Genomic DNA, 144,179 nt, shown 5'->3' on the forward strand with positions numbered 1-144,179 from the left:
TTCAGAGAAATATATTACTGTTGTGTTTAATCTGACTTAAACTGCGATTATTGGAGTGGTAATTGAACTGTTTTTATGTTTAGTATACAAATAGTGCCAGATACTTAAAGTTTAATATCACAGATGTTGTATGGTTCCAGAACATGCTATAGTGGATTAATATGTAATACAGATAACACAATGTTTTGACAATATTTTGCATAATAGCACATGTGTGACTATTCATTGCTAAACCAAATACTAAACTAAAGCTAATGAGTGTCTGTGTTAAAACAAAACAGAACAAAGGAAATTTTCTTTTTTTTTCCCCATTTTGCATCACAATTTCCCTGGAAATGCTCTTCCGCTCCCATACCTGGCTTAGGCCTCTTTTAGGCTCCATTCACACTAGCGCGTTTTTTGATGCATTTTGCATTTTGCAGAAATGCATGGGAATTTTTTAACATGGGTTCCTATGGAACATGTTCACATCAATGCTTTTTTGTATCTCTGCGTTTTTGGAAAGGGTCGGGGACTTTTTTTCATGCAAAAAGCAGCGTTTTGCATGTAATGGATTTCAATGGACAAGCATCAAAAACGCAAGTGCACCGTTTTTGCAGCGTTTTTGCAGCGTTTTTGCCGTTTTTTTTTTTTTTTTTTAATTTTTTTAAAATTTTTTTTAGACTGTAAAAAAAAACTGTAAAAAAAAAAAAAAAACGCAAAACGCAAATCGCGGCAAAAATGCGGCAAAAACGCCGCAAAAACGCTGCTCAAAAACGTGGCAAGCATGAAAAAAAAACCTCCAAAAACGCTCAAAAGCAACATGCATAGGTGTGAATCGAGCCTCACACAGGTGGCTGGGTGTAGTAAAAACAGGCGGTTGATCACTGCCTGAAAAAAGCCTTAGGAAGCCTCAAAGGATGCCATTGGAGCATTGGCCCTTGTTAACAGCAATAGATGGTTCCTCTAATCATTTTGTGCATACATTATTACATATCACATTCTTCCTGCCCCTATTTTCATATGTGTCCTGATATAGAGAAAGAATTGAGTTAATCAGATATTTCCAAAAAACAATAGAAAGGTGAATTGCTTCTTTTCCAATGCATAGTGATTAATTTCCTAGCATAGAAAAGTAACAAGTTCAAGAGCTTTCTTTCGGCTGGATTCACACCTATGCATTTTTAGTGCTTTTTGCATTTTGCAGATTGGCACTACAGTCCATTTACCATGATTTCCTATGGAACATTTTCTGTAGTGCAAATCTGCAAAATGCAAAAAGCACTAAAAATGCATAGGTGTGAATGGAGCCTTCTGCAATGGTGGGACATGTCCTCCACCAGGCCCAGTAGGCATCATTTTGGCTCCACAATGAGGCAGGCCTGGGCGCAATGCTGTATATTTAGTTTGTTTTTTTTTTTATATTAGAACTGTGTGTAAGGCTCGATTCACACCTATGCATGTTGCTTTTGGGCGTTTTTGGAGGTTTTTTTTTCATGCTTGCCACGTTTTTGAGCAGCGTTTTTGCCGCGTTTTTGCCGCGTTTTTTGCGTTTTGCGTTTTTTTTTTTTTTTTACAGTTTTTTTTAGTCTAAAAAAAAATAAAAAAAAAAATAAAAAAAAACGGCAAAAACGCATCAAAAACGCATAAAAAACGCTGCAAAAAACGGTGCACTTGCGTTTTTGATGCTTGTCCATTGAATTCTATTACATGCAAAACGCTGCATTTTGCATGAAAAAAAGTCCCTGACCCTTTCCAAAAATGCAGAGAAACAAAAAGGCATTGATGTGAACATGTTCCATAGGAACCCATGTTAAAAAATTCCCGTGCATTTCTGCAAAATGCAAAATGCATCGAAAAACGCGCTAGTGTGAATGGAGCCTAACTGTGTATCTAAATGCAAAATGTGCATGTTAAATGCTCTGATTTGTCACTAAAGTTTTGGTGAAGCAAGATCTTAAAGGGAGATTCACCCTCGCTATTTGTCATATTTACTGTTATCATCAAAAGTGGAAATTAATTTGGGTTGTCACTAGAGCAGCAATTCATAATGCCTCCCTACGACCTGTTTTAACCCCATTTTTGCTGTCAACAAATCACTGCAATCACTTTTGCTTGAAAGGGTCGCAATCGGTGGATGGCAATGATGGACTGTTTTTGCCACTGGAGGAAAGGTAAGCATTCAGACCATGGCATGGAAACACCCATATCCGCTTTCACTTTCAGCATAAGGGAGTGGATAAATACGTGGCTCAACTGCGTTTTTTTACAGCCCCCATCCACATGTCTAAACTTAGCCTTATAGAGGGCAAATCCTCCAATGGGGACACCAGTTCTGGTGATGCTGGTGATAATCAGGGACTTCTCTGACTTCCTGTTTTGACTATGGAACAGGACGTGAATGGAAATTTCCCCAGTGGGACACAGATGACAAAAAAAAAAAAAAACCTGACCTTCCCTTACTTTATCCAAAATGAAAAAAAAAAAAAAATGTTTTGCCTTTAATTCTGCCTTTAGTGGACTGGTATCGTAAGAAAAAAAATGTTTGAATGAAGCACATGCTGTACAGTGCATCCAGGAAAGTATTCACAGCGCTTCATTTTTTCCACATTTTGTTATGTTACAGCCCTGATTCCAAAATGGATTCCATTCATTATTTTCCTCAAAAATCTACAAACAATACCCCATAATGACAATGTGAAAGAAGTTTGTTTAAAATCTTTGCAAATGTATTAAAAATAAAAAACAAAAAAATCACATGTACATAAGTATGCACAGCCTTTGCACAATACTTTGTTTAAGCATCTTTGACACCAATTACAGCCTCAAGTCTTTTTAAATATGATGCTACAAGCTTGGCACATCTATTTTTGTGCAGTTTCTCCCATTCTTCTTTGCAGGACCTCTCAAGCTTCATCAGGTTGGGTGGGGAGCGTCGGTGCACAGCCATTTTTAGATCTCTCCAGAGGTGTTCAATCGGGTTCAAGTATGGGCTCTGGCTGGGCCACTCAAGGACTTTCACAGAGTTGTCTCATAGCCACTCCTTAGTTATCTTGGCTGTGTGTTTAGGGTCGTTGTCCTGTTGGAAGATGAACCTTCACCCCAGTCTGAAATCCAGAGTGCTCTGGAGCATGTTTTCATCAAGGATGTCTCTGTACATTGCTGCATTCATTTTTCCCTTGATCCCGACTAGTCTCCCAGTTCTTGCCACTGAAAAATTTCCCCACACCATGATGCTGCCACCACATTGCTTCACTGTAGGGATGGTATTAGCCAGGTGATGAGTGGTGCCTGGTTTCCTCCAGACATGATGCTTGCCATTCAGGCCAAAGAGTTCAATCCTTGTTTCATCAGACCAGAGAATTTTGTTTCTCATAGTCTGAGAGTCCTTCAGGTGCCTTTTGCAAACTCCAGGTGGGCTGTCATGTGCCTTTTACTGATGAGTGGCTTCCATCTGGCCACTCTACCATACAGGCCTGATTGGTTAAGTGCTGCAGAGCTGGTTGTTCTTCTGGTGGTTCTCCTCTCTCCACAGAGAAATTCTGGAGCTCTGTCAGTGTGACTATCAGGTTCTTCGTCACCTCCCTGACTAAGGCCCTTCTCCACCGATCTCTCAGTTTGGCCAGGCGGACCGCTCTAGAAAAATCCCTGGTGGCTACAAACTTTTTCCATTTATGGATGATGGAGGCCACTGTGCTTATTGGGACCTTCAATGCTTCAGAAATGTTTCTGTACCCTTCCCCAGATCTGTGCCTCAATGCAATCCTGTCTTAGAGGTTTACAGACAATTTCTTGGACTTCATGGCTTGGTTTGTGCTCTGATATACACTGTTAACTGCGGGACCTTATATAGACAGCTGTGTGCCTTTCCAAATCATGTCCAATCAACTGAATTTTCCATAGGTGGACTCCAATCATATTGTAGAGTGTTATGGCAAAGATTGTGAATACTTATGTGCATGTGATTTTTTCATTTTTGATTTTTAATAAATTTGCAAAGATTTCAAACAAATTTCTTTTACAATGTCGTTATGGGGTATTGTTTGTAGAATTTTGAGGAAAATAATGAATTTAATCCACTTTGGAATAAGGCTGAAACATAACACAATGTGGAAAAAGTGAACACTGAAATGCACTGTATACTGTATATCTAGGGTACTTGAAATAAAAGAAAATAGAGGAAGCTGAAGATAAAAATTAGAGTGCTAGATGTCTAGCCAGTGGTGGCCCGTGCATTGTGGGCGCACCGGCGCTGCCCCTCCTGACATCTCTCAGTATCTATTCATGTGCCCGGCCCCATTCAGGACGCCGGACACTTGAAATACTATGGCGGGGATAGGCGGGGGTGTGTATTTTGAAGCACATGATTAGAGCCAGAGGCTCTAATAGGCTTCAAAATAGGGTGGGCTCGGGGCACAGAGCACTGTGTCCCAATTCCACCCTGTTGTGTGACACAGCGTATGAATTTTTGCTATTTTCACACTAACGTTCCTCCCTGCCAATCAGCAGGCAGGTCAGTGAGACCTGTCTCCCAATTGGCCAAAGCATTAGGCGATCCTGTTGGATGCCTAATGCTTTGGAGGAAGAGGAGACACAGCGGAGGAAGCCTGAGGAGCCGAGCAGACACAGAAGCCGCAGCCACCGCTTCCCACTTAGGAGGAGAGCTGCCGCCGAGGAGGAGAGCCCCATCACTCCAGGAGAGGAGCAGAGCCCCGCCACACGAGCGGTAAGTGTCGCTGGACTGGCCACGGGGGGGAGGGGGGGTTAGTGAAGAGACAGCAGAGCCGGGGACACGCCTGGCTGCATATACTGTGCACAACTGGCTGTATATTATGGGAACAAGTGGCTTCATTTGACAGGCACAAGTGGCTGCAAATACTGGGCACAAGTGGCTGCATATGATGTGCACAAGTGGCTGCATTTGATTGGCACAAGTGGCTGCATATGATGGGCACAAGTGGCTGCATTTGATGGGCACAAGTGGCTGCATATGATTGGCACAAGTGGCTGCATATGATGGGCACAAGTGGCTGCATATGATGAGGCATAGTGGCTGCATATGATGGGGCACAGTGGCTGCATATGATGGGCACAAGTGGCTGCATATAATGGGCACAAGTGGCTGCATTTGATTGGCACAAGTGGCTGCATATGATGGGCACAAGTGGCTGCATATGATGGGCACAAGTGGCTACATTTGATGGTCACAAGTGGCTGCATTAGATGGGCACAATGGTTGCATTTGAAGGGCACAGTGAGGCTGCAATTGATGGGGGGGTTTCAGTATTTTTCAGTTTGTTTGCAACCCCCCAAAAAAAAATTTTGAGCACCAGCCGCCACTGTGTCTAGCCTGGATACACATTACTAGTATATTCTATTTAGATTTTATTTTATAGAATTCCATAAGTAGCCTGTCCAGTTTTGGAGCAGATTATAAGACAGATTCAAACAATTTAGATATCTGATTTTTTTAGGCAACCTGGTTATAACAAAGTATCCAGTCCTGCAGTAAAATGTTATAATATCAAGCTGTGATTCATTTTTGACTGTAAGATTCAGCAGTGCCAGCAACAAGGGCTACAAATAAGCCCCAAGCTTTTAGTTCCGATTTTTAGTCAAGCCATGGAACGCATAAGGGAGAGTTTTCTTTTGATTCTACTGGGACTGTATTCAATGGCTAGATTATGTCCAGAATAAAAAGTGCCAGAATATTGTTAAAGAACATCTTTGTTTCCTGTAAAGGCTTGCAACTATATAAAAGATTACATTTTCTTCCAAACAGCACAACTAACTTTAAAAAATAAATGAATGTAAAGGGCAAGCCACACACCCTATGTATTATTTATTATATTATCTATGGCTAAGCGTGGGTAGTACAAAACATGTTAGTCCCTTCAGCTTGTATTGCTTTTGTTGCCTATTGTTCTTAAACAAAGTCTTCAGAGACAACAGCTTTGTGCTGTGCAGACATTGTTTCTTGTACTAAATTTAATACTGAACTTTGTATTGTGCCTAGAGTTTTAGCACTTTTTTCTAACATTTGTTTTAAGTTTACAAAAATTTTCAACCAATGTGCTGGAAAGCGAAGAAACGTTAGTAACGGAATGTTTTGGAAAAAGTGCTTTAACCCTTTCGCTGCCAGGCCCTGTGCTCCGTTTTGTACACTTAGGTGGCCAGACCATTTTTGCAATTTTTTCTTTGCTTTTTTATTTTTAACTTATAGCTTTCAGAATTTGTGAAAGACCCCCCAAGCCATATATTTTCTGAAAGCACATGATCAGTATAATAAAAAGAAGGTGCTACTGATTTTTTAGACCCGCATAAATGTTTATCAAACCAATATATTGGCAAAAAATACACTAAAACCATTATTAGCAGATAAAAACACAGCACATTTTACAAAAGTCCTACTAAATATAAAAGCTTAACCTGTACTGAATTAAAAAAATAACAAATATTTGTAAAATTGTGCCTTTTTGTGAAATGGTGAAAACTGAACAGATGCAAAAGTGTAAATACCCAAATTTCTCTAAAAATCGGAAGGTTTTTAATTTTTCCCTTACAGCTTTCAGATTTTGTGAAAGACCCCCAAAAACCATATATTTTCTGAAAGCATATGACCTCTAGAATAAAAAAGAAGGTGCTACTGATTTTTTAGACCCTGCAGTATTTGCGCAAATGTTTATCGAACCAATATATTGGCAAAAAATACACTAAAACCATTATTAGAAGATAAAAACACAGCTAATTTTACAAAATGTCTGATAAATCCTTACTAAATATAAAAGCTTAATCTGTGTGGAGTTAATAAAGAACAAAAAGTCAAAATTTTTACATTGCACCTTTTTGCAAAATAAAGAAAATCGAACGTACGCAAAAATGTAAATATCCAACTTTCTCTAAAAATCTGGAGGTTTTCATTTTTCCCTTATAGCTTTAAGAATTTGTTAAAGACCCCCAAAACCATATATTTTTTGAAAGCATATGACCTCTAGAATAAAAAGAAGGTGTTACTGATTTTTTAGACCCCACTGTATTTGTGCAAATATATTTGCAAAAAATACACTAAAACCATTATTAGTAGATAAAAACACAGCTAATTTTACAAAAATTCCTTTTAAATCCCTACTAAATATAAAAGCTTAACCTGTATAGAGTTAATAAATAACAAATATTTGTAAATTTTAAATTGCGCTTTTTTGCAAAATGGTGAAACTCGAACGTACCCAAAAATGTCTCTAAAAATCTGGAGGTTTTCATTTTTCACTTACAGCTTTCAGTTATTTGAAAAGACCCCTCAGACTAGACATTTTCTAAAAGCACATGACCTATAGAATAAAGAAAAGTGCTACGGATTTTTTGAGCAAATGTTCATCATATCGCTATTTTCTCAAAAAAATAACTAAAATCATTAATATTGCACATAAACACAACGTAACTTACAAAATTCCTGCTAAATTAGTACTAAAGCATCGTTCACATGTGACATACTAATGTGTACACCCATAAAGGGCCATGTTTACCCGCACATGGATGCATTGCACAGGCGTTCCATGAATTCCCCCGTACAGGCAGTTCCATTTATGTAAATTGGGATGCAACCACTGCACAGGCATATCTGCTATTCCCAAACTAACATCCGTGTGGGTACACCACCCCGAACGCAGACAGTGTGAGTTCAAGGACATGCATGCAGACCTACATGGATGTAAAATTGGGAGCAACAGTTCTGTTCGTGCAGGTGCTACATCCCAAATGACCTCAATGGGACTGCCTGCAAAGAGACACATGGAACACCTGTCCATCCCTCCAAAGGTACACTGTGTACGCCCTGTGTGAACAAGGCCCTAGGCCCCTTTCACACAAGCACACTGATCTGGTCTGCCTGTCTGTTCTTCAGGCAGGCCCAATCGGACCACCTATTGTTCTCTATGGAGAGACAGATGTAAATGGACATGTGTCCTTTAACACCCGCCTGCATCCAATCCAGTCCACTAAAAACAGATGGATGGGGATTCCATTCACCATCCATCTAGCAGATCAGATCGGATGGTATCCGATGGAACTGGACAGGCTGTCCGTTTCATCTGTCCGCCTAATAGAGAACAGCGGGCTGTGTCCATGCCCGCTTTGTATCAGCAGAGCGGACACAGACCTGTCATCTGTCTGCTCAACAGGGATCAGCAGACAGATCCACTGCTGAGCAGGTGGATCTGCTTGACAGAGTCTATTCCATGTGAAAGGGGTCTTACCAGGAGCGGCCGGTCCATTAGGGGTGCTGGGGGGCGCCAGACTCATACATTTGTATGAGTTTTTTTTTCAAGCCACAGGATTAGAGCCTGAGGCTCTAATTGGCTTGAAAAAGATTAGGCTCGAATGCGAATGTGTGGGACTTCTGGAATGGCATGCTAGTCTGGAGCTCCACACCACTCCGGTCCTTTGGCGGCCCCCACACTAGCAACAGCAAGCAGGACCCCTCGGTGAGACCATCCCTGACCGACAGACAATGCTGAACACCCACCCGCATGTCAGGGGGCCACCAAAAGAGAGAGGTACACCAACAATTACAGTTCAGCCTAGCAACCCCTGAGCCCTCCAAGATGGCGGCCGTAGCCCGTCCTTGCACAGACACAGGAGCACAGGACTCCATAGCAAAACCACCCTCATGAAATGGCTCAGCTTCTAAGCAGCTTTTCTGATATGCTAGCTGCAGTACTCGCACAAAATGCCTTGCAAATCACATCATCCATTAAAGCTGACCTGCAGAGCCTAGGAGCCTGCATGGACGCCATTGAACAGGGGGTAGATGAATCTGCAGCACACACTAATCAGAATACCACATGCATCCAGACTTTGCAAGAACAACTTGAAACAGCTCTTTCCAAGATAGACGACTTAGAGAACAGGAGTAGACATTACAATTTTTGCATTAGAGGTGTCGGGGAATCGATCATCGATATACCAGACACCGTCAAATCTTTCATCCCCAATATCCCGAATTACAGGCTTGAATTGGACAGGACCCACAGAGCATTGCAGCCCCATCACCAGGATGGCGTCCCACGAGACATTGTGGTTAAACCCCATTTTTATGTGGTGAAAGAGGAAATCATGAAGAAATCTCGCAATCTGGACAACCTAGCCATACAAGGTAACAAAATACAAATATTCAAGGACATCTCCCCTGCCACAATTCAGAAGCGGAGATCCCTTAAACCTCTCCTGGACGCTCTCACCCAGAAATCAATCAAGTACAGATGGTCCTTCCCCTTCCGCCTTCATTTCCAATATAGGGATAAGTCATACTGCTTTACCAACTTCCAAAATGGTGAACGTCTGCTTCTGCAACTCGGGTTTGTATCCCAGGAAATCTCCCCACGCCAGCCAGAAAGCGGCCCTAACACCTCCAAGAGACCCCCACCGAACAGCCCCCTCACCCCACTGTGGGTCAAACAGCAATCAAAGAGACACCTAGACTCTGTCCCACCGAGATGATCCAGTAACCCGATCGTCCATTATGGTTTGGCCCTTTTTCCTTCCGAGGACATTCGGAACCACTGACGGTGTAATGGATACTCCTGCACCAACCTAGGCCTCCATTGTTATGGCCGGGCTAGTTTACCTTTTTCAACTAGGTCATACACACATGTTCTTTTAGGTCTGATTTAATTAGATAGTGGCAAATGCAAGGAACACTGCATATTGGGATTTGGGAAAAGTAGTTTTACAAACTAACCCAGTCTTTTACCAGGGAGTTGACGTGCCAGTCTATAATGTGTTGCAGGTGGCATGCCCTGTAGTAATATTGGATATCTATGAGACCTATCCCTCATTTGGTTTTAGGTTTGATAAGTTGGTCAAAATGAATTCTTGGGTGATTATGGTTTCATAAGAACGTCCTGCAAGCTTATCTAGAGGAATTGAAGAAGCTATTCGGTAGACGGATTGGTAGTGTTTGGAGTAGATATAAAATCCATGAGAGAACATTCATTTTAAGGATTGCTGCTCGGCAGAATCATGAGAAGTGGGATTTATTCCAGTTCTTAAGGTTGTTCATTATGTTCTTTAGAATTGGAGTAAAGTTTTTGAGATATAAGGCGTGAAGATGTGTTGGAAGTTGAATTCCTAGGTAGGTTATGGTCTCTGGTTGCCATGAGAATGGAAATTTTTTTTTAAGTTAGAATTTGGGATTCTGGAAGTGTTATATTTAAGGCATGTGATTTAGTGTAGCTGATTTTTAAGTGTGCTATAAAGTGAAATAGGCGAAGGTCTTTTAGTAGATTGGGCAACATTATGTGGGGTTCTGTGAGACATAACAAAATGTCATCAGCAAAGGCAGCCAGTTTATATTGTTTATCTCCCACAGAAACTCCTCGGATATTTGAGTTTTCACGAATGTGCTGCAGGAGTGGTTCAAGAATAAGTATAAACAGTAATGGGTATAGAGGACACCCTTGGCAGGTACCATTTTTGATGGAAAAGGCGTCTGACAGGAGGCCATTCACATGAACTTTAGCAGTCAGGTTATTGTATAGGGCCACTATTAGTCGGATCAAACGATTGCCTAGACCCAGTGCATGGAGTACAGCTTCAAGGTAGTCCCAGGCCAACCTGTTAAACGCCTTCTCGGCATCTAAAGATTATTTGGATTTAGCAAGCAAGTGATGGATTCTCAGTGCTTTAACCCTTTCATGACTAAGCCTACAAGTTAAAATCCGTATTTTTTGCTAGAAAATTACTTAAAGTTCCCAAACATTATATATATTTTTTATATAAATTTTTTTAGCAGAGAATCTAGAGAATAAAATGGCGATTGTTGCAATATTTTTTATCACACGGTATTTGTGCAGCGGTGTTTTAAACGCAAATTTTTGGAAAAGGGACAATTTCATGAATTTTAAAAAATCCAAACAGTAAAGATACCCCAATTTTTTTGCATAATGTGAAAGATGATGTTACGCCGAGTAAATAGATACCAAACATGTCACCCTTTATAATTGCACGCACTCGTGGAATGGCGACAAACTACGGTACCTATGAATTTCCATAGGCGACGCTTTAAATTTTTTATACGGTTACCAGGTTTGAGTTACAGAGGAGGTCTAGGGCTAGAATTATTGCTCTCGCTCTAACGATCGCGGCGATACCTCACATGTGTGATTTGAACACCGTTTACATATGCGGGCGCGACTTCCGTATGCGTTTTCTTTGCTGCGCGAGCTCGCGGGGACAGGGGCACTTTAAAAAAAATTTTTTTTTTTTAAATTTATTTTATTTTTTTTTTTACTTTATAAATTGTGTTTAAAAATTTTTTTTTTTTTTTTACTTTTATTGGTGTCACAAGGAATGTAAACATCCCTTGTGACAGTAATAGGTGGTGACAGGTACTCTTTATGGGGGGGATCGGGGGTCTAAAAGACCCCCGATCCCTCCTTTGCACTTCAAAGTATTCAGATCGCCGAAAACGGTGATTCTGAATACTGTGTATTTTTTTAAATTTGGCACCATTGGCAGCCGAGTAAATGGGAAGTGACGTCATGACGTCGCTTCCGCGTTTACAATGAGAAGGCTGGAACAAAGCCACCCACAGCTTCATTCCAGCCCGCCCCCAGCCGCCGAAGGTGGCCGATTGGACACCGGGCTTCCCGATCGCACGGGAGGCCTGGTAAGAGCGGCGGGAGGCGGCAGGAGGGGGGGTGTCCCCTCCCGCTCCTCCGGTATAACAGCCGAGCGGCTTTTGCTAAAATTTTTGCATAGATTTTCAGATCTGTGTTTTGGAGTGAAATAAAGTGATAGTTAGTGGCGAGTGTATAGTCTTTTCCGGGTTTAGGGATAACTGGGATGTGTGCTTCTAACAGGTTGGTAGGTGGGATGTCTGGGTTTGAAAGATGGTTAAATGCACGTAGAAAGGAGTCTATTAATAAATCTGGGAATGTTTTGTAGTAGGCCAAGGAGAAGCCGTTGGGGCCTGGGCTTTTGCCTAGTTTCATTTGTTTGACTGCTGTTTTAAATTCTTCCACGTATAAAGGACCATCAATATTCTGAGCCTGTTGTTGAAAAATTGGTTTAGGGCTATAACATTTGAGAAAGTCCTCAATGATGGACTTCCTTAATCTATTCTCATTGGGTGGTTTATGTTCTGGACTGAGGTTGTAAAGCTCAGAATAATAATGTGCAAAGTGATTTGCAATGTCATCGCTTGCGGAGAATGTTTGTCCTGAGGGTCTGTGTAAGGTATGGATTGTAGTGCATGCTTTTTTAGATAATAGTGCTCTGACTAAAAGTTTTCTGCATTTGGTGCTATATTTATAGAAGAGTTTTTGTGAAAGGGTAAATTTCTTTCTGACCCTACGACCTAGCTCCTCTTTTAATTGGGTGTGTAATTGTTCCAGTTCAGTCAGAGTGTGTTAAGCTCTAGTCCTTTTATGTGTTTTCTCGAGGGTTTGTATTTGTTTCAAGAGTTTGTTGATTATTTCTTGATTGATCCTTTTTCGTGTAGCTGCCATTTTTAGAAGGATTCCTCTTACCACGCATTTGTGCACTTCCCACTGAGTAAGAGGGTTGGTGACAAGCATGCCGTTGAGTTTGAATAAATTGAACATGTGGTTACTGATGATAGCAGTATTTATAGGGTCAGTAAGTAAGGACATGTCAAGTCTCCAGGCCTTGGTGAATTGGAGATGTTCAGGGAGTGTTAGAGTAATGGTTATCGGGTGGTGGTCTGATAAGAACATTGGTTCAACATTAGCTTTAGAGAGCAATGTTAGGTCTTTTTGAGATAGGAATAAATAGTCAATTCTGGAATATCGGTTGGGGGGAGGTGTAATCCTTTACTCCAGGATATAGGTTATGCCAAGAGTCATGTAATAAAAGCTCTTGCAATTAAATTTTAATTTGTCAAAGGGTAGCGAAGAAGTGCCCGAAGATGTGTCCTCAAGAGGGTTAAGGGCTACGTTGAAGTCTTCTCCAAAGTTAAGGATACCTGTTGGAAATCAAGCTAAGATTGTTGTTAGGTTACGGAAGAAACTGACCTAGGCTGTAGTGGGGCTGTATTGGGGCTGTATGTGTTAGCTATCTGTCAGAGACCATGAATCAGACTGAGACAGAAGTATAGTTAAATCACACTTGTTTAATAATAATAAAAAAAAGGTAAACAGAATAAACATAGTCAAAACATAGCCAGAGTTCAGGAACCGGATCAGATAGTCAGACAAGCCAAAACGTCAGGGACCCAGAAGGAATGTCAGCCAAGCAAGTCTTTAACAGGAACACAGGAGAGCGTCTCTAGAGATGTGACCAAGGTGAAGGCAGAGATTATCTGGACTGGACAGTTTAAGTAGGCAGGACCGAAGAGCAGGATCATCAACAGGTGAGTCACTGTGCAGAGATAGAAGCTGACAATTAGCCGACAGCTGAGCGGCCAGCTCAGAGGAGGAAGGACTGGGTCCAGCCCTGACACTATAGTAATTGGTCTTCCCCAAAGGATACCTTTTACAAACACGTATCAACCTGCTTCTAATAGTGTATCTGGGAATTATAGGGGGAGATGCTTGGAGAGAAGGATGGAAACCCCTTTTGTTTTGGCTAGTTTATTGGTTGCATAGTATGCTGTGGGAAAGTTTGTTTGTCAGTTTTGGGATGCTGAAATGAAATGAGTTTCCTGTAAAAAGGATTATGTCAGCGTTAAATTTTTGCATATATAGAGAGGGTTGAGACCTTTTTTTCTGGAAGGTTTAGGCCTTTTGCATTGAGGGAGACTATTTTGACATTTGCAAGTTTAAAATTTGTGTCTATAGGAGGCACTGTGAGTATTTTTAATACATTTAAGGAGAAAAAGAAAAAAATTGGGGGGTTCTAAATTAGAGGAGAGAGGATGTGGAAAGGGTGAGTTAGGGTGTTGCAGAAGGGGGCGATACCAACAGCAAGGATATACCAGCTATCCTGCCTTAGTTATAAATGTACGTCGGTGAGGGTCAGCAAAGTTAAAATAACTATGCTGTGTTAGGAGGTGGTAGGGCTGAAGTAGAGGTCACCAAAAATATGAAAGGAAAATTCTAAATTGATCATAGAACAACAATACTCATTGGGTCCTAAGTTGGGTACTTCTGGATATGCAAATGAGGGAGGGAGAGGGTAAAATTATGATGATTATTGCATCAGGGGGACTGGAGTGCTTCCAATATGTATTGTCTATAGAAGGTGAAGAGGTATTTAGGTGAATTTTCATTGGTTTATATAGTTCACATAATGGTTGAAGTAATGGGAGGGTGATGAACATGGTAGGAGAAAGTTGCGGTCACACCTGTATAGAAGATCTTATTAATGGTAAGACATGAGCTAGAGTAACTACTTTGTTGTTTTCTGGGAGGATAATGTTTATGTTTTAGAGGCTAGGGTCTGCTTATAATGGAGGGTTTCGAACAGCTCCTAGAGAAAAGTAAATACTGTCAGGGGAAGAATAAAGGAAGCAATGTGGGGTCTGGTGTGTGTTTGTGTTGCTTTGTGGAATCATATCATACCTAACCAAAACATTATGTGAAACAAAATTAGATGGTATACAGGTGTTAGTAGAAGTAGTAGTGTGTTCTGGTTTGAACCCTGTGACATGGTACACAACAAAACAAAAGGAAAATAGATAAGGAGAGTGCTCTGAGGTCTTGTGAGATCATGGTTGGTAAGGATAACCTTTTAAACTGCTAGGGAGAAATGCAACCACTTGTATGAATAATAATGCAAGAAGAAGGCTAATGTATTCCTACTATTTCCCTTTTTCATGCCCTTGACACTGTCCTCCTCAACATTAATCTAACCCTGTGATAGGAGCGTGTGGAAATCCCTGAATTTGAAAAATGGAAACCTGGTCACAATTTATGACATGCAATATCAAGGATGAGGCAGGAAAAATGCATCAAACAGGAATAGATAAAACCAATGAAGTGTTAACCCATTTGAGGAGGTTTTAGGTAGAAATTGATTGTTCTGAGTTAAAGGTGTCATTTAGTTGGCAGGTGTGATCTGAAAGGGGGCTCATGCTGAGGAATCACAATTATGTCAAGATTTATATGACTCTCGGGGAGGGACTGAATGCTTCATGCAATTTTGAGTGATTAAAACAGGGTTACAAGGGTTGTTGTGGTTGGAAGTTGAGAGGTATAAAGTGAACGAAAGGTGTTGTGACTCTGGGTTAACTCTTTATTTGGGTCTTATTCTTTAACAGTACAGCTAATATATTAAGAACATTTTGTGAACTAATATTTACCTAGGAACTTCAATAATGCGTTACAGTATAAGAGAAGGCATATCAAGGCAACCAAAAAAAACCCCAAGGATATGGGTCATGCATGGAGCAGTTTCTTGTAACTGAATGGAATCATTGTGACTGACAGTTGTTTACCGTAGGACTAATCAATCATTTTAAAGGCACTATAAATTGGAGTGGGCCCATAAGACATTGTTATATATATAAAGGAGTCACTAAGTATATGCCCTTTATAAAAGGGGTTACCTGCTCCAAGCTGGCGAGTGTGTTCTCGTGTAGTCAAGCTGAACTGGAAAATGCTTCTAACTGAGAGAAATGGGTTAACCAAACTGGTGGAACTTTTTCAGCTCTGTGTAGTATAAGCAGTGTGTAGCATAAGTGGCCACAGCTTAATTAGGAGATTATTGTAGCCAGGTTACAGCATTTTACTAATATGGAAGCCATATACTTTGCAGCGCCAGCTGCATCAATCCATAGGGGACCAACACCTAAATGAAGTCAGAAAGCAGATGCCGCCCATCACTGTCTCCGGATGGGTAATCATAGCCCATACATGGTGGAAGGTGTCATAGTGGGGTGTGTCCACCATCTGTATACACGGATACCATGCCCTAACAAGGGGACACATCCTCCTCATGATGACTCCAACCTATCTACCCTTACAAAACATGAGAATAGGAGAAGGACATAGGTGCCGTCTTAGGGGCGAAGCCAGCCATAACAAACAGAGCATACAGCTCCATCCCTGGACACCAGCTCATATAGCACAACTAACATCCATCGCAACAAAAGGTACTAACATCCAAGGAAAAGCCTGCAAATCCCAACTAGTTGCACACAGAAACACATAGTTACAAGTGTACCATTCAGACATATGCCCATAATGGGATTGCATGCAGGCATGAACGTGCCAACCAGACAAGGCAAAGATAGGTGCAGACCGATGCTATTTAGCAAAGTATTATTTGACCCCATTATATAGATGAGGTTAGAAATACCAATTGAGATTTGTAGATACAATACAGTCATTTATTAATGATAATCTGCTATAGATGGACCTACACAAGGTATAAAAGGGAGGGAGAACAAGGTGAATAAACATAAATATGTAGCACTACAGACAAAAAAAAAGGGTATTCATTAGAGCTGCACAATTAATCGTTAAAAAATCGTGATCTCGATTCACCTCCCCTGATGATCTCTCCTGCTGAGTTTCACTATTCTTTCATATAAACAAGTGGAGAGATTATCTGCTCACTCGGCTGTCAAAAGAAAACATCCAGGCATTCTGCCAAGTTTAGAACTTGAAACATTGTATCTAACTTCCTTCTTAGATCAAAGGGATAAACTTCTCTGTGTAAACAAATAACCTGGGCAACCTGCCAAGCTTTAAACAACCTGTAAATGCAGGAAGTTTAACCACTTAAAGTCTAAATCTTTTTCTGACACTTCTTTCTTAAGTTAAAATCAATATTTTTTGCTTATTATGTTATATATGTTATATATGTTTTGGAACCCCCAAACATTAGAGAATATATATATATATATATATATATATATATATATATATATATATATATATATATATATATATAATATAATATTTTTTTTTTTTTTTTTAGCAGAGACCCTAGGGAATAAAATGGCAATTGCTGCAATATTTTATGTCACACTGTATTTGCCCAGCGGTCTTTCAAATGCAATTTTTGTGAAAAAATACACTTCAATAAATAAAAAAAAGAAACAGTAAAGTTAGCACAATTTTTTTTGTTTTAATGTGAAAGATGATGTTACGCCGTGAGAATCGTGAGAGAATCGTGATCTATCCTTTGGCGTATTATATTGTAGGCCTGTAATTCTTAGCAATAACACACTTAAATCTGTCCAAACAAGAGTCTAGTAGATATCCCGGGTATGATGACGTTTGAAACACAAAATCATAAATTATAATATAATAAATAAATATAAATAATTATAAAAAATATATAATAATAATAAAATTATTTTCCCCATGATTCACTATCGCTCATTTCTAATTTGTTCTAATTTACTATCGCTGTTTTCTAGCTGGTCTAAAACCACTTTTGACGTAAAGGGACACTTTTTGGTTGCTATGGACAATTTCCAGTTTCCAGGCAGAAAGAACAGTATATAACAGTATATATAACAGTATATATCATATAAAACTGCATGCAGGGAATTGGAACAAAAGGTATGTGAAATAATTTCATACAGTAATGTAATCTGTAAGATTACACTGCATTGTATGTAATATAATTTTTCAATTTTTTGAATTTGCTGCTGGGCTCCGCCCCCCCATGCGTTGCGAAGCTCGGTGGGAGCGGAACCTGGCACAGAGAGGCATCGGGCGGAGGACAGAGCCCACGGACACAGCGGGTGGACATCGCAGGATCCTGGGGACAAGGTAAGTATACCGCACCAGGATCCTGCAATGCAATCCAGAGTGTGGCTTGGGGGTTACCGCTAATGGTGCTGAAATTTAACCCCGAGCCGCACTCGGAAAAACAGCCAGGGAGGTTAAGACATGTCTGACTGTAACACCTATCAAGTAGTCTGTTGTGCGGCAGATCCACCTCTCTTTGAAACACTTGATCATCAGTTTCTCCTAAGTCGCAGGTACTGGTTATAAGGAATGCTTTGAACCAAAGGGCGGGGATGTGCACTAGATGCATGTAGGATTGTGTTTCCCACCGTAGGTTTGCGAAATAAGGATGTATCAATAGAGCCATTCGAGTTGATATTGATGTTAATATCAAGGAATGCAATACTTGTAGTGCTATTTCTCATTGAAAATGTGAGATTGTACTTGTTGTCATTAATTAGGTGCATAAATAGATTAAGCTGAATGAATTAATGAATGAAGGATTTGTAGAGCGCTGCAAATGCGAACTGAATCGCCTCAAGGCGCTAGAAATGCGTTCTCTGTTGCCAGCTCTTAGAAAAGGAAGGTCTTTAGTTTTTTCCTGAAGGCCTGATGGTTTTCTTCCATGTGGATGTGGGTCGGAAGAGTGTTCCATAGTCGAGGTCCTTGGACTGCGAATCTTCGTTCTCCCTTTGCTTTGTAGCGATATTTGGGCATGATGAGGAGGTTTTGGTTAGCTGATCGAAGGCTGCGATTGGGTGTATAGTGTTTTATTTTCTCCTGAAGATATAGCGGAGCGTTTCCTTGTATGCATTTGTGGGTGAGGCAGAGGGTCTTGAATTTGATCCGATTCTTTATGGTTAGCCAGTGTAGGCACTTTAGGGATGCTGAAATAGATTCCCAGGGTTTTTTTCCTGTTAACAGTCTTGCCGCCGTGTTTTGAATGAGTTGTAAGCGCGCAAGCTGATATTGGGGTAGTCCTAAGTATAGCGAATTCGCGTAGTCGAGTCGGGAATTGATGATTGTTCCCACAACTGCCGCTTTGTCTTCTTCTGGGATGAAAGGGATGAGTCTGCGTAGGAGGCGGAGGAGATGGTGGGAACCGCTCACCACTGATCCTATCTGTGCATCCATTGTCATTCCTGAGTCAAAGATGACTCCGAGACTCTTGGCTTTGAGGCTTGAATGTTCCTGGCTTCACTATCTGAGAGCGATTCTCTAGGAAGGATGCAAACCATTTTAGAGCCGGACCTGTGGCTCCTGCCACTTCTGAGAGGCGGACAAGTAAAGTATTGTGGTCCACTGTATCAAATGCTGTGCTGAGGTCCAACAGTACCAGGAGACTGGATTCTCCGTCATCTGCTGCTTCAAGGGCGTCGTCCCATATTTTGAGGAGTGCTGTTTCTGTGCCATGGCCCGGGCGGAAGCCTGATTGCAGAGGGTCCAGGAGTTGGTGTGTGTCCAGGTGGCGTTGTAGCTGCTGTACTACTGCTGTACTACTGCTTTCTCCATAATCTTGGAGATGGTGTTGAGGCTTGTTATCGGTCTGCGGCAGTTAGGGTCATTAGGGTCAAGATTGGGTTTCTTCAGCAGAGGTTTGACGATGCCTTGCTTGAGAGAGGTTGGTACAGTCCCTTCTTTGAATGATTGATTTATGAGGTGTGTAAGAGTAGGGGCCAGGATGTCGGAACATTCTTTAAGGAGTTTTGTGGGAATGATGTCGTTTGGGGATGTGCTGTCGCGAAGGCTTCTGATGATGTTTATAGTTGTGTCAGTGGTGATAGGAGACAAAGAAAAATTTGGTGCTCATCAAGCATTTTTGCCCATAGCATAAAAACATAATCGATATACCTGTACCAACATAAAATGTTGGACAGTAGATCAACATGTTTCTCAGCAGTGAATAGGTTGCGTTCCCACCCCCCCAGGTACGGGTTGGCATATGATGATGCACAAGTGCATATAGCAACCCCCTGTACCTGGAGGAAGTGGGACCCATCAAAAAACATTCCGTGTCTGAATTTGTTTTAAACATTTCAGAATAAACTGGTTTAGTGGGTATGTCATGTCATCTCTCTCAATAAGAAATCTTTGGATGGTTTCTACACCTAGCTTATGGGGAATAGAAGAATAAAGGGCCTCAATGTCACTGGTAACAATGAGGCAACCATGTGGAACATGCATTCCATCTAGTGCTTTTAGGAGGTCCGGTGTATCCTTAATAAAGGAGGGTAGTTTGTTTACATGGGGGCGTAAATATTTGGCTACTAATTTGCTTGCGCGTTCCATTTGAGATCCAATCCCCATTATAATGGGCCTCTCAGGAGTATTTGTTATTTTTTTTGCATTTTTGGTAGGGCATAAAAAGTCTTGGGTATGGTACCTGAATGCCCTCATAGGTGTCTTTATTAATTGTACTCTCCGTGTAAGCTTGAAAGATGGTCTCATTAAATTCTTGATCACTACTTCCTCCGGAATGGGTTTGTACCATTGTTTGTTTTTAGGGATATCCCAGCACATATTCCTATATTGGAGCATACTCATCAATACAACATTTCCACCTTTGTCAGATGGTTTAAAGCGGGGTTCCACCCAAATTTTGAACAATATCTGTATGTATTCTCTTCCTTGCCTAGATGCTGACATGCCGTTTAAAAAAATTTAAATCGCCGTAATTACCTTTTATTTTTCTATTCTTCTTTGCACTTCCTGGTTCTCCTCCCGTGGGAGTAGGCGTGTTTCTAGCCTCTCCCAGACTCCGCACAGAATCCTGGGAGCTAGTCTCAGGCTTCCCAGGATGCCACTGAGCATGTGCAGGAACGAGCGGTGAATGCTGGGAGCACAGCATTCACCGAATCCAGGAAATAAATGCTTGTGGGCTTCAAATGCCCACAATGAAGATGGAAACCGCCTGCAGTGAATAATATAAGTTATTCTTTCCGACAAAATTTGACACAGGCGGACATATTACACACAATATGTGAGTATGTAATGCTAAGAAGAAAAGTTTGTGAATGAACTCAAAAAAAAAAAAAATGATAGATAGGTGGACTTTAATGACTAGGTCAGAATTCTTACTTACATTTTCCAAAGCCACAATCTGGGTTGGGTTCACATTTGCATTAGGAGATTTTATGATTTTAGACCTGTTTATATCCTGACTAACTTGGTTCAGAAATGCCCAAATATTTGGGTTAGTTTACAGAGATGGAAATTTCTGGGACTTCTTTTTAATGTTGCTATTGGAATGTTGGACATCAATTTCTGCTTGTGTCTGTTCCTCCATGGATGGAGAATTCTCCATGGAGTTGTCACTCCCGTCATCTGATCCACTGTCACCATTTTCCTGCAGTAGAAAGACCAAGTCTCTTAATGCACGGAATTCTGGGACAGAGAAGTCTTTCCATATTTCTTTATTTGCAGTTTTGACTTGTTTATCACATCTGTCTTTATCGAACATATATTTGTAAGTAAGTTTGTGCGCAAATAGATTTTGAGGAGTTCGATTGGTGCAAAAACTTAAACCCAATTTCAATAACTCTGTTTTCTCATGGGACAGCGGGTAGGATGACAGGTTGATCACCTCAAACTTTGCTTGGGTTGTGTTGGTTAAATTAGAGGGGTGGGTGGGTACAATAGTCATTTCTAGTATGTTTTCTCTTCTCTTGAAAAAATTATGGATTAGTCACTGTTTGTTAACCTTGCTTTTTACAATTGCAACTGCAACTGGTGTACTTTGTGGACGAGGAGAAGTGGCAATGATTTGTGCAGAGCTAATAATTTGGGAGTGTACATCTCAAGCTTTAGTAGTGCTTGAAGTAGCAGTCAGTAAAGAGAGTGAGGTAGATGTGTCATCCATTTGGTTACCACCACCAGTCCAAGTGTTAGTCCTACCTATTCGGGAACTACCTTGTGCGTCAGGAGTGTTTTCCGGTGAAGAGTTTCTATTGTCTATTAAATGCTTCTTACCGTGCCAGTTTGATACCCAACACCAGTTGGCTGTTTTTTTCTAGTTGTGCGTGTTCTGAGCCGTCCGCGGTCAGTACGTGAATTCTGTGAAAAGTGAGAAGCGTTAGATGAATCAGACTCATTGTCTTTATCCTTTGTAGGGATGAGCTTCATGTTTGAATCGAACGCATGTTCGACTCTAACATTGCCTGTTCGGTTCGCCGAATTCCGAACGATATGGGCTGTTCGAGGCAAATTCAAGTGGCGCGTCACGGCCCATAATTCACTGCGGCATTGCAGTGCATTGCTGGCTGATGATTGGCCAAGCATGCACTATGACCCGCATGCTTGGCCAATCACAGTGCCGTCTGTACAGAGAGCCGTAATTGGCCAAAGCCAGGGTGGCTTTGGCCAATTATGGCTCAGGGGGTTTAGTACATGCCCCACACTATATAAGGCCGCCTGCACGGCGGCCCTGTGTAGTGTGTTCCGGCGTTGAGAGAGAGATAGATAGACAGAGCGACAGTGTCATTTGATTTAAGTTAGATTGAGTAGGCAGGTGAGTCAGTTAGCTGCACTTACAGTGTATTATATATATATATATATATATATATATATATATATATATATATACATCCTAGGTGTTGTGTATATATATATATATATATATATATATATATATATATATATATATATATATATATATATACACACACACTGTATTTAGTTTAGCTAGATCCGTTCCTGTTATTCTCTTCCTACTACTGACATGCAGGCAGGTGTTTTTACAGTATTTACAGCTACCTGAAGAAAATTGCTGGTGTTCTTCTGATCCTATTAGTCCTATTAGCTACAGTATTTACAGTTAGTGTAGTGCATCCTCTGCACAGTGTGCACCTAAAGCTACCTAAAGAAAATTAGTGTTCTTCTGATCCTATTAGTACAGTACCACAGGCAGCTGTAGTATTTACAAGTTAGTGTAGTGCATCCTCTGCACAGTGCGCACCTAAATCTACCTGAAGAAAATTAGTGGTGTTCTTCTGATCCTATTAGTACAGTACCACAGGCAGCTGTAGTATTTACAAGTTAGTGTAGTGCGTCCTCTGCACAGTATGCAACTAAAGCTACCTGAAGAAAATTAGTGGTGTTCTTCTAATCCTATTAGTACAATACCGCAGGCAGCTGCAGTATTTACAAGTTAGTGTAGTGCGTCCTCTGCACAGTGTGCACCTAAAGCTACCTAAACAAAATTAGTGGTGTTCTTCTGATCCTATTTGTACAGTACCGCAGGCAGCTCCAGTATTTACAAGTTAGTGTAGTACATCCTCTGCACAGTGTGCACCTAAATCTACCTGAAGAAAATTAGTGGTGTTCTTCTGATCCTTTTAGTACAGTACCACAGGCAGCTGTAGTATTTACAAGTTAGTGTAGTGCGTCCTCTGCACAGTGTGCAACTAAAGCTACCTGAAGAAAATTAGTGGTGTTCTTCTGATTCTATTAGTACAGTAACGCAGGCAGCTGCAGTATTTACAAGTTGGTGTAGTGCGTCCTCTGCACAGTGTGCACCTAAAGCTACCTGAAGAAAATTGGTGCTGTTCTTCTGATCCTATTAGTACAGTACCGCAGGCAGCTGCAGTATTTAGAAGTTAGTTTAGTGCGTCCTCTGTACAGTGTGCACCTAAAGCTACCTAAACAAAATTAGTGGTGTTCTTCTGATCCTATTAGTACAGTACCGCAGGCAACTGCAGTATTTACAAGTTAGTGTAGTGTGTTCTCTGCACAGTGTGCACCTAAAGCTACCTAAAGAAAATTTGTGGTGTTTTTCTGATCCTATTTGTACAGTACCACAGGCAGCTGTAGTATTTATAAGTTAGTGTAGTGCGTCCTCTGCACAGTGTGTACCTAAAGCTACCTGAAGAAAATTAGAGGTGTTCTTCTGATCCTATTAGTACAGTACCGCAGGCAGCTGCAGTATTTACAATTTAGTGTAGTGCGTCCCCTTCACAGTGTGCACCTAAAGCTACCTGAAGAAAATTAGTGGTGTTCTTCTGATCCTATTAATACCACAGGCAGGCAGCTACAGTATTTACAGTTAGTGTAGTGCGTCCTCTGCACAGTGTGCACCTAAAGCTACCTGCAGACAATTGCTGTTGTTCTGCTTCTATTAATACCACAGGCAGGCAGCTACAGTATTTACAGTTAGTGTACTGTGTCCTCTGCACAGTGTGCACCTAAAGCTACTTGCATAAAATTGGTGGTGTTCTTCTGATCCTATTAATACCACAGGCAGGCAGCTACAGTATTTACAGTTAGTGTAGTGCGTCCTCTGCACAGTGTACACCTAAAGCTACCTGGAGACAATTGCTGTTGTTCTGCTCCTATTAATACCACAGGCAGGCAGCTACAGTATTTACAGTTAGTGCACTGTGTCCTCTGCACAGTGTGCACCTAAAGCTACCTGAAGAAAATTAGTGGTGTTCTTCTGATCCTATTAATACCACAGGCAGGCAGCTACAGTATTTATAGTTAGTGTAGTGCGTCCTCTCCACAGTGTGCACCTAAAGCTACCTGGAGACAATTGCTGTTGTTCTGCTCCTATTAATACCACAGGCAGGCACCTACAGTATTTACAGTTAGTGTACTGTGTCCTCTGCACAGTGTGCACCTAAAGCTACCTGAAGATAATTAGTGGTGCTCTTCTGATCCTATTAATACCACAGACAGGCAGCTGCAGTATTTACAGTTAGTGTAGTGCGTCCTCTGCACAGTGTACACCTAAAGCTACCTGGAGACAATTGCTGTTGTTCTGCGCCTATTAATACCACAGGCAGGCAGCTACAGTATTTACAGTTAGTGTACTGTGTCCTCTGCACAGTGAGCATCTAAAACTTCCTGAATAAAATTGGTGGTGTTCTTCTGATCCTATATTAATACCACAGGCAGGCAGCTTAGTGTACTGTGTCCTCTGCACAGTGTGCACTTAAATCTACCTGAATAAAATTGGTAGTGTTCTTCTGATCCTATTAATACCACAGGCAGGCAGCTACAGTATTTATAGTTAGTGTACGGTGTCCTCTGCACAGTGTGCACCTAAAGCTACCTGAATAAAATTGGTGGTGTTCTTCTGATCCTATTAATACCACAAACAGGCAACGACAGTATTTACAGTTAGTGTACTGCGTCCTCTGCACAGTGTGCACCTAAAGCTACCTGAAGAAAATTGCTGTTGTTCTGCTCCTATTAATACCACAGGCAGGCAGCTACAGTATTTACAGTTAGTGTACTTTGTCCTCTGCACAGTATGCACCTAAAGCTACCTGAAGAAAATTGGTGGTGTTCTCATACTAATAATACTACAGGCAGGCAGTTGATTCTGATAGCTGCAGTATCAGTATATATATACATCCCAGCTTTGTGCAGCTACATCTCACTGCAGGCCATTAGTATGTCTGGAAGGCCAACAAGGAGAGGCAGACAGTCACAAGCCAATAAAAGAGGGCAAGCAGGCTCTGTGTCTAGAGGCAACAGTGCTGGTCGTGTGGAGACGGTGCATCCTCATCAGCACGTGGCCGTGGGACATGCTTGTCCTTTTTTTCGGCAGCTGGCCGTGTTGAGCCGCAACATGTGGAAGATTTGGTAGAGTGGATGACCAAGCCGTGCTCATCCTCCTCATCCTCTCTCACCCAGGCTCAGGGTACTTTGTCTGGCAAAGCAGCTGCCAACGCGGCCTTTTCCCTCAGCTCAATGGCATCAGTCACTCCTTCCCTAGCCCCACCATGTCCTCCTGAGGAGTCCCCCGAACTGTTTGACCACAGTGTTGGGTACATGCTCCAGGAGGATGCCCAGCATTTTGAAGGCTCCGATGATGGTACCCAGCTAGAGGAAGGCAGTAAAGTGAGCCCAGAGAGAGGGGGTGCTCAAGAGGACAGCAATCTGGCAGTCATGTTCCCCCAGCTGCAGCATACTGCCAGCTTTGCTCCAGTGATGAGGAGGGAGGGGATGATGAGGTCACTGACTCCATGTGGGTGCCTGATAGGAGAGAGGAGGAGGAGGAGGCAAATCACCAACGAGGCAGGATGCCCTCCAGGGGCTAGCTTAAGGGCAGCACACCGACTGCATCACACAGCAAAGCTCCGCATGTGCAGGGCGCTGCTATCTCTTATTCCAAAAGTTCTTTGGTGTGGGCTTTTTTTGAGATGAGTGCATGAGATCCCACCGCTGCTATTTGCAACATATGTCTCAAGCGTATCTCTCGTGGCCAATACATCTCCCACTTGGGCACCACATGCTTGACCAGACTTATGTTGACCTGCAATGCAGTTTGTTGGCAAGCGTACCTAAAAGACCCACACCAAAGAACAAAGGGGACCTCTCCTTGCTCCTCATCAGCTGGGATCTCCAACCCCACTATACCTTCAGTCTTCTCTGAGACCTGCACTGAGAGGAATGAAGGTGTAGAATTAGGTGTGTCACAGCCAAGTACTTGGGGGCAATCTGCTATCGGTACACCAACGTCAGATTGCACCAGGCAAATTTCCCTGCCCCAGCTGCTGCACCCTGCCGAAAGAAGTTTGCTCCCAGCCATCCACATGCCCAGCGGTTGAATGCTAGCTTGGCTAAATTGCTAGCACTTCAACTGCTGCATTTTCAGTTGGTAGACTTTGCCCCCTTCCGTGAGTTTGTGGAATGTGCGGTTCTTCAGTGGCAGGTTCCCAAACACCACTTTTTCTCACGGAAGGCGTTTCCGGCTCTCTACTGGCATGTGGAAGGCAATGTCTTGGCCTCGCTGGACAGGACGGACAGCGGTAAGGTGCATATTACTGCTGACTCATGGTCTAGCAGGCATGGACAGGGATGTTACCTTCCTGTGCTGATTTGACTTCGGAACCAGCGGTGCTCCGTAGGCGTTCAAGCGGCTATGCAAGCACGCAGGCCAAAAGATGCCATGTGGTGCTTGAGCTGGTGTGCTTAGGGGACAGGAGCCATACTGGGGCAGAGGTTCTGTCAGCTCTGCAGGGGAAGGTTCAGAGGTGGTTGATGCCACGCCAGCTTAAGGCAGGTATGGTGGTTTGCGACAATGGCACCAACCTCCTCTCCGCCCTCCGACAGGGACAACTGACCCATGTGCTCTGTTTGGCTCACGTCCTTAACTTGGTGGTGCAGCGGTTCTTGGGCAGGTACCCGGGCTTACAGGATGTCCTGAGGCAGGCCAGGAAAGTCTGTGTGCATTTCCGCAGGTTATATAATGCCAGTGCTCCGCTGGCAGATCTCCAAAAAGAATTTAACCTGCCCAAGAACCGCCTAATCTGTGACATGCCCACCAGGTGGAACTCAACGTTGGCCATGCTGCAGCGGCTGCACACGCAGCAGAGGGCCATCAATGAGTACCTGTGTGACTATGGCACCAGGACAGGGTCATGGGAGCTTGTTTTTTTTCCCCACGTCAGTGGGCCATGATCAGGGATGCATGCACTGTCCTGTCACCATTTGAAGAGGCCACACGGATGGTGAGCAGTGACAGTGCATTCATCAGTGACACTGTCTCCCTTGTCTACTTGTTGGAGCACACGCTGCGTGGAATAACGGACAGGGCACTTGAGGCAGAACAGAGGCAGGAAGAGGAGGACTTCCTTAGCTCTCAAGGCCCCCTTTATCCAGACAGTGTTCCTGCGTGCCCGCCGATCACACAGGAAGAGGATGAGGAGGAGGAGGAGGAATGTGTCAGCATGGAGATGGAGCCTGGCACTCATTATCAGCAGCAGTCTTTAAGGGATCATTTACAGTCCCAAGAAACCCATGGACTTGTACGTGGCTGGAGGAGGTGGCTGCGGATCATGTTGTCCTTAGTGACCCAGAGGACTCCGGACTGAATGCCTCAGCAAACCTACGCTGCATGGCCTCCCTGATCCTGCAAAGCCTACAGAAGGATCCTCGTATTCGTGGTATCAAGGAGAGGGATCAATACTGGCTGGCAACCCTCCATGATCCACGTTACAAGGGTAAGGTTGCGGACCTTATCTTGCCGTCGCAGAGAGAGCAGAGGATGAAACATCTTCGGGGGGCCTTGCAGAAAGGTCTGTGCAATGCGTTCCCAGAGACTGGGAGGTTACAAACTCCTGTTCCTGGACAACGTGTTGCTGAGGTTTCGGTCAGTCAAAGAAGGAGCGGTGGAGAAGGTAGCCGTTTGACCGATGTGTTCAGACAATTTTTTAGTCTGCAGCCCCAAGGTATGATCGGTTCCAGCAACCATCGCCAGCGTCTGTTTTACATGGTGCAGTAATACCTAGGGGCAAGATCTGACTTGGACACCTTTCCCACCGAAAATCCTCTGGGTTACTGGGTCTTGAGGATGGATCACTGGCCAGAGCTTGCACAGTATGCAACTGAGCTACTGGCCTGTCCTGCATCCAGCGTTCTTTCGGAACACACATTCAGTGCTGCTGGAGGTTTTGTAACTGATCACAGGGTGCGCCTGTCCACCGACTGGGTAAATCGACTGACCTTCATAAAAATGAATCAGTCTTGGATCACCACCAGCTACCAAGCACCTGATGCTGATGTAACCGAATAATTTTTTTTGAAATGTCAGATCCCTTCAAGACTGCCTATGCTGATGCTGAGTGACTATCCTGTTATGCTGAGTGACTTTCCTCTTCTTCCTCAATGATCAGGATAGCTTGTAAGAATATTTTTGGTTCTGGGCTCCGCCACCAGTGGCTAAGGCCCAATTTTTCAGCCGCTGTTTAACAGGGGCGTGTAATTACAATTTTTGATGCAATATTTTACAGAAGGGCTCATTCCTGCGCTCCAACTAGAGTATCTGTGAGGAGTAGCAGTGTTGTGGCACCAGTGCCTAAGGCCCAATTTTTCTGCCCCTGTTCAACAGGGACATGTAATTAGAATTCTTGATTTAATATTTCACAGCAGGGCCTGTTTCTGCTCCCACCAAGAGTAACTGTGAGGACTTACAGTGTTGTGGCACCAGCACCCCCACCACCACCACCATCAAAGGCCCAATTTTTCTGGCCCTGTTCAACAGGGGCATGTAATTACAATTCTTGATCTAATATTTCACAGCAGGGCGCTGTGAGGGCTTACAGTGTTTTGGCAACACCAACACCTAAGGCTCCAATTTCTGCAGAGTATATAAGGCAGGACCCTACTTTCAAACATCCAACTTACAAATGACTCCTACTTGCAAACGGAAGGAGACAACAGGAAGTGAGATGAAATCTACCCCTAGGAAGGGAAACTATCTCCTGTAATGCCCTGTACACACGGTCGGACATTGAGCGGACATTCCGACAACAAAATCCTAGGATTTTTTCAGACGGATGTTGGCTCAAACTTGTCTTGCATATACACAGTCACACAAAGTTGTCGGAAAATCCGATCATTCTAAAAGCGGCGACGTAAAACACGTACATCGGGACTATAAACAGGGCAGTAGCTTTCATCTCTTTATTTATTCTGAGCATGCGTGGCACTTTGTGCGTCGGATTTGTGTACACACGATCGGTAATTCTGACAACAGATTTTGTTGTCGGAAAATTTTATAGCCTGCTCTCAAACTTTGTGTTTCGGAAAATCCGATGGAAAATGTGTGATGGAGCCTACACATGGTCGGAATTTCCGACAACAAGGTCCTATCACACATTTTCCGTCGGAAAATACAACCGTGTGTACGGGGCATTAGAGTTAATATGGGAAAAATGTTTCTCCTTTCCACTGATGCTTTATCACCAATCCTTGTTTAAAAAAAAACCCAAATTTTCAAAAAACATTTGTCATTGGGACAAAAAGTGAGGTGAAATCTTCTGAAGAGGAGCACAGACAGCAAAACAAATGTCACAGGGGTGATAACCCATCCCTATGTTTTCCAAAAAGCTTAAAATAGATTTTTTTGCTGGAGCTCAACACGTTAAAAATGTACCAGTTCAAAATTACAAACAGATTCTACTTAACAACAAACCTACAGTCTCTGTCTTGTTTTCACCGCCTGTATACTGCTGTTTAGAGTATATAGGGCCTGGTGGCCCCACACCTTTCTTTTTTTAATTTGGGTGCTGGGTTCCCCTTAATATCCATACAAGACCCAAAGGGCCTGGTAATGGACTGGGGGGTACCCATGCCGTTTGTCTCACTGATTACATTACATTAAAACCACAAGCAGTTTTAAATGACTTTTATTCCTTTAAAAATGTAATTTTGTGCAGGGACTGTTCTAAGCACGGGAAACACGCGCCACTTTACAGGCATACCATAGACACCTCCCAGGTACGATATTTAAAGGAATATTTCACTTTTTTTTTACTTTAAGCATCATTAAAATCACTGCTCCCGAAAAAACGTCCATTTTTAAAACTTTTTTTTGCATTGATATATGTCCCCTGGGGCAGGACCCGGGTCCCTAAACCCTTTTTAGGACAATACCATGCAAATTAGCCTTTAAAATTAGCACTTTTGATTTCGAACATTCGAGTCCCATAGACGTCAATGGGGTTCTAACATTCGAGCGAATTTTCGGTCCGTTCGCAGGTTCTGGTGCGAACCAAACCGGGGGGTGTTCGGCTCATCCCCAATCCTTTGTCTTATTTTGTCTAGGGTTTTGAAAATTGTTTGGTTTCCATCCTGTTCGGGGGCCATTGGTCTGAGGCCAGGTATACGCATGTTTGCCAGCAAAGGCTGACTTATCTCTAATGAGTTTTCCCTTTTTTAAGGAGGCGGTCCTTTGTGAATAATTCAGTGTGTTCTTTCAACTGTATATCTATTGCCTTAAAGCATGGACTAGTGATTAGTGTAGCATTATCAGTATATAACTTATGAATTCCTGCATCAGCCAATTGGTGTTCTTTTGTATAGTATTCAGCCAGTAGGTCCATGATTTTTTTGGAACAGTCCCTCAAATTTTGTTCCCACCGATTTTTGAACTCAAGATCAATGGCCCATACATTGGGGCATACCTGAACGCTCGACCCTTTGGGGTTCAGGCCTTCCTCCTATATTTTGCTCAAAATATCTTATGTGCCAGAACAGGCTAGATTTCCATTCAAATACCTTAAGAAGCTTTTGAAAGAGAATCCCCAACTCTACATCTGTCCCCTGGGATTGAGAACAGGATTTTTGTATCTGCAGCATAAAACCTTCCCAACTGTTACCTGCAAGGTCCGACATAGTGTTCTATAGAGGAAAAAAAGAATTTTGTAACAAATAGTTAATTTGATAGTAAATGACTAGATAGTTATCACGCTATAGGTATACACTATAATTATTATATCCAATCATAACAGTGATTCAATAGGGGGTTTGGTGTTTGCCACCTGCTATATTAATAATTTAAGGTAAATCGCTCATATGCCACATCCGTATGGATCATTTAGAAAAGAAAACGTTTTTCCCTACTTGGTCAGACTTTAGAGGCAGATTTGAGCAACAGTATCATTTTAAAAATATTTTAATAAGTATAGACATGTAAAAAATATTAAATTATCAGAAGGTATGTGTCCACTAACAGCCAAGGAGTGGTCAGATAGAGAGGACGTCACATATACCCAAATGGAAAAATTACATTCAACAGTATGACATCAAAGAATGCTTGAGCCCCTGTGCATTTATGCATTTCACTTCATCGCCTCTTCAGGACACACATTGGGGGGTATATTAACAGGTCTCACTACATAAAGTAGAACATGTCATTTAAAAAAGTGTAGCGCTGGTAGATTTTAATCTACCGCTGATAGGTAAATCTAGTGGGTTACTTATTATAGGAAGTTATATTTGCCTCTGTTCCAGCTTGGCTGATGTTGCGTGTGGTTTCCGCACTGTGCCGGTGGGTGTCGTTGTCGCCATGGGCCAGTGTAGGAAAAGCAACGTGTTGAAGCATTTGAGTGCTCCTCTGTCCCGGAGATAACTCAGTGGAGGTGGTCCTCCGAGTTGCATTCTGGGAGAGGGTATTTATGGGACAGACGCCATGTTCTGGGGTTCATTTTCAGCCACCTGCTGGCCCTCCTGGCCGACAGGTATGTGTTAAGAGTACCACCTCCGTTCCGGAGGCCCACGTCGCTGCAGCGTGTGGGTGGGCCCAGAAGCCTGTCTGGGGCCTACCACAGCAGCAGAGGAATGGTCCTGAGCTGTCTATCCTGAGTGAAGAAGCTGGACAACCGAGAAGATCCCAGGGGAGGATCCTTCATGGAAGGATCATGCAGAGTGCTGGTCTGGAGAGGGGCCTGGTGACTCGGTTGGAGGACGTATCCTGAAGTAGCCTTACTGCATAGTACTGCCGGGTTGGCTTAAAGGTTCAAGTACTGTGTCTGACATTCATCGCAAACCATTACATCCTGTGGCAGAGGATCGTACAGGTTTTATTTCAAACAAGTCTGTGGCAGAGACTTTTGTTCGTGCTACGTGCTGGCTGCTAGACAAGTGAGAGAGGTCTATCCAGGCGGGCAAAGATTGAATCCCAAAAGGGGAGCGCATTCAACTACAAGTGTTCAATTACAAAGAATGTTCTGAAGAATACTAAGGAAAGGTATTTGAGCTTCCCTGCAGCTTTCCTTCTGCCTCTTCCCTGCTACTTCCTTTATTTGTTCATTAAAGCATTGGAAAACCTACTCAAATGTTTGCTTATATCGTCCAGAGGTAAACTTAACGGAACCCTAGACCCGGTGCCGGTGAAACAGAGGTATCGAGAGTGAAGGTAACAAGCCCGCTTTAAACCAGCAGCTCCACCGAGAGTTATTGCTACAAAAGTATTCATAAATATATCCAATTAAATATCGATAAATCACAATACATCAGAGAATAAATAAATCTGAGCATAAATACTGTTTATTCTCTGATGTATTGTGATATATTGATATTTAATTGGATATATATATGAATATATGAATATGTAAATATACCTGTAAATTAAGTTTTTACAACTTTCTGGGGACCTATGTATTGAAAAGCCACTACAACCCTGCTCCTCAGCCATGGAATGTATTCTATACTTCCAAGTCTCCTCTAGCTATTGTGGTTCCTCCTGCAAGCTCGTAAGTAACTATAGGAAGTACAAGCCAGTGGGAGAAACCACAGCAGCCAGGGTTTTCAACTCCTCTGATGGCTAAATACTTGCAGTTGCTGGGAAGTGGACTTTTTTTTGTAAAGGTAGCCTGTGGTGATAAAGGTTTTCATTCAAAAATAAAGAAAACATTGCACTGGATTCTTGCAGTGCGTTATAGAAAACTCAGATTAAGTGAGATGAAATTTATTTTCTGATTTTACCACAGCTACATTGTTTGCTGGATGGAATTATTAGCCACTGATTAGTTATTACCTGCAATTGCTATTTAAATTGTATGATTTCTTATTCTTGGTTACATCACGTTATTGAGCAGAATTCCATGTCATTAAGCAAGTCTTTTATAAACACCTGTGATAAAATTTTAAATAATACATTTGTCATGGAAAGGCTGTTGAAATACGTCTGTACATGCCAATAATATTTTTATAACACTGTAAATTAGATTGTTGGGGAATACCTCTGTACTCAGCACAGTTAAATGAAAGGAAACAACATATTACTATGCATTTTTACAGTGACTCTCAATTGAACAATACAATATAGTCAATTTGCACTCTATTATCCAGTAATGTAAGTATGATATTGGAGGATATTCATACACAGTAAAGGAATGTTAGCCATCTCAATGGTTAGTAGCCTTCTATAATAAAGAATAATAGCATATAGAAGATGTACTATAAGTTGGTGCCAAGTTAGCTATGGCATGGATACAAATGCACCGTGTTTAAGTCTGTGTCTGTTTTGCTTCTGCAGCGCTTAGTTCTTTGTCAGACATTATGCCAAATTGGAGTTAGATTTATAGCTCTGAATCACAACCCAATAAGGGTGATAAAAAATAGCAAGAAAGCATGGCAGAGTGATTAAAGTGTTCAGTCTAGAATTCACATTTTCATTGGCCTAATCTCTTACTTTATCTTTTACTGTGTACTGAAAAATGAGAACCACACAGAAAATGTGGCACTGATGTAAGGGGCATATTACAAGGACGAGTTTAATATACTGGCAGATGGAATTATGTGGAATTGATTTATTAAAACCAGAATCAAGAAGACTAGAGTGAATTGAGCAGCTGCCCACAGTAGCTCCCAGGTATGGGGTGGGTAAAATTTGGCCAATGGCACCATAGTTTGATGGTACCCTCATTCTTTTTTTTTCCTGCAGCACCCACTGAATTATTTTAAACGGTAAACAAAATGTAAATGTAAAATAATGTGCACATAAAAAAAATACTTCATATCAAAATGAATGGTCAGCAAGAAAGGATTGCTGCACTTTAAAAAAAAAAGAAAAAAAAAGAAACCACAAAAAATATATTAAAAAAACACTAAAATACCATGATAAATCTATGCAAAATCCAGTATTAACCAGCACCCGGCTCTGAATGCACTGGTTCATGGAAATTAAAGTGTATGTATCAGCAAAACTTTTTTAAGCTCATCTGTCCTTTTTTAAAGCAGATCTTCACAGAATCTGAGCACCACAAACCAAAAACACTATTTAATTCATTTTTATTATTCAAAACAAACTCCCCTATCCATCCATGTCTCCATGCTTTATTTTGTTGAGAAATCACTTTGGAAAACACTAGAATTTCTGGCCGTGGCCATACTGAGTAAGGGCAAATCATTCAGTGAAATTATGTAGCATTTACTTCCTGGAATCCATCTGCCCTTAGCTCAAGCAAGCATGCATACAGGAGAGTGTGCTTAGCTGTTAAAACTTCTCCTCCTCTCCTCCCCCTGAAGACTCCTGGGATGTATGACATAATTTGCCTTTGGTAAGAATCAGGAAGTAACTGAAGAAATGTAAAAAAAAATAATTTAAAACAAGTAAATATTATATACAGTACATTCCTATCTATTTTCTAATGCCAGGAGCATGAGGATTAAAAACAAATCAATGTTGATTGAAAGAGTGGAGTTTCACTTTAAGCAATCCACTTTTCTTAACTACTGTATTTATTGGCGTATAACACTCACTTTTTCACCATGAAAATTGGGTGCAAATGGCGTGTGCGTGTTATACGCCAATACATCAATTTTAGCTGCCTCGGAGGGGACAGGGAGGGGTGTGGGACGAGAGCCGTCAGATTACATACAGTGAGAAACTCCTGTTTACTTGGTGGCCTCTGTAATAGGAAGTCCCGTCTCCTGGGCCTTGAGATTCTCACTGTATGTAATCTGTCGGCACTCATCCCACCCTCTCCCTGTCCCCTCTAGGCTGCAGATGGGCATTGATCAGGCTGCACTGATGGCAATGGTGATGCTGCTGCATTGATGTGTGGACTGGTGAGGCTGCATTGATGTGGACTGATGAGGCTGCATTGATGGCACTTGTGAGGCTGCAGATGGGCCTTGATCAGGCTGCATTGTTGGCAATAATGAGGCTGCAGATGGGCACTGACCCTTATTTTGCTTTAAAGTTCCTTATTTAAAATTTTAGTTTTTTTCCTGAAACTTCCCTCTTAAAATGAATGTGCGTGTTATACGCCTATGCGTGTTATACGCCGATAAATACGGGTATATCCTGAGATGAAAAATAGGAAGACATTTTATTCCAAACTCTGTAGGCATAGAGGGGTTGATTAACTAAAGGCAACTAGACTGTGCACTTTGCAGTTGCTCCAGAGCTTAGTAAATGAGTTTAAGCCTAATTTTGCAAAGAATACTCAATCACATGCAGGGAAAAACAAAAGGAATAAAAGCATTATTCCTTGCATATGATTGGATGATGAAAGTCAGCAAAGCTACTATGCTCTGGAGCAACTGCACTCAGTTTGCCTTTAGTAAATTAACCTCAGAGTGTATAGGCCTATTACCCAAATCCACCTGTGAGGAGCTGAGGCTGCCAGGTCTTGAACTCAATCTCCCATGAACAAGAGCATGATTTTGAGGTTCTGCCATAGCTCCCTACTGTCCCTGATTTAGAGAGACTGTCCTTGATTTGGAAAAAAGTCTCTCTGTCCCTCTTTCCTCCTCATCTGTCCCTTATTCTGGTTTGAACTGTATAGCTGTGTATAAAATGCACTACTAATCTATCAAAAAATGTTTCCCAGTGCTAAACCTTTCATTCAATTTCTAAATTTCTGCATTCATAACTTCCGCAAGTCAATATAAAGGAATAACAGTGGGGTGTGTCCTATGCCTACATACTTTTGCTAATAAGTGTTCCTTATTCCCATCTCAGAAAATTGGAGGGTATGGTTCTGCTACTACAGCCATTTATATACTGAATAGAATTGTCATAGTTCTGCATAACTTTAGGTGACCAGTCAGGGTGACTGGGCAGCTATTACATTTCATCTTGTTTCTTTCCTAGATTATTGTGCTCCACACATAATCCTGTATGCTGCTATGTGTAACCTTGGCTTGTGATCTAGACACTGATTCTCTGCTTCCTGCACTAATGCTAGTTTGTGACCTTGATGCTGATTCTCTGCTGCCATTTGGACCAAGCTGGTTTAAACAAACTATTTTCTTTAATAACACATGCAGCAGCTGTCAGTGTTGTAAACCTGTATGTAGCCTCAGCTTAATACAGTATACATCACTGTGTCCTGGCAGAGGAATGGGAACTTCCCGCTGTTGGGTTGGACCCTCGCATGAGCTAATACCATTGTCTGTCATCCTGGGGGGGGGGGGGGTACTGGGTCACATTGCAGTGCTTTAATACAATGGGGTGCAGAAGAGGAAGTGATGATAACCCATTGAATTCATCAGGCTTCATATAGGGTGTTCACTCACAGGAAGCACAGCTGTTTAACTCATTTGCCACCCAAAACACTTTATGTGAAGATAAACAAAAATAGTGTGATAAAAACTGTCATCCATTTTTTGACACATATATGTCTTTTGGTAATAATATAATAAGGTTGTTTTACTACCCCTATGTGACTACTGTGTCCTACAGTGATGTAGGGATCACTGACTGAAACCATGGCATGTGGCGGGGGGGGGGGGGTTGAAGAGCTCTTTTATTGCAGGGTTCAGATATTTGGATTCATTTTGCAAGTTGACTGGTTATCTTAATATAGTTTTACTTTTTTCATTAAGCTAAGTGGACATTTTTTACTGCATTAGTAAATATAACCCAATGTGTCAATGTGTGAAGGCGCTTTCCTGTTCCACCCCTATAGAAAACCAGAAGCTAGGCTCTAATAAAAACTCCCATTAGTGTTATTTCTTGTTTTTCCTGTTTTGTGTCTTGCTTGGAAGATTTCCCTTTAAAGTTCTATCCAGGAGATACAACAGGAGGTGAGTGGAAACCCCTGTTGGTGACTTGCTATCAGAACAATTGTCCTGACTGGACATGCAGTAGAAACTTTTACAATTTGCAAATCAGCAGTTGTTTCAATCTTTTTAGGGTTTGTTGTGTATGTGGATGGGGCTTAAGCTGCCCTAGTGGGTACACTCTGAACTGCACTCACTATTGCCTAAATGCTAGGCAGGAGGCTGCGGTCACGTGGAATCAATATTAGGGCACAACTCAAACTTAGAAGCAAGTGGCACTTGCATGGTTAAATTCACGGTTAATGGCTGTTAACACTTGAACACTCCTTCTGATTAGAGGACACCACTTCCCAGGTGGCAGCATTTAGGGGCTGGTATTGCAGAGCCCGTATCAGTCTCCACCAATCCAGCAATACATGTCACCTCTTTCCTCATGTCACCAAATCCCAGTTGCTATGGGATACAGGAAACACTCTTTCTTTTCACTCTCCATACTTGCTCCTCTTCTCCCAGGGCACTCTACATATCTCTCTCTCTCTCTCTCTCTCTCTCTCGTGACTCTATGTTGGGTATTAGGCACCCTGTGCTGCTGATACAGGCCTCGGAAGTGGAGAATGGGCTGCAAGTGGAGGTGTCAAGCACATACTGTAACCCCCTCCATAACCAGAGTGATTGTCACCTTTGCCATGTGACCTGTCTCCTGGCTGATTGGCTGCCTTGCATGTGACACAACACTGTAGTCCTTAGCAACAACACATTAGCTTCCTCCCGTCAGCACTGTGCGTTAGAACCATATAATTTGTTTTCTTCTAACTTTGTCCTCTGATTTTGTTGCAAATCCTGTTCTTTTGATACACTGTGCATGCACCCCTTTAAGAAACTTCAAACCAGGCGAAGCAAGAGAGCAAATGAAGATTCTCTAATGAGGTAGCTACAGATAACAGTAATATTTCTGAAGACATTTTCCATACATTACTGTACAGAGTTCCTGTGCCCCATGTGCGTACCTTAGGTGGAAGGCAAGTCCATAAAGCATTCCTTGTAAGGTAAAAGTCCATTTATGCAATAATCCACAAGTGCAGTGCAAGTCCTTTAGAGTCTGTGAATTGGCAGTAATCCACAAACGCAGTAAGTCCATGTTAGTGTTTAGGCACCAGATCCCCGACTGAGCTCCCATAACCCCCCCCGAGGGGGGTGATCACTCCAGCAGAGTAACATGCTATATTTTGACAGTATTTCCATGAGGCTCCCCTCTATGTGCTAGGAGTGACCCCCTTTTATATGGCATGACCTGTAGAGGGCACAAGCACCAATAGGGAAAAATAGGAACAAAAGAAAAACACATTAACTCTCTTGTAGGCACCTGCCTACGTGTATATGCCACAATTTTAGTTCAATCTTTTTGTTACATTAAGGAGGTTCTAAAGGCAAAACTTTTTATTTCTTATTGCATTCTCTGCAGTAAGATAAAAAAAACAAAACTGTCTGCATGCAGCTCATACATTGTCCTGGACATCTTTCTAAGAAAGAAGCTTTTGTAATAGCTACTCATCATATGGATAAAACAATGTTGTTAGTCTTCTTGGTTTTCTCTGTTTTAGTTTACATTACTTTTTGTGCCTGCTGTGAAATTATTAGCAAAACAGTCCACAGCAATAAGAAAAATCCTCATGTGAGAGCAAATCTATGTTTAGATATAAGATATTATAATGAGTATGTTCTTGGGGTCACTTCTTTAACATCACCCCATTCTTTTAAACAGAATACGACTCTTTAAATTTAAAAAAAGGTATAGAACACAGTTTTCTTCAAGTGATACAAAATGAAACACTGCACATGCCAAATGTATCTGAGAGTTTATTTAAAAAAAAAACATTTCCCTAGCATAAATGGAGGTGCAAAAGGAACCATTGTTGGATTTAACAAAGTCAACCCCTTTATAAATATTTCAGTGCTAGTTGACCCTGCATTTGACATGTTTCAATGCTTCTTTTTGTGAAAGGTTTTATGATAAAAGGTATATCATTGTAACTATTTGCAAAGTAAAATGTAAATTACCAACCTCAAAGAATTTCAGGATAAAATTTGTTCCATTGCTTAAAGTGAATGTAAACCCTCACATATACCCAGTGAACTGAACAGCCTCAGATAATACACAGGGATGAAACAAATCTCCCTACATAAGTTTTATATGCATATCTGCTGTATTCTGCTTTATATATTCTTTAGAAAGTTCAGATCGTGTTAGGAGATTTTCTCTTCCTGTTCAGCACTACTGCAGTGAAGTCTGGGCATAGAGCCAAGACAGCTGATTGGAGGAAAGGAACACACCCCCTCTCCTCATAGGTAGAACTGTTCAGAACTGTTCGTTGAATAGTTCAACACTCTGCTAATCTATTTATAACTCCTCCCCAATACAAAATTCAGGCTTCTTTTATCTCAGTTGTCGGAGAACTTGTCAGAAGTAGGGATGAGCTTTGAGTTCGAGTCGAACTCATGTTCGACTCGAACATTGGCTGTTCGCAAGTTCGCCGAACAGCGAACAATTTGGGGTGTTCGCGGCAAATTCGAATGCCGTGGAACACCCTTTAAAAGTCTATGGGAGAAATCAAAAGTGCTAATTTTAAAGGCTTATATGCAAGTTATTGTCATAAAAAGTGTTTGGGGACCTGGGTCCTGCCCCAGGGGACATGGATCAATGCAAAAAAAAGTTTTAAAAACGGCCGTTTTTTCAGGAGCAGTGATTTTAATAATGCTTAAAGTCAAACAATAAAAGTGTAATATCCCTTTAAATTTCATAGCTGGGGGGTGTCTATAGTATGCCTGTAAAGGGGCGCATGTTTCCCGTGTTTAGAACAGTCTGACAGCAAAATGACATTTCAAAGGAAAAAACCCATTTAAAACTACTCGCGCTTATTGCATTGTCGGTCCGACAATACACATAGAAGTTCATTGATAAAAACGGCATGGGAATTCCCCATAGGGGAACCCCGAACCAAAATTAAAAAAAAAAAATGACGTGGGGGTCCCCCTAAATTCCATACCAGGCCCTTCAGGTCTGGTATGGATATTAAGGGGAACCCCGGCCAAAATTTAAAAAAAAAATGATGTGGGGGTCCCCCTAAATTTCATACCAGACTCTTCAGGTCTGGTATGGATTTTAAGGGGAACCCCGCGCCAAAAAAAAGAAAAAAAAACGGCATGGGGTCCCCCCAAAAATCCATACCAGACCCTTATCCGAGCACGCAACCTGGCAGGCCGCAGGAAAAGAGGGGGGGCGAGAGTGCACCTCCCCTCCTGAACCGTACCAGGCCACATGCCCTCAACATTGGGAGGGTGCTTTGGAGTAGCCCCCCAAAACACCTTGTCCCCATGTTGATGAGGACAAGGGCCTCATCCCCACAACCCTGGCCGGTGGTTGTGGGGGTCTGCGGGCGGGGGGCTTATCGGAATCTGGAAGCCCTCTTTAATAAGGGGACCCCCAGATCCCGCCCTCCCTGTGTGAAATGGTAAGGGGGTACTTACCCCTACCATTTCACTAAAAAACTGTCAAAAATGTTAAAAATGACAAGAGACAGTTTTCATTTTTTTAAAATTTTGGTTCGGGGTTCCCCTGTGGGGAATTCCCATGCTGTTTTTATCAATGAACTTCTATGTGTATTGTCAGACCGGCAATGCAATAGCCGCGAGTAGTTTTAAATGGGTTTTTTCCTTCGAAATGTCATTTTGCTGTCAGACTGTTCTAAACACGGGAAACATGCGCCCCTTTACAGGCATACTATAGACACCCCCCAGCTATGAAATTTAAAGGGATATTACACTTTTATTGTTTTTAAAACTTTTTTTTGCATTGATCCATGTCCCCTGGGGCAGGACCCAGGTCCCCAAACACTTTGTATGACAATAACTTGCATATAAGCCTTTAAAATTAGCACTTTTGATTATTCATGTTCGTGTCCCATAGACTTTAAAGGTGTTCGCGTGTTTGAACGAACTTTTTTCCTGTTCGCATGTTCTGGTGCGAACCAAACAGGGGGGTGTTCGCTCATCCCTAGTCAGAAGTTATCGAGCTGATAACAGAAGAATGAAGCAGGAGACAGCTACCTGACATAGTGCTTTGAAGAGAGATAAGAAAACATTGCAGATATATGTGCCCAGCTCAAATTTCATGAATTGGGTTTACATCTACTTTAAGGTATTTTTGCAATAGACACTTTCTTTCACCACCTCACATTTCCTATAGCCTGCTCACAAAAGCAAAAGAAATATATTACATACAGCTAATCAACACTTTAAGTGTTAAATTCATATTGCACAAGAATATCCTTTTTTTTTCAAAGAGAAAACATTCCCATATTACAATTTACTTTTTTTTTCTTCGTTTAGCACAGGAATTGTGGTTTTGTTTTGGTACTTAAAACTTATCCTGTTATAATTTTGCATTATGCCTAAAATTGTGTAATATAAAAGAATAACCATTTCAAAAATGTATATGCAAGCACTTAAAAGTCCTGATGGTGTTATTTATTTGGAAGCTCACAAGTGATGGGGCAGAAACTCCACTCTCCACTCATAGTAAGAATGAGAATGCGGAAGTTCGAGCCCTATGTGTGAGATATGGACTGTCAGCTCTATTCAAGCCTTTTCACGCAGGTGTTTTTTTTCTTATGATAGTTTTCCTTTTATCATGAAGATTACTGTGAGGATATTCACTTGCATTATTTCATGATATTTCTAATTACAAGTACATGCTGTAACAAAGTGTCTATTTAGTGAGCATGCTCAGATGCAGGAACACTTTCCTTTCACTCAATTTCCCAAAACTTCCTGGATTCCTGGACACATCCAAAGAAGATAGGCTTCTCAGCTTCCCTTCTTTAGTGACTCAAAGTGGCAAACTCCTGATGAGACAGAGGTAGCTGAACAAGTGATCAGCATGCAGGAGAGAGACTCTCCACTGTTAAAAGCAACATGCAGACAGGCAAGCAGGGCCCTAATAGCACACAACTTCTCCAGAAGACCTAGCTAATGTGAGATGCCCCTCCTCAAATGCTATCAGAGTCCTCAAGTTCCAGTGGGGTGTCACTTCTGTGTCCTCAGGCCTTGGATCCCTCCAGCTATTCACATGTGTTATCTAAGCTACCTTGGGCTTTTCCTGTGAGGGATACTGACAAGTAGTGATTCGCAGCTAGATTTTCTGTTGTTATAGAGTGTATGCTATGTAGTTGCATGATACCCTGACTGAACCACATAGACATTGCTGTGATGACTGATAGCACTGCCACTGCAAAATAACAGGTCATCAGCCTGCTGATGTTTGTAAATGAACCAGCCGGGGATTTGGTGCTATGTCGTTGACAAAATATGGTTCTGATGGTATCCAAGGATTTCAACTCTTGTCAATCACAACAATCTGCTGCACAATAATGTTGAGCTGCCGTCATGATGACCCACCACCTGGTGATCTTGCCATGTCTTTACTACCATGGTAAAATGACAGAACCCCCACTGCTGTGTATCAACAAACCTGCCAGGGCCCCTGTTTAATGTCATTGACCAACCATGGTCATTAACTATATTTGGTAAAAAAATAAGTCTCACAGGATCCCCAGGCCACTTGTTTACAAACAAAAGTCAGCAAGTGATCTGTCATTTTGGGTATGTAGTGTGGCAGGTTGAGACCATCGGGCAGAAGGTCATTGTGGCATCACGGAAACATCATCAGGTTGCTGGTAAAAGTCATCTAGTAGCGAACCATCACAAATGAAGATCTAATCTCTGGATGATGTAATTGGTGTTGGACTTATAAATAAAAAAAATATTGTTTTTTGGGGGAAAGTATTTTTTTAAGAAATTATTTTTTTACAGTGTGGATGTCTTATATTTTTAATCTTTATTTTAAATGTTTTGAAAGGATGAGAATAAAGAAGTACTCCCTGAATATCTGAGGGTCCACTGCAAAATCCCACTGCCATCTTTCAAGGTACCCTGTTGAAGGCATGTGGCCTGGTATAGTTCAGGAGGGGGAAAGAGTATGCTCGCTGCCCTCTCTTTCCTGGTCATCCAGGCTGCATGCCTAGATAATGGCCTGGTAGGAATTTTAAGGAAGGTCCACATCATTGTGTTCCTTTCTTTAAAGAAACAATACACATTTTAAAAAAGGGAAAGTAAATGGGACATGGTTACTCCTAAATTTCATAACAAACCCTTATCCAGGAATGCAGCCTTGGTGGTCATCATCAGGAGGGCAGTGAGCATGAGGTCCAAATCTCCTAAACCATGCCAGACTACATGCCTTCAACTTTGGGAAGTTATTTTGCAGGGGGAACAAAAAGCCTACATTTTGCAAGGCACCTTGCCACCATGATAAGGGGACAAGGGCCTCATTCCAACGTCAAATGTCCCAAGAGGATGTAGGAGTATGCCGGGGTATAGACTTATCAGAAGCCCCCTTTAAAATAAGGAGCTCCCAGCTGTCTTTAGCTATCAGGAGAAGCAGCAACATCGGGCAACAGGTCAAAATCATTGGTTGGTGGGTTGTCGTGACTGATGACGATCTACATCACAGGACAGCATGATTGACATTGGATTTATGTTAGGGAGGCAGTAATCATTTTTTTTAAACAGTGTGAGTTTTTTAATGCTTTTTATATTTTTGGGGGAATGAGTAACAAGTGGTAAAATGTTCCCCATGCTCATACCCCTAGGGATTGGTAGATTCCTGGGGCCCGCTTATTCTAAGTTGGGCATCCAGAGTTTGAAATGTTTCCCAACATAAAACCTCACATTCCCCAGACGGGGGCCTTTTTCCTTTCAACATGGGAACAAGATGCCTTTCAAGTGGGAGGGGGTAGGCTTGGCCACCCCCAGTGTTGAATGGCATGGGGTCTGATATGGTTTGGAGGGTGCACATTTGCAGCAAAACTTTCCCTCTTGTAACATGGGGCATTAGGCCCCCCAGATATTCACCAAAATGTAAACAGTAATTAAAACACCTAGAACATCGAAAAAAAATCTCCTCTTTGTAAATTCAACATCAATCATGTTATACAGTGATGATCCACTGCCACAATGACGTACAGCCCGACAATGCTGACACACTGACACGACAATCTGCCACTTGACCATGTCCACCAGTGACACCATGTCCACCAGTGACCCACTGCAAAGTGACAGTTCACAAACCAGTTTGTTGACATACAGCAGCCGGTCAGGGATCCTGGGTGACATCATTTACCAAATACAATCCCTGGCTGCTTTGTTTACAAAAAGAAGCCAGCGGAGACCTGTCATTTAGTGGCAGTGGTGCTACTGCTGCTAAATGACAGATACAGACAGATTTGACAACGTTTAAAAAATGTTTGTATTTTTAATGTTGCCCTATTAAGTCACATTAAAAGACCCTCTGCCAGCTGAATGGTGTTTTTTAAATATTTTTTTCGCATTGATCCCCCATGGCAGTGTCCAGCTACTCACGCCCCCTTTTTTTTAAGAAAAATGTAAATTAGCCTTGAAAACCCCAACAAGCCTTGAAAAAAACACACAAATGCAGCTCCCATATACTTCAATAGGATTTGGTGCTGTGTTCGTTGTTTAGGAACATCCTACTAGAATTAACCGAATGTCCAGCGAACCAAACTTTGCCAACTTTACCCATTCCTACACACTCTATGTGTGTTGGTGCGCTGCAGTGCTATTCATTTTGAATGGCACCCCAACTCAAACCCTATCACAGTGTGGTACGCTGCAAAAAATAAATAATTTAGCTTACAATAACTTTTCATGCATTGAAGTGCATTGCAGTCCATTCACTTCAAATAGGCTACATAATGCAGCATGATACAACATGTATCAAGGCAAGAAAACTTGTGTTGTGGCACATGACCTTGTAGTGTAAATTGCCCCCCTCCCAAAAAAAAAAAAAAAAGAATCAATTTGAACACGCAGTCTTAAAAAGGCAAATTAGGGGGCTTTAGGATAAGCAAACCCCACACTATTAAAGGGAAAGCGGAAAAATCCCCTAGAGGTGGGACTTTGAAGACATTGAAATAGTATAGCAAATAAAATATTTAAAAAGCATTTATTGGAAAATTATAAAAAACTGAAAACATGGAATAAACATGGTCTAAACAACTGGAAATACATCATGGCAAAGATACATGACAATACTGTTTGATATCCTTCACCCTATGCATTTCAGAGTCTGTTATCCTCTCCTTCATCAGGGTTTAATAGGGTATCTTTTAACCTCTGATGAAGGAGATGATAACAGACTCTGAAACGCGTTGGGTGAAAGATATTAAACTGTATTGTTGTGTATCTTTGTCATGATGTATTTCCAGTTGTTTAGGCCATGTTTATTCCATGTTTTTTTTTTTTTTTAGTTTTTAATCATATTCTAATAAATGCTTTTTAAATATTTTATTTGCTATACTATTTCAATGTCTTCAAAGTTCCACCCCTAGGGGATTTTCCGCTTTCCATGTATACAGGGGTGTGACATGTCAGGGAGTAGCAATCACCAATATCTTTCTATCTCACTGTTAAAGGGGTGCACCCAGCAGCCATGCTGTCAGGGAATTGGGAGCTGTTGTAGGGAAAACACAGAGAAAGCTGATAAACTGCACAGGGTGAGATTAGGGTCAGTTAGGAAACTGTTATTTAATTCTGATTGCTTTGCTGCCTTTTTGTTCTTATTGTGGTCTTTTTTTGTATCTCTTTTTATTTTGTGCATGATTTGTAGTCAACAGTCACTTTTAGCTGTTCTCCCATCCATAGCAAACATTTTTAGGACTCCATGCATGCACTCAACTCTTCTTCTTACGTATCTATGCACAGGCTGTGGACTCCTGTGGTGCTGATCTTCTCCCATTGCTATGGGAGACCTGCCTTCTTATGTTGAGAGTGCCAACAATTCCTCCTAAAAGAAGCCATCCCACCTGTCACATGTACACACTTATGGCAGGCTGCTAGAGAACCCTTCATTACCCTTTGTAACCACTTGTATCTTCACACTGTATTAACTCTTGTACCGCTGTCTTTATGCCCCAATGTGCTTAGCTGACCCAAACTGTGGACTATGTGTGACAGGTACTTGCATTACACCCCTTGAGTAACTTCAGACCAGACAAAGGTTAATTTACTAAAGGCAACTAGACTGTGCACTTTGCAAGTGCAATTGCTCCAGAGCTTAGTAAATGAGGTAAAGCTTCACTTTGCAAAGAATACCCAATCACATTCAAGGAAAATAAAAAAAGAATAACATTTTTTCCTGCACATGATTGGATGATGGAACTCAGCAGAGCTTTGCTTATTTACTAAGCTCTGGAGCAACTGGTCTTGCAAAGTGCAACTGCACTTTGCAAAGTGCACAGTCAATTTGCCTAATCAACCCCAAAGTGTCAAAAGCTTTACTTAAATAATGTGGCATGACAGTCAAACACAGGCAAGTCTTTCCCTAAACTAGTCCCTATTTCAGGCTTGTGGCTGCTCCAGCATACCTGCACAGGATAAAGTCCAGGACTGGTTGAGTCTATGATTGTAGTGTCCAGGTTTGGTATCTTCAGGGTGGACTGCAGCTCCCAGCAATACTGCTAGGCTGTAGAAGTATCCTGAAGCCAGATGTTCACTAGCAGGCACTCCAGTGTCGGGAACTTAATCAACACTAGCTTTCCTGACTGGGGCAGAACAAAAGTCCACCTGCCTACACACCATAGATTTCAATGGCTTTAGCCTATAAGTTTTGTTATGCTGAATTTTGAACAATATCCGATGAACCCTTGGTGAATCAAACCTGGGCGGATTAACCTGTCATTACATTGCATTATACTTGTCAGCACATAATATTTAGTCAGCAGCAAAAATAACAGGAACACCAAGAACACATTAAAATCAACCCTAGCGGATGCTGAATGAACAATTGATAAGAATGTAGTCAACGTATATTCAAAATCCAAGAGTTATGGACCGAAAAAATAAACAACTAGAACAACATCTAGGTTCATAAAAAAATGCTAAGCAGTGAAAAGTCAGCTACTATATACACTATGCTCACATACAATGCACAGTTACACTGTTAATGTTAAAAATTGCATTATTGTAATGAATTTTGATTAGAAAGTGTTGTAATGGTTAATAAGAGCATATGAAGATAACCTGTCATCAAAGACAATAGATGTAAAAGAGGATCTGTACTGTGAAGCTGTGTACCCGAAAAAGGGGCAAACAGAGGACAAAGGACTAATAACCAGTATTGCCTATAGGCTAGCTGCAGTTGCTCTTCCCCCCATCACTGACCTACCATGCTGTGGCATCAATCTCAGTAAAGGAACAGAGCTTTGCTTATTTTTCTCAGGTCCTGCCCACCTGATGACTTGTGGAAAAGTATTCAAGGAGCAGGAGGAGATGTGGAAAAACACAGTAGTGACATCACCAAATCTTACTCCAAATCTGGGGAAAATAGCAGTCATAGGCATCAGGAAATCAAGACAAAAAAGTAAAATTTTCAGGGTACTGCTTGTTTAGTTCACTATAGGACAGTGGTCGCCAACCACTTTTTGGAACCCTAAACTCACAATTTTGAATCCCTCAGAGCACTAACATGAATATTACATGCCTTTTACACACAATGCTTCGGCTCTCTGCCCCCCTCCCCCTGGATCACACTGCTGCTTTATGCACACAATGCTCCCACTCTCTGACCCCCTCTACATCCCCCCCACACTCTGCATAACACTGCTGCCTTACACAGACTCATCATTGGATCTAACCTCCCTATCCGGCCATGTGCCTGAGCTCCGTGCTCCCTTCCACAGTCTGTGATCAGCACTGCCATTGGAAGTCCTCTCCTTCTTCGCCTCCTGCTCTCTGCACTACTCCTGGCACCTCCCACTGAGCTCACTGGAGCCAGAACTACAGAGAAGGCATTGGGTATCAATGCGCACTGACAGTAAGCGCACATTGATAAAAACATTGGAAACAACATTTACGGTATACATCTGCCACAATGTTGATTTGTGGCAGAACCCCAGGGGACCACCAAAATTTTCTTGTGGACCATCAGTTGTCCACAGACCAGTTCTTTTCCACTTTAAAGAAAACCTATTCCCAGACAAAATGAGGTCTGTCATCTCTATTCTCTTTCAAAAGTTGCCAGTTTCCTGTTTATGTCTTCAACACGTTTTCAGTCCCGGATTGGTGAAAGATTGGAAAGTTTAACCAATGTCAGAATGTCTAATCTGAATACTTATTGCAGGTCTGTGTGTCAAAAACATTGGATCAGAATGACAGCTAGGTAACCAGCATTTTCAGAAAAACAGGTCAGAAACAGCAGCATCCATATTATTTTACTGCAATTTTATTTTATAATCAACAGCTCCAGCAATGATTGAGATATAATTTTTTAGGGCCAGGGATTCCATCCAATGTAAAAGTAAACCTCACAGCTAAGAAGCCACTGAATTACTTTTATAGGCGGTGGAAGAAGGTCCTGGTAAGGATGCGACTGGAGGCATCCAGTTCCTGTGACAGATCAGTGGTGGAACTATCAGGGAACTATCAGGGTTTGCAAAGGACGCCCTGGCCCAGACTGTGGCTCCCCAGCAGGGTTGCTGGCTGCAGGGTTCTGAGCTGAGAGTGTTCTTCTCACACAGCCCAGAGCCAGCACTAACAGCCCCCACCCCCTCGCATGGAGAGGAGAGGGAGAGATGGATCTGCTCCTCCTCCTCCCACCCCTCTCCTCTTGTGTCTGCTCTGTGAAGTTTAAAGCCCAGCAGCCAAGTGCTGAAAGCTGACGCCTGAGCCTCCATCATGGGTGAGTGAGCTTACCCTCCACCCCTTATCTGTGAGTGAAATGTCCCCCCCCGTGATGTAAGGGGGGCTCTGTGAACTCAGATGTAAGGGAGAAATCTGCAAACTCTAAAGTAAGGGGGGCTCTGGGAACCCTGATTACAGGGGAATGCTGGGAACTCTGGGTTACCAGAGACCCCCTTATATCAAAAGTTCCCGATTACACCAGAGTCTTCGTACACTTGAGTTCTCTTAAATTAAAGTCCCCAGAGTTCTCCCTTAAATCAGAGTCTGCAGAGTCCCCCCTTAAGGGAACTCTGAAAATTCAGATGTAAAAGGAAACTCTGTGGATTCAGATGTAAAGGGAAGCTCTACTGGTTCAGATGTAAATAGGGAGCTGGGTGGATTTGCATGTAAAGGGGAACTCTGCGGATTCAGATGTAAGGGAAAACTCTGTGGACTAAGATGTAAAGGGGAGCTCTGTGGATTCAGATGTAAAGGGGTAACTCTGTGGACTCTTATGGGGAGACTCTTGTTATTAAATTCATATGATTAGAAATGTCATTTTATCACAAGAGATATGTATAGTGTATACTACAAAAAAAAAAAAATTGTTGTGCGCTGCTAAAGTGTTCGGGTTTGGCTTGAAGAAAAGGTGGCAACCCTACCTAAAGACAGTAGGAAGGAGCCTACCGCAGAACATGTAAAAGAGTCACACTGCAAATAAAGGGCTCCGCAATGGAAGTAAAGGCCCTGTGCTCAGAGGGAAGGGGGGGCCAGGTGGGCCCTTCATGGTTTCTTGAACCGTGCCCTGAAGGTTCTAGTTACGCCTCTGCATCTGATCAAACTGATCTTGGTATGATCAGATGCTTTGGAGGGCAAGGAGAGACTTCTCAATAAAGAGGGCCTGTCATGGCCCATGCTATCACAAAGGATGTTGTTCATCCATTCTGTTAGCAATAAAAGAGATTAAAAAATAAATAAATAAAAAAGATATAGTGTATGTTTTTAAATAAAAAAATCATACAATTTAACATAGTTTAAGGGCCCCCCTCCCCCCCCATGCTCGCACGCAAAGGCAAATACATACATAGGTCAGGCACGCATATGTAAACAATGTTCGCACCACACATGTGAGGTATCATCACAAACGTTATAGTGAGAGCAAAAATTATAGCACCAAACCTCTTGCGTAACTCTAAACTGGTAAACTGCTGTGCAAAATGTAAGCACATTGTTTCCCTGGAAGCCCTGGTTCTGAATCTAGGGAAGCAACTCTCAGCACTAAGAAGACCCTCCATATTAAAGGAGAGCCGGGAACGTACCCGGCAGGTGGCGTCAGGGGCCAGCACAGAGGCGAGTAGAGACAAAGAGGTGCAGGCACCAGAAATTAATAGATGGGTGACAGTCAGGAAGGATAGAGGGGAAGTGTCAGGGAGGCCGATCCTGGGCTGGAGCATCCCAATAAGTATGCTCCATTGAGTGACATTGGTGAAACCAGTCAGGGACCAGCACTGCTGGAGCCGAGGGACTCTCTTAGCTGCCATGGGAAGAACTCCTCCAGTGAGAGTGAGGGGGAAGTGAAGGGAAAGGATAGACAGATTCTGGTGGTAGGGGACTCAATTCTTAGAAGGACAGAGAGGGCAATCTGTCATAAAGACCTGAAGCGCCAAACTGTATGCTGTCTATTGGGCGCTCGGGTTCGGCACATCACGGATCTGGTGGACAGATTCATGGGAGGGGCTGGGGAAGACCCAGCTATCATGGTGCATGTTGGCGCCAATGACAAAGTCAGAGACAGATGGAGTGTCCTAAAGAAAGATTTTAGGGTCTTAGGAGCTAAATTGAGGAAAAGGACCTCCAAGGTAATATTCTCAGGAATACTATTGGTACATCAATCCACACCAGAAAGACAGAGAGAGATAAGGGAAGTAAGCTGAGAAGCTGGTGTAGTAAGAAGGGGGTTGAGTTCCTGGAGAACTGGGCCAACTTCTCAGTCGGTCACTAGTTCTATAGAAGGGACAGACTGCACCTAAATAAGGAGGGTGCAGATCAGCTGGGAGTGAAGATGGCCAAAATGTTAGAGGGGTTTTTAAACTAGGCGACGGGGGGAGGGTGCAGAGGTAGGGATAGTCAGCAATGAACATATTCCAGAGGGTAGTATTGGGGGCATTAGTGGTAGGTTGACTAAAGCACGTACATCTGAGGCAATCTAGGAACACCCAATAAGAGGACAGTATGCGACCGGTCTAAACTACGCGACATGTTCATCAATGCCAGGAGCCTGAACTAGAGATACTGTTGAACGAGGAGGATTTCGATTTTGTGGGAATTTCAGAGTCCTGGTTCAACAGCTCTCATGATTGGCTGGCAACCTTTCAAGGGTATTCCCTTTATTGCAGGGATAGAGAGGGTAAAAAAGGGAGATGGGTATGCCTATATATCAAGAATATTGTACAAGTGAATGTGAGAGATGACATCAATAAGGGTGCTAGGGAAGAGGTGGAATCCTTATAAGTAGGGCATCAAAAGGGATGAAGCTAATGAAAAAACAATACTGGGAGTATGCTATAGGCCCCTTAACCTGAGGGAGGAGGGGGAGACGGACCTCCTATCACAATTTGGATTAGCAGCAAGGATGGGAAGTGTTGTCATAATGGGGGATTTTAATTATCCATACATAGACTGGGTGGAGGGAACCACGCATTCGTCTAAGGCTCGCCAGTTCCTAAATGTCTTGCAGGACAATTTCATGGGTCAGATGGTAGACGCACCAACTAGAAACAAGGCGTTACTAGATCTACTGATTACCAACAATACAGACCTTATCACAGATGTGGAAATACGGGGCAATTTAGGAAACAGTGATCACAGGTCAATTGGCTTCAGTATAAATCACACAAATGGAAACACAAGGGGAACACAAAGACACCAAATTTCAAAAGAGTCAACTTCCCTAAATGACGAACCTTGCTAGAAGATTTAAATTGGGATACAATCTTAGAAACAAACAACACAGAGGAGTGATGGGTTTGCTTTAAGGGCATATTAAATAAGGGCATTAGCCAGTGCATCCCATTGGGAAATAAATTTAAAAGAGCGAAAAAAAGTCCTGGATTTCTTAACTCTTTACTAATGTAAAAATGCATCTAAAAGCAAAGGAGAAGGCCTTCAAAAAATACAAGGCTGAGGGACCATCATCAGCATTCAGACTTTACAAAGAATGCAACAAGATATGTAAGTGTGCAATTAGGGCGGCTAAGATAGAACACGAAAGACTCATAGCGGAGGAGATCAAAAAAATCCCCAAAAATTCTTTAAGTATATAAACATAAAAAGGGAAGACAGACCATATTGGCCTCATAAAGAATGAGGAAGGATATCTGGTTACTAGGGATGAGCCGAACACCCCCCTGGTTCGGTTTGCGGCAGAACATGCGAACAGACCAAAAATTTGTGTGAATACGCGAACCCCGTTAAAGTCTATGGGACTCGAACATGGAAAATCAAAAGTGCGAATTTTAAAAGGCTAATATGCAAGTTATTGTCCTAAAAAGTGTTTGGGGACCCAGGTCCTGGCCGAGAGGACATGCATCAATGCAAAAAAAAGTTTTAAAAACAGCCGCAGTGATTTTAATAATGCTTAAAGTGAAAAAATAAAAGTGAAATATTCCTTTAAATATCGTACCTGGGGGGTATCTATAGTATGCCTGTAAAGTGGGGCGTGTTTCCCGTGTTTAGAATAGTCCCTGCACAAAAGGACATTTCTAAAGGAAAAAAGTAATTTAAAACTGCTTGCGGCTGTAATGTAATGTTGCCCCCTCCCCCCAGCCAATTAATGGGCCCTTTGGGTCTGGTACGGATATTAAGGGGAACCCCGTACCCACATAAAAAAAAAGGCTTGGGGCCCCCAGGCTCTATATACTCTGAACAGCAGTATACAGGCGGTCCCAGGGTTACAAAAAAGATAGGGACTGTAGGTTTGTTGTTAAGTTGAATCTGTTTGTAATTTGGAACAGGTACATTTTTGAAGTGTAGCTCCAGCCCCAAAATCTATGTTTAAGCTTTTTGGATAATATAGGGCAGGGTTATCACCCCTGTAACATTTTTTTTTGCTGTCTGTGTCCTCGTTCAGAAAATTTCACCTCACTTTCTGTCCCAATGCCAATTGGATTTTGAAAATTTTGAGTTATTAGGGAAAGAAGGATTGGTGATAAAGCATCAGTGGAGACACCTTTTTCCCATATTAACTCTTACAGGAGAGAATTTCCCTTCCTAGGGGTAGATTTCCTCTAACTTCCTGTTGTCTCCCTCCATTTGTAAGTAGGAGTCGTTTGTAAGTCAGCTGTTTGAAAATAGAGGACCGCCTGTATATACTATACAGCCTGTCCTATACACTCTGCGTAAAATTGGGCCTTAGGTGTTGGTGGTACCAGAACACTGTAAGCCCTCACAGTTACTCTTGGCGGGTGCTGGAACGGGCCCTGCTGCAAAATATTATATCAAGAATTGTAATTACATGTCCCTGTTAAACAGTGGTGGCACAACACTGTAACCTCTCACAGATACTCTTGTCGAGTGCAGGAACGGGCCCTGCTGTGAAATATTAGATCGAAAATTGTAATCACAATACAGTGCAGCCATAGTGCAGTTGTTACTACTTTTCTGGTGGTGTACACAGTACACAATACAGTGTAGTGCGGTGTTGCAAACAAAATATACATCATGTCCAGAAGCCCACCAAGGAAAGGCAGACGCTCACAGCAGGCCACTAAAAGAGGGCACGCAGGCTTTGTGAATACAGTCAACAGCGCTGGTCATGGGCATGGTGCATCCTCTGCCGGTGGCCATGGAGCACACTTGAGCCAGAACATGCAGAAGAGTTGGTGGAGTGGATAACAAAGCCGTCCTCATCCTACTCATCCTCTGTCACCCAGGCTCAGAGTAGTTTTCCATCCTATGCAGCTGCCAAAGCGGCCTATTCCACTGGCTCCTTGTCCACGGTCACTCCTTCCATAGCCCAACCATCATGCACGGAGGCGTCCCCCGAACTATTCGACCACAGTGTCGTGTACATGCTGCTGGAGAATGCACAGCGATTTGAAGGCTCCGATGTTGGTTCCCAGATTGAGGAATGGAGTAACGTAAGCCTAGAGAGAGGGGGTGCCCAAGAAGGCCAAGAAACTGGCAGTCATGTTCCTCCAGCTGCAGCATAGTGCCAAGTTTGCTCTAGTGATGAGGAGGGAGGGGATGATGTCACTGACTCTATTTGGGTGCCTGATAGAATAGAGGAGGAAGAGGAGGCACAACTCCAATGAGGCAGGATGTCCTCTAGGGAGTAGCTTAAGGGCAGCCACTCTACTGCATTGCACCACAGAGCTCCACAGGTGTAGGGTGCTGCTGACTCCTCACTGATTTTGAAAAGTTCCTTGGTGTGTGTGGGCCTTTTTGCACATATGTGCAGCAGATTGCACCATTGCTGTTTGCAACCTATGTCTGAAGCGTATCAAGCGTGGCCACATCAGCAGCCACTTGGGCACCACATGCTTGACCAGACATATGACAACCTCCCATGCAGTCTTTTTCCTGTATACTATATTTGACATTTAATATCTCTCAGATATGATTTGGGTTAAATGAGAGTTCTTTGACCATGAGTGAAAGCTTTACCACAATAACAACATTTATTGGTGAGTAGTTGAAAGTCTATCTATTAAACAACCATCTATCTATAGTCTACAGCAAGGAAGAAAATATTAGGTTAAAATAAGAGAATTACATGAAGGAATACAGAGTATATTCCTGAAAACATTAATCTGCAAACATATTTAGTTACTTACAAGTAAAATGCAGACCTTTCCCTCAATTACCCTGCATCAAGGTTCCATCCATTCTGATGGTTGCTCTCCCATAAAAGTGTGTGTTTCCCTCCCATCTAGACTGTGTATATCATTACATGCTGATGCCTCATTGGTTGGCATAACGTGGCTCTGATTGGTGAGCTTCCCTATTCCTGGTTAAGGACTGGCTACATCTCCAATCCCTACACTTTGCATAAGTCAGCCCCCTTTAATGCAAATCCTTGTGACTATTCTGAGCAGGAGCTTAACTTGAATTTTCCTGGGAAATTAAGTATTGATTATGAGTTGGTCTCCCTTCATTGCATATCCCAGCATGGGATCCTTTGAAGTAAGTATGTGTAAAACAATGATGTTTGGATCCCATTGTTTGTATACACAAGCCTAGGTACCGACTTGTCTGGTTTACCAGAGATTTCGGTGAAGATAATATGTACCACCCTACATAGCTACAAGCTAAATTAAATATATTCATTAAATATAAATAAATTAGATATGAATTAAATATAAATTAAATATATTCATTAAATATAACTAAATTAAATATACATTAAATATAAATTAAATATATTCATAATTACAATATCCTACGGCAACAACACTTCAAAAGACACACATCACAGAAAAATGCAGACTCCTCATTTGAGATCTCCAACCCTACTCCAGTCCTCTGGAAAACTTGCACTGAGAGGAATGAAGGTCTAGCAATAGGTGTACCAAGTACTTGCAGCCAATCTGCTAGCAGTACACCACCATCTGATTTTAGCAGGGAAATTTCGCTACCCCAGTTGCTAAACATTAAAAAGAAATTCGGTCCCAGCCATCCACATGCTCACCTTCTGAATGCTAGCTTGAATGCCAGCTTGGCCAAATTGCTAGCACTGCAACTACTGCCTTTTCAGCTGGTAGACTCTGCCCTCTTTCGTGAATTTGTGGAATGTGCAGTAGCTCAGTTGCAGGTACCAAAACGCAATTTCTTTTCACGGAAGGCCATTCCAGCTCTCTACCGGTATGTGGAAGGCAATGTTTTTGTCTTGCTGGACAGGGCGGGCAGCAGTAAGGTGTATATTACCGCAGACTCGGGTAACTCTGGTGCACTGGGTAACTCTGCTGGCAGCTGGGAAGGATGCAGGACAGGGTTCAGTATTGTTGGAGCTTGTTACGCCACCACGCCTCTAAAATGCTAGCGGTGATTCTGCAGCTAGCAGAATTAACTGCTTGCCTGTAGTATTATTAGTATGAGAACACCAGCAATTGTCTTCATGTAGCTTTAGGTGCACACTGTGCAGAGGACACAGTACGCTAACTGTAAATACTGCAGCTGCCTACCCGTGATATTAATAGGATCAGAAGAACACCAGCAATTGTCTTCAGGTAGCTTTAGGTGCACACTGTGCACATAACACAGTACACTAACTGTAAATACTGCAGCTGCCTGCCTGTGGTATTAATAGGATCAGAAGAACACCAGCAATTGTCTTCAGGTAGCTTTAGGTGCACACTGTGCAGAGGACACAGTACACTAACTGTAAATACTGCAGCTGCCTGCCTATGGTATTAATAGGATCAGAAGAACACCAGCAATTGTCTTCAGGTAGCTTTAGGTGCACACTGTGCAGAGGACACAGTACGCTAACTGTAAATACTGCAGATGCCTGCCTGTGGTATTAATAGGATCAGAAGAACACCAGCAATTGTCTTCAAGTAGCTTTAGGTGCACACTGTGCAGAGGACACGGTAAACTAACTGTAAATACTGCAGCTGCCAGCCTGTTGTATTAATAGGATCAGAAGAACACCAGGAATTGTTTTCAGGTAGCTTTAGGTGCACACTGTGCAGAGGACACAGTACGCTAACTGTAAATACTGCAGCTGCCTACCCGTGATATTAATAGGATCAGAAGAACACCAGCAATTGTCTTCAGGTAGCTTTAGGTGCACACTGTGCAGATAACACAGTACACTAACTGTAAATATTGCAGCTGCCTGCCTGTGGTATTAATAGGATCAGAAGAACACCAGCAATTGTCTTCAGGTAGCTTTAGGTGCACACTGTGCCGAGGACACAGTATACTGACTGTAAATACCACAGCTGCCTGGCTGTGGTATTAATAGGATCAGAAGAACACCAGCAATTGTCTTCAGGTAGCTTTAGGTGCACACTGTGCAGAGGACACAATATACTGACTGTAAATACCACAGCTGTCTGCCTGTGGTATTAATAGGTTCAGAAGAACACCAGCAATTGTTCTTCTGATCCTAAAGGTAGCTTTAGGTGCACACTGTGCAGAGGACACAGTACACTAACTGTAAATACTGCAGCTGCCTGTCTGTGGTATTAATAAGATCAGAAGAACACCAGCAATTGTCTTCGGGTAGCTTTAGGTGCACACTGTGCAGAGGACACAGTATACTAACTGTAAATACTGCAGCTGCCTGCCTGTGGTATTAATAGGATCAGAAGAACACTAGCAATTGTCTTCAGGTATCTTTAGGTGCACACTGTGCAGAGGACACAGTACACTAACTGTAAATACTGCAGCTGCCTGCCTGTGGTATTAATAGGTTCAGAAGAACACCAGCAATTGTCTTCAGGTAGCTTTAGGTGCACACTGTGCAAAGGACACGGTAAACTAACTGTAAATACTGTAAATACTGTAAAAACACCTGCCTGCCTGTCAGTATATTAGGAACAGAATAACAGGAATGGATCTAGCTAAACTGAATTCAGTGTATATATATATATATATATATATATATATATATATATGCAACATCTAGGATGCATATATATATATACACAATACACTGTAAGTGCAGCTAAGTGACTCGCATGCCTACTCTAACTTAAATCAAATGACACTGTCTCTCTGTCTATCTCTCTCTCCACCGCCGCAACACACTACACAAGGCGGCCACGCAGGTGGCCTTATATAGTGCGAGGCATTTACTAAACTAAGTCTATGGGACACTAACATGAAAAATCAAAAGTGCTCATTTTAAAGGCTTATATGCAAGTTAATGTCATAAAAAGTGTTTGGGGACCTGGATCCTGCCCCAGGGGACATGCATCAATCCAAATTTTTTTTTTAAAACAGCTGTTTTTTCTGGAGCAGTGTTTTTTTTAATGCTTAAAGTAAAACAATAAAAATGAAATATTCCTTTATATTTCATGCCTGGGGGGTGTCTATAGTATGCCTGTAAAGTGGCACATTTTTCCCGTGTTTAGAACAGTACCACAGCAAATTGACATTTCTAAAGGAAAAATTGTCATTTAAAACTGAACGCAGCTGTAATGAATTATCGGGTCTCGCCAATATAGATAAAACTCATTAAAAAAAATAACATGGGTTCACCCCCAGTCCATTACTAGGCCCTTTGGGTCTGTTATGAATATTAAGGGGAACCCCGAACCAAAATGAAAAAAAAAGGAACAGGCCCTGCGTTGAAATATTATATCAAAAATTGTAATTACTTGCCCTTGTTAAACAGGGGCAGAAAAAGTGGGCCTTTGGTGGTGGTGCCACAACACTGTAACCCCTCACAGATACTCTTGTTGGGCGCAGGAACATGCCCTGCTGTAAAATATTAGATCAAAAATTGTAATTTCATGCCCCTGTTAAAAAGGGGCAGAAAAATTGGGCCTTGGGTGGTGGTGCCCTAAACCAAAAATATTGTTGGAAGCTGGCATCATCAAGATTGAGGAGGAATAGGATAGTCAGCATAGGCAGTCTACAAGGGATCCCACATCCATAGAAAATTCAATTAGTTACATCAGCATCAGGTGCTTGATAGCTGCTGATCCAAGACTGATTCCTTTTTTATGAATTTGAGTCTATCAACGGAGTCTGTGGACAGGCACACTTTTTGATCAGTTACAAACCTCCAGCAGCACTGAATGTGCATTCAGAAAGCACGCTGGATGCAGGACAGACCAGTAGCTCAATTGCATATTGAGCAAGTTCTGGCCAGTCATCCATCTTCATGGCCCAGTAACCCAGTGGATGCTCTGTTGGAAAGGTCTTCAAGTCTGCTCTTGCCCCTAGATATTCCTGCACCATATAATGCAGATGCTGGCGATGGTTGCTTGAACAGATCAGACCTTGGCTCTGAGGACTGAAAAATTGTTTAACCACTTCCTGCCCGGCCTATAGCAGATTGACGGCTGGGAAGTGGTTCAGTTATCCTGACTGGGCGTCATATGACGTCCAGCAGGATAACATGCCGGCACGCGCCTGATCATGGTAAGAAGCCTCTGACAGCGGCTTATTACCACGTGATCAGCTGTTACCAATCACAGCTGATCATCGCATGAACCAGTAAGTGCCAGTAAACGGCATTCCTCAGTTCACGCTGACAGGGAGAGCCAACCGGCGGATCTCCCTGTCAGAGGGGGGGTCTGTGCTGATAATCAGCACATTGATTATCAGCACAGCCCATCAGATGTGCCACCACAGCTGCTAAAAAGTACCCATAAGCTGCCAGTCAGTGCCCCATAAAAAACGGATGACAGTGGCCATCAAAGTGCCAATCAGTGCCCATGTCAGTGCCAATTAGTGCCCACCACAGTGCTAGTCAGTGCCCATCACAGTGCCAATCAATGCCCAGCAGTAAAACATGTCAGTACCTCATCAGTACCTCATCATCAGTGCTGCCCATCAGTGCCACCTGTCAGTGCCAATCAATACCATAAATCAGTGCCAATCAGTGCCGCCTGTTAGTGCCCATCACAGCCTCCTGTCAGTGTACATCACAGCCGCCAGTCATTGCCCATCACAGCAACCTGTCAGTGCCCAGCAGTGCCACCTATCAGTGCCCATTAGTGCCACATAGCAATGCCCATCAGTGCTGCATATCAGTGCCACCTATTGATGTCCATCAGTGCTGCATATCAGTAGAAGACTAGAGGGACAGTGTCACTGATGCATGCATTGTCGCTGCTCACCATCCTTGTAGCCTCCTCAAATGGTAACAGGACAGTGCATGCATCCTTGGTCAGTAGCCACTGGCTTGGTGAAAAGAAGCCAAGCTCCCCTGACCCTGTCCTGGTGCCATACTCACACAGGTACTCATTGATGGCCCTCTGCTGTATGTGCAGCCGCTGCAGCATTACCAACATTAAGTTCCACCTGTTGGGCATGTCACAAATAAAGCGGTTGGTGAGCAGGTTGCATTCCCTTTGAATGTCAGCCAGCCAAGCACTGGCATTGCATGACCAGCGGAAATGACCACAGACTTTTCTGGCCTGCCTCAGGAGATCTTGTAAGCCTGGGTACCTTGTCAAGAACCGCTGCACCACCAAATTCACAACATGTGCCAAACATGGAACATGGGTCAAATGTTCTGTCTGAGGGCCAAGAGAAGGTTGGTGCCATTGTCGCATACAACCATTCCTTGCATTTATCAACCACCTCTGAGCCTTCCCCTGCAGAGCTGACAGAATCTCTGCCCCAGTGTGGCTCCTGTCCCCTAGGCAGACCAACTGAAGCACCGCATGACATCTTTTAGCCTGACTGCTTGCGTAGCCCCTTGAACGTTTATGGAGCACTGCTGGTTCAGAGGACAAATCTGCAGAAGAGGCCATAGAGGAAGAAGAAGAGGAGGGGGTGGAGGAGAGAGCTGTAGCAGAACCACCACTAGCATTTTGGAGGCATGGTGGCGGAACAAGCTCCAACAACACTAAACACTTTCCTGCATCCTTCCCAGCTGCCCGCAGAGTTACCCAGTGTGCCGTGAAGGAAAGGTAACATCCCTGCCCATCCCTTCTGGACCATGAGTCAGCGGTAATATGAAGCTTACTGTTGACCGCCCTGTCCAACAAGGCCAAAACATTGATTTCCACATGCCGGTAGAGAGCTGGAATGGCCTTCCGTGAAAAGAAATGGCGTTTTGGAACCTGTCACTGAGGTACAGCACATTCCACAAATTCACGAAAGTGGGAAGAGTCTACCAGCTGAAAAGGCAGCAGTTGCAGTACTAGCAATTTGGCCAAGCTAGCATTTATACGCTGAGCATGTTGATGGCTGGGACCAAATTTCTTTTTACGTTTCAGCAACTGGGGTAGGGAAATTTGCCTGCTAAAATAAATTGGTAGTATACTGCTAGCAGATTGGCTGCAAGTACTTGGGACACCTATTGCTATACCTTCTTTCCTCTCAGTGCAAGTTTTTGAGAGGACTGGAGGTATAGTAGGGTTGGAGATCCCAGATGTGGAGCAAGGAGAAGTCCGTCTTTTTCTATGATGTGGGTCTTTCAAGTGCTGTTGCTAATGGACTGCATGGCAGATTGTCATATATCTGGTCAAGCATGTGGTGCCCAAGCGGCTGCTGTTCTGGCTACGCTTGATCCGCTTCAGACATAGGTTGCAAACAGCAAGAGTGTGATCTGCTGCACACGTGTCAAAAAAGGCCCACACCAAGGAATTTTTAAAAGTCAGAGGGGAGTCAGCAGTGCCCTGCACCTGCAGAGCTCTGCTGTGTAATGCAATAGGGTGGCTGCCCTTAAGCTGCCCCCTAGAGGATATCCTGCCTCATTGGAGTTGTGCCTCCTCCTCCTCCCTTCTCTCAGGTACCCAAGTACAGTCAGTGACCTCATCATCCCCTCCCTACTCATCGCTGGAGCAAACTTGGCAGTTTGCTGCAGCTGGGGGAACATGACTGCCAGTTTCCTGTCCTTCTGTGGCACCCCCTCCCTCTATTCTCACGTTACTTCCTTCCTCAACCTGTGAACCAACACCAGAACCTTCAAATTGTTGCGCATCCTCCAGCAGCATATAACCGACACTGTGGTCGAATAATTCTGGGGACTCCTCTGTGCATGATGGTGGAACTATGGAAGGAGTGACTGTGGACAAGGAGTCGATGGAATAGGCCACTTTGGCAGCTGCACTGGAAGGCAAACTACTCTGAGCTTGGGTGACAGAGGATGAGGAGGATGAGGATGGCTTTGTTATCCACTCCACCGACCTTTCTGTATGTTGTGGCTCAATAACAGGGCCAGCATAAGCAAAAAAGGACAAGCGTGCCCCAGGGCCACCTGCAGAGGATGCACCATGTCCATGACCACCACTGTTGACTGTAGAAACAGAGGCTTCTTGCCCTCTTTTAGTGGCCTGTGAGCGTCTGCCTTTCCTTGGTGGCATTCCGGACATTATGTATTTTTTTGTTTGCAGAAAATATATATATATATATATATATATATATATATATATATATATATATATATATATCTGTATATCTATATTAATACAGTGCCTGAAGTGTATTAGAAACTATACACCACTGAATGCACTGTATATATAGGCTACACTGAATGCAGAGTATATATATATATATATATATATATAAATACACCACCAGAAGTGTATTAGAAACTGTACACACTGTATTAGATACTCCGTACACCACCTGCACTGTATTAAAAACTGTACACACTGTATTAGATATCGTGTACACCGCCTGCACTGTATTAGAAACTGTACAACGGCTGCAATGTATTGTATACTGTGTACACCACCAGAAGTGTATTAGAAACTGTACACACTGTATTAGATACTGTGTACACTGCCTGCACTGTATTAGAAACTGTACAATGGCTGCACTGTTTTGTCTACTGTGTACACCACCAGAAGTGTATTAGAAACTGTATACACTGTATTAGATACTGTATATATTAATGCACCGCCTGAAGTGTATTGGAAACAGTACACCACCGAATGCGCTGTAGATATAGGCTACACTGGATGCAGAGTGTATATATATATATATATATATATATATACTGTATATATATATGTACAGTATCTCACAAAAGTGAGTACACCCCTCACATTTTGAAGAAATGACATGTTGCTACAATGTAAATAGTGAGTATACAGCTTGTATAACAGTGTAAATTTGCTGTCCCCTCAAAATAACTCAACACACAACCATTAATGTCTAAAGCGCTGGCAACAAAAGTGACTACACCCCTAAGTGAAAATGTCCAAATTGGGCCCAATTAGCCATTTTCCCTCCCTGGTGTCATGTGACTCGTTAGTCTTACAAGGTCTCAGGTGTGAATGGGGAGTGGGTGTGTTAAATTTGGTGTTATCACTCTCACACTCTCACACTGGTCACTGGAAGTTCAACATGGCACCTCATGGCAATGAACTCTCTGAGGATCTAAAAAAAAGAATTGTTACTCTAAATAAAGATGGCCTAGGCTGGGGGCGTGGCCTGGACGGCAATGAGATAGGACGTGAGTGATCAGAGCTCCGCTCGTGGTAGATCCTGAAATCGATATCCTGTGTGCTTACGGCTGACATTCTGCCCTATATTTGAGAGAACAAAGTCTATTATACCTACCTCACCATGTCCCGTCCGAAGAGGAACAATACAGCCTCCTCGTCCTTGGTCAAATACCGGAGAACGGAGCGGGACCCTGAGGAGCAAGATGGCGCCTCTGCAGCGACACATGCAGCTCCACCTACAGAGCATGAGGGGGCGGACACGGCGAAGGTCCTGCAGGCTATATCCCTGTGCCAGTCTACTTTGACGACCAAGATAGAGGAAGTGAAGGTGGATATTTCTTTAATAAGGCATGACATGACCAAACTCCGGGAACGGGTCACCGAGGCGGAGACCAGAATTGGTCGGACGGAGGACATGCTATATCCCTTACAACATTCTCAGGAGGACTTGCACCGCCAAATACAGCAGCTGGCACAGAAACATGACAACCTTGAAAACCGTGCCCGCAGGTCCAATCTTCGTTTCATCAATTTGCCGGAGGGCTCCAAGGGCATGGATCCAGCCACCTTCCTGGAAAAGCTCCTGATTGCAACATATGGCAGGGAGGCCTTTTCTGCTACATTCATGGTGGAACGAGCTCACCGCATGCCCACACGCCGTCCACCTGAGGGTGCACCGCCGTGTACATTCATAGCGAAGCTATTGAACTTTAGAGACAGGGACACAATACTGCGCCTAGCCAGAGTTAAGGGAAACATCCCCTTCCAATCGGGTTATGTATCGGCATTCCCGGACTTCTCCGCGGAGGTCCTGAAACTGCGTGCCCGCTTCACGGAGGTTAAGCAGCGCCTGAAAGCTCAACACATAAAGTATGCAATGTTATTCCCGGCCCGTCTCCGCATAGTGGGAGAGGACCGAGCACATTTTTTCGAAGATCCGGTGCTCGCCTCGGCGTGGTTGGACCAGCGTGATGCAGAGAGGAACCGACCCACCTGAAGGAGACCTCTGCATGTCATACTTCGTGAGTGAGACTTTATGTTCCCATCCACACCATGAAACCTGGCCCACATAATGAACCCTTATTAGCCCCCCCACTTTGCTTCCTTAATGTATCATGAATGATACCATCTCTGAACTGTGTTATTGGTCTGGACAGGACTTACATTTGCGGAGTCAGGTGCTCTTTATCATATTTCCTCCTACGCTCTGAGCAGTAAACCTTTAAACTTTCTCAACAGGATATACTTCATGGGCTCTCACAAATGGATCGCTGTGACCCACTTAGGGACATCTCGCTGATATGCCTAACGTGGCTGGAGGCTATGTCTAACCGAATGAGTTTCATTGTAACTCTTTTATCTTCCCCATCTTTATATTTCATATATGTGGACATGGCCAGATTTTTAGTTAGATGCCTTTTGTTATTTGTTCTCACTGTTTTCACAGGACATTTCTAATTACTATTCACCACAACTGAGCAATTGCGGTAACGACCACAAATCTCATTGTTGGGTTCACAACCAGCGTTTGTTCGCCCCCCACTGGAGGATGCTACGCTAGCACCAGCGCTGCCCAATAGGCTTCTGCTGGTGACAGTACGATTAGTGGGATTTCCTTTTACTTGTAAGGTTAGCATGTTGCTAACCTGTCATCGCATAGGTTTTGGGATTTATGCCCCAGCCAAGTTTGGGAGGCTGAGGGCTGGGAGGGGGGAAAGGGGAATATTCCAGTTAAGTTTAAAGAACATGGTTTGTAACCTAATTAGTTATATTGGAAGTAAACATATGTGGTATAACATAAAATGGTGATATAGTGCTATGCATGTAACTGTATGGAGTGTGGGTGACCCTGCCCTGGGAAATGTTCTGCAGCCACTTCCCCCAAAATTATCCAACCCATAATGCATGGCTAACATAAAGTTCCTAACTTGGAATGTCAGGGGAATCTGAGACAAACTTAAGCGTACCGCAGTGTTTGGATGCCTCAAGTCATACCGGGCAGATATAACTGTTCTGGTTGAGACACATGTTACAGGTCAACTTCAACTTGCATTGAAGCGCCCATGGATAGGATGGGCATACCATGCCACATACACTCCGTATTCACGGGGCGTGTCCATTTTAATTGCCAAAACTACTCCATTTGGACTTATTTCGATGTGGACGGATCCCCAGGGCAGGTTCATTTTTCTGCATTGTACTATATATGGCACACAATACCTTATTATGGCCTACTATATTCCCCCACCGTACAATTCCAATCTGGTCACCGAGGGCTTCCTATACATGGCACAACACCCCACAATCCCTGCCATTTGGCTAGGGGACTTTAATGTGGTTTTAAACCCGACCATGGACAGATTGCAGCTGAGTCAGAGTGCTCAACTCCCTAGCACTACCCGCTTTGGGCGTACATTGACAGAATTCTCGTTGACCAATACATGGCGATACAGATACCGCCCACTCAGGCATTTTCATGTTTTTCAGTGATGCACTCCACCATGAATAGATTTCATATTGGTCTCGGATGTTTCACTTCTCTCGCTGACAGACTCAGGCTACCACACTAGATCCCTATCTGATCATGCTCCATGCTGGGCTACCCTGCACCTTGCCCCACAAACAGGCCCCCACACATGGCGTCTCCACCCCTTTTGGCTGTCCGCCTTAAAAGATCAGGAGGACATACGTAGGGAATGGCAGTTTTATTTTAATATCAACCGAGATACGGCCTCGGTGGGTATGGTCTGGGAGGCATTTAAACTGCATGTCCGTGCCACTCTTTCTTTGCGCATAAATAGATTGAAAGCTTCTTCAAAAGTATTACTTCAACAGGCCTCTGAAAAACTGGAATCTGTAATGAATGAGTTTAGGATAGATCCCACGCCAGCCAAAGCATCAGCACTTAAGCTTCAAACTCGTATACTAGATCATTTACACTTTGAAAAGGCCAAACAGAAGCTTTTTTTCTCGAAACAATGGATGTTTGAACAAGGAGAGCGTGCGCGAAAACTTTTAGCGTATCTTGCCCAACAGGACACTAGACCACCGGTGGTAGTTTCCCTGGTGGACTCACAAAACGCATTATTAACGGATCCCTCGTCAGTGGCAGCGTCATTCCAAACTTATTATGCTGATCTTTACTCCTCCAAAGTAAAGGTCACTGCACGAGAGACTCAGGCCTTCCTTGATAACATCCCTTTCCCTCAAATTTCTGAATCCCAGATGAGTGTTCTGGAGGCCCCCCCTCACTACGGATGAGATTGCGGCAGCAATAGCATCCCTGGCACCCGCAAAGGCCCCCGGTCGAGATGGTATACCACTGGATGTCTACGCAGCTTACTCTGAGGTACTAGTCCCTGAATTACTAAAATTATATAACCATATTTTTGAATCCGAATCCCTTCCCAAATCCCTCCATCAAGCAGTGATCATAGTGCTCCCCAAGCCAGGCAAAAACCCCTAGTACCCGGACTCATACCGTCCAATTTCGCTGCTCCAGGCTGATATAAAAATACTGGCGAAAGTATTAGCCATCTGTCTCAATCAAATTATGCTATCCCTCATCCAACCTGACCAGACAGGGTTCATGCCTGGAAAAAATACGGCCATGAACCTATGTCATTTATACATGAACATTCAAGCCGGGCAAAAACCCCTAGTACCCGGACTCATACCGTCCAATTTCGCTGCTCCAGGCGGATATAAAAATACTGGCGAAAGTATTAGCCATCTGTCTCAATCAAATTATTCTATCCCTCATCCACCCTGATCAGACAGGGTTCATGTCTGGAAAAAATATGGCCATGAACCTATGTCATTTATACATGAACATTCAAGCAGGCCATGAGACTATAGAGAGAAGAGTGGTGGTAGCGTTAGACGCCACTAAGGCGTTTGATTCTGTGGAATGGGGATACTTATGGGAGTGCTTAAAGGATTTCGGGTTCGGTCTCAAATTCATTAAATGGGTACAATTGTTATACTTCTCCCCAGAGGCCAGAGTAACGGTGAATGGGCGGACCTCGGACCACTTCCCGCTGAGGCGGGGAACCCGACAGGGTTGTCCGCTGTCCCCACTTCTATACGCCCTGGCGGTTGAACCACTTGCCATCTTCCTTAGGCTGAACCCAAATGTACGCGGTCTATGGGGACCCTGGTAGAGACGGTGAGCCTTTATGCAGATTATATGCTCCTTTACTTGGAAGATACTGGCCCGTCTCTCCAGGGTGCCCTTTGGACCATCGAGGATTTCGGAAAACATTCAGGACTGTGCATGAATTGGTCCAAATCGCAAATTTTGCCCCTAGACATATCATCCCCTACACGCTGCTGGGCTTCCCTCCCCTTGCAAAGGGTTGCGTCTATTCAGTATTTAGGTGTACAAATTACTAGAGAGCCCCTAGAATATATTATCAATAATATTTTCACATATCTGAAATCTCGTACACAATCCTGGGGGTGATGGGGAGGATCAACCTTTTTAAAATGATCCTACTGCCAAAGTTCCTCTGTATAGTTTGGAATTCACAAGTACTTATTCCCCTAAAAATCTTCAAAACGTTTGACACGATTCTCAACTCTTTTATATGGGGACCAAACAGACACAAGCTAGCTTGGAATACCCTTAAAAACCCTACCTCTTTAGGGGGGGCAGCCGTCCCGGACATCCATGCATATTACATAGCTGCACAGCTTTCACACTTTTATCACATCCACAAAACGGATAAAATTAGATACCAAACCCTAATGTGTAGAAAGCCTAACAATGATACTTATTTCCCTTTACAAGTATTATTTAGAGGTAGGGGTGGCGGGAGGCAGGGGGACGGTTAGAACCTTCTATTACTTCAACATAAACGCATTTGGGAGATTGCGCTTAAACTGACAGGTGCCGATTTCTTCCACTCACACAAACCCCTGTGGCACAACTCCCAGCTGAGGGAACTGTCGTCTCTCCCGGGAGTTTCCATATGGGCCGCCAAAGGGATAATGTTTCTATATCAGGTAATTACCCCGACGGGCATAAGAAATTTTCAGTCACTCAGAGAAGAATTTGAACTACCCTCCCACATGATATTTAGTTATATGCAGTTGAGGCATGTCCTTAGAACTCAATTTGTTGACGGATTCCCTAACCCACAAACGATACCATTGGTTGATGTAATTATAGGAGCAGACCCAGCCAAACTAATATCCACTTTTTATAACATATTACGAACACGCTCGGTGGCAAGAATCAAAGACACAGCTAAAGTTAGATGGGAGGAGGACATAGGCCCAGTGGATGACTCTGATTGGGATGAGGTATTAGAAAACATTAAGAAAGTTTCACCTGGGCTCTCCGAGCACCTGACTCAGCTGTATGTAATACATAAATCCTATCTCATACTGACAAGAATAGCCAAATTCTCCCTGAACCAGAATCCAGAGTGTCCAAGATGTTCAGGTAGCACATGCTCATTTTTTCACTTAATTTGCATGTGCCCAGATATCCAAAATTACTGGGCACAAATCATTAAATTTTTACATGACCAAATGGGTTCGCCCGTACAGCTGGATCCTAGACTGTATATATTGGGGTTGCTTCCGGATGTCACCATTGACAAGTTTCTAGTTACATTCCTTTATGAAACTCTCTTTTGTGCCAGAAAGGTAGTCGCTAAACATTGGATGATAGCCATCCCTCCCACAATCCAAGCCTGGATTAGCGAAATAAATATGTCCTTACCATATAAGAAGGTTATATAGGGGATGTACAGCAAAGAGGGAAGACATAGAAGGTTATATAGGGGATGTACGGCCAAGTACAACAAGATTTGGGATAGGTGGCTTAATAACATTGACACATGTATGGAGTAGCTAGGTGTGACTGTACGCAGGGGGGAAAAGGGCCACCCCAGGCTGCATAATTTCGTCACACCATACATTATGCTGGTCTTGTTCATGGGAGTTTATGTAATAAGGTCATGAAATCTATTGTGGCAATTATTATAATACATCATGGGAAGTAACAATAGATTATATACGTTAAGGTAAAATGTGGACGATGTGTCTGTTTACGGAAATTGTATATCCTTTTTGTGCTGTTGTAAGCTATATACCATATATGTATGATTTACTTAGGCATAAACATGTTCTTTTTTAAAAAAAAAAGATGGCCTAGGCTATAAGAAGATTGCTAATACCCTGAAACCGAACTGCAGCATGGTGGCGAAGATCATACAGTGGTTTAACAGGACAGATTCCACTCAGAACAGGCCTCGCCATGGTTAACCAAAAAAGTTGAGTGCACGTACTCAGTGTCATATCCAAAGGTTGTCTTTGGGAAATAGACGTATGAGTGCTGCCAGCATTGAAGTAGACATATGAGTGCTGGCAGCATTACGAAGCGGCGTGGGGTCAGCCTGACAGTGCTCAGACCATACACCGCACACTGCATCAAATTGGTCTGCCTGGCTGTTGTCCCAGAAGGAAGCATCTTCTAAAGATGATGCACAAGAAAGCCTGCAAACAGTTTGCTGAAGACAAGCAGACTAAGGACATGGATTACTGGAACCATGTTCTGTGGCCCAAGATAAACTTATTTGGTTCGGATAGTGTCAAATGTGTGTAGCAGCAACCAGGTGAGGAGTACAAAGACAAATGTGTCTTGCCTACAGTCAAGCATGGTGGTGGGAGTGTCATGTTCTGGGGCTGTATGAGTGCTGCTGGCTACAGTTCATTGAGAGATCCATGAATGCCAACATGTACCGTGACATATTGAAGCAGAGCATGATCCCCTTCCTTCGGAGACTGGGCCATAGGGCAGTATTGCTAAAAAAAGCTGACGGTAAAGGTGATGGACTGGCCAAACATGTCTCCAGACCTAAACCCTATTGAGCAACTGTGGGAATCCTCAAATGGAAGGTGGAGGAGCGCAAGGTCTCTAACATTCACCAGCTCCGTGATGTCATCATGGAGGAGTGAAAGAGGACTCCAGTGACACCCTGTGAAGCTCTGGAGAACTTCATGCCCAAGAGGGTTAAGGCAGTGCTGGAAAATAATGGTGACCACACAAAATATTAACACTTTGGGCCCAATTTGGACATTTTCACTTAGGGGTGTACTCACTTTTGTTGCCAGCAGTTTAGACATTAATGGCTGTGTGTTGAGTAATTTTGAGGGAACAGCAAATTTACACTGTTATACAAGCTGTACACTCACTACTTTACATTGTAGCAAAGTGTCATTTCTTCAGTGTTGTCACATAAAAAGATAAAATAAAATATTTACAAAAACGTGATGGGTATATATATATATATTCGAATGTATATATATATATATATATATATATATATATATATATATATATATATATATATATTAACACACCGCCTGAAGTGTATTAGACACAGGACACCACCGAATGCACTGTAGATATAGGCTACACTAAATATAAATATATATATATATATATACAGTCAGGTCCATAAATATTGGGACATCGACACAATTCTAATCTTTTTGGCTCTATACGCCACCACAATGGATTTGAAATGAAACTAACAAGATGTGCTTTAACTGCAGACTTTCAGCTTTAATTTGAGGGTATTTACATCCAAATCAGGTGAACGGTGTAGGGATTACAACAGTTTGAATATGTGCCTCCCACTTTTTAGGGACCAAAAGTAATGGGACAATTGGCTGTTCAGCTATTCCATGGCCTGGTGTTTGTTATTCCCACATTATCCCATTTACAAAGAGCAGATAAAAGGTCCAGAGTTCATTTCAAGTATGCTATTTGCATTTGGAATCTGTTGCTGTCAAATCTCAATATGAGATCCAAAGAGCAGATAAAAGGTCCAGAGTTAATTTCAAGTGTGCTATTTGCATTTGGAATCTGTTGCTGTCAAATCTCAATATGAGATCCAAAGAGCTGTCACTATCAGTGAAGCAAGCCATCATGAGGCTGAAAAAAAAACAAAACAAACCCATCAGAGAGATAGCAAAAACATTAGGTGTGGCCAAATCAACTATTTGGAACATCCTTAAAAAGAAAGAACGCACCGGTGAGCTCAGCAACACCAAAAGACCCGGAAGACCACGGAAAAGAACTGTGGTGGATGACCGAAGAATTCTTTCCCTGGTGAAGAAAACACCCTTCACAACAGTTGGCCAGATCCAGAACACTCTCCAGGAGGTAGGTGTATGTGTGTCAAACTCAACAATCAAGAGAAGACTTCACCAGAGTGAATACAGAGGGTTCACCACAAGATGTAAACCATTGGTGAGCCTCAAAAACAGGAAGGCCAGATTAGAGTTTGCCAAACAACATCTAAAAAAGCCTTCACAGTTCTGGAACAACATCCTATGGACAGATGAGACCAAGATCAACTTGTACCAGAGTGATGGGAAGAGAAGAGTATGGAGAAGGAAAGGAACTACTACTATGATCCAAAGTATACAACCTCATCAGTGAAGCATGGTGGTGGTAGTGTCATGGCGTGGGCATGTATGGCTGCCAATGGAACTGGTTCTCTTGTATTTATTGATGATGTGACTGCTGAAAAAAGCAGCAGAATGAATTCTGAAGTGTTTCGGGCAACATTATCTGCTCATATTCAGCAAAATGCTTCAGAACTCATTGGATGGCGCTTCACAGTGCAGATGGACAATGACCCGAAGCATACTGCAAAAGCAACCAAAGAGTTTTTTAAGTTTTTTAAAGAAGTGGAATGTTATGCAATGGCCAAGTCAATCACCTGACCCGAATCCGATTGAGCATGCATTTCACTTGCTGAAGGAAAAACTGAAGGGAAAATGCCCCAAGAAGAAGCAGGAACCGAAGACAGTTGCAGTAGAGGCCTGGCAGAGCATCACCAGGGATGAAACCCAGCGTTCCAGACTTCAGGCTGTAATTGACTGCAAATGATTTGTAACCAAGTATTAAAAAGTGAAAGTTTGATGGATGATTGTTAATCTGTCCCATTACTTTTGCTCCCTTTAAAAGTGGGAGGCACATATACAAACCGTTGTAATTCCTACACCGTTCACCTGATTTGGATGTAAATACCCTCAAATTAAAGCTGAAAGTCTGCAGTTAAAGCACATCTTGTTCATTTCATTTCAAATCCATTGTGGTGGTGTATAGAGCCAAAAAGATTAGAATTGTGTCGCTGTCCCAATATTTATGGACCTGACTGTATATTAATACACTGCCTGCACTGACTGAATATCGAGTAAGCACTGAATATATAGTCTATGCCAGACTGACTGTATATATATATATATATATATATATATATATATATCAAATACACTGCCACTAACTGAATAACCTGCCTGCTTAATCTAACTCAAGCTATCTTTCTGTCCACGCCAACAACACTACACAGGGAAGCTATGTAAGCACCCTTATTTAGTGTGGGCCATGGACTAATGCCGTGTATGCACGAGCGGACCTTTTGACCAGACTGGTCCGACGGACCGAGTCCGGCGGACAATCCGATCGTGTGTGGGCTTCATCAGACCTTCAGCGGACTTTTCCAGTCGAAAATCTGACGGACTTTAGATTTGAAACATGCTTCAAATCTTTCCGATGGACTCGAGTCCGGTCAAAAAATCCGCTCATCTGTATGCTAGTCCGACGGACGAAAACCCACGCTAGTGCAGCTATTGGCTACTGGCTATCAACCTCCTTATTTTAGTCCGGTCGTACATCATCACGTACGAATCCGTCGAACTTTGGTGTGATCATGTAGTTCGTTTGTTCAAAAGTCCATCGGAAGTCCGTCAAAAGTCAGTCAAAAGTCAGTCGGATAGTCAGTCGACCAGTCCGGTCGAAAAGTCCGCCCGTGTGTACACGGCATTAGTCCCCCTGAGCCATGATTGGCCAAAGGCACCCTGCCTTTGGCCAATTATGGCTCTCTCAGCAGTGCGCGCTGTGATTGGCCAAAGCATACAAGTTAGGTGCATACTTTGGCAATAATCGTACAGCAATGCACTGCGATCTCGCAGTGCACTATGGAGTGTTCCACGGCGCTCGAATTTCCCGCGAACACCTCATAATGTTCGCTGCTCTGGGAACACCCGATGTTCGAGTCGAACTTATGTTCAACCCAAACACCAAGCTCATCCCTAATGTTGATTGTATCTATGTGTACATGCTTGGTCTAGAAAAGCCCCCCAAAAAATATCTAGGCAAAAGACAACACATTTATATAAACATTTAAATTAAAACATGTTAGAAAAAAACTATTTGATAGAACCTCTTTACAGCTGCGTAGTGTTCTTATTCACTGTTGTTTAGAAAAACCTAAAAATAGATGGAAAAACATCACTGGCTTCCAAGCTTCATAGTTCTCTCTTGCTGTCTATTTAATAGATTCCTTATTGTTCCTTTATAATGCTGCCATTAATTTACTGTTTAATTTTTCTCCTCGTCTTGTTGGTCTTGCACTTTGATTGACCTTGGAGGGGTCTGGGAAGGTAGCCATGGAATGGATGTTGTCTATTTTCTCACTAGCTGCTACCCAGCGTTCAGCATCTGTGCGGGTTATTTTCCATTTGTTCCTTGTTTTGTTATTCGTGTTGCTAATGAAATGTTTATAAACATATTCACTGCTGGCAACCATAATACCACAATAAATCTGCACTGTTTCCATTTACTGTCATATGGTCAGTATCAAACTGAGGTTTGGTCAGCCCACTTCATTCATTTATTTTATTAAATCAGCACTCCAACTGAATAACTAAATGTACAATTTTAAGCATAACTCAGGCCAAGACTTGTTTTTATTTTGGCCACGGTTGACTTAAGAGTTAAAACCCCTCTCAGGTTTTTTTTTGCAGTTTTTTTAGTCATTGGAAATAGCTTTATGGTGTTGTCACTGAGACAGGACGGAAGCATAATCTGCACAAAGGGCAAAAGTAAAAATATTTTTACACAGGGTTTTATTGCTGCCTTCACTTCCACTGGGGAGAGCTCCACATTCTGTTTAGCCAGGGAAGTGACATGAAAGCTCCCCTATGGGGACACACAGAGAACTAAAAACATAGCAGGGGTTATGAACCTTCCTTATGCTAATCAAAGCCAAAAAATGTTTTTGCTGGAATTTGGCTACACATGCATCACCTGCTTTAACCGGCATTATTTTTATTAATATTCAGAATTAATATAGCTCCAACAGTTTTCACAATGGTTTACCATTAAAGAAATGCAGTACAGTTACAATAAAATGAAATACAAAAGCGATCTGAGGGCCCTGCTCATAAGAGTTTACAATCTGAAAGGGGGAGTCAAATTATACAAATGATAATAATAATTGTGAGGGATGAACTAAGAAGGAAACAAAATGTACAGTTTATTAGGTGGAAGTGGGATAAGCCTCCCTAAAGAAATTAGCTTTCAGATATCACCTAAAGGTGGACAGAATAGGAGGCAGCCAGACAGATTGGGGTAAGGAGTTCCAGAGAATGGGAGAGGCTCAGGAGAAATCCTTGAGGCAAGCAGAGCAGTAGGTGACAAGTAAGCTAGAGAGCTGGAGGTCTAGGGAGGAGTACAGAAGACGGATTTGTTGAAATTTTGAGACAATATTGGTTGTGGACAGGGAGTGTGAGTGGAGATGTGAGGCACCAGCCACTAAAGAATTTTACACACTTTGGTTCCTAAGGCAATAACCCTTTTATACCAACCCCGGTCCACAGCAGACTTCAAGCCATGAGGTGAGCAATATGAAGTGCAGCTGTCCTCTCACCTACCATGGCCACTGTCACCCTCCACATTCACCTGCTTTATCCTCTGGTTGCTATTTCTTGTATAATGTGTCCCAACCTTGAAGGTTAAAATGTGTGCTTTCTCAAATATATTGACCACAAGGGTTACCCAGGTACAATTGTTCTGCAACAGCACAAAACTGTTTAACCCGGAGGGTTGAAGGATTTTCCCTTTAAAGGTAGGTGTTTTTTGATACACCAATGGTACCATTGTTAACATTTCTCCCAGTAAATTACACAGACAATGTCCTCTAATGCATAAAGTTCTCTTTACTGACAAGCTTGAAAGTTGCATGTACATTTCACATCATTCTCCAGAACATCTTCCACATACATCTACAATAATTGCATGCAATTGGCTTTGTGATTTTCTGAGGTGTTGTGCTGCTGACTCAGTACACTGTCTCTAGCAGTTAGATGAACAAAGGTACATAGAGAACTTAGTTCAGCTCATACCTGAGTTAGATAACGTTTAGAGAAACATTGACCATAAAGCTTGAATTCTCTGAAGAATGAGCCCATGGAAGGAATTGCAAGTCAAATGAAGAATTATATCACAGCTCTTGGTCCTTATAGATTTGCAATACTTCTATTGGACTGTCACACGAGGTTGGTTCCCCTGCATTTATATTCTTCTAAGGGGAAGTGACATACCTCCAGAGGAAATGTGTTATACATGACCCAACCCCTGCATCAATCAGACAGAATATTCAAGGCAGCACAGCATCTAGATCACAATGTCAAGTGCAATAAAGTAACTGTATATAATTGGCACCTGCCTACATGATAATGTAGCTCGGAGCAGAGTTGTGGATGGCTTTGTTGTTGTTCGTATTTTGAATTTTATTTGTTGGAAGAGCAGAGGAAAGTGGAGGGATTGGCAGAGAGGGGCAGACAACAAGTGGTTGGTAAGGTGGACGATTCTGGCAGCAGCATTTATGATGAACTGAAGGGGATATTTTTGAGATGTTATGGAGACTAAAGTGGCAAGATCTGGGGAGTGATTGGATTTTGGGCTGAAAGGAGACGTTAGAGTCCAGGATTACATCTATCACCCTGTCATGAAGGGAGGGAGTGATAGTGGTGACATTATTCTCAATGAAGAAGTCACGGAAGGGGGCACGGTGGGGAGGAAATATTATGAGCTCAGTTTTGGAAAGACTGAGTTTCATGAAGTGAAAGGAAAAAAATATAGAATTGCTCAATTCTAAAGAAAATATTATGGAATCATAAAAAAACACTACAGTACACCACTAGTACTTTGTTGCACCACCTCTGGCTTTTATAACAGCTTAAATTCTCTGAGGCATGGATTTACCTATCAACAAATAGTATTCTTCATCAATCCGACTCCAACTTCCTCTTATTTCAGTTGCCAGATCAGCTTTGCAGGTCGGAACCTTGTCATGGATCATTTTCTTTCATTTCCACCGTAGATTTTTAATTGGAATAAAGTCTGGACTATTAGCAGGCCATGCTATTGACATTATACAGTATGTTGTTCTTGAAGGAAAGTTTTCACGGCTTTTGCCCTATGGCAAAATGCATTATCATCCTGTAAAATGATGTAATCATCATCAAACATCCTTTCAAATGAAGGAATAAGAAGTGTCCAAAATCTCAATATAAACTTGTGCATTTTAGGAAGATTTAATGACTGTCATATCCCCAGTACCTTTTCCTGACATGCAACCCCATATCATTAATGATTGTGGAAATTTGCATGTTGTTTTCTTCAGGCAGTCGTCTTCATACATTTCACTGGAATGGCACCAAACAAAAGCTTCAGCATCATCACCCTGCCCAACGCAGACTCGTAATTTCATCACTGAGCATTACTTTCATCCAATCATTCACAGTCCATGATCGCTTTCCTTTAGCCCACTGTAACCTTGTTTTTTTTCTGTTTAGGTGTTAATAATGTTTTTTGTTTGGCTATTCTGTATGTAAATCCCATTACCTTTAATCAATGTTTTACAGTTCGGTCACAGACATTGACTCCAGTTTCTGACCATTTGTTCCTCATTTGTTTTGTTGTGCATTTTCTGTTTTCAAGGCATATTGCTTTACGTTTTCTATCTTGATGCTTTGATGTTTTCCTTGGTCTACCAGTACGCTTCCCTTTAACAACTTTCCTGTTTGATTCGTACTTGGTACAGATTTTAGACACAGCTGACTGGGAACAACCAAATCTTTTGCAACATATCATGATGATTTAGCTTCTTGAAGAAATTTTAAAATCCTCTCCTTTGTTTCAACTGATATCTCTCATGTTGGAGCCATTATTAATATCAATCAGGTTGCTGCAACAGCTCACCAAGAACTGCAAAGTACATGGTGATTCCATAATATTACATAATATTTTCCTCAGAATTTACAGATTCCATTTTTTCCCTCTGCTTGATCTGCAAAAACAGTTGCAATTTTTTGAATTTTTTTGAATGTTTCTTAAAGCCAAAAATGTTAAATGAAAAGATTTCAAAACTTGTATTCCTAAGGTTTAAACCAGCTGCATGTGTTTTCTGCCATTTTGTTGTTGCCTCTGCCCTCAAATTACAGCCAACTCTGGCTTATCTGGGATAAATTTTAGCCAGTTACAGTTGAGTTCATCCACATTTTTTCAAGTTCTTTATTTAATAATCAACAAGGTCACATACAGTGCCTTGAAAAGGTATTCATACCCCCTTGAAATGTATCACATTTTGTCATGTTCCAACCAAAAATGTAAATATATTTAATTTTGATCTTATGTGATAGACCAACGCAAAGTGGTACATTATTGTAAAGTGGAAGGAAAATGATAAATGGTTTTCAAAATTGTTTGCAAATAACCCCCTTGAAATTTATCACATTTTGTCATGTTCCAACCAAAAATGTAAATATATTTTATTTTGATCTTATGTGATAGACCAACGCAAAGTGGCATATTATTGTAAAGTGGAGAGAAAATGATAAATGTTTTTCAAAATTGTTTGCAAATAAATATGTGAAAAGTAAGGCGTGCATTTGTATTCAGCCCCCTTTACCCTGATACCCCTAACAAAAATCTAGTGGAACCTATTGACTTCAGAAGTCACCTAATTGGTAAATAGTCCACCTGTGTGTAATTTAATCTCAGTAAAAATACAGCTGTTCTGTGAAGCCCTCAGAGGCTTGTTAGAGAACCTTAGTGAACAAACAGCATCATCAAGGCCAAGGAACACACCAGACAAGTCAGGGATAAAGTTATGGAGAAGTTTAAAGCAGGGTTAGGTTATAAAAAAATATCCCAAGCTTTGAACATCTCACAGAGCACTGTTCAATCCATAATCCAAAAATGGAAAGCGTATGGCACAACTGCAAACCTACCAAGACATGGCCGTCCACCTAAACTGACAGGACGGGCAAGGAGAGCATTAATCAGAGAAGCAGCCAAGAGGCCCATGGTAACTCTGGAGGGGATGCAGAGATCCACAGCTCAGGTAGGAGAATCTCCACAGGACAACTATTAGTCGTGAACTCCACAAGTCTTGCCTTTATGGAAGAATGGCAAAAAGAAAGCCATTGTTGAAAAAAAGCCATGAGAAGTTCCGTTTGAAGTTTTCAAAAAGTCATGTGGGGGAGACAGCAAACATGTGGAAGAAGGTGCTCTGGTGAGATGAGACCAAAATTTAACTTTTTGGCCTAAAAGAAAAACGCTATGGTGTATTTTTAATAACCGGTGTTAAGTTGTGTTAAGCTTTATCACAGTGAATCAGGGTGGTAAATCCCTAAGAGGTGTTTAATAAACCATGTTAACTAGGGTAGGAACCAAGTATCACCTTTCTTTGCTTTACGGTGTGTTGTCTCTGTGATAACTACAGTGTTAGTATAGGAATGTACCTGTTTAATAACCCGTGTTAGCTCAGAAGAGTCTTAAAACCAGTGTAAACTTGATGTTAAATCCCCTGGATTTAACACCAAGTCAGAGCAGGTGTTAACCACTAGCCTACCGCCCACTGTCATATGACGGCGGGACGGTAAGGCTCTAGTTCTGGGCGGACGTCATATGACATAAGGCCGTTTAAACAGGGCATGCGTGCGATCATGTGCGTGCAGCCCTGTAGTGTCGTGGTGGCGTGTCACCGAGACACCGCTCGTCACCGACAGGGGTGAACAGCCACTGGGCATGGCTGTTTACCACGTGATCAGCCGTGATGAAGTCACGGCCGATCACAAATGGTAACACCCGCATTGCACAGCGCATGTGCGCGATCGTGAGCGCGCTGCGCATGCACAACGGTGGCGGCGTGTTCCCGGGAACACTGCTCGTTACCAACAATAGTACACAGCCATTGGCCAGGGCTGTGTACCGAGTGATCATCTGTGATCCATTCACAGCCGATCACTAAATGTAAACATAGAGCTGTCACTAGCTGTTACCAGCTCTTCTCTCCTCACACACCGTTTCCAGTGTGAGGAGAAAAGATCCAGGAGCAGTGAGTTACAGATCTATGTTTAGTAGTGTCTGCACCAACACCACACCTGTCCCATCGCCCCCCCCCAATTGTCATCTGTCACCCAACAGTCACCTCATAAAAGTGCACCTGTCACATAAGAGACTGCCATCAGTGACCATCAGCGGTGCAACCGTCACCCATCAGTGACAGTGCCCTGTCATCCGTCACCCATCAGTGACCGTGCCCTGTCACACATCACCCGTCACCCACCAGTGACCATGCCCTGTCACCCATCACCCATCAGTGACCGTGCCCTATCACCCGTCACCCATCAGTGACCATCAGCGGTGCACCCATCACCCATCAGTGACCGTGGCCTGTCACCCATCACCCGTCACCCATCAGTGACCGTCGCCTGTCAACCATCTGTGACCATCACCCGTCACCGTCCGTGGCCTGTCACCCATCAGTGACCATCGCCTGTGACCTATCAGTGACCGTGCCCTGTCACCCGTCACCCATCAGTGACCGTGCCCTGTCACCCGTCACCCATCAGTGACCATCAGCGGTGCACCCATCACCTATCAGTGACCGTGCCCTGTCACCCATCAGTGACTGTTGCCTGTCAACCATCTGTGACCATCACCCGTCACCGTCCGTGGCCTGTCACCCATTAGTGACCATCGCCTGTCACCCATCAGTGACCATCACCCATCACACCATCATCACCTCTCAGTGAACGTCACATGCCACCCATCGCACAGCCCACCAGTGACCGTCACCTGCCACCCATCTGTCACCCATTGCACAGCTACCCGCCACACAGCCATGTCCAAAAGAGTATATACTAGTGAGGAGGCATTCCAGATCCTCTCCATGACTGATGAGAGCACCGGGGAGTTCTCATCAGATTCCAATTACAATTCTGATTCCAAATCAAATTCGGCATTTGAACAAATCGAGAGTAGTAATGATTCTGATGAAGAATGGGTCCCTCCTAAAAGGGCACGACACTCTGGAAACCAGGCAGCCGCCAGCAATCAGGATTATATTGCCAGGCCCAGTACCACTGCTGTCACCAGCGATAGGCCCCAGGAACAAAGGCCCAGTATCAGCACTGCCGCCAGCAATAGGCCCCAGGAATAAAGGCCAAGTACCAGTGCTGCCACATCACACCTGAGTACCAGCACAGGAAATTCAACTCCCCCAACTACTGGAGTGTCACGTACCCCAAGAGCCAGGGCTGCTACATACATGCCAGATGGTCTTGCCAACCCAACATGGCTGCCTTCCAATTCAGGATCACCAATTATTCCCCTTTTCACAGTACAGCCAGGTGTGCAGGCCAACACCTAGAATTTCACTGAGATCGATTGCTTTCACCTGTTTTCGCCCGACACTATGCTGCAATTTATTGTGGACCAGACAAATTTGTATGCCCAGCAGTATATTGCCAGCAACCCCCAATCATCTTATGCCCATCCGTTTGAGTGGAGAGATCTAAATTTGGAGGAGATCAAATTGTTTTTGGGCCTCACCCTAACACATGGAGCTTACAAAAAAAAATGAAGGACATGCCTATTGCTCCACCAACCCCATCCACCATATGCCCATGTATTCTGCCGCACTGCCCAGGTCCCGATATGAGATAATTATGAGATTCTTTCATTTTAATGACAACACCCAGTGCCCTCCCCGCAATCATCCAAATTCCGATAAGTTAAATAAGATTCGCCCGCTGATAAATGTATTTTCCCAACGATTTGTAGAACTCTATGTCCCCGAGAAGAATATATGTGTGGATGAGTCCCTGGTACCATTTTCAGGCCGGCTAGGAATAAAACAATATATTCCTAGCAAAAAGGCCAAATATGGAGTAAAATTTTACAAGCTTTGTGAGAGAGCCACAGGATATCTGTATGCGTTCCGCATATATGAAGGAAGAGATTCCCAGCTCCAGCCCCCTGAGTGCCTGGCCTACATGGGCACAACTGGAAAAATCGTATGGGACCTGGCTTAACCACTTCTGAAAAAAGGATATCATATTTACCTCGGCAACTTTTAAACCAGCCTGCCCCTTTTCAGACACCTATATATCAAAAAAACCCTGGCCTGCGGAACCTCAAGAAAAAATAGGAAGGGCTTCCCACAATCTATAGTAAGCAAAAAGCTGCAAAGGGTGGAAAGAGCAACACTGAGATGCAATGAAGTGCTGGCCTTGAGGTGGAAGGATAACAGGAATGTGCACATGATGTCCACCATTCACGATGACACTACAGTTGTAGTTCAGCGAAGAAGAGGTCCCATTGAAAAACTGACATGTGTCCAAGATTATAATCTCTACATGGGGGGGGGGATTTCAATGATCAAATGATTCAGCCTTATTTCCTATAAGGAGGTCCCAATTCTGGTACAAGAAGGTAGCAATTTATCTCATCCATTTGGCCATTTACAATTCCTGCATAGTCTACACAAAATCCACAGAAAGCCCCGCCTAAAAATTCATAGAAGTAGTAGTCACGTCCCTCATCTATCAACAAAGACCCCCCCCAGAAGACCTTTGCTCTGATGCTGTTAGCTGACTTCATGAACGCCACTTCCCGTACAACATTCAACCATCAGAAGCAGGCCGAAGACGGCAAAAAAGATGTTGCATGTGCAGCAGAAGAGGATTTTGAAAAGATACCAGCTTCCATTGTCCCCAGTGTCTCTCCCAACCTGGCCTTTGCATTGGTGAATGCTTCGAACTTTATCATACATCCCTAAAATATTAGCCTAGATTTTCCTCATTTTCATCATCTGTGCTGACCATTTCCCATGCTTCCCCAAATAACCATGCTACTGCCTTCCACATGAACTGACCCTGGCCTGTTTTGTGACTATGCCTCTGGCAACCGTTTGGACTGCTTGCACGTGAACTGACCCTGGCCTGTTTGTGACTATGCCTGGCCTGTTTGTGACTATGCCTCTACCGTTTGGACTGCCTCCACGTGAACTGACCCTGGCCTGTTTTATGGACTATGCTTTTGCCTACCGCTTGGACTGATCTGTTGACCTGCTACTGTAGTACACAGGGGTCCCACATATGTGAGGGGCTCCAGAATAGTTTTTCTGGATGGAAAAAACAATTTTTTTGTTTTCTCCGGGTTTTGTAATTTTTGGATTAGGGTCTGGAGTCCGGAGGCTTCATAGAGATTTGGGTGGGTCGAAGCCTCTACCCCTGTGCCCCTGTGCACAGGTCTTACCCGATTGCGGCCCTCAGCTTGCTGCTGACTTACTGCCATCATGCCTTTGCCTGCCGCATGAATGGACCAAACCTCTGCCTGCTACCTGGACTATGCAAATAATTAGCTGTAGCAAGAGGCAGTATGTTTATGAAGGGCTGGAGAGCGGTTCAATAATGAGTGTCTGCAGGTAACAGTTTACCAGGATCAATATTATGGTTGTGCTGGCTGTCTCTGCCTGGACAATTTCTATGGACAAATGCTTTGGCTGTGCTGACAATATCCTTGTGCTGACTATAGACAATATTCCTGCCTGCTGCCTGGATAATTACTATTGCTGTCGCTAAGCACATCCCTGACTGCTGCCTGGACCAGTGCTCTCTTCTGTGGACACTACTAAAAGCACAGGTAATACTTTTTTTTTACCCTTTTCGCAATAGAATTTATATTGGATTGTAATTCTTGGTATGTACATGCTATGTGTAATGCCCTGTACACACGGTCGGACATTGATTGGACATTCCGACAACAAAATCCTAGGATTTTTTACGACGGATGTTGGCTCAAACTTGTCTTGCATATACACGGTCACACAAAGTTGTCGGAAAATCAGATCGTTCTGAACGCGGTGACATAAAACACGTATGTCGGGACTATAAACAGGGCAGTAGCCAATAGCTTTCATCTCTTAATTTATTCTGAGCATGCTTGGCACTTTGTGTGTCGGATTTGTGTACACACAATCGGAATTTCCGACAATGGATTTTGTTGTCGGAAAATTTTATAGCAAGCTCTCAAACTTTGTGTGTCGGAAATTCCTATGGAAAATGTGTGATGGAGCCTACACACGGTCGGAATTTCTGACAACAAGGTCCTATCACACATTTTCTATCAGAAAAACCTATCGTGTGTACAGGGCATTAGCAATATGAAGGGCCTTCAAAAATGATAGGTTGTCAGGAAATTATCTATGTAATGTATGCTCCTAGGATGCCTAATGGTGCTACTTGGATGTTGGGCCTCTGTATGTGGCCAAGCTGTGTAAAAGTCTCACACATGTGGTATCCCCATACTCAGGAGGAGTAGCAGAATGTATTTTGGGGTGTCATTTTTGCTATGTGTTGGAAATATATGGACATAAATAAAATAAATGGACAACTTTGTGAAAAAAAATGCGTTTTTATTTTTTTTCCACATTTTCCAAAAACTTCTGGAAAAAAAATAACCGTTCAAAAGACTCATTATGCCTCATAGATTATACGTTGGGGTATTTGCTTTCCAAAATGGGGTCATTTTGTGGGCAATTCCATTGTCCTGGTGCTCCAGGGCCTTCAAAAATGTAATAGGTGGTTGAGAAATGAGGTGTGCAATTTATGCTCGTAGATTGCCTGAGGGTGCTACTTCAATGTTGGGTCTTTGTATGTGGCCAGGCTGTGTAAAGGTCCCACACATGTGGTATCGCCATACTCTGGAGGCGTAGCAGAATGTATTTTGGGGTGTCATTTTTGCTATGTATTTGCTATGTGTTGGAAATGTCTTATAAATGGACAACTTTGTGATAAAGAAAATAAGTTTTTATTTTTTTCCACATTTTCCAAAAACTTCTGGGAAAAAATAACCGTTCAAAAGACTCATTATGCCTCATAGATTATACATTGGGGGGTTTTCTTTCCAAAATGGGGTCATTTTGTGGGCAATTCCATTGTCCTGGTGCTCCAGGGTCTTCAAAAGTGTAATAGGTGGTTGAGAAATGAGATGTGCAATTTATGCTCGTAGATTGCCTGAGGGTGCTACTTCAATGTTGGGCCTTTGTATGTGGCCAGGCTGTGTAAAAGTCCCACACATGTGGTATCGCCATACTCAGGAGGAATAGCAGAATGTATTTTGGGGTGTCATTTTTGCTATGTTTTTGCTATGTGTTGGAAATATCTTATAAATGGACAACTTTGTGTAAAAAAAAAAAAATGCGTTTTTATTTTTTTTTCCACATTTTCCAAAAACTTCTGGAAAAAAATAACCATTCAAAAGACTCATTATGCCTCATAGATTATACGTTGGGGTGTTTTCTTTCCAAAATTGGGTCATTTTGTGGGCAATTCCATTGTCCTGGTGCTCCAGGGACTTCAAAAGTGTAATAGGTGGTTGAGAAATGAGATGTGCAATTTATGCTCATAGATCGCCTGATGGTGCTACTTCAATGTTGGGCTTTTTTATGTGGCCAGGCTGTGTAAAAGTCCCACACATGTGGTATCGCCATACTCAGGAGGAGTAGCAGAATGTATTTTGGGGTGTCATTTTTGCTATGTGTTTGCTATGTGTTGGAAATATCTTATAAATGGACAACTTTGTGTAAAAAAAAATGTGTTTTTATTTTTTTTCCACATTTTCCAAAAACTTCTGTAAAAAAAATAACCATTCAAAAGACTCATTATGCCTCATAGATTTTACATTGGGGTGTTTGCTTTCCAAAATAGGGTCATTTTGTGGGCAATTCCATTGTCCTGGTGCTCCAGGGCCTTCAAAAATGTAATAGGTAGTTGAGAAATGAAATGTGCAATTTATGCTCGTAAATCGCCTGATGGTGCTACTTCAATGTTGGGCCTTTGTATGTGGCCAGGCTGTGTAAAAGTCCCACACATGTGGTATCCCAATACTCAGGAGGAGTAGCAGAATGTATTTTGGGGTGTAATTTGTTGTATGCATATGCTCTGTGAGAGAAATAACCAGTTAGTATGACAATTTTGTAAAAAAAAAAAAAAAAAAATCTTCCTTTTGCAAAGAATTGTGGGAAAAAAATACAACTTAAAAAAACTCACCATGCTACTTACTTAATACCTTGGAATGTCTACTTTCTAAAAAGGGGTCATTTGGGGGGTATTTGTACTTTTCTGACATGTTAGTACCTCAAGAAATGAGATTCACCTGATGTACCGAAGGCCTGATCAGATGTTTTCAATTTTCAGTGATTGTCACCATAGTTTGTAGACTCTATAACTTTCACAAAGACCAAATAATATACACTAATTTGGGTTATTTTTACCAAAGATATATAGCAGTATAAATTTTGGCCAAAATTTATGAAGAAAAATTACTAATTTGCTAAATTTTATGACAAAAACGAAGAAAATGTTTTCACAAAATTTACGGTCTTTTTTTATTTGTAACACAAAAAATAAAAAAAAATTAGTGATTAAATACCACCAAAAGAAAGCTCTATTTGTGTGAAGAAAAGGACACAAATTTCATTTGGGTACAGTGTTGCATGACTGAGTAATTGTCATTCAAAGTGTGAGAGCACCGAAAACTGAAAATTGGTCTGGGCAGGAAGGGGGTTTAAGTGCCCTGTATTGAGGTGGTTAAAGCCTTTTTTCAGTTTAGAAGAAAAACTTTCACTGCTCATTGTGGTCAATAAGTGCTTCAGGACAAAACTATTAGGCCTCAAACACACTATTAGAATTTCTGCTGATTTTTGTCTTCAGATTTACCAAAACCATATAATATGAGGTCAAACCTTAAAGCAGAGGTCCGCCCAAAAAAAAAAAAATTAAGAACCAGCAGCTACATATACTGCAGCTGCTGGCTTTTAATAATAGGACACTTACCTGTCCTGAAGGCCAGCGATGTCAGCACTGCAGCTGATGTTTCCATCAGCTGTTGGGTGCTGCTGCCACCATTGCAGGTAAGGGTAGCCGGCAGTGTAGCCTTTCGGCTTCATGCGCATGTGCGAGGCCTGCTCCTCTCTCCTACTGGCCCGGCGACAGGGGAAGGAGGAGGGAGGAGGAGGGAGGAGGAGGGAGCCCCAGCCGTGACTTCAATAGCCGCGGCTGAGGCTCCCAGAAGTGGGAAAGGATACATCCTGTCCCCCCCGAAAGGTGCCAATTGTGGCACCAGAGGGGGGGAGGAATCACTTTTGGGTGGAACTCCGCTTTAAGAGTTTCAATTTGTGTGCAATCAGGCAGACCCTTGCACTACATGGTTTTGGTAAATCTGAAGACAAATATCTACAGAAAATCTAATAGTGTGTATGGGGCTTTAAACACTTCAGGGTATGTGTTACATAGTTACATAGTAGGTGAGGTCGAAAAAAGACATAAGTCCATCAAGTCCAACCTACGTGTGTGTGATTATATGTCAGTATTACCTTGTATATCCCTGTATGTTGTGGTCGTTCAGGTGCTTATGTAATAGTTTCTTGAAACTATTGATGCTCCCTGCTAAAACCACCACCTGTGGAAGGGAATTCCACATCCTTGCCGCTCTTACAGTAAAGAACTCTCTACGTAGTTTAGAGTTAAACCTCTTTTATTCTAATTTTAATGAGTGGCCATGAGTCTTGTTAAACTCCCTCCTGTGAAAAAGTTTTATCCTTATTGTGGGGTCACCAGTAGGGATGAGCTGAACACCCCCCCAGTTCGGTTCGCACCAGGACATACCGAACAGGCAAAAATTTGGCAGAACACACGAACACTGTTAAAGTCTATGGGACACGAACATGAATAATCAAAAGTGCTCATTTTAAAGGCTTATATGCAGGTTATTGTCATAAAAAGTGTTTGGGGACCCGGGTCCTTCCCTAGGGGACATGTATCAATGCAAAACCTTTTTTGTAAAACTGACGTTTTTTGCAGTGATTTTTTTAATGCTTAAAGTGAAAGAATAAAAATTAAATATTCCTTTAAATATTGTGCCTGGGGGGTGTCTATAGTATGCCTGTAAAGTGGCGCATTTTTCCTGTGTTTAGAACAGTACCACAGCAAAATGACATTTCTAAAGGAAAAATTGTCATTTAAAACTGATCGCGGCTGTAATGAATTGTCGGGTCTCGGCAATATAGATGAAACTCACTGAAAAAAAAAGCATGGGATCCCCCCCAGTCCATTACCAGGCCCTTTGGGTCTGGTATGAATATTAAGGGGAACCTCTAACCAAAATTTTTTTTAAAAATTGCGTGGGGGTCCCCCTAAAATCCATACCAGGCACTTCGGGTCTGATATGGTAATTAAGGGGAACCCTGCGCCAAATTTTTTTTAAAAATGGCGTCCCCCCCAAAATTTATATCAGACCCTTATCTGAGCACGCAACCTGGCAGGCCACAGGAAAAAAGGGGGGACGAGAGAGCAGATAGATAGATAGATAGATAGATAGATAGATAGATAGATAGATAGATAGATAGATAGATAGATAGATAGATATGTAAATATATACTTTATTTCCTTTCCCTCTCTAACACAGTGCTAATACGCTGCTAGCTAACGCCGCTTATCACAGACCTGGAGTCAACCTGGAGTCAACACAACACGGTTTATTAAACAGCCTCAGAGCAGGGGTAAAAATCGACCACGTTAGAGAGTGTTAAGAGAACGGTGATAATGCAAGAATTAACACTGGTTATTAAACGTACACCTGTGTGGTGGAAAACTAACACTGCACATCATCCTGAACGCACCATTCCCACCATGAAACATGGTGGTGGCAGCATCATGTTGTGGGGATGATTTTCTTCAGCAGGGACAGGGAAGCTGGTCAGAGTTCATGGGAAGATGGATGGAGGCAAATACAGGGCAATCTTAGAAAAGAACCTGTTAGAGTCTGCAAAAGACCTAAGACTGGGGTTGGAGGTTCACCTTCCAGCAGGACAATGACCTTAAACATACAGCCAGAGCTACAATGGAATGGTTTAGATCAAAGCATATTCATGTGTCATAGGGCGTACACACGGTCGGACTTTGTTCGGACATTCCGACAACAAAATCCTAGGATTTCTTCTGACGGATGTTGGCTCAAACTTGTCTTGCATACACACGGTCACACAAAGTTGTCGGAAAATCCGATCGCTCTAAACGCAGTGACGTAAAACATGTACGTCGGGACTATAAACGGGCAGTGGCCAATAGCTTTCATCTCTTTATTTATTCTGAGCACGCGTGGCACTTTGTCCGTCGGATTTGTGTACACACGATCGGAATTTCCGACAACGGATTTTGTTGTCGGAAAATTTTATCTCCTGCTGTCCAACTTTGTGTGTCGGAAAATCCGATGGAAAATGTCCGATGGAGCCCACACACGGTCGGAATTTCCGACAACACGCTCCGATCGGACATTTTCCATCGGAAAATCCGACCGTGTGTACGGGGCATTAGAATGGCCCAGTCAAAATCCAGATCTAAATCCAATTGAGAATCTGTGGCAAGACTTGAAAATTGCTGTTTCACAGATGTACTCTATCCAGAGCTTTAGCTTTTTTGCAAAGAAGAATGGGCAAAAATGTCATTCTCTAGATGTGCAAAGCTGGTAGAGACATACCCAAAAAGACTTGAAGCTGTAATTGCAGCTAAAGGTGGTTCTACAAAGTATTGACTCAGGGGTGCTGAATACAAATGCCCACTGCCACACTTTCACATATGTATTTGTAAGAAATGTTGAAAAACATTTATCATTTTCCTTCCACTTCACAATTATGTGCCACTTTGTGTTGGTCTATCACATACAATCCCAATAAAACACATTTACATTTTTGGTTGTAACATGACAAAATGTGGAAAACTTCAAGGGGTATGAATACTTTTTCAAGGCACTGTACATAGGAGGGACAAGTTGTAGACCAAAATGCACGGTAGAGGTTTCAAAAATGATCTGGTATCCAAAATAAACAATGTAGTGAAGGTTAATTATTCTGTTAGCTGTGAGGTTGGGGAGATTATAGGTAAGTCACTGATAAAGAGATAAACAGGAAAGAAAATATCAGTTAAAATCTCATTGATATGGGTTTTTCTTTAGCTGAGAACCTATACACAGGTTAACATAGAGGAATTGGGGATCAGTTGTGGGGCATGAGCTCCCTTCTGTTAAGGGCATTGTTGTGAGAAGGAAGGGAAGAAAGTGTTATTGGGGTCATCTAAGAGGGGAATAGGGGTCTACTCAGGGGTGGACCTATGTTTATAGGGTGCCAACAGGGAGTTGGGGAGAGAGCGCTAAAGGTTTGAAAGGAGGCTGAGGAGAGCCAGCCACTGAGGAACAGCCACCGAGGGGCAGGGGGAAGTCTGGAAAGTAAAAAGGGGAAGAGGCTGATATATAGCCACTTCAAAACCGGGCCATAGTTAAAAAAAGTCCTTGATTTGAGTGTGGATATCTGAATGATATAATTCCCTACACCATAAGAATGATCATAGTGGCTGTCCCACTGCTTGATCATTCTTACGGGAGGCGAGAGGGGATGTCCCCCCTTCCCGCCATCCTCCGGTGCTTCTACCGACTCACCGCTACGATCGAAGCCAGGATCTTTTTTTATTTTTTTTATTTCAGGCTTCCCAGCCTAGAGGTGAGATGTGGGGTCTTTTTGACCCCATATCTCACTGTAAAGAGGACCTGTCATGCCATATTCCTATTACAAGGGATGTTTACATTCCTTGTAATAGGAATAAAAGTGGTCAAAATTTTTTTTTTTGGAAAAAAGCATCTATTTACTCTGCAAAACTTCATCTTTTACATTATGCAAAAACATTGGGCTAACTTTACTGTTTTGTTTTTTTTAAAGCACAAAACTGTTTTTTTTCCAAAAAAAAAACACGTTAAAAAAATTGCTGCGCAAATACTGTGTGAGATAAAAAGTTGCAATGACCACCATTGTATTCTCTAGGGTCTTTGCTAAAAAAACATATATAATGTTTTGGGGTTCTATGTAATTTTCTAGAATGATGATTTTTACATGTAGGAGAGAAATGTCAGAATTGGCCTGGGTGCTCCAGAATGCATGAAGGTGCTCCGTGCATGTTGGGCCTCTGTATGTGGCCACGCTGTGTAAAAGTCTCACACATGTGGTATCGCCATACTCAGGAGTAATAGCAGAATGTGTTTTGGGGTGTAATTTGTGGTATGCATATGCGGTGTGTGAGAAATAACCTGCTAATATGACAATTTTGTGAAAAAAAAAAAAAAAGTAAAAAAAAAAAAATAGATTTTGCAAAGAATTGTGGGAAAAATTGAAAACTTCAAAAAACTCACCATGCATCTTTCTAAATACCTTGGAATGTCTTCTTTCCAAAAAGGGGTCATTTGGGGGATATTTGTACTTTTCTGGCATGTTAGGGTCTCAAGAAATGAGATAGCCGTCAGTACTTCAGGTGTGACCAATCTTCAGATATTGTCACCATAGCTTGTGGACTCTATAACTTTCACAAAGACCAAATAATATCCACCGATTTGGGTTATTTTTACCAAAGATATGTAGCGGTATAAATTTTAGCCAAAATATATGAAGAAAAATTACTACTTTGCAAAATTTTATAACAGAAATAAAGAAAAATGCATTATCATGACTCCTTTCGATACTCAAAATCAAAAGGCATCTCTATAGCAATACACAAAACAATACCTCACCAGGTGAACGAAGAATGGCATAATAAGGATGGAAGAGCAATATTACTCAAAATTATCATATATATGGCAAAAAGTATACATTTATCAATATATATCTACCTAACCAGGGACAATATAAAGTAGGAACACAAATACTGAAACAGCTTATGGAAAAAGCTGAGGGGATAATAACAATTGGAGGAGACTTTAATATTGTCCTTGATAGGGAAATGGATACTACAGCACCTTCAATAATACAGATAGGTAGGGAGAAAAAAAACTTTCTAGAAATGATAGCAAAATACCAGTTGATTGATATATGGAGGGTACTACACCCAACAGAAAAGGATTTCACATTTCACTCAATAGTTCATAAGACATATCATAGACTAGATTTCTTTTTGATAAATCAAAAGGGGATGGCGGAAACTCTATCTTCCAAAATAGGTAGCTCGTTATGGTCAGATCATGCACCAGTATTTCTGGTTTTAGACCTGCTTAAGGGTAACAATAATAAAGGGAACTGGAAGCTCAATGATAATTTGCTTCATGATGAGACTTGTGTGACAGAAATAAGGAAGGAAATATCAGACTTCTTACATGATCACAGAGAGGATACCACTTCTCTGCCGATCAAATGGGAAACATTAAAATGTGTAATCCGAGGCCTTTTTGAAAAAATTAAAAGGGAATAGAATAACTCAACTATTAAATGAAATACCCAAAATAGAAGCTCAACATAAACAAAACCCAGTGCGTGAAATATTAATAGAGTTAACGGAAAAGAAGATAGAACTAAAAACGTTGATAAACGAGCAAACCCTACGAATAAGAGACAGTAACCGTACTCTGTATTATCATCAGGGTAATAAACCAAGTAAACTTCTTGCAAGGGCTCTGCGCCATCGGGGCAACGCACAGCCCATTGTTAAGATCAAATCAGAAAAAGGTGATATGAGATACGACCCAAAAGATATACTGAAAGAGTTCCAAACTTTTTACACAAAACTGTACAATATTCCCAACTATGCTACGAATAGTGTTTCAGAGGGAATCCAACATAATATAGAACAGTACGTGAGAGAGACAGCACTTCCTGTATTAGCTCCGACAGATAGGATACAACTAGATCAGGACTTTTCAGAGTTAGAAATACAAAACGTAATTGATGCATTAGTACTGGGGAAAAGTCCAGGCCCTGACGGCTTCACTCCAAGATTCTATAAAATATTTAAAGAAGAACTTGTCCCCATTATGAAACAGACATTTAATGCAATATCTACATCATTGTCCTTTGTCCCACAAAGTATGCAGGCCCATATTTCACTTATACCTAAACCAGAGAAGGATCATACCTTAAGTGGAAACTATAGACCTATCTCTTTAACAAACATCGACCTGAGATTATATGCTAAAATAATTTATGGGGGCCTCGCCCTCCCGGATATAGATATATACCTTAGAGCAATAATGATAACCAGAATAGTAGACTGGTTTCAGAACAGAGATAATAAACAGTGGGTGAAGCTTGAAGAGGATATTACAACTCTTAAGCTAAAGTCCCTTCCCTGGATTAAAAAAGCACAAATACCACCAGAGAGGGAGATGCCCTCCCTAGTGGTAGCAACATTAAAAGCTTGGGATAATATGATAAAAAGAGGGAGTGGATCTACCTATAGAGGTCCAATGACCCCACTATTTAGCAATCCAGAGTTTCCACTGACACTTGAAGCTAAAACATTTCTCAAATGGAAAAGAAGTGGGGACACTAGGATAATAGAAATGATGGAAGAAAACAAACTACTCCCATTGGAAAAGCTGGGGGTAGAACATAAAAATAAATGGATGCACTATGGTCTGCTCCAGCGGTATATAGAGTCTTTAACAAAAGAATCCATAATAGATAGGCCCCTGACAAACTTAGAAAATTTTTTTTTGCAAGAACTAAGACCCACCCATGTCTTATCTAAAATTTATAAATATTTAATTTCAGAAAACAATAGACAGATATTACCATATGTTAAAAAGTGGGAATTAGAGATTGGAATAGAATTTCCTAGGGAAATGTGGGGAAAGGCAATTATAGCGACTCATAAACTCTCAATATCGGCTAAACATCAGGAGAGAAACTATAAAATCTTAGCCAGATGGTATAGATGCCCCGTGGATTTACATAAAATGAACCCGGATAACACAGACATTTGCTGGAGGTGTCATTTAACTCAGGGCACAATGTCACACATTTGGTACTATTGCTCAGAAATCCAACCATTCTGGCAAAAGATATTTGAGATTTTTAGAGCACTGACTGGGACCAAATTGTATCCAGAAATACAAGTAGCAGTTTTATCCATGATTCCAGGATCAATAAAAAAGATAAAAAAGGGAATTCTGAAATATTTTTTGACAGCAGCACGAACGGTCATAGCAAGAAAATGGAAAAACACATGGGCGCCATCTGTTACGGAATGGGAATGTGAGATGACGGAGATGTGTACCCTGGAGGAAAGAATGATAATAGAAGAAGGGTTAAAAAAACAACGATTAGATATATGGACTAGATGGGAGGAGTTCAGAGCCTCTTCGAGATTTTTGAGGACAATATAGAAACAGTAAAGAACATAATAGGAAGAGTCCCTTTTTAACAAGGAGGGTTTTTTTTTTCTCTTCTCTCTCTTTTCTTTTTCTCTGTCAGTATGAATGGGTATGAGTGCGGGGAGGTGGGTGGGTAAATAGGTTTTAAATATAGGTTTTGCATCCTTGATTTAAGAGTATGGAGAATTAAAATGTAAAAGAAATCTTGAATGATGTTTTGATAAAAAACGATAGAATTGCTTTATTATATGGATGTATATAAGTTTGATAAATGTGTTTCTGAAAATGTTTTGATAAATAAAGATTATTAAAAAAAAAAAAAGAATTTTTTTACAGATTTTTCGGTCTCTTTTCTTTTATAGCGCAAAAAATAAAGAACCCAGTGGTGATTAAATACCACCAAAAGAAAGCTCTATTTGTGTGAAAAAAAGTACAAAAATTTCATATAGATACAGTGTTGCATGACTGAGTAATTGTCTTTCAAAATGTGAGAGCACCACCTGAAAATTGATCTGGTTATTAATGGGGTTTAAGTGCCCAGTGGTCAAGTGGTTAAAGTGATTATTTGGTCTTGTTCCCAAGCCCAAAAAAACACCCTAATGATTTGGAGGACCTTTGAGTCCAAACCTTATAGTGACAGGATGTATGTGTGGGTCACCTAGGTAGCTGATCCCTTGCCCCCCTTCTGAGTAGTTGATTTGATACTGTGAAAGGACACTAAACTACTTTGATATAAGGTCCTCATTGGTCCCATCGCTCCTTCCAGGGACATTGGTGGCACTGATGGGGTTTGTGGGTTACGGAGGGATTTTTAAGGGTTATCGATGGTGTTATCGATGGTGTACTGCAGTATTGATCATCTTCCATTGTTTTTATGATATAAAAATATGTTTAACGGAATCTTATTAAATGTGTAATTTTATTGGTAATCTATATTGTTTTGACTGCCCGTATGCTTAATGAGGGAATTGTTAGGCTGGGGCTACACAATATCTTTGTTTGCATTACACATTGTTCATCATGTTAATGCTTTAAAACTACCATGTCTTAAATGATATTGCGTCAAGGAAGCCAATTCCTTTTGAATGGGCTGGCAGTCCACCAAAGTGGAAACTCCAAGGGAAACAGTATTCTTTTAAATTGTGATTAGTTCAGAAAAGTCATTTGTAATACTTTGCTAACTACACTACAATGAGGGTAAGGGATGCTAAAGATTTTCATTTTTTCTTTGCTGGATACTTGAGCCAGCTGTGATCTGCAGCCACACAGACTTATGCCCCGTACACACGGTCGGACTTTGTTCGGACATTCCGACAACAAAATCCTAGGATTTTTTCCGACGGATGTTGGCTCAAACTTGTCTTGCATACACACGGTCACACAAAGTTGTCGGAAAATCCGATCGTTCTGAACGCGGTGACGTAAAACACGTACGTCGGGACTATAAACGGGGCAGTGGCCAATAGCTTTCATCTCTTTATTTATTCTGAGCATGCGTGGCACTTTATCCGTCGCATGTGTGTACACACGATCGGAATTTCCGACAACGGATTTTGTTGTCGGAAAATTTTATAGCCTGCTCTCAAACTTTGTGTGTCGGAAAATCCAATGGAAAATGTGTGATGGAGCCTACACATGGTCGGAATTTCCGACAACAAGGTCCTATCACACATTTTCCATCGGAAAATCCTACCGTGTGTACGGGGCATAACAGTTCAGGCTCTAGTACAGTGATGTGAATGGAAAGAAAGAGATGTCCCCTCACTCTCATTTCATCTGTTCACAGAACACCTTGTATTTAGTGAAAACATTGCAATACATTTTGTGAATGGACAAGGTGGAGAGCAAGCAACCCACTATCATCACTGTAATAGAGCCTAAACTGTAAGTCTGTGCATGGCTGATGCTAGTATCCAGCAGAATAAAACTAACATTGTTAGCATCCCCAGCCCCCATTCAGACACAGTTGGCAAACATTGCACATAACTTCTCTACACCAATCAAAGTTATAATTTTTTTCCCCTGGAGTTCCATTTTAACACACTAGATAATGTACATGTCCATTTGATCACTGGAGATCTCATGACTGGTGGGGTAGTATTTAAGAAAATTAAGCTGGAGAGGTGCAGGAAGCTTATATCCACCAAATGAATGTAGCAAATTCAGGGAGGTTCCTTGCACTGCAGATGCTTAGGTACAGTTTCATCTTCACCTCCAGCAAGAACAGTGAGTAGCACATTAGTGGCATCACCAAATCACACTCCAACTCTTGTTTGACTAGCTGTCACAAGCAGCAGTACCCTAAATGCAGACACTGTATATGGATATGAGGCTACAGGGCAAGAGTGCACTATTTTTTTCCAGAGGAATTGCAGACAACAAGTAAATATTTTTAAAGGTAATACTTTAAATCATTAAAATACCGTATGATGCCTGTAATGATAGAATTGGCATATGAATATCCTTTTTGTTTCACATGCCTTTATTTATATTTTATTGCATGTTTACATGTAGGACAAGCTGTCCTGCAAAATTACCAGTTTCAGGTGTTGGAACACACTATACTGACATGGGGATCTTTTTTATGGTGAGCTTTTATTTATACTATTTAAATCTTTTGCAGTTTCCAAAAGACAATGCTACAGTTTTTCTATTGCAGAACAAACAGTGCTGTCATAACCAATGGATCTGGTTTTACTTTTATTTGTAGTAGCATTGTCTCTTTAAACCTGAGACAGAGCCTGCAGTTAGGGACATTAGCTGATGGGTACTTTAAAAAAGTAAAATATTATACAGTCAGTACAGTTTTCCTAAAACAGTCGTAAAAGCTTCACTGAATTGTCCAACACTTACATAGTTTACATAAAAAGTAATTCAGAAAGCTCTTTGAATACATTCTATTTTCTTCTATTGTGCCATTTTTTGCCCTTTACAAAAAACATGTTGGTGATTGTATTTATTTTTCTCTTGTACCTGTTTCTAGAGGAAATCTAACACAATGAGACTGAAAGCAGACACACATCAGCACTGGCTCTGAATTTAAAAGGAGAGCTTGGTGCTCTGTTTCCCTCCCGGGGGTTATGTAAGCATTTGTAACTTACTTTGCCTGTTTTGCTATTCTCTCTGACTTTTCCTCCCCTGTTTTCCTTTGCTGTCCTGTTACCTTCATCTTTTTCTTGCTATTTTGTTTGAGCATTTTTTTTACTTGTGTGTTCCTTCTTTTATAGGATACCTTCAGCTGCAGCATGAGAATTAGGAAAGACAGTGTTATCTGTACATAATGTGAAACAGAGAGTCTAGTAAGAATAAAAGTGCTTGTTTGTTAAAAATTCAGTAAAAAAAAAAAAAAAACCTTAATAAGTTCTTAAGCAGCTATTCTTTGGAGACACAGGTAAAAGCACAGGTCACGTTTTCTCATTATTTGCACCTACTGCAGTTAGCAAATTTCATTACACATTAGTAGTAAAGCCATTAAATAAAATGACCAAATGATCTACATTCTTGCCATTATGCATTAGTAACATTTAATGTAGATGCACACTTTAAATGAATGACATTTAGATTTCTAAAGCACTGTGTATCATAAACAATTGCTTTTTTTAATACAAAATATTTATTTTTACCTTTTTCTTTATTTTGCTTCATTTGTTACATCTGCTGATTTCTTGCAAGGGACACAAGAAACAAGAACCATACAGTGGGAACAGGGTCCTTTTTAAAATTTAAAGTGGATGTAAACCCTCACATATACTCAGTGAGGTGAACAGCCTCAGATGATACACGGAGATGAAACAAATCCTCCTACATAAGTTTTTGTATATCTGCTGTCTTCAGCTTTATATTCTGTTTAGATGGTGCATGTCCTGTTATAATTTTCTCTTCCTGATTCATCTGTGGGTGTGGATTCTTGACATACAGCCAAGACAGCTGATTGGAGGAAAAGCACACACTCCATCTCTACATAGATAGAGACTTGAACAGCTGTGCTGTGAATTGACCAGCTCTCTGCTAATCTTTTTATAGCACCCACCCCGACACAGACGTTATCAGGCTGATTGATAACAGAAAAACAGAGTGGGAAAAAGCCACGGGTCTTAGTGCTTTGAAGAGATTTAGAAGATATCTGCAGATATATGTGCCCAACTCAAATTTTCATGAATTGTGTTTACATCCACTTTAAAGTGGTTCTAAAGTCAGAAGGTTTTTTATCTTATTGCATTCTATGCATTAAGAAAAAAAAAACCCTTCTGTGTGCAGGTGCTGCCCCAGCACCCCCGAATACTTACCTGAGCCCCATCTCTCTCCAGCAATGTCCATGAGTGCCTCGGCCGTCCAGGACTCTCCTCCTGATTGGCTGAGACAACATGGGGCTCCGTGTCTGAATGGACACAGAAAGCTGTGACTCGGTTCGGGTGCCCCCATAGCAAGCTACTTGCTTTGAGGGCACTCAACAGGAGGGAGGGGCCAGGAGAGCGAAGAGGAACCCGAGAAGAGGAGGGTCTGAGCCGCTCTGGTCAAAATCACTGCACAGGGCAGGTAAGTATGACATGTTTGTTATTTTTAGAGAAAAAAAATGAGACTAGAGTGACTTGGGAGTGGGAAATGCTTAACCACTTCAATACAGGGCACTTATGCACCCTTCCTGCCCAGACCAATTTTGACCTTTCAGAGCTCTCACACTTTGAATGCCAATTACTCAGTCATGCAACACTGTACCCAAACAACATTTTTATCATTTATCATACAAATAGAGCTTTCTTTTGGTATTTAATCACCACTAGTTTTTTTATTTTTTGTGACATAAGTGAAAAATGAGTAAAAATTTTGAAAAAAAAAACACTTTTTTTAGTTTCTATGATACAATTTTCCAAATAAGTCATTTTTGTTCATAAATTTGGGCCAAAATTTATACTGCTACATCTCTTTAGTAAAAATAACCCAAATTAGTGTGTATTATTTGGTCTGTGTGAGAGTTATAGAGTATAGAGAGGAGGAGAACCACATCTTGTTACCGCGGTTTGTTGACATTCTGTGACCGGCTGTGATTGTAAACAGACGGTCATGTGGTAAAGAGCCAATTTCATTGGCTCTTTACCATGATCGGGGTTGGGCTGTGTCAGGGTGACAAGCCTCGTCCCCAATCGCCAATTTGCGTGCGCCCTAGGGGCACGCACAAATGCCGTGCACATGGACAGTGCATGTGACCGGCTGTGATTGGACACAGCCGGTCACATGGTAAAGAGACTTTTTTTATTGGCTCTTTACACTGATCTGGGATAGGCTGTGTCCCCCGGGGGTCCGCAGTGCAGCGAGAAGCTGAAGACGTCATATGATGCCCATCCAGGATGGGAGATCCCATCTGTGGACGTCATTTGACTATGGGCCAGTGGTGAAGTGGTTAAATCTGCATGCAGTGTTCCTAAATTGTTCAAAATTCACAGACAGTGCAGAAACACCTTATTCTGGCATCACATATTTTGGATGTGTAATTAACTTCTTAACTTTTACATTTAGATTGGCCTAAATACAACAGCACTAGGGATGAGCCGAACACCCCCAGAACATGCGAACAGGCAAAAAATGTGTTCGAACACGCGAACACCATTAACCACTTCAGCCCCGGAAGGATTTACCCCCTTCCTGACCAGAGCACTTTTTACAATTCGGCACTGCGTCGTTTTAACTGCTAATTGCGCGGTCATGCAATGCTGTACCCAAACGAAATTTGCATCCTTTTCTTCCCACAAATAGAGCTTTCTTTTGATGGTATTTGATCACCTCTGCCGTTTTTATTTTTTGCGCTATAAGCGGAAAAAGACTGAAAATTTTGAAAAAAAATGATATTTTCTACTTTTTGTTATAAAAAAAATCCAATAAACTAAATTTTAGTCATACATTTAGGCCAAAATGTATTCGGCCACATGTCTTTGGTAAAAAAAATGTCAATAAGCGTATATTTATTGGTTTACGCAAAAGTTATAGCGTCTACAAACTAGGGTACATTTTCTGGAATTTACACAGCTTTTAGTTTATGACTGCCTATGTCATTTCTTGAGGTGCTAAAATGGCAGGGCAGTACAAAACCCCCCCAAATGACCCCATTTTGGAAAGTAGACACCCCAAGGAAATTGCTGAGAGGCATGTTGAGCCCATTGAATATTAATTTTTTTTGTCCCAAGTGATTGAATAATGACAAAAAAAAAAAAAAAATTTACAAAAAGTTGTCACTAAATGATATATTGCTCACACAGGCCATGGGCATATGTGGAATTGCACCCCAAAATACATTCAGCTGCTTCTCCTGAGTACGGGGATACCACATGTGTGGGACTTTTTGGGAGCCTAGCCGCGTACGGGGCCCCGAAAACCAATTACCGCCTTCAGGATTTCTAAGGGCATACATTTTTGATTTCACTCCTCACTACCTATCACAGTTTTGAAGGCCATAAAATGCCAAGATGGCACAAACCCCCCCCAAATGACCCCATTTTGGAAAGTAGACACCCCAAGCTATTTGCTGAGAGGCATGGTGAGTATTTTGCAGCTCTCATTTGTTTTTGAAAATGAAGAAAGACCAGAAAAACATTTTTTTTTTTTCTTTTTTCAATTTTCAAAACTTTGTGACAAAAAGTGAGGTCTGCAAAATACTCACTATACCTCTCAGCAAATAGCTTGGGGTGTCTACTTTCCAAAATTGGGTCATTTGGGGGGGGTTTGTGCCACCTGGGCATTCCATGGCCTCCGAAACTGTGATAGGCAGTGAAGAGTGAAATCAAAAATTTACGGCCTTAGAAAGCCTGAATGCGGTGCTTGGTTTTCGGGGTCCCATGCGCGGCTAGGCTCCCAAAAAGTCCCACACATGTGGTATCCCTGTACTCAGGAGAAGCAATAGAATTTATTTTGGGGTGTAATTTCACAAATCCCCATGGCATGTTTGAGCAATATAACATTTAGTGACAACTTTGTGCAAAAAAAAAAAAAAAAAATTTGTCTCTTTCCCGCAACTTGTGTCACAATATAAAATATTCCATGGACTCGACATGACTCTCAGCAAATAGCTTGGGGTGTCTACTTTCCAAAATGGAGTCATTTGGGGGGGTTTGAACTGTCCTGGCATTTTATGCACAACATTTAGAAGCTTATGTCACACATTACCCACTCTTCTAACCACTTGAAGACAAAGCCCTTTCTGACACTTTTTGATTACATGAAAAAATTTTTTTTTTTTGCAAGAAAATTACTTTGAACCCCCAAACATTATATATTATTTTAAAGCAAATGCCCTACAGATTAAAATGGTGGATGTTTCATTTTTTTTTTTCACACAGTAATTGCGCAGCGATTTTTCAAACGCATTTTTTGTGGAAAAAACACACTTTTTTAAATTTTAATGCACTAAAACACACTATATTGCCCAAATGTTTGATGAAATAAAAAAGATGATCTTAGGCCGAGTACATGGATACCAAACATGACATGCTTTAAAATTGTGCACAAACGTGCAGTGGCAACAAAATTAATACATTTTTAAAAGCCTTTAAATGCCTTTACAGGTTACCACTTTAGATTTACAGAGGAGTTCTACTGCTAAAATTACTGCCCTCGATCTGACCTTCACGGTGATACCTCACATGCATGGTGCAATTGCTGTTTACATTTGACGCCAGACCGACGCTTGCGTTCGCCTTAGCGCGAGAGCAGGGGGGACAGGGGTGCTTTTTTTTTTTTTTTTTTTTCTTTATTATTTTTTTGCTTTTTTATCTTGTTTTTAAACTTTTCCTTTCATTTTTTTTTTTAAATCATTTTTATTGTTATCTCAGGGAATGTAAATATCCCCTATGATAGCAATAGGTAGTGACAGGTACTCTTTTTTGAAAAAATTGAGGTCTATTAGACCCTAGATCTCTCCTCTGCCCTCAAAGCATCTGACCACACCAAGATCGGTGTGATAAAATGCTTCCCCAATTTCCCAATGGCGCTGTTTACATCCGGCGAAATCGAAGTCATAAAATGCTCGTAGCTTCCGGTTTCTTAGGCCATAGAGATGTTTGGAGCCACTCTGGTCTCTGATCAGCTCTATGGTCAGCTGGCTGAATCACCGGCTGCATTCTCAGGTTCCCTGTTGAGACAGGAGAGCCAGAGAAAAACACGGAAGACGGTGGGGGGCATTCCCTCCCACTGCTTGTAAAAGCAGTCTAGAGGCTAATTAGCCGCTAGGATTGCTTTTACATGAAAGCCAACCGCTGGCTAAAAAGAATGATACCAAGATGATACCTAAACCTGCAGGCATCATTCTGGTATAACCACTAAAGTCTTGAATGGCGTACCTGAAGACAAAAAAATGGTTAACAATAAAGCACAGTAAACGGTAAAGTATAAAAAATTGCATACCTGAAAAGCAAACATGATAAAACATAATAACAATAAAACATTGCAGAATATAATACAGTAAAAAAGAGCAGAACAATAGAGAGAGAATAGAGAGAGAGAGAACAATGAAACGACAACTATTTTTTTTTATTTTTGTTTGTGTTTTTTTTTTTTTTTTTACACTTTTTTTTGTAACTGTAACTTTTATAACTGTAACCGGTTCCAGGTTCGGGTCTCTCAAAATGCGATGGCATCTTGGGAGACCCTGTGATAGTGTGCCTAGTCTGTGCAATGCTGTACCCTACGCTAATACTCAACTAGTGAATGGTAGCGTTCAAAACATTCACCAATGCAAAGACCAGGATTATCAGGACAGGAGGGACAATAATAGCGGGTGTCACGTCTATATCCGCGCTTGCTGCAGACACAACATCTTTTTTGGGGGGGTTCGTTGGGTAGGGGTACTCGGGAGGACATATAAATGCCTCTCATGCAGCCAACTGCATTTGGTTGGGGATGTGAATGGGGGAAGTACGGGCGCTGCAGAAGCGGTGGGTTCCCAATTAGGATTGGCGAATGCAGCAGGAAGGGCATTATGGGCACGACAGGCCTATGTTTGTCTTTTTGGTGGCAGCGGGACACTACTTGTGCTTGCCACCTCACCAGCTTGAACTGCACTTATGGGACTCGCCACGTCACCAAGTGTTACTGCAGTGCTGGTTTGACTATGACCGGGGTGTACTAGGCCGCTGGTGCTTGCCAGTTCACCAAAACGCTACAAAAAAAAGTGACAGTGATCGATCGATACTGCACTTGGGTGGGCTGGGCTGGGCCGGGCGGAGGGGCAAAACGCAGGTGCTAGCAGGTATCTGGGCTGATCCCGCTAACACTGCATTTTTGGGAACCCTAAACTGCTGGGGACGCTAGTATAGATCTGATCGGATCAGATATTGATCCAATCAGATACTATACCACTAAGGGAGGCGTATGCTGCGTGCGTGGGTGTTAACGGTACTGGCGCTAATCTGACGCTGCCTGGGGCTGGTGCTTGCCAGTTCACCAAAATGCTACCAAGAAAACTGTTAGCGATCGCAGGGATCAGGCCTGACTCTGCGAACGCTGCAGTTATGCGTTTAGTGTTTTGTATGTGACAGTGATCGATCGATACTGCACTTGGGTGGGCTGGGCTGGGCCGGGCGGAGGGACAAAACGCAGGTGCTAGCATGTATCTGTACTGATCCCGCTAACACTGCGTTTTTGGGAACCCTAAACTGCTGGGGACGCTAGTATAGATCTGATCGGATCAGATATTGATGCGTTCAGATACTATACCACTAAGGGAGGTGTACGGTGCGTGTACGGTGCGTGCGTGGGTGTTCGCGGTACTGGCGCTAATCTGACGCTGCCTGGGGCGATGCATATCACTGCCGGGCGATCAGGGGGCTAAACCTTTATTCGGTAATAAACGGCGGGTGCCCTGACACTATAAAAAATAAACGAACTAACCAGCGTCACCCGTAACAGTTATACGGTGATCAGTGGTGAAAGGGTTAACTAGGGGGCAATCAAGGGGTTAAAACATTTATTAGATAGTATATGGGGGTCCCTGTCGCTATAAAACGCTGACAGCGAACCTAAATATTTACGTTCCTAACTAGCGTCACCAGTGACACTAATACAGCGATCAGAAAAATGATCGCTTAGTGACACTGGCGACAGGGGGTGATCAAGGGGTTAAAACTTTATTAGGGGGGGTTAGGGGGGTACCCTAGACCTACAGGGGGCTAACACTCACTGTCCTACCACAGTAACTGTCACAAACTGACACTATGCAGTAATCAGGAAAAAAAAAAAAAAAAAACCTGCTTGGTGTCAGTTTGTGACTGGGGGGGTGATTGGGGGGGATCGGGGGGCGATCGGGGGGGGATCGGGGGTGTTTAGTGTGCCTGGCATGTTCTACTGTGTTGTGTGTGAGTGTTGGTGCACTTACATGTCGTCTCTCCTCGGCGCTAGAACGGAAACTGCCCAGCCGAGGAGAGATGACATCACATCCTCTGCCTCTGTGTACTATACAGAGGCAGGGGATGTTTCTCATTGGCTGGGAGCGATCGCGAGGGGGGGGCCACGATCGGATGGTCTCCCCCTCGTCTCTCATCGCTCCCAACCAAATGCCGACCGCCGATGGCACCGGGGGGGGTCCGATCGGACCCCCCGCCCGCGGGAAGGCAATCACGTACCAGGTACGTGATTTTGCCTGCCCGTGCCGCTCTGCTCACGTATATAGACGTGAGGCGGTCGGCAAGTGGTTAAAGTCTATGGGACACGAACATGAATAATCAAAAGTGCTAATTTTAAAGGCTTATATGCAAGTTATTGTCATAAAAAGTGTTTGGGGACCTGGGTCCTGCCCCAGGGGACATGGATCAATGCAAAAAAAAGTTTTAAAAACGGCCGTTTTTTCGGGAGCAGTGATTTTAATAATGCTTAAAGTGAAACAATAAAAGTGTAATATCCCTTTAAATTTCGTACCCGGGGGGTGTCTATAGTATGCCTGTAAAGGGGCGCATGTTTTCCATGTTTAGAACAGTCTGACAGCAAAATGACATTTCAAAGGAAAAAAAGTCATTTAAAACTACTCGCGGCTATTATTGCATTGCCGGTCTGACAATACACATAGAAGTTCATTGATAAAAACGGCATGGGAATTTCCCGCAGGGGAACCCTGAACCAAAATTAAAAAAAAAAAATGACGTGGGGAATCCCCCTAAATTCCATACCAGGCCCTTCAGGTCTGGTATGGATATTAAGGGGAACCCCGGCCAAAATTAAAAAAAAATGACGTGGGGGGTCCCCTTAAATTCCATACCAGGCCCTTCAGGTCTGGTATGGATATTAAGGGGAACCCCGGCCAAAAAAAAAAAAAAGGCGTTGGGTCCCCCTCAAAATCTATACCAGACAGTACAGGTCTGGTATGGATTTTAAGGGGAACCCCACGCCAAAATTAAAAAAAAAAAACAGCGAGGGGTCCCCCCACAAATCCATACCAGATCCTTATCCGAGCACGCAACCTGGCAGGCCGCAGGAAAATAGGGGGGGACGAGAGAGCACCCCCCCTCCTGAACCGTACCAGGCCACATGCCCTCAACATTGGGAGGGTGCTTTGGGGTAGCCCCCCAAAACACCTTGTCCCCATGTTGATGAGGACAAGGGCCTCATCCCCACAACCCTGCCGGTGGTTGTGGGGGTCTGCGGGTGGGGGGCTTATCGGAATCTGGAAGCCCCCTTTAACAAGGGGACCCCCAGATCCCGGCCCTCCCCCCTGTGTGAAATGGTAAGGGGGTACAAAAGTACCCCTACCATTTCACTAAAAAACTGTCAAAAATTTTAAAAATGACAAGAGACAGTTTTTGACAATTCCTTTATTTAAATGCTTCTTTCTTCTATCTTCTATCTTCCTTCGGTTTCTTCCTCCATCTTCTTCTTCTTCTGGTTCTTCTGGTTCTTCTGGCTCTTCTGGTTCTTCCTCTGGTGTTTTTGTCCAGCATCTCCTCCGCGGCGTCGGCGTCTTCTTCCCTTCTTCTCCTCGGGCCGCTCCGCATCCATGATGGCATGGAGGGAGGCTCCCGCTCTTCTCTTCATCTTCTTCTCTTCATCTTCTTCTCTTCTTCATCTTCTTCATCTTCTTTTCGGGCCGCTCCGCGTCCATGATGGCATGGAGGGAGGCTTCCGCTGTGTGACGCTTCTCCTCTTCTGACGGTTCTTAAATAAGAGGGGGGCAGGGCCACCCTGTGACGCCGCCCCCCTCTGATGCACGGTGACTTGACAGGACTTCCCTGTGGCATTCCCCATGACGCCACAAGGAAAGTCCCGTCAAGTCACCGTGCGTCAGAGGGGGGCGGGGTCACCGGATGGCCCGCCCCCCCATTATTTAAGAACCATCAGAAGAGGAGAAGCATCACACAGCGGGAGCCTCCCTCCATGCCATCATGGATGCGGAGTGGCCCGAAAAGAAGATGAAGAAGATGAAGAAGAGAAGAAGATGAAGAGAAGAAGATGAAGAGAAGAGCGGGAGCCTCCCTCCATGCCATCATGGATGCGGAGAGGCCCAAGAAGAAGAAGGGAAGAAGATGCCAACACCGCGGAGGAGATGCTGGACGAAAACACCGGAGGAAGAACCAGAATAACCAGAAGAACCAGAAGAAGAATAAGATGGAGGAAGAAACCGAAGGAAGATAGAAGATAGAAGAAAGAAGAAGCATTTTAATAAAGGAATTGTCAAAAACTGTCTCTTGTCATTTTTAACATTTTTTGACAGTTTTTTAGTGAAATGGTAGGGGTACTTTTGTACCCCCTTACCATTTCACACAGGGGGGAGGGCTGGAATCTGGGGGTCCCCTTGTTAAAGGGGGCTTCCAGATTCTGATAAGCCCCCCACCCGCAGACCCCCACAACCACCGGCCAAGGTTGTGGGGATGAGGCCCTTGTCCTCATCAACATGGGGACAAGGTGTTTTGGGGGCTACCCCAAAGCACCCTCCCAATGTTGAGGGCATGTGGGCTGGTATGGTTCAGGAGGGGGGTCGCTCTCTCATCCCCCCTCTTTTCCTGAGGCCTGCCAGGTTGCGTGCTCGGATGAGGGTCTGGTATGGATTTTTGGGGGGACCCCACGCAGTTTTTTTTTTAAATTTTGGCATGGGGTTCCCCTTAAAATCCATACCAGACCTGAAGGGTCTGGTATAGATTTTCAGGGGGACCCCACGCCATTTTGGCCAGGGTTCCCCTTAATATCCATACCAGACCTGAAGGGCCTAGTATGGAATTTAGGGGGACCCCCCACGTCATTTTTTTTTTTTATTTTTAAAATCACTGCTACTGAAAAAACGGCCGTTTTTAAAACTTTTTTTGCATTGATCCATGTACCCTGGGGCAGGACCCAGGTCCCCAAACACTTTTTATGACAATACCATGAATATAAGCCTTTAAAATTAGCACTTTTGATTTCTCCCATAGACTTTTAAAGGGTATTCCGCGGCATTCGAATTTGCCGCGAACACCCATTGTTCGCTGTTCGGCGAACTTGCGAACAGCCCATGTTCGAGTCGAACATGAGTTCGACTCGAACTCGAAGCTCATCCCTAAACAGCACCAATTCTGATTTGTTTCAACTTGAAAAAGGAATTTTTTAGGTAGTTTTGGCTGTGCCATCATATATTTTAACCACTTCCCGCCCAGCCTTTAGTGGATTGACGGCCGGGTGGTGGTTCCATTATCCTGACTGAGCGTCATATGACATCCAGGAGGATAACATGCCGCCGCACGCCTGTGGTGGTGCACATCGCGGCGATTGGTGGAGCAGTGTCTCATTCTGACACACCGCTCCACCGAGCCGTTGATCAGCTTTTCCTCACTCACATCTGACAGACGCGAGTAGAGGAGAGCCGATCGGTGGCTCTCCTGGCAGGGGGAGGTCTGCGCTGATTTTTTATCAGCACAGCCCCCCCTCAGATGACCACACTGGACCACCAGGGATCGCCACTGGGACCACCAGGGAAGGGGGCAACATGTGGATGGCCAGGTATGTACCCCATGGCCATCCACATGTTCCCAATGTGCCCAGTCAGTGCCCAATATGTGCCAATCAGTGCCCACAAATGGGCACTGATTGGCACCATTACATTGCAGTGATGCCCAGCAATGCCACCCTTAGAGGCATTAGTGCCACCAATCAGTGTCATCAGTGCCACCCATCAGTGTCCATCAGTGCCACCTGTCAGTGCCCATCCGTGCCCATCAGTGCCCACCTATCAGTTCCCATCAGTGCCACCTATCAGTGCCACCCATAAGTACCCATCAGTGCCACCCATAAGTACCCATCGGTGCCACCTATGAGTGCCCATCAGCTCCGCATACCAGTGCCACCTATCACTGCCCATCAGTGCCACCTATCAGTGCCCATCAGTGCTGCCTATCGGTGCCCATCATCAGTGCCTGTCAGTGCCACCTCATCAGTGCCACCTCATTGGTGCCATGTCATCGGTGCCCATCAGTGCTGCCGTATCAGTGCCCGTCAGTGCAGCCATATCAGTGCCCGTCATTGAAGAAGAAAACGTACTTATTTACAAAAATTTTTAACAGAAACAAAGAAAAACTTGTTTTTTTTCAAAATTTTCGGTCTTTTTTATTTGTTGTGCAAAAAATAAAATCCACAGAGGTGATCAAATACCACCAAAAGAAAGCTCTATTTGTGGGAACAAAATGATAAAAAAATTGTTTGAGTACAGTGTAGCATGACCGCGCAATTGTCATTCAAATTGCGACAGCGCTGAAAGCTGAAAATTGGCCTGGGCGGGAAGATGTCTAAGTGCCTGGTATTGAAGTGGTTAATCCATCAGTAATAGGCTTAAATTGACCGGAGGAAGTAGCAGCCATAACAAATCCAAAAACTATAGGAAAGTTTACCCTATAAAAACTATAGGAAAGCTAAAGTCCTCAACTTCATACAAATTTCCAGACAGCAGATCAGAGATCCAACAGAACAGTCCTTTTTAGGACAATTATTTTTGTACGTGTCTTCCTCCTTGTAGTGTTTTCATTTGTTTGTTTTATTGATTTTTTTATGTTTATTTAGTCTTTAGTGTGTCCTGGTTTATTTATTTATTTTTTTTTTTTGGGGGGGTATATTTATTTTCTGTTACTAGAGCCATTTTTTATTTTAGGGAGCACAGTAAACACTTGCTGCTAACACCAATGATGCTGCCCTTTGTTTGTAGCAGGTCAACATTAACTTTGTGGTAAAGTAGTCTGCATTAAAGCACCACATATTCATCCCGCTAGTGCTATAGCTGCCAGAGAGATTTTTGTCCAGGGACAAGGGCAGCTTGCAAAGGGCTGTAAAGAGTAGCCATCGTTACCCATCTAGTGGAACTGTCCCACAGATACAGGCCACTGCTATCCACCAGTCATTTGGGTAGCACATGCATAAAAAACACAAAAGACTCTGCACCATAGAGGATAGTGGGAGCTAAACCTCAATGACACAAGTCAGCAGCAAGAGGCTTGCACTCCTCCTCATTCTCATTGCTCACTTTCCACATCCCTCTCACAATATTCTTCTGCTGTATTTGCCTCAACATCTCTCGCCTCTAGTGATAGGGAGGGAAGTTTCACAAGGGGTTTCAGAGTCTTAGGATATTCCACATCAAGTGGAGCAGAAGGTCATGGGGCTACACTAAGAAGGGTCAAGCAAAAGTTCGAACCTCTGCAGACTTCTCCTTTACCCACCACACTGTCTCCAATATCATCCTTCCCAAGGTACTGTCTTATACAAAGATACTGGAATGGAAGAAAAACATTTCCCCAAATCACCCTCATGCCCAGCATTTTACTGTAAGGCCAGCATGGCAAAACCAATTACATTGCAGGTTATGGTCTGTGCTACATCGCTGTGGGAGGCACTCAGCCACCATTATTTTAATGAGAAGGCCATTTCTTCCCTCCACCAGCATGAGGATTGTATTGCATCTACCAGGGTTGCCAACCTCCAGTGACTTTTCCTACTGACAAAACATGAAAAATTTACTGACAGAGCAAATTTTTTTACTGGCGGTCTGAAATGTAATGTAAACTCCTATTATAAGCTAAGACAATAAATATCTAAAGGCTAAATTCACCTTTAGCCACTTAAGGACTGGAAGATTTGCCCCCTTAATGACCAGGCCATTTTTTGGCACTGCGTAGCCTTAACTGACAATTGCGCGGTCATGCAGCGTTGTACCCAAACAAAATTGACATCCTTTTTTTCCCACAAATAGAGCTTTCTTTTGGTGGTATTTGATCACCTCTGTGGTTTTTATTTTTGGTGCTATAAACAAAAAAATAGAGTGACAATTTTGAAAAAAAAAAAAATATTTTTTACTTTTTGCTATAATAAATATCCCCCAAATTAAAAAAAAAACAAAAAACAAATTTCTTCCTTGATTTAGGCCAATATTTCTTCTTCTACATATTTTTGGTAAAAAAAATTTCAACAAGTGTATATTGAATGGTTTGCGCAAAAGTTATATCGTCTACAAAATAGGTCATAGATTTATGGCATTTTTATTATAATTTTTTTTTTTACTAGTAATGGCGGTGATTAGCGATTTTTTTTCTTTTTCAGGACGGATCAGACAGATTGGACACTTTTACACTTTTTGGGACCATTGAAATTTATACAGCGATCAGAGCTAAAAAAATAGCCACTGATTACTGTGTAAATGTCATTGGAAGGAAAGGGGTTAACACTAGGCGATCAAGGGGTTAAATGTGTGCCCTAGGGAGTTTTTTTTAACTGTGTGGGTGGGATGGGACTGCCTGGAGGAAGAGACTGATCGCTGTTCCTAAGCAGTAGGAACAACAGATCAATCTCCTTACCCCTGACAGAACAGAGATCGGTCTGTTTACATTGACAGACCTCTGTTCTGTTGCTCTCAAGGGGGGCAATCGCGGGTGCCCAGTGAACATCGCGACCGCCGGGCACGAGCTTCGGCTCTGTCGTTGCATCGCACTCGCGACCCCCGGTGCTCTTAAATTAAATAAGTAAACATTGCCTATATTAACAGCACTCAACTATTCTGCCTGGCTTTACAATTAAAAAGTCTAAATAGCATGACAAAATATGAGAAGACGCAAGATATGCCTGACCAGTTTCGCCAGGCACAGGCCGGCTGCTTCAGAGTGCCCACTTTACTTCTGAAGCAGCTGGGCTGTGCCCAGCTAAATCAGTCAGGCATATCTGGCGTCCGACTTCTTTATCTGCCCCATTGGTGATCCGTTGGTGCATGGTCATGCATATCCAGGGAGCATGTAGCCCTGCATCATGATTGAACTATGAAGTTACATTTCCACGAACCAGTGGATGAATAAGTATACAAAACATGCATGCATGCATACTATAGGAACAGCCATTGACTTTGTGACCCTCAGGTCCTATTCATATCTTTGAGGATTTACTTCCAAGGCAGCTGATGGAAATGATGGAATGGTTTACCTGAATATGCATTGGTGTGCGAGGGAGGCTATGTTCACAAATCTACCCTGGTTCAACCATAGCACCATACAGCTATATGCTTAAGATAGCCATTGACTTTGCTTATTTGGTGAACCTTCACCCTCCTCTGGACCACGCTAATTCTTCTATCCCTTTACAAATATGGGAGCTCTCACAATATAAATTAACCAGAGATCCATGATTCTCCACCTGGCACCTATTTACACTTATCATCATTTTGCACAAGGACATCACCACTGGATGGCTATTGACAGACATGTTTCCTTTTTGCATCCCAATGCATTGATCTTCTTGTCTCCATAGTTCCATATACCTACCAGGCATTTGATTACAATATCATGCATTGATTTTTGTAGGGGTTCATTCATGTTTTTAGGTGTGTATGATGTGGGTATTGGTACCATTTTAATGCATTACACAATTTGCAGTTATTTACCTTTGCTTGTACTTTTGATTAATAAAATGGGAATTTATTACAGCCCAGTGAGTAGTGTTATATACACTCTATGTAATTATTTGGTGGTTAAGTGAAATCAGGTCTTTTAACTGAGTTTTTCATGTCTCAGGGGTTACCAGCTTGAAGGGTAGCTGCCTAGTCCTTAGTAGCGGTATTATGCTCTGAAAAGGACACCAGCTCATTGACACTCTTGGGGTATGCCTAATGTATGTCTAATGTGCTGTTGAATCCTAACTAGAAATATGTCACAATCTTATCATGGTTGAGCACTTCCAGTTATAATCACTTGTTTGTAAGATGGAACAAAACATACATCTTGAATCTTTTGGAATTTCCAGGGTCATATTGCTATATGAACAAACTTTGCACACAGACAGCCATGGTAACAATGAGCCTGGCTAGGATTTCTCCTCTGAGTTTAGAATATTCCTTGGCGTCTTGAGGTTGCAAGTCAAAATCGACCTTTTGGGACTGCCCCATTAGAAAGAGTGATAGCACCTTAGCCCACTGATCCTTGGGTGCAGTGCCTTGAAAAAGTACTCATACCCTATGAAATTTTCCACATTTTGTCATGTTACAACCAAAAACATAAATATGTATTTTATTGGGATTTTATGTGATAGCACATAATTGTGAAGTGGTAGGAAAATGATAAATGGGTTTCAAATTTTCTTACAAATAAATATGTAAAAAGTGTGGCGTGCATTTGTATTCAGCCCCCCTGTGTCAATACTTAGAACCACCTTTTGCTGCAATTACAGCTGCAAGTCTTTTTGGGGATGTCTCTACCAGCTTTGCACATCTAGAGAGTGAAATTTTTGTACATTCTTCTTTGTAAAATAGCTCAAGCTCTGTCAGATTGGATGGAGAACGTCTGTGAACAGCAATTTTCAAGTCTTGCCACAGATTCTCAAATGGATTTAGGTCTGGACTTTGACTGGGCCATTCTAACACATGAATATGCTTTGATATAAACCAGTCTATTGTAGCTCTGGCTGTATGTTTAGGGTCATTGTCCTGCTGGAAGGTGAACCTCCACCCCAGTCTCAAGTCTTTTGCAGACTCTAACAGGTTTTCTTCTAATATTGCCCTGTATTTGGTTCCATACATCTTCTCATCAACTCTGACCAGCTTCCCTGTCCCTGCTGAAGAAAATCATCCCCACAACATGATGCTGCCACCACCATGTTTCACGGGGGGGATGGTGTGTTCAGGGTGATGTACACTGTTAGTTTTCCGCCACACATAACGTTTTGCTTTTAGGCCAAAAAGTTCAATTTTGGTCTCGTTTGACCAAAGCACCTTCTTCCACATGTTTGCTGTGTTCCCCACATGGCTTCTCGCAAACTGCTAATGGGACTTCTTATGGCTTTCTTTAAAAAATGGCTTTCTTCTTGCCACTCTTCCAAAAAGGCCAGATTTGTGGAGTGCACGTCTAATAGTTGTTCTGCGGAGAGATTCTCACAACTGGGTTGTTTATCTCTGCAGCTCCTTCAGAGTAACCATGGGCATCTTGGCTGCTTCTTTGAATAATGCTCTCCTTGCCCGGCCTGTCAGTTTAGATGGATGCCATGTCTTGGTAGGTTTGTAGTTGTGCCATACACTGGTTCAAAGCTTGGGGTATTTTTTTTTATAACCTAACCCTGCTTTAAACTTCCCCACAACTTTATCCCTGACCTGCATGGTGTGTTCCTTGGCTTTCATGATGCTGTTTCTTCACTAATGTTCTCTAACAAACCTCTGAGGGCTCCACAGAACAGCTGTATTTATACTGAGATAAAATTACACACAGATGGACTCTATTTACTAATTAGGTGACTTCTGAAGGCAATTGATTCCACTAGATTTTAGTTAGGAGTATCAGAGTAAAGGGGGCTGAATACAAATGCACGCCACACTTTCAAGATATTTATTTGTAAAAAACTTTGAAAACCATTTATCATTTCCCCTCCACTTCACAATTATGTGCCACTATGTGTTGGTCTTTCACATGAAATCCCAATAAAATACATTTACGTTTTTGGTTGTAACATGAAAAACTGTGGAAAATGTCAAGGCGTATGAATACTTTTTTCAAGGCACTGTAGCTTCTCATGTTCCACAACTCTCTGAAAGATACCTAGGTAAGCTTAAACATCATCCTCCAGAGACAATATTTTTAAAGTGCTCTGCACCAACTGTTGAGGTGTAGACCACCATCTGCTTAGCTGAGAGGATCTGCTGCTTTGTCACACATCTTTTCTTGGTCATTGGCGTAGCAAGTTACTAGCAGAAAAAGGATGTAAAAAAAAAAAATCCACATGTTGCCAGCTCTGAACTGCACATGTACAGTTTTGGAGCTAGTCTAATAGTGAACTGCTGGGCAGTGGGGCATGTGAATAAAAACCATGCTAGATGTGTGCCATGATGTTACCACACAGGTGTGCACCAGAACCACCCCACTGCCCAATCCAAGGCAGAGCTTGGCAGATTACTATTGGGCTGGCTCTGGAATTGTGACTGTACAGTTTTTTACCCGTTTAACTAAGAAAAGACCTCTTGGCATAATTTCTCCTCTTTCTTCTACCTCTCCTTCCATTAAAAAAAAAAACAAATGACTATTATTTCCTAGACAGGTGTCACCAGTGAGACTTTTTACTTACTTTCTTTTCCAGTAACAACTGTCAACGATGGGATTTCTGTTATTTTTTTTGTCAGTGATAACTGTCATTGGAGGAAGAGGAGATGAGAAATTTCCTCAGTGTAGACCCAGGCAACAACAAAAGTTCCACATTAATGCTACATTATATTGCCTAATTAACTCATCCCAGTCAAACTCAACAATAATGTGCAGTGTCCAGGCACAGATCAGCATTAAGAGTTTCTTCAGCTACTTAAAAGTAACAATAAAAATGATTCAAATAAAAAATGTAAAACAGTTGCTTTTCTACTTCTGAGTAAAATCATTAATTTAAAGTTTAAATATAAGCAGACAGAAAAAAGTAAAACATTTTTTTATTTTTTCTTAAAAAAATTAATTCATCCTGAATTGGTCTTGATATCTTCATCTGTCATCTCTTGCACAGCAGCACTCAGGTTGGGAGAGGAAGGCCAGCACTATTCAAGCTGTATAACAAAAAAAAAAATGAGAGGTTGTCGTACTGAATATGCAATGTTTGTGCAGTAATCTCAGAACATTCGACAGAAGCCAGTTGTGAGACCGGCTTCTGTCAGACAAGCAGTTGTAAACACTGTCCGAATGTCAGCTGGTTCCTGGTGAACGATCGAATTGTGTGTAATCAGCTTTAGGCAGGCAAGGATTTACAGGTACACATGTGCAGATGTGAGAAGAATGAGCAGAAAGGTGCTTTCATTAGTTGGATGTGGTTTGGTCATTGTCCAATCAGCAGGATAAGAGTGTGTCCTTCTGTCATGGTTATGGGTCAGAGATCAGTAGCTTTAGCAGCAAAGAGGCTCCCATTAAACAGCAAGTAGGTACAGTAGCAGGTAGGGATCAAGCAGAAGCGTAGTCAGTAAACAAGCCAAAGATCAGTAACAAGTGGTTGCAGGTTGGGATCAAGTGGAAGCGTAGTTGAAGAACAAGCTAAAGGTTGGTAACAAGTGGTTGCAGGTTGGGATCAAGCAGAAACATAATCAAGGAACAAGCCAAAGGTCAGTAATGAGCAGTAGCAGAGATATGGACAGTAGTAGGAATGACAAGGGAGACATATTGGCTGGAGATAGAACAATAATCCGGCAAATAGGAAGTGCAAAGGCATGGCTTAAATAGGAAGTTCGTCGGAGGAGCAAAGGATTTAGGGATGAGCTTTGAGTTCGAGTCAAACTCATGTTCGACTCGAACATCGGCTGTTCGCAAGTTCGCCCAACAATTTGGGGTGTTCGCAGCAAATTCGAATGACGCGGAACACCCTTTAAAAGTCTATGGGAGAAATCAAAAGTGATAATTTTAAAGGCTTATATTCATGGTATTGTCATAAAAAGTGTTTGGGGACCTGGGTCCTGCCCCAGGGGACATGGATAAATGCAAAAAAAAGTTTTAAAAACTTCAGTTTTTTTCGGGAGCAGTGATTTTAATAATGCTTAAAGTGAAACAATAAAAGTGTAATATCCCTTTAAATTTCGTACCCTGGGGGGTGTCTATAGTATGCCTGTAAAGGGGCGCATGTTTCCCGTGTTTAGATCAGTCTGACAGCAAAATGACATTTCAAAAGGAAAAAAGTCATTTAAAACTACTCGCGGCTATTAATGCATTGCCAGGCCGACAATACACATAGAAGTTCATTGATAAAAATGGCATGGGAATTCCCCACAGGGGAACCCCGAACCAAAATTTAAAAAAAAAATGACGTGGGGGTCCCCCTAAATTCCATACCAGGCCCTTCAGGTCTGGTATGGATATTAAGGGGAACCCCGGCCGAAATTTAAAAAAAAAATGACGTAGGAGGTCCCCCTAAATTCCATACCTGGCCCTTCAGGTCTGGTATGGATATTAAGAGGAACCCTGGCCAATTTTTTTTTAAAAATGGCGTGGGGTCCCCCTCAAAATCTATACCAGACCCTTCAGGTCTGGTATGGATTTTAAGAAGAACCCCGCGCCAAAATGTTTTAAAAAAATGACGTGGGGTCCCCCCAAAAATCCATACCAGACCCTTATCTGAGCATGCAACCTGGCAGGCCACAGCCCTTCCCCCTGTGTGAAATGGTAAGGGGGTACAAAAGTACCCCTACCATTTCACTAAAAAACTGTCAAAAATGTTAAAAATGACAAGAGACAGTTTTTGACAATTCCTTTATTTAAATGCTTCTTCTTTCTTCTTTCTTCTATCTTCTATCTTCTATCTTCCTTCGGTTTCTTCCTCCATCTTCTTTTTCTTCTGGTTCTTCTGGTTCTTCTGGTTCTTCCTCCGGTGTTCTCGTCCAGAATCTTCTCCGCGGCATCGGCGTCTTCTTCCCTTCTTCTCCTCGGGCCGCTCCACATCCATGATGGCATGGAGGGAGGCTCCCGCTCTTCTCTTCATCTTCTTCTCTTCATCTTCTTCTCTTCATCTTCTTTTCGGGCTGCTCCGCATCCATGGAGGGAGGCTCCCGCTGTGTGACACTTCTCCTCTTCTGACGGTTCTTAAGTAACGAGGGGCCACCCGGTGACCCCGCCCCCCTCTGACGCACGGTGGCTTGACGGGACTTCCCTGTGGCATTCCCCGTTTTAGTACTAATAAAATGGAGCTCAAAGTAGAACTAAACCTATCAATTTAATTGTTTCCCCAAAATAGTTACATTTAAGACATGTCGTAAAGATAACAATCATAGCTGCTTGTGCTGTCAAGCTATCAAATAGCTGGTGTCATAACTGATCACATGTGCAGTATCATGGAAACTGCAGATCAAACAGAAGCAAATATGGCAGCTTCCTTGGCTGTAAAGTATATGAGGGTTCAGTTCTGCTTTAACCCGTTCAGCTTTAGAGCAATTCTTTTCATACATACAAAAAAATCTTAATTTTGGCAATAAAACCCACAGAATTTATACATTTCCTGAAACCAGGATAAAAAAATATAATTAAATGAGTTTTAGTGCAAACACACAATATAATACTCATTTTGTTGTAAAAAATAAAAGATGAGGTTTCCTCGCGTAAATAGATATCAAACATGCTAAGTCCTAAAATTGCATTCACCCATCATATCCCAAAAACTATGGCACCCAAAAATCTCCATAAGTGAGGCTTTGAAATCCTTTATGCCCCGTACATACGGTCGGACATTGATCGGACATTCCGACAACAAAATCCATGGATTTTTTCTGACGGATGTTGGCTCAAACTTGTCTTGCATACACACGGTCACACAAAGTTGTCGGAAAATGCGATCGTTCTGAACGCAGTGACGTAAAACACGTACGTCGGGACTATAAATGGGGCAGTAGCCAATAACTTTTGTCTCTTAATTTATTCTGAGCATGAGTGGCACTTTGTGCGTCGGATTTGTGTACACACGATCGGAATTTCCGACAACGGGTTTTGCTGTCGAAAAATTTTATAGCAAGCTCTCAAACTGTGTGTTGGAAATTGTGAAAATGTGTGATGGAGCCCACACACGGTCGGAATTTCCGACAACAAGGTCCTATCACACATTCTCCATCGGAAAATCTGACCGTGTGTACAGGGCATTAGAGTTAATCAGTTTAGAGTTAACCAGTAGGTCTTGTACTATAATTCCTGCTTTCACTCTGACTTTCACAGAGATACATCACAGGTATGGTGCATTTGCATTTGCACATGTGTGCAGGACAATGGGGGTTAGGGCAATTTTTTTTTTTTTTTTTTTAATACACTTTATTATATATTTTTTTTTACTTTTTAATTGTATTTATTTATTTATTTGTATTTGATTGCTATCACAAGGGGTAAATAAACCCCAACGTGATAGCATTGGGCATGTGACAGGTACTATTTTTGGAGACATTAGTGGCCTGTGTCTCCAATGTCTCCCCTGTCCTTCACACCATCTTACCAAGCACAGATCTGCTTAGTTAGATTTGTCCCCTGGCTATACCAACCAGGAGATGGTGGATCTGAAACTGGAAGTGACAAAATCATCACCTCTTCTGGTTTCAAGGCATGGATATGCCTCACTTTCACACCGAATTCTATCCTGAAGCAAGCGGTTGTGGTTCCAAGTAAAAATGGGAAAGCCTGGGAACCACGGGAGGAGGGGGGCGCTGCCGGCAGGGAGCACTGTGTCGCCCGCTTTGTGATGATCAGTGGCTATACAACCAGTGCATCACTTTCAAGCTGGGAGTTGGCTGAACAAAACAGATACAGGCTGATGGTCACACTTTGGACATACTGTACGTAGTATGTCCAAAGAGCTGAGCTAGTTAAAGACCTAGTTGGATCACAAGGCCAACTAAACTTTTCCAGGTTAAATTTTTCACATTTGTTTTGCACTTTTTAAGGCTGAACTCCAGTACACTGGCTAAACACACCACTGAAATTCATTTCAGCACTCTATTAAACAATGCACTGATCTTGCCTCATTTGTGGCAGATGTGCAGTAAATTCAACTGTTTGTTTAAATATAGGGAACTAAAATAAATTAAAAAAGAAAGAAAACAAATAAAAAAACTGTGAAATATTCATTGTTCTAATACCTCTCTTCTTCTTTCTTATAATTCATCAGGTTGTGATTTCTTTATCCTCACTAACATCCTAATCCCCCCTTCAACCACCCTCTCTGCTCTGTCTTGGTGATGTAATCATTTTAATGATATTTGGTTGTGTGTAGTGGCACAGCGCATTGTTATCGAATAAAAGAGCTTAAGGGTATGAGACAGGAGCATTCCCTCTGCACAATGTATCTACTCATCTGCCCTTAGGACAGGTACATTTCAAGGCTCATCTTTGGAATAATGTGCTTTGTACTGATCCTAAGCGACCATTACCGAAGAGAGGGCTCATTTGTGCGTGTGAAGTGCTGCATGAAAACACGAACGCAACCAACCAAAGTGTTTAGAGCTCCTGCTTTTTAATACATTACTTGTAGATTTAATCAAAGAACAGACAATCCTTGTACTTTAGTTTACACTGAAGAGTTTAACTCTTAACCCTTCAGTGTCAGTAACTGCCAAGCCCCTATGAAAACCATTCTGAAACTTTTTTTTAAACTGCTTTTGGTATGTATGAGCAACAATTGAAGTTACTGTTTAGAATTTTTTTGGATTTGTTAAAATATAACAATTTTTTTAACTTTTACCAATATTTTTTTTGTAGGGGGGTATATTTAATTTTATTTTATTTTTCTAGGTTGCTGGGGTCTTTTATTTCTGGTGTGCTGTATACTTGTGCGATAAAGTAATGTACACTAAGGTACCATAAATGTATCCCCTTATCTGCATAGCTTGCATTAAATTTAGCCAATCCCCTTTATTAAAAACATATTAGGCAGGCCTAAGTGGAAGGGAGAGGCTCTGCATGTGGAGACATTGCTGCTAATGTCCCCTCTTCGACCCCCCCCCCCCCACCCCCTCCTCTTCTTCTGCTAGTCCCTATATAGTGCTGCAAACTCTCAGGAATTATTTGGATCACAAGATTACTGACTTGCTGCAGGAGGAAGATCTGAATCATGAGCAAGCATTCTTCCTTTCAGATATTTAGAGTGAGCCAGATAGCATCAAGATAATGAAAGGAGAAGATGGTTCACCCACACATCAGGCAAAATACATCAGGAAGGCAGAAGCAAGAGACAGTGATGTTCCAGCAGGTGGCCGACTGTCCGTGGGTGCCACTGGTTGGAAAGGGAAAGTTCTGTGGGAGAGGCAGGGTAGCAGCGAGGGAGGATTTTGTCCAAGGGCAGGGACAGCTTTCAGAGGACTGGAGGGAGCAGCTGTCGTTAGCCATCTGGCAGCACTGGCAGCACAGGTACAGGTCACTACTACCCCAAGGCTGGTCCAAAGATCTCTGTAGTGTGGGCCTTTTTTTTAATGCATCCACTGCCAACAGCACTGTCATCTGCAGCCTCGTCAAGCACATGCTGCAGAGGCTTCAGCAGCATGCTATGAGTGATTACCTCTGTGATTATGGTACAAAGACAGGCTCTTGGGAAATAGGGTACTTTTCACCATGTCAGTGAATCATCATTTGGATCAGTTGTGCATCATTTTGACATCTTTTTGAACAGACAACCAAAATGGTGAGCAGCAACAAGGTGGGGATTAGTGATGCAATCTCTGCCGCGTACACATGAGCGGACCTTTCAGCATCAAAAGTCTGACGGTCTTTCTGACAGACTTTCAACGGACTTTTGATGGACTTGCCCAAACACTATCACACCAAAATCAGACTGCCTAGTACGCGGTGACGTACACCAGGTCCGACGAGACTATAAAAAGGCAGTGTAATGGCTTGTGCGCCACCCGTTGGGCCCCTTCTGCTAATTTTGTGTTTATCTTGTGTTAGTAGAAGTTTGGTGAGAGACGATTCGTGCTTTTTCAGACTCTTGTTTTTCAGATTGTTTAACTGTTGTTCAGTTTGTGCTTGTGAGATTTGTATCTGCTTTTCAGTGCGTGTAGTCAGTTCGCATTGATTTATCAGTGTGTTATTGTCCGCTCATTGCTGATTTTCAGCTCGTGCTTCACAGGCCTTGCTGTTCTTCAGTGCATTCTGTTAAATGCGTTCTGACCAGCCGACCGTTTTGAAGCCATGTTGCGTGTACATACTCATCGTAGAGCTCATACATTGTATGTGCTTGGTGCTGTAGTTCATTCTTCAGCCCAAGCCCAGTCCATGAACAGGATGAGGAGGAGTTCATGGATGAAGAATTGGTTGCTCCAGCGTGACCAATTCCCTCACATGTCTTTGCTCCGTGAGATCCATGAGAATAATCCTGAGGATTTCAGGAACTTTCTCAGGATGATGAACCCCATTTTTCACCGTTTGTTGGCTTTGCTGACCCCTTATATCAGCAGGCAGGATACCTGCATGAGGCAAGCAATCACTCCGGAGCAGAGGCTAGTCGCCACGTTGCGGTACTTGGCGACGGGGAGAAGCCTGCAAGACCTTAAGTTCTCAATAGGCATCTCCCCCCAGGCTCTGGGGATCATTATCCCAGAGACTAGGGATGAGCCGAACACCCCCGGTTTGGTTTGCACCAGAACTTGCGAACGGACCGAAAATTCGCATGAACGTTAGAACCCCATTGACGTCTATGGGACTCGAACGTTCAAAATCAAAAGTGCTCATTTTAAAGGCTAATTTGCATGGTATTGTCCTAAAAAGGGTTTGGGGACCCGGGTCCTGCCCCAGGGGACATGTATCAATGCAAAAAAAAGTTTTAAAAATGGCCGTTTTTTCGGGAGCAGTAATTTTAATGATTCTTAAAGTAAAAAAAAAAAAGTGAAATATTCCTTTAAATATCATACCTGGGGGGTGTCTATAGTATGCCTGTAAAGTGGCGCATGTTTCCCGTGCTTAGAACAGTCCCTGCACAAAAAGTCATTTTTAAAGGAAAAAAGTCATTTAAAACTGGTTGCGGCTTTAATGTAATGTCAGGTCCTGGCAATATGGATGAAAATCAGTGAGACAAATGGCATGGGTACCCCCAAGTCCATTACCAGGCCCTTTGGGTCTTGTATGGATATTAAGGGGAACCCCGCACCCAAATTAAAAAAGGAAAGGTGTGGGGCCCCCAGGCCCTATATACTCTGAACAGCAGTATACAGGCAGTGCAAACAAGACAGGGACTGTAGGTTTGTTGTTAAGTAGAATCTGATTGTAATTTTGAACTGGTACATTTTTAACGTGTTTAGCTCCAGCCAAAAAATCTATTTTAAGCTTTTTGGAAAACCTAGGAAGGGTTATCACCCCTGTGACATTTGTTTTGCTGTCTCTGCTCCTCTTCAGAAGATTTCACCTCACTTTTTGTCCCAATGACAAATGTTTTTTGAAAACTTGGGGTTTTTTTGTGAAACATAGATTGGTGATAAAGCATCAGTAGAAAGGAGAAAAGTTTTTCCCATATTAACTCTTACAGGAGAGAATTTCTCTTCCTAGGGGTGGATTTCATCTCACTTCCTGTTGTCTCCTTCCGTTTGCAAGTAGGAGTCGTTTGTAAGTTGGATGTTTGAAAGTAGGGGCCTGCCCTATATATTCAGCAGTAGGGATGAGCTTCGAGTTCGAGTCAAACTCATGTTCGTCTCGAACATTGGCTGTTCGCAAGTTCGCCGAACAGCAAACAATTTGGGGTGTTCGTGGCAAATTCGAATGCCGCGGAACACCCTTTAAAAGTCTATTGGAGAAATCAAAAGTGCTAATTTTAAAGGCTAATATGCAAGTTATTGTCATAAAAAGTGTTTGGGGACCCAGGTCCTGCCCCAGGGGACATGGATCAATGCAAAAAAAAGTTTTAAAAACGGACGTTTTTTCAGGAGCAGTGATTTTAATAATGCTTAAAGTCAAACAATAAAAGTGTAATATCCCTTTAAATTTCGTACCTGGGGGGTGTCTATAGTATGCCTGTAGAGGGGCGCATGTTTCCTGTGTTTAGAACAGTCTGACAGCAAAATGACATTTTGAAGGAAAAAACTCATTTAAAACTACCAGCGGCTATTGCATTGCCGACAATACACATAGAAGTTCATTGATAAAAACGGCATGGGAATTCCCCAAAGGGGAACCCCGAACTAAAATTAAAAAAAAAAAATGACGTGGGAGTCCCCCTAAATTCCATACCAGGCCCTTCAAGTCTGATATGGATATTAAGGGGAACCCCGGCCAAAATTAAAAAAAAAAAATGACGTGGGGTTCCCCCTAAATTCCATACCAGACCCTTCAGGCCGTTTTTATCAATGAACTTCTATGTGTATTGTCGGCAATGCAATAGCCGCGGGTAGTTTTAAATGTGTTTTTTCCTTCAAAATGTCATTTTGCTGTCAGACTGTTCTAAACACAGGAAACATGCGCCCCTTTACAGGCATACTATAGAAACCCCCCAGGTACGAAATTTAAAGGGATATTACACTTTTATTGTTTGACTTTCAGCATTATTAAAATCACTGCTCCTGAAAAAACGGCCGTTTTTAAAACTTTTTTTTGCATTGATCCATAAACACTTTTTATGACAATAACTTGCATATTAGCCTTTAAAATTAGCACTTTTGATTATTCATGTTCGTGTCCCATAGACTTTAACGGTGTTCGTATGTTCGAACGAACTTTTTTCCTGTTCGCATGTTCTGGTGCGAACTGAACAGGGGGGTGTTCGGCTCATCCCTACTCAGCAGAAATTTGGGCCTTAGGTGTTGTTGTGGCCACAACACTGTAAGCCCTGACAGGGCCCTGCTGTGAAATATTAGATCAAGAATTGTAATTACATGCCCCTGTTGAACAGGGGCAGAAAAATTGGGCCTTTGGTGGTGGTGGTGGTGCTGGTGCAACAACACTGTAAGTCCTCACAGATACTCTTGGTGGGCACAGAAACGGGCCCTGCTGTGAAATATTAGATCAGGAATTGTAATTACATGCCCCTGTTGAACAGGGGCAGAAAAATTGGGCCTTTGGTGGTGGTGCCACAACACTGGAACCCCTCACAGATGCTCTAGTTGGAGCGCAGGAACTAGCCCTGCTGCAAAGAATTGCATCAAAAATTGTAATTACACGCCCCTGTTAAACAGGGGCTGAAAAATTGGGCCTTAGGCACTGGTGCTGGTGCCACAACACTGCAACCCCTCACAAATACTCTAGTTGGAGTGCAGGAACTAGCCCTGCTGCAAAGAATTGCATGAAAAATTGTAATTACATGCCCCTGTTAAACAGGGGCTGAAAAATTGGGCCTTAGGCACTAGTGGTGGGACTGGCAGCGCCCAGAACCAAAAATGTTCTTACAAGCTATCATCATGATCATTGAGGAGGAAGAGGATAATTACTCAGTATAACGGGATAGTAATTCAGCATCAGCATAGGCAGTCTTTGAAGGGATCTGACATTTCAAAAAAATGTATTTGGTTACATCAGCATCAGGTGCTTGGTAGCTGGTGGTGATCCAAGACTGATTAATTTTTATGAAGGTCAGTCGATCGACCGAATCGGTGGACAGACGCATCCTGTGATCGGTTACAAAGCCTCCACTGAATGCGCGTTCCAAAAGAACGCTGGATGCAGGACAGGCCAGTAGCTCAATTGCATACTGTGCAAGCTCTGGCCAGTGATCCATCCTCAAGACCCAGTAACCCAGAGGATTTTCGGTGGGAAAGGTGTCCAAGTCAGATCTTGCCCCTAGGTATTCCTGCACCATGTAAAACAGATGCTGGCGATGGTTGCTGGAACCGATCATACCTTGGGGCTGCGGACTAAAAAATTGTCTGAACACATCGGTCAGACGGCCACCTTCTCCATCGCTCCTTCTTTGACTGACCGAAGCTTCAGCAACACGTTGTCCAGAAACAGGAGTTTGTAACCTCCCAGTCTCTGGGAACGCGTTGCACAGACCTTTCTGCAAGGCCTCCCGAAGATGTTTCATCTTCTGCTCCCTCTGCGACGGCAAGATAAGGTCCACAACCTTACCTCTGTAACGTGGATCAAGGAGGGTTGCCAGCCAGTATTGTTCCTTCTACTTGATATCACGAATACGAGGATCCTTCCGCAGGCTTTGCAGGATCAGGGAGGCCATGCAGCGTAGGTTTGATGAGGCATTCGGTCCTCTGGGTCACTAAGGATGACATGATCCACAGCCACCTCCTCCCAGCCACGTACAAGTCCATGTGTTTCTTGGAACTGTGAATGATCCCTTAAAGACTGCTGCTGATGCTGAGTGCCAGGCTCCATACTTACACAATCCTCCTCATCCTCCTCCTCCCCGTCCTCTTCCTGTGTGATCGGCAGGCATGCAGGAACACTATATGGATAAAGGGGGCCTTGAGAGCTAAGGAAGTCCTCCTCTTCCTGCCTCTGTTCTGCCTCAAGTGCCCTGTCCATTATTCCACGTAGCGTGTGCTCCAACATGTGGACAAGGAGGACAGTGTCACTGATGCATGCACTGTCACTGCTCACCATCCTCGTGGCCTCCTCAAATGGTAAGAGGACAGTGCATGCATCCCTGATCATGGCCCACTGGCGTGGGGAAAAAAAAACAAGCTCCCCTGACCTTGCCCTGGTGCCATAATCGCACAGGTACTGGTGGGTATGTCACAGATTAGGCGGTTCTTGGACAGGTTAAATTCCTTTTGGAGGTCTGCCAGCCGAGCACTGGCATTATATGACCGGCGGAAATGCACACAGACTTTCCTGGCCTGCCTCAGGACATCCTGTAAGCCTGGGTACCTGCCCAAGAACCGCTGCACCACCAAGTTAAGGACGTGAGCCAAACAGGGCACATGGGTCAGTTGTCCCTGTCGGAGGGTGGAGAGGAAGTTGGTGCCATTGTCGCAAACCACCATTCCTGCTTTAAGTTGGTGTGGCGTCAACCACCTCTGAACCTACCCCTGCAGAGCTGACAGAACCTCTGCCCCAGTGTGGCTCCTGTCCCCCAAGCACACTAGCTCAAGCACCGCATGGCATCCTTTGGCCTGCATACTTGCATAGCCCCTTGAACGCCTATGGAGCACCGCTGGTTCCGAGGACAAAGCACAGGAAGAGGCCATGGAGGAAGAAGAAGAGGAAGGGGTGGAGGAGAGAGGTGTGGCAGAATCACCACTAGTAGTATTTTGGAGGCGTGGTGGTATAACAACCTCCAACACTACTGCACCCTGTCCTGCATCCTTCCCAGCTGCCAGAAGAGTCACCCAGTGCGCGGTGAAAGATAGGTAACGTCCCTGTCCATGCCTGCTGGACCATGAGTCAGCGATAATATGCACCTTACCGCTGACTGCCCTGTCCAGCGAGGCATGGACATAGCTTTCCACATGCCGGTAGAGAGCCAGAATCGCCTTCCGTGAGAAAAAGTGGAGTTTGGGTACCTGTCACTGAGGAACTGCACATTCCACAAACTCACGGAAGAGGGCAGAGTCTACCAACTGAAAAGGTAGCAGTTGAAGTGCTAGCAATTTTGCCAAGCTAACATTCAACCGCTGGGCATGTGGATGGCTGGGAGCGAACTTCTTTCGGCGATGCAGCAGCTGGGGCAGGGAAATTTGCCTGGTACAATCTGACGTCAGTGTACCAAAAGCAGATTGCCCCCAAGTACTTGGCTGTGACACATCTAATTCTACACCTTCATTCCTCTCAGTGTAGGTCTCAGAGAGTAAAAAATAAAAGAGGAAACCACCGCGCTATATACTATACACAATTAACACAATCAAGTGAATAAATAACGAACAATTGAAAAGAGAGCAGCTGCTTAAAGGTGAGATACACACACTCAAATTAAATAAACAAAGGAAGCAGCGCTATAAATTAATTATGTGATACTAAACCACAAATAGTGATTAACAATATATAAAGTTTCATAAACAATCCAGTGACACAATAAAGTTCAATCAGTGAATAGAAGTCTTCAAAGGTGCAATGGATGAAACACCGGACAACTAGGTCCCTTGTTAGGCAAATACAGATGGGACTGGATATACCTTCACCACACCACAGTGTTATGGATAAAATGGACGCTTACCAAATGGCAAGCTTAAAAAGCTTGTGACCTTAACCCGGTCGGGGCCTTTCTTGAGATGGGACACCGTTAGACCACTCTTCAGGCCGTCGATGGCTCACTATCCTCCACATAAGGAAACCAGGATACAGAGAATACTATACTCCTAACTTGGAGTTGTTCTCACAAACTTGATTAGCTGGTCCAGGATAAAGAAATTCAGTCAGAATCATGTGTGCACATTCACAAGGAGTATACAGGCATCCAATACCGGTAGGTGAGACATTCACCGTCTCCCCAGGGAACCCTCAGCTTCGTCCCACTCCTTATATATCCGAGAAGCCCTGGGGAGACATTCACTGTCTCCCCAGGGAACCCTCAGCTTCGTCCCACTCCTTATATATCCGTGCAGGCGGCCTTATATAGTGTGGGGCGTGTACTAAACCCCCTGAGCCATAATTGGCTAAAGCCACCCTGGCTTTGGCCAATTACAGCTCTCTCTACAGACAGCGCTGTGATTGGCCAAGCATGCGGGTCATAGTGCATGCTTGGCCAATCATCAGCCAGCAATGCACTGCGATGCCGCAGTGAATTATGGGCTGTGACGCGCCACGCGAATTTGGCGCGAACGGCCCATATTGTTCGCAATTCGGCGAACGATCTAACAGACGATGTTCGAGTCGAACATGGGTTCGACTCGAACACAAAGCTCATCCCTAATGCGGACCAACTTCAGACTTCCATCCTGGAAGAACCGGATGCGACCATCTGGAGCCAGGTATATTATTTTTAGACATATTTAATGTCCTAATATTAATGATGTTAACTAGATGTTCTAATTGATTACCTATTAAGGATTTGATCCAAAAAATGATGTCTACATATCAATTGACAGTAGTGGCCAAAAATGTTTGTCACCAACTTGAAAAAATGCTGGTGTCAGAATGATACTCTTTTATATGTATTAACATTGAATTTGCAAGTCTTGAGCTGAAAATTGTGTGTGAATGATGAACCAAAAACTAAAACTATGTCCCTTTTTTATACACAGGATGAGCCCAGCCAGGAGGAAGGTGTGGAAAGTAGCAGGTAGGAGGAGGACGGGCCCAGTGACAGCCAGGAGGAGGCAGGGGTTAGTGTCAGCCAGGAGGTGGCTGGGCCCAGTAAGAGCCTCACACAATTGCAGGTGCCTCCTCTCCGCCTTCAAACAAAAAGGCCCAGAAAGGGGACGGTGACAGAGGAGGCATCACTGCGCCTCATGAGAGAAGCTACAAATTTCCTCAAGAGCCCCCCCCCGAAGCTGAAGAGGCCTGTGGCTCCTATAGTATAGCCAGCAGGTTGCTCGAAATGGAGAAGGGCCAACGCCTCCTGTGTGAAAAACTTTTTTCTGATGTCCTTCACAAAGGGCTGAAGGGCAAGCTAACTGTCAACACCCAAATAAATGAGCAAGCCCCTCCTCCTCCTGCCACAAGTCAACCACCAGAGCCACAGCCTCCAAGAAAGGCTGCAGGGCAGGCTTGTAGGGCAGCGTGGAGGGAAGGCTGCAGTGAAGAGAAGAATGTGATGACCTGGCTTCAGTCTGGTCTAACAGAAGATGCAGGCTGGTGTAGTACCACAGCCTGGGGACATATATGTCATCTGCTGCTGCTCTTGATCTCTGGGATTCCTGGACCAGATTGTGCTCCCTATTATATGGACTCCTCAAGATCCTAATTTTCTTTTCCACAGACTTGATGTGTGCCCTGGGGCCAAAAGGCTTCACATATTCCAAAAGTTTCTCCAGCGTTTACTTCATCTTTATTTTGTTAACCAGAATAAATGGATATTTTATTTTCAGAAAATACTTGCCTATGTGTTTTTATTCAAATACATTTTTAAAAGACAATGTCAAATTAACAAGGGACAACAACCTCCTTGAGGTTCCAAAAAAGAAAACAAATATCTAATGTTCTTGTGGTAACTTTACACCAAAAAAAAGAAAAAGGTTCTTGTGGTAAATATATATATATATATATATATATATAGAGAGAGAGAGAGAGAGAGAGAGAGAGAGAGATAGATATAGACATAGATATGTATATATATAGATATAGACATAGATATGTATATCTATGGATATAGATAGATAGATAGATAGATAGATAGATAGATAGATAGATAGATAGATAGATAGATAGATAGATAGATAGATAGATAGATAGATAGATAGATAGATAGATAGATATGGATATAGATATAGATATCTAGATAGATAGATAGATAGATAGATAGATAGATAGATAGATAGATAGATAGATAGATAGATAGATAGATAGATAGATAGATAGATAGATAGATAGATAGATAGATAGATAGATAATTATAAAATCATTTTGGAACAATCCTAAAAAAAGATCTTGATGAAAAAAAAAAATAATAAAATATGACTCCAAAAAAAAAAATGTATGGAGATATGGAGATTGGGCTTTTAAAAAATACAGTATCGTTGATGAGATCAAAGAGAGATAATCCAGAAATCAGTTTGTGAGAACTCTGTGTGTATATGAGCAGCAAAACAACTTTGTTCTTCTAACATTATAAAGATGACAATTAAAATGCGCTGCATTCAAGGATCACAGAATTTGCAGAGTGAGGATTGTGCTAGCTACAATACAAACACTAGTTTTACCAGACCAAGCGCTTCCGTGTCGTACTTGCTTCTGAGCAAGCGTCTTTTTTTGTCTGTCGTACTAGCATACAGACGAGCGGATTTCTCGATAGGAACTGGGTCCGGCAGAGTTACAGCAGAAAGATCTAAAGCATGTTCCAAATCTAAAGTCCGTCAGACTTTCGACAGAAAAAGTCTGCTGAAGGTCCGATGAAGCCCACACACGGTCGGATTGTCCGCCAGATTTGGTCCGTCGGACCAGTCCGGTCAAAAATTCTGCTCGTGTGTACGCGGCATTACATGTTCCTCCTAGAGCACACACTATATGGCCTGATTGATGAGGCACTGAAGGCACAGCAGCAGATAAAGAGGAGGACTTTTACCTACTGCCTCCATCCTTTTGGGGTAGAGTCAGCTGTAGGCAAATTTGAAATACAAGGAGGAAGAGGAAGGTTGGGGATCTTCAGGAGTTAAGGAATTGGGGAAAACTTCAAGGTGGATGATTCCTCCTCTCAAAATCCAGAAATTGTATATGGGTGAGGTGGGATTGTCGAGGGCAGTGTTGTCTTCAGTGACACCTAAGACTCTTGTCCTCTACTACAAGCAGTGTGAGGTAATGTGCCTTGAAAAAGTATTCACACCCCTTGAAATGTTCCACATTTTGTCATGTTACAGCCAAAAATGTAAATGTATTTTATTGGGATTTTATGTGATAGACCAACACAAAGTGGCACATAATTGTGAAGTGGAAGGAAAATTATAAATGGTTTTCATTTTTTTTTTACAAATAAATATCTGAAAAGTTTTTTTTTTGCATTTGTATTCAGCCCCCTTTACTCTGATACCCCTAACTAAAATCTAGTGGACCAATTGCCCTTAGAAGTTACCTAAATAGTAAACAAAGTCCACCTATGTGTAATGTTACCTCAGTATAAATACAGCTGTTCTGTGAACCCCTTTAGAGGTTTGTTAGAGAACCTTAGTGAACAAACAGCATCATGAAGGCCAAGGAACACACCACACAGGTCAAGGATAAAGTTGTGGAGAAGTTTAAAATAGGGTTTGATTATAAAACACTATCCCAAGCTCTGAACATCTCACAGAGCACTGTTCAATCCATCATTCAAAAATGGAAAGAGTATGGCACAACTGTAAGCCTACCAAGACATGATCATCCACCTAAATTGACAGTCCAGGCAAGGAGAGGTGAATTAATATTCGGACAAATTTTTCGTCATTCGGAGATTCGGATGTATCTGAATACCTGACTTACAATATAAACAAATTTTACCAAATGCTCCGAATAACGTAACTAAATTCAGACTGAAATTCAAATCAAATTTTCATTGAGCTCCAGTCGAATTCTAACTACACATAATGCTGAAATCAAAAACTGTGTGTATTATTAGGCCTCATACACATGGACGTTTTAACATCGTATTTTTTGAGCTTTTTTTGCTTCTTAAGAATGCCACTCCATGTTATTCAATGGGCTCATACACACCATGGCGTTTTTGAGCTGTAACAGGCATGGTCGTTTTTAAGCTCCAAAAAAAACCAAGGACCAGCATGTTCTGAGGCTAGAGCTGTTTTGATGCCGACGCTGAAAAAAGCTCAAAAAAGCTCAAAAACGCGCATTAGTGCTATACCGACGTTTTTTAGCGTCAGCATTTTTAAGCTGTAAAAATGTTTATGTGGGTAATTTGGGGGTGGAAAATAGCAGAGGGATTAAAAAAAAAAAAAACGCACCTTAGTGTTAACACTTACAAACGACATTAAACGCACATTGACGCCAAATTAAAACGCTAATAAAATCACGTTTTTAACGCTTTTTTCCAGGTGTTGTTACTAGCTTTAGAGCCCGTTTTTTAAAATGTCCGTGTGTATGAGGCCTTAGAGTACCATTTAAAAATAATGCTGTTTTTGTTAAGCCAAAGGTGATTTAAAGAGTCATTGTAATCATTTTATGAAGATTTTTCTTTTGTTTGTTCACTTTGTTGCATTCAAATCGAAAACAATATAACATTTTTGTTTTGATCGATTCAAAAATGTATTGATTTGAACATTTTGAATCGAAAAAATCTGTGAATTTGAAGAAAACTAAAAAATTCAGAATACGAATGCCGAATATGAATTGAACAAATCAACCGAATTGAACAAAACAAAATAACAAGATTAACAAAACAAAACTAAACTAATTTTTTTCATCAAGGTGTTTATGTTAAGTCTGGAGGAGCTGTAGGGGTCCACAGCTCAGGTGGGAGAATCTGTCCACAGGACAACTATTATCGTGCACTCTACAAATCTGACCTTTATAGAAGAGTGGCAAGAAGAAAGCCATTGTTGAAAAAAAGCCATAAAAAGTGCCGTTTGCAGTTTGCATGAAGCCATGTGGGGGACACAACAAGCATATGGAAGAAGTTGCTCTGGTCAGATGAGACCAATATTGAACTTTTTGGTCTAAAAGCAAAAAATTATGTGTGGCGTAAAATGAACACTGCACATCACCCTGAATACACCATCCCCATCGTGAAACATAGTGGTGGCAGCATCATGTTGTGGGGATGCTTTTCTTCAGTAGGAACTGGGAAGCTGGTCAGAATTGATGGGATAGATGGACAGAGCCAAATACAGGGCAATCAGAAAACCTGTTAGAGTCTGCAGAAGACTTGAGGGGTTCACCTTCCAGCAGGACAACAACCCTAAACATACAGCCAGAGCTACAATGGAATGGTTTAGATCAAAGCATATTCATGTGTTAGAATGGCCCAGTCAAAGTCCAGACCTAAATCCAATTGAGAATCTGTGGCAAGATTTGAAAATTGCCATTCACAGACGCCCTCCATCCAATCTGACAGAGTTTGAGCTAATTTGCAATGAAGACTGGCCAAAAATGTCACTCTCTAGATGCACAAATCTGGTAGAGACAAAAAAAGACCCAAAAAGACTTCCAGCTGTAATTGCAGTGAAAGGTGTTTCTACAAAGTAGACGGGGGCTGAATACAAATGCAAGCCACACTTTTCAGATATTTGTTTGTAAAATATTTTGAAAACCATTTATTATTTTCTTTCCACTTCACAAATATGTGCCACTTTGTGTTGGCCTATCACATAAAATCCCAATAAAATACATTTACGTTTTTGGTTGTAACATGACAAAATGTGGAAAATGTCATGGGGTATGAATATTTTTAAAGGCACTCTAAATGGGATCTTTTATCATTAAATGCCCTCCTAAGAAATCCAAGATTCTGGGCATCAAAGAAAGCGACCACTATTGGTTGGCCACCCTATTAAATCCTGATACAAAGGTAAAATGTTCAATCCCCTGCACTTTGAGGATGTACTGGATAAGAACCTCTTATCTGAATACCCTGATAGTGGCAGGATCCCCCTGTTGACCAACGTGCTTCCAATTATCCTGCAATGTGTCAAAGTTTGTGGCCTATTCCAGTGCCTTGGCTCTATCCTGCTACTCAAAAATATTTTTTACTATTTTCACTCAGATAACTTGTTTCTTCCATTTTAATTGTTGCCCAACCAAACAGCATCTATACAGTCCAACCATTGCACAATATCTCTGTCTCTCAAATAATACGCTCACATTTTTATTTAAGACTTCCCTAGCTCTCTTTTTCAATAGTTGTTATTGTTATTTTTAAGAGCAGGGAACCGTACATACAAAAACCAAAAAAAGTTGTGTTGTCTCTTTAACCACTTCAGCCTGGGAAGGTTTTACCCCCTTCCTGACCAGAGCACTTTTTACAATTTGGCACAGTGTCGCTTTAACTGCTAATTGTGCGGTCATGAAATGTTGTACCCAAACAAAATTTGCGTCCTTTTCTTCCCACAAATAGAGCTTTCTTTTGATGGTATTTGATTACCTCTGCGTTTTTTATTTTTTGTGCTATAAACAGAAAAAGACCAAAAATTTTGAAAAAAAAATGATATTTTCAAAGTTTTGTTATAAAAAAAATCCAATAAACTCAATTTTAGTCATACATTTAGGCCAAAATGTATTCAGCCACATGTCTTTAGTAAAAAAAAAGTCAATAAGCGTATATTTATTGGTTTGCGCAAAAGTTATAGCGTCTACAAACTAAGGTACATTTTCTGGAATTTACACAGCTTTTAGTTTATGACTGCCTATCTCATTTCATGAGGTGCTAAAATGGCAGGGCAGTACAACCCCCCCAAATGACCCCATTTTGGAAAGTAGACACCCCAAGGAAATTGCTGAGTGGCATGTTGAGCCCATTGAATATTTTATTTTTTTGTCCCAAGTGATTGAATAATGACAAAAAAAAAAAATATTTTACAAAAAGTTGTCACTAAATGATATATTGCTCACACATGCCATGGTTATATGCGGAATTGCACCCCAAAATACATTTTGCTTCTTCTCCTGAGTATGGGGATACCACATGTGTGAGATTTTTTGGGAGCCTAGCCGCGTACGGGGCCCCCGAAAACCAATCACCGCCTTCAGGATTTCTAAGGGCGTACATTTTTGATTTCACTCCTCACTACCTATCACAGTTTTGAAGGTCATAAAATGCTAAGATGGCACAAAACCCCCCAAAATTACCCCATTTTGGAAAGTAGACACTCCAAAGTATTTGCTGAGAGGCATGTTGAGTCCATGGAATATTTTATATTTTGCCACAAGTTGCGGGAAAATGACAAACTTTTTTTTTTTTTTGCACAAAGTTGTCACTAAATGATATATTGCTCAAACATGCCATGGGCATATGTGGAATTGCACCCCAAAATACATTCTGCTGCTTCTCCTGAGTATGGGGATACCACATGTGTGGGACTTCTTGGGAGCCTAGCCGGGTACGGGGCCCCGAAAACCAAGCACCGCCTTCAGGCTTTCTAAGGGCGTAAATTTTTGATTTCACTCCTCACTACCGATCACAGTTTTGAAGGCCATAAAATGCTAAGATGGCACAAACCCCCCCAAATGACCCCATTTTGGAAAGTAGTCACCCCAAGCTATTTTCTTTTTTTTGTTTTCAAAAGGTTTTTATTTTATAACAGGAGGAAAACAAATATAAAACAAGACAGTCAGAACAATAAGCATGAAAGGTTCAGGCATCAAAGATTGTTTACAAAAGTAAGGTACAGAAATATACTGCCAAGTTGAGTACACCTATTAAAACAGTTGACAGAATCTGAAAGTCTAAACTTTGCCGAGTGAATAAAACACGGCAAGAAACAAAAAGAAGAATAAAGAAACTAAATAAAGTCATAATACATACAATATTCAAAAAAAGGAGAAAGAAATTATAAAAAGGTCAGGTTTGGAGTCTGATTAAAAACCAAGGATTCCATTTAGCATCATAATGAGGCATAGTTTTGTGTAGGGTGTGATAAATCTTGTCAGCCAACATCATGGGATCAATTCTTGCAACTACTTGCGAATATGGACCTAAGGGTGACTTCCAATGTAGAGCAATCACCCATTGCATAGCTACACAGATAGAGTGAATCAGTTTAACCAACGGTTTAGGGGAGTCTGGAGGAGACTGAAACAACAGACAGTGTTGGTAGGAAATACTAAGAGGTTTGCCAGCCAATTTATCTATCACCTTCAAAATCTCCTTCCATGTGGGTTGTAACTTCTCGCATTCCCAAAAGGTATGGAGAAATGAACCTTGTTGTAGGCAACCCCTAAAGCATACATGGGAAGATTGTGGGTAGATCTTGTGAATGCGCATTGGGGTGTAGTACCAACGAGTCATCAGTTTGATAGCAGTTTCACGAACCAAAATGGATTTGGTACACTTGCGCAAATTCTGCCAGCCGTTCACCCAGTCTATGTCATTGTCCTCCAAACCTAGTTCTAGTTCCCACTGAGATCTATACTTTAGGGTTGGATTTTCTGTGTTAGCCTCTAAGTAGTTGTAGACTAATGAAATAAGGCCTTTTTGGCAAAGTGAAGTGTGGCAGAGGTCCTCAAACAGAGTTGTGGAGCTCAATATAGGGCCAGGATAGTGCTGTTGGAAGAAGTGTCGTATTTGTAAAAAGTGATAAAATTCACTGGTTGGAATATGGTAATTTGTTTGTAAATGAGAAAACAAAATTAATTTTGAATTTAAGAGAAATTTATCTAACATAGTTAGTTTTACGTTAATCCAGAGTTGGAAGGAAAAAGGTCTATCGTAGGCAGAGGGGAATCTAGAGTGTCCTAAAAATGAGGCCCCTAGAGGTGTAGAAGAAATGAGATTATATGTTTTTTTGTATAGGTCCCAGAGTTGAAGGCCTGCCTGCGTAATCAAATTTTTAGATCCCAATTCAGTTCCAGCCGGATTGTTAGACCACATAAGGCCTGGGAGAAATTGAGGAGTGATGGATTCACATTCAAATTGCACCCAGGGGACTCTGGAGTTGTGAATGTTCCATTGAGCTTGTTGAGTGTATCTACAGGCTAGGTAGTAAAACCATATTTGAGGGACCCCCAAGCCACCCCTTTTAGAGGAGCGGTATAGGACTTCCTTGGCAAAACGTGGGGGTTTGTCATGCCAAATAAATCTATTAAATAATGTCTGTATAGTATGTAAGTAGGTTTTAGATAATTTAAGAGGCAGGGATCTAAAAAGGTAGAGACGTTTAGGGAGAATTGTCATCTTAAGTGCAGTGATTCTACCAAGAAATGAAATGTGTAGGTGTGACCATTGTTTAAGGATACCTTTCAGTTTAGAAACCATCGGTGGGAAATTAGCCTCAAAGAGTCTGCAGAAATCTTTGGTAAGGTTAATTCCTAGGTAGGAGAAGTGTGATTCGGCCCAAATAAAAGAATAGACTGATATAAGATGATGTAATTCCCTAGGTGTGAAACCTACCTGGAGGGCACTCGATTTTGCCATGTTTATGGATAGGCCTGATATCTCTGCAAACTTTGATAAGATCTGAAATAAGTTCGATAAAGAGATTAGGGGATTGGTGAGAAACATCAAAACATCGTCTGCATACATCCCAAATTTGTACACCGAGTGGCCTTTTGAATAACCTGAGATATTTGGGTTTTGGAGTATAGCTATAGCAAGGGGTTCGAGTGCTAAGGCGAAGATTAAAGGTGACAACGGGCATCCTTGTCTTGTGCCCTTGCCCAGGCTAAAAAACGTAGAGCTACAGCCAGGAAGTCTAATGCTCGTCTTAGGGTTACGATAAAGAGCTAGAAATGCTTGTAGGAATGCCCCCTGGAAGCCCATGCGTTGTAGGAGTGTGGTGATATAAGACCATGAGACACTATCAAATGCCTTCTGTATGTCTAGGCTAAGCATAAGGAGTTTCCGTGAAAACAGGTTGGCATCTTGTATTATATTTGTCGCAAGCCGAATGTTATCAGTAATAAGTCTATGGGGAATGAAACCAGACTGGTAAGGGGAAATAAGTGAGGGAATAACAGTTGCTAGTCTATCAGCCATGATCCTACTAAAAATTTTCAAATCATTATTAATGACCGAGACAGGTCTATAATTTTGGGGAAGGGTATGGTTTTTATTCAGTTTCGGTATCAAGGACATATTGGCTAATAACATCTCTTCAGGGAAACTACCACCTTGCAGTACCCAGTTAAATAAATGAACTAATCTAGTATTGAGGAGGGTGGAAAATTTCTTATAGTGTAGAGAGGAAAATCCATCTGGACCAGGGGCTGAACCTGATTTTAAAGATTTTATTACATTCAAAACCTCTGTAGGTGTGATAGGGGCGTTCAGTTTATCTAGTTGTGTGGGGGTAATGCTTGGAATAGGAATATTCTGGAACCAGGCTTCGTCAGATGGAGAGGGCTTTAGTTGGGAAGAGGCTAGCAGGGAAGAGTAAAATTGTTCAAAAATGTGGAGGACCTCCTGGGGATGGGAAGTGGTGTGTCCAGAGAGGGTCATTAATCTATAGACGTGGGGCAGACGGGAAGAGCGATTCAGTTTTCTAGCAAAAAGGGTAGAAGCGGAACTCTCATGAAGAAGAAATTTGGCTTTAGACCAACGAAGAGCCTTTTCCACCCTTTTCGACAAGATGGAATCTAACTCTAATCTCTTTCGGTCAATCAACTGTCTGGTGGATTCTAGATGTAGGTAGTTGGTATTCTTATAAAGACTATCTAGGTCTTTAGTGAGGGTCAAAATGTTTTGTCTGTCCGTTTTGCTCTGAACAGAAGCTATACTAATTAGTTTACCTCTCAAGACTGCCTTATGTGCAGACCAAATTGTGAAAGGAGGGGTCTCTGGTATGGGGTTGATATTAAAGTACTCTTCAATGGCTTGTGCTACCTCTGCCTCCACAACCGCATCCGAAAGGAGAGCCTTATTTAATCACCATGAGTAAGTAGTGGGGGCTAGCCTAATGTAAGGCAGTAGCATGATGATCCGACCAGGTACAGGGGTGAATGCTAGCATCTGTGATGTTAGCAAGAATGATGGGAGTTGTATAGATATAATCTAATCTTGCGTAACTATTATGGGGGTGGGAGTAAAAGGTATACTCCCTAGCACCAATGTTATGTGCTCTCCAGGAGTCTACTGGGGAGGGAACGAGGAAAAGATTTAGAGGAGGGAGTCAAAGTGGATCTATCTAGGTTAGGGTTGGCCACCATAATGAAGTCCCCTCCTATTATCATGTGTGGTGACTGAAAAAGAGAAAGGCGGTCAAAGAAGGATTTAAAGAAAGAAGCTGGGGAATCACTGGGAGCATAGATACTAGCAATAGTTAATTTTCTATTATGAATAAGACCCTTGATTATCACAAACCTACTATCTTTGTCTTTATAAACCTGTTTTACTTCCATGGGGAATGAAGAGTGCAAGAGTATGGCGGCACCCCTGCTTTTCGTCTGGTGCAAAGAATAAAAGGCTTGAGGAAAGTTTCTGTGGAAAAATTTGGGATGTGAGGAGTGCACAAAATGTGTCTCCTGTAGGAGGAGAATTTGAGCTCCAAGCTATTTATAAAAGGCAAGAGCTTTCCTCCTTTTAATTGGGGAGTTAAATCCCTTAACATTATGTGAAATACACTTAATTACCATAGTGGTGGTTGTAATAATCTATAGCACTGGGAAGATTTAGTATCCAGAAGATGCCTGTAACTAGCATTTTGCATTTCCAGACCCAGAAAGGGGGCCGACATACTCAAGCACTGGAGGGCAGAAAAGATAAACATATCACCAATGTAGGCTATAATAGCTAACTTAGGCATGTAAACTGGAAAATACAGCTTCGTCAAAGTCTAGATGCAAAAATGGTATGGCAACTGACCGAAACCTAAAAAAAAGAAAAAAAAGATGGAGAAGAAAAAAAGAAAAAAAAAGTCCGATAACAATGTAGATGTCATCATAACAAGCAACTGGATCAGGTAAAAATAGTAGACCTGACAAAAGGAAACAAAACTCACGAGACAACTAGGTCTCGAACCCAGCCGGTAAGAAGTTCTGTTCTATGCTGATCAAAGAAAAAGAAAAAAAAACAAAAAGAGAACGTGCCTGCAGTAATGACACAACCAAAAATAAAAAAGAAGTCAGAATCTGCAAGGCTACGGCTGGGTGGGGTAAACATGTTGCGGCTCCAAGGGACAGACATCCAGGTTATTGCAAACTGGAATGGGGTGCATGTTGCTGCAGCATCTTGTTGGTATCATCTGTGCTGGGAAGATCATCGAAAGGGATCCAAGTCTATCTCCGACGTCATATCGAATCCTTCGCCTGTCTCTCCTGGTTGGAGGTGTTTGCCAGATAGGTGAAGGTCTGGGAGTAGAAGGGGGCCGGCGAATGATGTCAGGATCAAGAAGGCCCAATTTCACCTATACCTCTTGATGTTCCAGGAGTGATGTGGCTGAATATGTGGTGCCATTGTGGCGAATTACAAGCTTGAAGGGGAAGCCCCATCTATAGCGAATGTGAGCGGCTTGAAGGGCAGTAGTGACCTCTTTCATGCCACGTCTCCTATCCAGGGTGGCAGGGGAAAGGTATATTTGGATGGTGTGGTCGTCCAAAGTGATGCGTTGCTGATTGCGAGCAGCTCTGAGGATCTCCTCCTTGATTAAAAAGTCTTTCATGCATAGAACCACGTCCCTGGGGCGTTTATCATCAGGAGGTTTAGGTCTGAGGGCTCTATGTATGCGGTCACAGGTGAAAGATCCAGCATCAGTATCTGGGAGCAGAGATTTGAACAGGCGGATCATTGTGGGAATGAGGTCTGTCACCGATTCCGGGATACCTCGTATGCGCAAATTGTTGCGTCGATTACGGTTATCGAGGTCTTCTATTTGGGACTGCATCAATGAGAAGGCAGAAGCTAGGGATTCATGTTCTCTGGAGAGGTCACTGTAGGCAAGCGCCAGCTCGTCATGCTTAGTTTCCAGTCTTTCAGTCCTGGAGCCTAAGGCCGCAATCTGCTGAGAGAGAGTATGTGAGGTTTTGTGCAGCTCAGTCTGGAACTTGGTAGCCAGCCTATGTTAGCGAAATTTGGCTGCACACAGAGCACACAGCCAAATCTCCTGTTTCTAATCATAATAACAATTTCGTCTAATGATATAATACCATCTCACCTTTTGATCATATGTCTCTCCTCTGGTGTAGCTCATCCTCTGGTGTGTGTGTGTGCCTCATGCTCACAAATAGACAAAACACATCCTTCCTACATTCCCATCTCAGCAAGACTGCCCTTACAGCTCTGTCTCAGCTGTCTGCGTGAGCCACTTTATTAGCATATCAATAGCAAGTCCCAAAGCTTGAGGGTTCTGCCTCCAACAGCCAAACACCTCTTACAAAGCTTGTGACCTCACAAGAAATGGACACAGGATATGACCTCACAGGATGTAAATGACCATATAAGGATTTAACAACACAGGAAAATGCAACAACCAATGAACAATGACTACAGGAGTCTCATGGGTGTGTCTGAGCAGAGACAGGGTGCATGTATGTTTTTAGAAGCCACATGGCTTTCAAACATTAACCCTGTCTCCAACCAGAACCCAAAAGACTCCCGTATTTCCATTGATAGAAATCCCTATTATACATTGTTCCAGAGAACAATGTATACCTGGGATTATTCTACTGTCTTTGTGGACGAGAGATTATCGGCAGGCGTACACTCATTGGGCCACAAATGTGTTGATCAGGCACACAGGGGCAACATGAGAGCACACTCGTTAAACCGACAATGTCTTTGCAGAGCGAACACATCCCCACCAGACGATCGTTCTGTGCATCGCACAGGGGCCCTTAGCTGGTGGACATGTCCCCACTCCACAAACATTTCTCTAAGTCCCCAAAGAGCTTTTCACTACCAAACGGATCTCAACCAGGGTTGGCCTGCCCCAGTCAGCTATTAGAGCGGGCTGTGATTGAACACACACACTGGGAGACTTATGACAATACATTAATATAAAATTTCCACAACACCTAGCGTACATGGCCTCCAGGCTATTCTCCAGGTTTGTCTTAGTAAGGGAGGCTGTGTACTCACGGCTAGTGTCCAGTGCGAGCGCTTGGTCGGGGAGATATCCTGGCGATGAGGCAGGAGACGGAGGTTTGTTTCTCCCTGCAGCGCCATTTTGAGACATGCTTCCGAACTCACGTGTGCAGAGGAGATAGTGAGTCAGGGTGTGCTGAGACGATCCTGTGGGTTTCTTCCTTCTCCCAGGCATGCACCACGTCTGAGAGGCTCGAGGGGTGATAAAATCGCTGAAAAGATCGCTGATAATAGCCCTGCGGAAGCCGTTATTGTCCCGAGCTGGACAGAGCTACACCATCAGACGTCCATCACGCTCGGCGCCACGCATGCGCCCCAACCCCAAGCTATTTTCTGAGAGGCATGGTGTGTATTTTGCAGCTCTCATTTGTTTTTGAAAATGAAGAAAGAAAATAAAAATGTATTTTTTTTCTTTTTTCAATTTTCAAAACTTTGTGACAAAAAGCGAGGTCTGCAAAATACTCACCATACCTCTCAGCAAATAAATTGGGGTGTCTGCTTTCCAAAATGGGGTAATTTGGGGGAGTTGTGCCATCTGGGCATTTCATGGCCTCCGAAACTGTGATAGGCAGTCAGGAGTGATATACAAAATTTACACCCTTAGAAACCCTGAAGGAGGTGCTTGGTTTTCAGGGTCCCAGGCTCCCAAAAAGTCTCACACATGTGGTATTCCTGTACTCAGGAGAAGCAACAGAATGTATTTTGGGCATGTTTGAGCAATATATCATTTAGTGACAACTTTGTGCAAAAAAAAAAATGTGTCTTTTTCCCGCAACTTGTGTCACAATATAAAATATTCCATGGACTCGACATGCCTCCCAGCAAATAGCTTGGGGTGTCTACTTTCCAAAATGGGGTCATTTGGGAGGGTTTGAACTGTCCTGGCATTTTATGCACAACATTTAGAAGCTTATGTCACACATCACCCACTTCTCTAACTACTTGAAGACAAAGCCCTTTCTGACACTTTTTGTTTACATGAAAAAATATTTTTTTTTGCAAGAAAATTACGTTGAACCCCCAAACATTATATATTTTTTTAAAGCAAAGGCCCTATAGATTAAAATGGTGGGTGTTTAATTTTTTTTTCAGACAGTATTTGCGCAGTGATTTTTCAAACGCATTTTTTTTGGAAAAAACACACTTTTTTAAATTTTAATGCACTAAAACACACTATATTTCCAAAATGTTTGATGAAATAAAAAAGATGATCTTAGGCTGAGTAAATAGATACCAAACACGACATGCTTTAAAATTGCGCACAAACGTGCAGTGGCGACAAACTACATACATTTTTAAAAGCCTTTAAAAGCCTTTACAGGTTACCACTTTAGATTTACAGAGGAGGTCTACTGCTAAAATTACGTCCCTCGATCTGACCTTCGTGGTGATACCTCACATGCATGGTGCAATTGCTGTTTACATTTGATGCCAGACCGACGCTTGCGTTCGCCTTTGCGCGAGAGCAGGGGGGAACAGGGGTGCTTTTTTTTTTTTTGCTTTTTTATCTTATTTTTAAACTGTTCCTTTCATTTTTTTAAATCATTTTTATTGTTATCTCAGGGAATGTAAATATCCCCTATGATAGCAATAGGTAGTAACAGGTACTCTTTTTTGAAAAATTGGTGTCTATTAGACCCTAGATCTCTCCTCTGCCCTCAAAGCATCTGACCACACCAAGATCGGTGTGATAAAATGCTTTCCCAATTTCCCAATGGCGCTGTTTACATCCGGAGAAATCTAAGTCATGAAATGCTCGTAGCTTCCGGTTTCTTAGGCCATAGAGATGATTGGAGCCATTCTGGCCAAATCACCGGCTGCATTCTCTGGTTCCCTGTTGGGACAGGAGAGCCAGAGAAAACCATGGAAGACGGTGGGGGGAGGGACATTCCCTCCCACTGCTTGTAGAAGCAGTCTAGAGGCTAATTAGCCACTAGGATTGCTTTTACATGAAAGCCGACCGCTGGCTGAAAAGAATGATACCAAGATGATACTTAAACCTGCAGGCATCATTCTGGTATAACAACTCAAAGTTCAGCAACATAGCAGTACGTTGCTGGTCCTTGTTGGGCATATATTGTAATCTTTTTTTCATGCAGCCTGTGGGCTGAACAAAAAAAAAGGAGATTGATCGGTGGGTATGCCCACCATTAGAATACGCACCAACCTAGTGCATTACCACTGATAAACTTTAATGCAGCATAAAAACAGTAAAAATTATACTCACAAACGAGCTTGCAAAACCAGCTTTGAAAAGGGCGCAACAGCGCTGTTTCTGTGAATCAACACACCAGGACCTATTGCCAAGAGGGTCAAACCGGTGCAAATGGCTAACGCGTTTCGGGGGAGCACCCCTTTCTTCAGAGCCTAAGCGGGCAATGGTTGGTCTCTCAAAATTCCCTCTCTATAAATGTGCCTGTATTTGCCACACCCAATTGGTAGCGACGCCCCCCCCCCCAAAAAATATATATGTAGGCAACACCCACCCATTTAGGCTAACCCTCCCTGGACCCATCCCTCTGAGTACGATCCCTATTTGAGCCAGATAATAAAAAACAACAAGCATCACTCTATGTTGCCTGCTAAATATTGAGCCAATGGATCTATAATGCTATCAGCATGGACCACATAGCACAGGGCACAGCCACTCCGGACAACCACCCCGGGGGGGGGGAGAGGGGGGGGAAAGTAGGCGCCAACCACACATACCTCAAATCCTGCATGCAGTTCAGACAGTAGCCCCATACCGTAGATACACCGGGATGGATAGTGCGGGGCTTCTCCGGCTCCCAGGGGCCATAATGACACTGCATATAGTGTGTGGAACGCACGCCGCCCGAAGGACCAGGAAGTGCGGGCGTTCCTGCGTTCCACCCGCAACTTCCGGCCGATCGCAGCGTCATTTTCCCTTCCAAAAGTGTCAGAAGACACTGTGTGCAGGGGACATGGCCCGGAAGCGCGGGTGTGTTTGCGTTCCACCCGCTGCTTCCGGCCGTCATAGAATAGCCTATAGATGGCTAAGATTGGTGGTGCGCGCGCATCTCAATGCGCCCGCGTGCCTTACACCAATCACTCTACTGCTGTCAGCTATCATAGGCAGAATCTAACTGCACAGGACAGGCAGCATTCTAGTGAAGATTACAGGCAGCACTCAGCCCACATCTCTCTGCAAAAGACCATTCTTAGAATGGAGAGGGAAGAGGTGTATTAAAAAAAAAAAAAAAAAAATGTATATATTTGGTATAATTAGAACTGATAACAATTCCAAATGGGGAGGTAGGTAAAAAAATCAAACTGATACTATTAATAGTAAAAATAAATAATAATCAGTCTATATGATCCGCAGAAGTATCTTCCCAAGGTGCGATAGATTATACAACATATAATGTATATATAGTTCGTAGATTAAAATATAATTGATTATACAACATGTAATATATATATTTCATAAAATACATCATTAGATATAGTATCTTAATATTAAAAGATCAAAACATGGAAATCCATAACAATTAGTCATATAAATAAGACCAAGAAGAAATCCGTGCATGATGATACCTACATGATACTGATCCAAAAAGAGGATAAAAATAAATAGAAGATCTAAAAATACATACAAAAACTCATCGCCCTATACCATTATTGATCACCATTAAAAACAGCAATATAGTACACCTACTAAGAGGCTATGCACCACTCCATGTAGGTAAAATGAAATATAAATATAATAAATATAGTAAATAATGTATATAACATATGATAAAATAGAACATACTATGTCATATAACCATAGTGACTATCTCCCCAGCATATGCCCTGGAGGATACCTCTGCGGTCTAACATACCAAAGAAGAGAGAGACCATTGCCCGCTTAACCTAATGGGAATTAATACTATACCCCAATGGCGGTGATGTACATAAAATGACAAAAACTACATATTGTACCAAAATTACCAACAAAAATAACAAATTAACAACTGTCTAAAAACCAACCACAACCTAATGACTAGGTTCTAAGCATAAAGC

The sequence above is a fragment of the Aquarana catesbeiana genome, linkage group LG03, assembly GCF_042186555.1.
Source record: "Aquarana catesbeiana isolate 2022-GZ linkage group LG03, ASM4218655v1, whole genome shotgun sequence".
Taxonomy (NCBI): domain Eukaryota; kingdom Metazoa; phylum Chordata; class Amphibia; order Anura; family Ranidae; genus Aquarana; species Aquarana catesbeiana.